We start from the raw sequence: 144,179 nt of genomic DNA on the forward strand, positions 1-144,179 counted from the left end.
ATAGCAACCAATCAGATGGCTTCTTTCATTTTTCACAGGCCTTCATAAAAATGAAAGTAGCGAACTGATTGGTTGCTATGGGCAACTGGGCAAGTTTTCCTCTGCACAGGTTTTGATAAATCTCCCCCATTGTTCCTCATACCCTCCAGCCATGTTATTTTACAGCGTCCTGTCCCTCGCAAAGAATACTATGAGGAGTCGAATATCAGCGCCACCCCCAGGGGAAAAAATGACACGAAAGATAAAGCTTCCTGTCGATTTGCATAAGCCGGATCACGTTTCTATAGAGCGACAGCTGCTGGATGAGGAAGCAGTAATATGGCGAGATGCGAGGGTGCAGCAGAGCCGCGCTCAGATCCCAACACTACATCGGCAGGGCGCAGACTGGTGTACTCATACAGTATTTTTCCCTCGACGCCTTTTAAAGGAGTACTCCGCTGCTCAGCGTTTGGAACAAACTGTTCCGAACGCTGGAGCCGCCGCCGGGAGCTCGTGATGTCTTAGCCCCGCCCCATCAGGATGTCATGCCCCGCCACCTCAATGCAAGTCTATGGGAGGGGCGTGACAGTCGTCACGCCCCCTCCCATAGACTTGCATTGAGAGGGTGGGGCGTGGCGTCATCAGGGGGTGGGGCGTGACATCACGAGCTCCCGGCGCCGGCTCCTGCATTCCGAACGCTGAGCAGTGGAGTACCCCTTTAAATTCCATTCTTCCACAGACCCATATGAGACTTGTTTTATGTGCGACCAATTGTACTTTGTAATGGCACTTGGTGGTGGTGGGGGGGGGGGGGGGTTGTATGTGTGTGAGCGCATACAGGTGAAAGCAGCCCTTGCGCTTGGGTATCAGGGACAGCAAGCATGGGCCAGACCCTGGCTTTAGCCTGCATAGTCCCCGTGTTGCTCACGAATATTCGCAATTCGAATATTATTCGCGAATATCGCATATTCGCGAATTCGCGAATTTCGCGAATATAGCGCTATATATTCGTAATTACGAATATTCGTTTTTTTTTTTGTTTGTTTTTTTCCCAGTACACATCACAGTGATCATCCCTCTCTGCTTCCAGCTTGTGTGGTGTAAAGAAGGCTGTAATACTACTGTGTGAGACTGGCGTGCAAAAATTCGCACATGCGAATAATAGCGTATGCTAATTTTCGAATATGCGAATAGTCTTATACGCGAATTTCGCATATGCTAACTTCCGCATGTTAATTTTCGCATACGCGCATATTCGCATATACGAAAATAAAACGAATGTAACGACTATGCAAATAGTTGCGAATATATGACGAATATTCGTCCAGATATTCGCGAATGTTCGCGAATTCGAATATGGCCTATGCCGCTCAACACTTCTCGCGAATATTCGCAATGCGAATGTTATTCGCGAATATTCGCAAATATAGCACTATATATTCGTAATTACGAATACTGTTTTTTTTTTCTTTTTTTTTTTCACAGTACACATCACAGTGATCATCCCTCTCTGCTTCCAGCTTGTGTGGTGTAAAGAAGGTTCTAATACTACTGTGTGAGACTGGTGTGCGCATTTACGCATACGCGAAGTTTCGCGTTTTATGTTCGCATATGCGAAAAGTCGTATAAGCAAAAATCGCATATACGAAAAATAAAATTTGCATAAGCGAAAATTCACATATACGAAAATTAGCATATGCTAATTTTCGCATATGCGAAAATTCGTATGCCAGTCTCACACAGTAGTATTAGAGCCTTCTTTACACCACACAAGCTGGAAGCAGAGAGGGGTGATCACTGTGATGTGTACTGTGGAAAACAAAAAAAATAAACAAATATTCGTAATTGCGAATATATAGTACTATATTCGCGCATATTCGCAAATCCGCGAATATGCGTTATTCGCGAATAAAATTTGCATTGCAAATATCTGCCCAATGGGGTCTCTCTAAATCAGGGGTCCTCAAACTTTTTAAATGGGTGGAGAGTTCACGGTCCCTCAGACCGTTGGAGGGCTGGACTATAGATTTAAAAAAAAACATGAACAATTTCCTATGCACACTTATATATCTTATAAGTGGACTACCCCTTTAAGTACGCAGCATAGTTCCCCCCACATTAGGTTGGCAGTATAGATCCCCCCATATTAGGTTGTAGTTCCCCCACATTAGGGTTGGCAGTATAGTTCCCCCACATTAGTGTTGGCAGTACAGTTCCCCCACATTAGGTGCAGTACAGTTCCCCCACATTAGGTGCAGTACAGTTCCCCCACATTAGGTGCAGTATAGTTCCCCCACATTAGGTGCAGTACAGTTCCCCCACATTAGTTGCAGTACAGTTCCCCCCACATTAGGTGCAGTACAGTTCCCCCCACATTAGGTGCAGTACAGTTCCCCCACATTAGGTGCAGTATAGTTCCCCCACATTAGGTGCAGTACAGTTCCCCCACATTAGTTGCAGTACAGTTCCCCCCACATTAGGTGCAGTACAGTTCCCCCCACATTAGGTGCAGTACAGTTCCCCCACATTAGGTGCAGTGTAGTTCCCCCACATTAGGTGCCGTATAGTTCCCCCACATTAGGTGCAGTATAGCTCCCCACATTAGGTGCAGTATAGTTCCCCCACAGACATACAGCCTCCAGCCATACAGCCTCCGGGCCCGGAGGAGCGGTGGTTGGAGCACCGAAGCTGACGTGCCACTGGTAACACTTACCAAGCTGTCCAGCACACGTCCTGCTCGCTGCTCCACTCCTCCGCGCTCCGTTGCTATGGGTGCACGCACGGGACGTAAGTGACGTCCCTGTGTGCGCTACTTCCAGATGGCCTCTGCGTTTTTAAAGTAAACGCGGTGCCTCCGAGAGCGCATCCCTGTGTCCCGAAAACATCTTTCGGGACACAGGGATGTCCTTAGGCAGCGGCGGGCCGCATGTGGCCCGCGGGCTGTAGTTTGAGGACCCCTGCTCTAAATTGTCCCCCTTAGGCTGCATTCACATCTTGTTTTTGCTATACAGTTCCCATATCAGGTTTTTTGTAAAAAAAAACATTTGTCTCAAAACCGGACCGAACCGTTTACAACCGTATATACCTCTGTATGGTTTTGAACCGTGTACGGATTGAAAACGGATGTCCGGTTGCATACGGTTTAATACGTTTTTTGAAGAAAAAAAAACGATACGGTTTTATGTTTGTCCTTAATTAAATAAAATTCTTCTTGTTCTATTTGTGAGAAGAACTTTTGGCGTGCACTGCGCATGTGTAAACTGCAAAACTGTATTGTGCAAACCGGATGAAACCGTACGCACATACGGTTATGTACAGTTCCCATTGACCACCATTAAAAAAAAAAAAAAAAAAAAAAAAAAAAAACATATATGGGTTGTTTCCGTTTTTTCACCCGGACATAAAACCGTAGTAGACTACGGTTTTGTGTATGGGAATAAAACGGATAAAACCGTATGTATGGACTTCTATACCTTGTCTTCCTCAGTAAAGCAAGCCAGTTAACCGTAACCTTGTGCCTGGCACAGGTGAAGCTGGCCTACCTCGGGAGGTGTATAGGTCAACCACGCCCTGGCGTCACGATAAGGTTAATTACACATTACCCCGTCTGACACCACACATGCACTCGCACTCTTTCCATGTGCCATGATACTTTGAGTAGAAGAATATCCTTTGGGTGCATTCACACCACATTTTTGCAATACAGTTCCCGTATCAGGTTTTTGATGAAAAACGGATTCCTCAAAACCGGACTAAACTGTATCAAAAAGTGTGTACAAATTTTAACCCGTATACAGTTAAAAAAACGTATACAGTTTGAAAAATGGCATCCGGTTGCATCGGTTTTTTAAGAAAAAAACGTATACGTTTAAAACTTTTCCCTCCATTTTGAATAAAGTTTCACTTGTTTGATTGAAATTCCAAGAAAAAAAACTGTGCAAAGTGAAAAACCGTATGGTGAAAACCAGGTGGAACCATACGCACATACGGTTCTGTACGGTTCCCATTGACTCCCATGTGAAAAAAAAAACAAACGTATAAGGTTTAATACGTTTTTTCACCCGGACCAAAAAGCGTGGTAGACTACGGTTTTGGGTACGGGTAAAAAAACGGATAAAAACAGATAAGGCGCAAAACGGACTAAACCGGATTATGCATTTGACATACGGTTTTCTATACGGTGCCGTACGGTTTTTAACTTGAAACCGTATACGGGAACTGTATAGCAAAAATATGGTGCGCATGCAGCCTAAGGGTTCACGCTGTTTTTTTTTATAATACAGTTCCCGTAGACGTTTTCAATTTGAAAACCGTACGGAACCGTATTGAAAACCATATGCCAAACGATGCATCAGGTTGTGTCCGTTTTGCATCCTGTACGGTTTTGTCAGTTTTTTTTCCCGTACCCAAAACTGTAGTCTACCACGGTTTTTTGGTCCGGGTGAAAAACCGTATTAAACCGTATTAAACCGTATACGTTTTTTTTTTTTTAACATGGGAGTCAATGGGAACCGGACAGAACTGTGTGCGTACGGTTTTATCCGGTTTTCACCATACGGTTTTTTGACTTTGCACTGTTTTTTTCTTGGAATTTCAATCAAACAAGTGAAACTTTATTCATAATGGAGTGAAAAGTTAAAAACTTATACGTTTTTCCCCTAAAAAAAACGGATGCAGACGGACATAATTTTTCAAAACGTATACGGATTAAAATTCGTACACACGTTTTCATACAGTTTAGTCCGGTTTTGAGGAATCCGTTTTTTTTATCAAAAACCTGATACGGTAACTGTATTGCAAAAACGTGGTGTGAATGCAGCCTTAGAAGTAGCAGATTTTTATTGCACTTTTTAAAATTTTTGTAAAATTTTGTATTAACTCTCCCCGAGCTAATATAGCAAAATACAACCTGCAAAGCATCAGCACTGCTCTCCTGGATCCTGATACTACACACAGTGTTTCCCAACCAGCGTGCCTCCAGCTGTTGCAAAACTACAACTCCCAGCATGCCCGGACAGCCTTTGGCTGTCCGGGCATGCTGGGGGTTGTAGTTTTGCAACAGCTGGAGGCACACTGGTTTGTGTTCTTAGCCAGGCCTTCGGCTGTCCGGGCATGCTGGGGGTTGTAGTTTTGCAACAGCTGGAGGCACCCTGGTTTGTGTTCTTAGCCAGGCCTTCGGCTGTCCGGGCATGCTGGGGGTTGTAGTTTTGCAACAGCTGGAGGCACACTGGTTTGTGTTCTTAGCCAGACCTTCGGCTGTCCGGGCATGCTGGGGGTTGTAGTTTTGCAACAGCTGGAGGCACACTGGTTTGTGTTCTTAGCCAGGCCTTCGGCTGTCCGGGCATGTTGGGGGTTGTAGTTTTGCAACAGCTGGAGGTACACAGGTTTGTGTTCTTAGCCAGGCCTTCGGCTGTCCGGGCATGCTGGTGGTTGTAGTTTTGCAACAGCTGGAGGCACACTGGTTTGTGTTCTTAGCCAGGCCTTCGGCTGTCCGGGCATGCTGGTGGTTGTAGTTTTGCAACAGCTGGAGGCACACTGGTTTGTGTTCTGAGCCAGGCCTTCGGCTGTCCGGGCATGCTGGGGGTTGTAGTTTTGCAACAGCTGGATGCACACTGGTTTGTGTTCTTAGCCAGGCCTTCGGCTGCCCGGGCATGCTGGGGGTTGTAGTTTTGCAACAGCTGGAGGCACACTGGTTTGTGTTCTTAGCCAGGCCTTCGGCTGTCCGGGCATGCTGGGGGTTGTAGTTTTGCAACAGCTGGAGGCACACTGGTTTGTGTTCTTAGCCAGGCCTTTGGCTGTCCGGGCATGCTGGGGGTTGTAGTTTTGCAACAGCTGGAGGCACACTGGTTTGTGTTCTTAGCCAGGCCTTCGGCTGTCCGGGCATGCTGGGGGTTGTAGTTTTGCACCAGCTGGAGGCACACTGGTTTGTGTTCTTAGCCAGGCCTTCGGCTGTCCGGGCATGCTGGGGGTTGTAGTTTTGCAACAGCTGGAGGCACACAGGTTTGTGTTCTTAGCCAGGCCTTCGGCTGTCCGGGCATGCTGGTGGTTGTAGTTTTGCAACAGCTGGAGGCACACTGGTTTGTGTTCTGAGCCAGGCCTTCGGCTGTCCGGGCATGCTGGGGGTTGTAGTTTTGCAACAGCTGGAGGCACACTGGTTTGTGTTCTTAGCCAGGCCTTCGGCTGCCCGGGCATGCTGGGGGTTGTAGTTTTGCAACAGCTGGAGGCACACTGGTTTGTGTTCTTAGCCAGGCCTTCGGCTGTCCGGGCATGCTGGGGGTTGTAGTTTTGCAACAGCTGGAGGCACACTGGTTTGTGTTCTTAGCCAGGCCTTCGGCTGTCCGGGCATGCTGGGGGTTGTAGTTTTGCAACAGCTGGAGGCACACTGGTTTGTGTTCTTAGCCAGGCCTTCGGCTGTCCGGGCATGCTGGGGGTTGTAGTTTTGCAACAGCTGGAGGCACCCTGGTTTGTGTTCTTAGCCAGGCCTTCGGCTGTCCGGGCATGCTGGGGGTTGTAGTTTTGCAACAGCTGGAGGCACACTGGTTTGTGTTCTTAGCCAGACCTTCGGCTGTCCGGGCATGCTGGGGGTTGTAGTTTTGCAACAGCTGGAGGCACCCTGGTTTGTGTTCTTAGCCAGGCCTTCGGCTGTCCGGGCATGCTGGGGGTTGTAGTTTTGCAACAGCTGGAGGTACACAGGTTTGTGTTCTTAGCCAGGCCTTCGGCTGTCCGGGCATGCTGGGGGTTGTAGTTTTGCAACAGCTGGAGGCACACTGGTTTGTGTTCTTAGCCAGGCCTTCGGCTGTCCGGGCATGCTGGGGGTTGTAGTTTTGCAACAGCTGGAGGCACACTGGTTCGTGTTCTTAGCCAGGCCTTCGGCTGTTCAGGCATGCTGGGGGTTGTAGTTTTGCAACAGCTGGAGGCACCCTGGTTTGTGTTCTTAGCCAGATGTTACTACGGTTAAGCGCACTACTTGTTCTTTGCGCCATTTTCGATCTCCGTCAATATGTGACTATGTTTTATTGTACTAAGGAAACTTCCCTGCCTCCTTCTCTCACGGAGACATTTGACGTCACTGACAGATCTGTTAAATGAAGCGAGCGGGATCGGGAGCCTTCTTGTGCAGTGTGGAGTATTCTCCGCATCAACATGGATCACAAGTATCACAAGGAGCGCACCTGAAACGTATTTCACGCTGCGGATGCGCTGGCGGTCACAAAAGCGAGCTCCCTGCTGCGGCTGGATAGCTCTGTGTGTTTGCTCGTGGCAGCGGAGTTCCCACTCAGCCGCAGCAGGGAGCTCGCTCTTGAGACTGCGGTCCGCACAACTATTTCTCCCAGGACTGTATCCACCTTTTCCAGCCCACATAAGTGTTCAGAACGCCGGGGTGCGGGCACAGAGACTGCAGGGGGTCCCAGCGGCTGCACCGCCTGCGATCAGAGATCTTATCCCCTATACTTTGGATAGACATAAGGGGAGATTTATCAAAACCTGTCTAGAGGAAAAGTTGCTGAGTTGCTCATAGCAACCAATCAGATCGCTTCTTTCAGTTTTGAAAAGGCCTCTGGAAAATGAAAGAAGTGATCTGATTGGTTGCTATGGGCAACTCAGTATCTGCTTACCTACCTGTGTAATATAAAGGGCAGGGGGGATACCAGCTAATATGGAGGGAGAGCAGCCTGTTACCTACCTAATATAAGGGAAGGAATCTATTGGCTAACTAATATGGAGGAGGGGAGGAGCCTACTTACCTAAATAAAGGGGGATGGGAGATCTAACTAGCTAATATAGAGGAAAGGGGATACGTGATTCTGTGTGATGGAATATGTGATGTTGTGTGCTAGGTGCTGATGTGTGATAAGTGATGCTGGGTGATATGAGATGTTGTGTGCTAGGTGATGATGATGTGTGATGGGATATGCTGCGTGATAAGTGATGCTGTGTGATAGGTGATGATGATGTGTGATGTTGTGCGATGGGGTATGCTGTGTGGAGGGATATGCTGTGTGATGCTGTGTGGAGGGATATGCTGTGTGATGTGTGTTACTGTGTGGAGGGATATGCTGTGTGATGGTGTGTGGAGGGATATGCTGTGTGATGTGTGATGCTGTGTGGAGGGATATGCTGTGTGATGCTGTCTGATGTGTGATGCTGTGTGATTGTGTGTGATGCTGTGTGATGCTGTGTGGAGGGATATGCTGTGTGATGCGTGATGCTGTGTGGAGGGATATGCTGTGTGATGCTGTGTGGAGGGATATGCTGTGTGATGGTGTGTGGAGGGATATGCTGTGTGGAGGGATATGCTGTGTGATGTGTGATGCTGTGTGGAGGGATATGCTGTGTGATGGTGTGTGGAGGGATATGCTGTGTGATGTGTGATGCTGTGTGGAGGGATATGCTGTGTGATGGTGTGTGGAGGGATATGCTGTGTGAAGGGATATGCTGTGTGATGTGTGATGCTGTGTGGAGGGATATGCTGTGTGATGGTTTGTGGAGGGATATGCTGTGTGAAGGGATATGCTGTGTGATGTGTGATGCTGTGTGAAGGGATATGCTGAGTGATGCTGTGTGAAGGGATATGCTGTGTGATGTGTGATACTGTGTGATGGTGTGTGGAGGGATATGCTGTGTGATTATGTGTGATGCTGTGTGGAGGGATATGCTGTGTGATTATGTGTGATGCTGTGTGATGCTGTGTGGAGGGATATGCTGTTTGATGCTGTGTGGAGGGATATGCTGTGTGATGGTGTGTGGAGGGATATGCTGTGTGATGCTGTGTGGAGGGATATGCTGTGTGATGTGTGATGCTGTGTGATGCTGTCTGATGTGTGATGCTGTGTGATGCTGTGTGATTATGTGTGATGCTGTGTGGAGGGATATGCTATGTGATGCTGTGTGATGCTGGGTGGAGGGATATGCTGTGTGATGTGTGATGCTGTGTGATGCTGTCTGATGTGTGATGCTGTGTGAAGGGATATGCTGTGTGATGCTGTGTGATGATGTGTGATTATATGTGATGCTTTGTGGAGGGATATGCTGTGTGATGTGTGATGCTATGTGAAGGAATATGCTGTGTGATGTGTGATGCTGTGTGATGTGTGATGGTGTGTGGAGGGATATGCTGTGTGATGCTGTGTGATCATGTGTGATGCTGTGTGGAGGGATATGCTGTGTGATGCTGTGTGGAGGGATATGCTGTGTGATGCTGTGTGGAGGGATATGCTGTGTGATGTGTGATGCTGTGTGGAGGTATATGCTGTGTGATGGTGTGTGGAGGGATATGCTGTGTGAAGGGATATGCTGTGTGATGTGTGATGCTGTGTGATGCTTTGTGGAGGGATATGCTGTGTGATGCTGTGTGAAGGGATATGCTGTGTGATGCTGTGTGAAGGGATATGCTGTGTGATGTGTGATGGTGTGTGGAGGGATATGCTGTGTGATTATGTGTGATGCTGTGTGATGTGTGATGCTGTGTGGAGGGATATGCTGTGTGATGGTGTGTGGAAGGATATGCTGTGTGGAGGGATATGCTGTGTGATGTGTGATGCTGTGTGGAGGGATATGCTGTGTGGAGGGATATGCTGTGTTATGTGTGATGCTGTGTGAAGGGATATGCTGTGTGATGCTGTGTGGAGGGATATGCTGTGTGATGTGTGATGCTGTGTGATTATGTGTGATGCTGTGTGGAGGGATATGCTGTGTGATGCGTGATGCTGTGTGAAGGGATATGCTGTGTGATGCTGTGTGGAGGGATATGCTGTGTGATGCTGTGTGATTATGTGTGATGCTGAGTGATGCTGTGTGGAGGGATATGCTGTGTGATGCGTGATGCTGTGTGGAGGGATATGCTGTGTGATGATGTGTGATGCTGTGTGGAGGGATATGCTGTGTGGAGGGATATGCTGTGTGATGGGGTATGCTGTGTGGAGGGATATGTTGTGATGCTGTGTGAAGGGATATGCTGTGTGATGGGGTATGCTGTGTGGAGGGATATGTTGTGATGCTGTGTGATGCTGTGTGGAGGGATATGCTGTGTGATGGGTATGGTGTGTGAAGGGATATGCTGTGTGATGCTGTGTGGAGGGATATGTTGTGATGATGTGTGATTATATGTGATGTTGTGTGGAGGGATATGCTGTGTGATGCTGTGTGGAGGGATATGCTGTGTGATGGGGTATGCTGTGTGATGCTGTGTGATTATATGTGATGCTGTGTGGAGGGATATGCTGTGTGATGGTGTGTGAAGGGATATGCTGTGTGATGCTGTGTGGAGGGATATGCTGTGTGATGGGGTATGCTGTGTGATGCTGTGTGGAGGGATATGCTGTGTGATGGGGTATGCTGTGTGATTATATGTGATTATATGTGATGCTGTGTGGAGGGATATGCTGTGTGATGGTGTGTGAAGGGATATGCTGTGTGATGTGTGATGCTGTGTGGAGGGATATGCTGTGTGATGTGTGATGCTGTGTGGAGGGATATAGTGTGTGATGGGGTATGCTGTATGATGCTGTGTGGAGGGATATGCTGTGTGATGTGTGATGCTGTGTGGCGGGATATGCTGTGTGATGTGTGATGCTGTGTGGAGGGATATGCTGTGTGATGGGGTATGCTGTATGATGCTGTGTGGAGGGATATGCTGTGTGATGTGTGATGCTGTGTGGAGGGATATGCTGTGTGATGTGTGATGCTGTGTGGAGGGATATGCTGTGTGATGGGGTATGCTGTATGATGCTGTGTGATGGGGTATGCTGTATGATGCTGTGTGATGGGGTATGCTGTGTGATGGTGTGTGAAGGGATATGCTGTGTGATGTGTGATGCTGTGTGGAGGGATATGCTGTGTGATGGGGTATGCTGTGTGATGGGGTATGCTGTGTGATGGGATATGCTGTGTGATGGGGTATGCTGTGTGATGGGGTATGCTGTGTGATGGGGTATGCTGTGTGATGGGATATGCTGTGTGATGGGGTATGCTGTGTGATGGGGTATGCTGTGTGATGGGGTATGCTGTGTGATGCTGTGTGATTATGTGTGATGCTGTGTGATTATATGTGATGCTGTGTGGAGGGATATGCTGTGTGATGTGTGATGGGGTATGCTGTGTGATGGGGTATGCTGTGTGATGGGGTATGCTGTGTGATGGGGTATGCTGTGTGATGCTGTGTGATTATGTGTGATGCTGTGTGATTATATGTGATGCTGTGTGGAGGGATATGCTGTGTGATTATGTGTGATGCTGTGTGATTATATGTGATGCTGTGTGGAGGGATATGCTGTGTGATGGGGTATGTTGTGATGCTGTGTGATGCTGTGTGGAGGGGGAGCAGTAGAGCCCGCACTTCCCATCTGCCGCTGCAGCCATGTTGCTGTCGTTGTGAGGGGGTGGGAGAGGGGAGGAGAGATGAGAAGATGTGAGGAGAGATCCGGGGGATGGTGCAGACATCAGCCGATCACAGCCCGTCCACCTGCCGCCTCCTCTGCAGCCTTTCCCGGACCATGAGCCCCTGCCCAGCCTGGTGAGTCCTGACATGTCGGGGGGTTGTGGTGACCGCATCTCCCGGGCTGTGCTCTCTATCATGGATGCGGATGGTGCTGATCCCCGGCTCCATCCTCTGGATACATTGTAGCACAGAAGCCATCACATCCTCCTCTTGGGCCATCAGTGCTGCAATGTACCTGCCCTCTCACCCCGTACAGTACCCTCAATCTCTTTCCTAGATTTGGATTGGGGGGAGGTGGATTGTGCTCATTGCTGCCTGGAGCTGCTGAACATGGCTGTGTAGCCTGTGACTCAGTATATTCCATTTATCACCAGGATCGGCCCCATCTTTGGCCCACCAGTGCCTGATCCTCACCAGTGCCCACCCAGTACCCACTATGGGCTACCAAGCCTTTCATCTCTATCACTGATGGATCAGTGTTTGCTCATCACCAGGTTATACTAGGCTATCCCAACCAGGGAGCCTTCAGCTGTTGCAAAACTACAACTACCAGCATGCCCGGACAGCCGAAGGCTGTCCGGGCATGCTGGGAGTTGTGGTTTTGCAACAGCTGGAGGTACACTGATTGGAAATCACAGGATAATACTGTATGCTCCTGGTCAATGTCTACCAAGTATCTGATCTCTATTATTCATGCACTGGTATTTGCTCAATATTGGACATTATTTTGCAACAGACATGGGCATTACCATAGCTGGCGCAGAGGTCGCGGATGCACCCAGATCCTGGTGCCTGAAGGGGCCACATAGTAAGACAGCGGTATTATAAATGGCACATGGTTGGCGGGGGGCCCTTTTACTGATTCTGCATTGGTACCCTATTAATCAGTGTTTGCTCATCATTAGATAAATATATATATATATATATATATATATATATATATATATATAATCATAGTGTCTGGATACTTACTACCTGCACACAGAAAAGTGTTTTCTCATCATTAGGTATATATATATATATATATATATATATATATATATATATTATCATAGTGTATGTATTTTTACTATCTGTGCACCAGTATAGTTCTTACTCTTCATCAGGTGTATATATATATATATATATATATACATACACACACACATCATCATAGTGTCTGTATCCCTACTACCAGCATACAGGAAAGTGTTTTCTCATCATCAGGTATATATACATATATGTGTATATACATATATATATATATATATATATATATATATATATATATATATATATCATCAGGGGTCAAGTCCTGGGGAAAAAAGTGTGGGAACTCCCTCAAGATTTCCACTCAAGGGCTGGTCCTGCAAGACTCTTGCTAATAGGAATGGTGTTCCTGCTGTGGAAAAAGTGCAGGAACTCAGTTCCCACGCATTCCTGCAGGACTTAAGGCCTGTATGTATATATATATATATATATATATATATATATATATATATATATGTGTGTGTGTGTATATATACCGCCTGTCAATCCCTTCATCAGTGGTCTTCAACCTGCGGACCTCCAGATGTTGCAAAATTACAACTCCCAGCATGCCCGGACAGCCATCGGCTGTCCGGGCATGCTGGGGGTTGTAGTTTTGAAACCTCTGGAGGTCCGCAGGTTAAAGACCACTGCGGCCTTGGTCATCATCCAGACCCCCCCTTTAGTTTTCTACTCACCTCCCCTCGGTGGGAAGGAAGGGTGAGCTGGTCCGGGCCATCTATGCTGCAGGGACTGTCCGGTTGGGAGGGTTAGTCGTTCCGGGCTGTACATTTTCACCAGGTGGCCCCTCTTCTCCGCGCTCCGGCCTGCCCCGGACTAGTGACGTTGCCTTGACGACGACACATGGGGACGTTCAGGCGCGCAGGCGCCGAGAAGAGGGCCCCTCCGGTGAAGATGGACAGCCCAGAACGACTAACCCTCCCTACCGGACGGTCCCTGCAGCATAGATGGCCCGGACCAGCTCACCCTTCCTTCCCACCGAGGGGAGGTGAGTACAAAACTAAAGGGGGGGGTCTGGATGATAACGAAGGCCGCAGTGGTCTTCAACCTGCGGACCTCCAGAGGTTTCAAAACTGCAACTCCCAGCATGCCCGGACAGCCGATGGCTGTCCGGGCATGCTGGGAGTTGTAGTTTTGCAACATTTGGAGGTCCGCAGGTTGAAGACCACTGAGAAGGGATTGACAGGCGGAGAGTTCACTCGAGTATAAGCTGAGGGGGGCATTTTCAGCACGAAAAATCGTGCTGAAAAACTCGGCTTATACAGTAGGCATTATTGTTGGCACAGCATTGGGAATATTTGCACCAGTCTTGTGTCTGATACCAGTCCAGTGTTTGCTCATCTTGGCATCTTGGTCTCAGGCTACTGTCTACATAGTGTTTGGTCACGTGCACCAGGCTGATGTCTTCCTATCATCTGGATCCTTATGACATTTGTATCAATACAGCGTTTGCTCATCATTCATAATATTTGCCCCAATCTATTTTCCATTTTTGGCCATGATACAATACACAAATCTAACATTGCAGTTTAGCAGTGAACCTTCACCTCAAAACGAACATCAAAATTGTGTTAATCAGAGGGTGGCATATCCATGGAGGGGTACTCCGGTGGAAAACATTTTTTTTAAATGAACTGGTGACAGAAATTTAATCAGATTTGTAAATAACTTCTATTAAAAAATCTTTACCCTTCCAGCACTTATTAGCAGCTGTATGCTACAGAGGAAATACTTTTCTTTTTGAATTTCTTTTTTGTCTTGCCCACAGTGCTCTCTGCTGACACCTGATGCCCGTATCAGAAACTGTACAGAGCAGGAGAAAATCCCCATAGCAAACATATGTTACTCTGGACAGTTCCTGACATGGACAGAGGTGTCAGTTACCTTGCCGATAATCCGATAATGCCCCGCACCGCAAACCCCCCGCCCACCTCACCGCACCCCCCACCGCACTGCCCCGGCCAGAGACCGCCGCTGCCCCATTGCCCCCCCCCCCCCCATCCTTGGTTTTATGATTACCTGTTCCCGGGGCCCGGGGTCCGCGCTACTTCTGGCTCCTGCGGCGTCCTGTGTTGCGCTGTGCGCTGCGCAATGACAAGTGACGTCCTCAAAGCAACGTCACCGTCAGTGCGCACAATGACAGCTCAGGACGCCGTGGGAGCCAGAAGTAGCGCGGGCCCCGGGAACAGGTAATTATAAAACTGGGGATGGGGGAGGCAATTGGGCGGCGGTGGTTGGACTAAGGACCGGCAGGAGGAGAGAAGCGGGCGGCAGCGGCGGTCTCTGGGCAGAGGATAGGGGGGGCAGCGGTGGTGGTAGGACTCAGGAGGACCCCAGGACAGGCAGGGGGAGAGAAGCGAGTGGCGGCGGCGGTCTCTGGCACCGCCAAAGCCGCTGCAGTTCATTGATTTAAAGCGCCAGATTTAAATCAATGATTTGCAGCAGCGTCGCCGGGGGGGGTTGTTAAATAGCCGATAACTTATACTGGAATATCGGTATAAGTTATCGGCTATCGGCCTTAACCTCCACAGATTATCGGTATCGGCCCTAAAAAAATCGATATCGGTCGATCCCTACTAAATATGTCCCTCCAAGGTACACCGAAACCTACACATCTGGAGGAAATGCTCCACCAGAATGTACGCAAAAAAAAATTTGCGCAAAAATGTAAACACAAAACGGGGTAAAAATCTTTGATACATGTCCCCAATAGACTCAAAAGGGGGCTTGAGCCCCTGCCATTTGAAAGCACCTGCCCTATGATGCCGTCACTGATTGGGACTGTCGGAGGTCCCTTATCTCAGGAATTCTGTTATGTAAGGTTTTTACAAACTTTTTTATTTATTTATTTTTTATAACGAGAAGTGCCCTTTTTTCGACTTGAGCCCCTGCCCCCCAAAATGACTGTGCACGTCCCTGGATCCTACTGTTGCACAATAGTTGCCATAACAACCAGGGCATTACCGCTTGCTATGTATGGGACATTGTAGAAACGCAGTGCACACTACACCCTAGTTTTAATGTGATGGCCGACTGGTTTATGTTCCAGTGTCTGAAACCTTTATTCATTACGCGCTCTTATCTGGTATAGTTTATAATGCTCGCATGCTGTATACTCATTTTGGGGGAGATTTATCAAAACCTGTTCAGAGAAAAAGTTGCTGAGTTGCCCATAGCAACCAATCAGATCGCTCCTTTCATTTTCCAGAGGCCTCTTCAAAAATGAAAGCAGCAATCTGATTGGTTGCTATGGGCAACTCAGCAACTTTTCCTCTGGACAGGTTTTGATAAATCTCTCCCACCTAAACCGAGCTAGATAGGGTGGGTTCACTTCACACCACGTTTTTGCAGTACAGTTCCCGTATCAGGTTTTTGATAAAAAAACGGATTCCTCAAAACCTGACTAAACTGTATGAAAACGTGTGTCCAAATTTTTATCCGTATATGGTTTAAAAAATGATGTCCGGTTGCATCCGTTTTCTGAGGAAAAAAAACATATATGTTTTAACTTTTCACTCTATTATGAATAAAGTTTCACTTGTTTGATTGATATTCCCAAAAAAAACTGTGCAAAGTCAAAAACCGGATGGTGAAAACCGGATGGAACCGTGCGCACATACGGTTCTGTATGGTTCCCTTTGACTCCTATGTTGAAAAAGAAAAAACGTATAAGTTTCAATACGTCTTTTCACCCGGACCAAAAACCGTGGTGGGTTATGGTTTTGGGAACGGGAAAAAAAAATGACAAAACCGTACAAGATGCAAAACGGACACAACCGGATGCATCTTTTGGCATACGGTTTTCAATGGAGAGTCAGTGCATACGGTTTTCAGTACGGTTTTCAAATTGAAAACGTATACGGGAACTGTATTGCAAAAACGTGGTGTGAACCCAGTCTAAGGCTGCATTCACGCCACGTTTTTGCAATACAGTTCCCGTATACGTTTTCAATGTAAAAACCGTACGGAACCGTATTGAAAACCGTATGTACTGACTCTCCATTGAAAACCGTATGCCAAAAGATGCATCAGGTTGTGTCCGTTTTGCACCCTGTACGGTTTTGTCAGTTTTTTTAACCGTACCCAAAACCGTAGTCTACCACGGTTTTTGGTCCGGGTGAAAAACTGTATTAAACCGTATGTTATTTTAACATGGGAGTCAATGGGAACCGTACAGAATCGTATGTGCGTACAGTTGCATCCGGTTTTCACCATACGTTTTTTTGACTTTGCACTGTTTTTTTTTTTCTTGGAATTTCCATCAAACAAGTGAAACTTTATTCAAAATGGAGCGAAAAGTTAAAAACATATTAAGTTTTTTCTTAAAAAACGGATGCAACCGGACATCATTTTTCAAACCGTATACGTTTTTTAACTGTATATGAGTTGAAATTTGTATACACGTTTGGATACAGTTTAGTCCGGTTTTGAGGAATCTGTTTTTCATCAAAAAACGGATACGGGAACTGTATTGCAAAAATGTGTTGTGAATGCACCCTTAGGGTTTACATCACGTTTTTGCCATACCGTTTTCAACCCGTTTTTCTAAAGAAAACCGTAAGGCAAAAAAACGGATGGAACAGTATGGGAAAAAGTAAACTATATGCGATTTTAAACCGTATACTGTTTTTAAAAGCGCATACAGTTCCGTCCGTTTTTATAGAAAAAAAAAAACATACGTTTTTGAAAATGTTGTTCATTTTTTAATGGGAGGGGTCTTGGGTGGGGACTTTAGGATGCAAATGCTCATGTGCAAAGTTAAAACCGTATACGTTTTCCCGTATGGAACCGTATACATGTGCGTTTCCCCTTGACGTCCTTGTTAAAAAAAATACGTATGCGGTTGCAGTACGGTTTTTAAACCGGAGTCAAAACCGTGGTTGACCACGATTTTGTCTCCGGTTTAAAAACCGTACTGCAACCGCATACGTTTGTTTTAACATGGACGTCAATGGGGAAACGCACATGTATACGGTTCCATACGGGAAAGCTTATACGGTTTTTACTTTGCACATGCGCATTTGCATCCTAAAGTCCCCACCCAAGACCCCTCCCATTAAAAATGAACAAAAATTTCAAAAACGTATGTTTTTTTTTTCTATAAAAAAACGGACGGAACCGTATGTACTTTTAAAAATAGTATACTGTTTAAAAACGCATACAGTTTACTTTTTCCCATACTGTTTCGTCCGTTTTTTTTGCCATACGGTTTTCTTTCTTTAGAAAAACTGATTGAAAACAGTATGGCAAAAACGTGATGTGAACCGAAACCTTATCAGGTGCCAGGGCAACCTGTCTCAGCATTATATATGTACCGGGTATGAGCTTTTGTCTAGCTCAGTGTTTCCCAACCAGGGTGCCTCCAGCTGTTGCAAAACTACAACTCCCAGCATGCTCGGACAGCCGTTGGCTGTCCGAGCATGCTGGGAGTTGTAGTTTTGCAACAGCTGGAGGCACCCTGGTTGGGAAACACTGGTCTAGTGTTACATAACATATCTAGGTTATGGTTTCCAGGGCATCCAAACCTTCTGCACCAGCCTGGCGTATGCCCATGCCATATCTCATCATCCCCCCCACCCCCCGGTATTATGATGGCAGTGCATGTGATGCGCCGTGCAGCAGGTGCTTGCACAGGAAGGGCCGGGCTTAGCTGTACTGAGATGACTGATCTCTTTACACACATCCGCAGCATCTGAGCCTGAACACATCCTCCCGCAGCAGCCGGGTTCCTGCACACCACCCAGAGAGGTAATCACACCAGTGGGTGACATTGAGCGACGCCTAGGGACCCCACCATAGACTGTGATGTGTGCACAATGCCTGTCTGCAGCAGCGTAAAGGCCCCCTATGGCCGATATCCTGACATTCCCTGTAAATATCCAGTTATTTTATATATATTTTTTTTCCTATAGGGTTATACAGACATAATCTGCCTTCCTGCACTTGTATAACCATGTAGCGCACCGTTTGCATTGTGTATTATTTTGTACGTAGAAAAGCGGCGCAAACGCATTGATAAATATGCCCCGGTGGAGGAATCATTTTTACGTGCCTTATGTTAAAGTCAATGGGGGCTCGTGGAAATCAAGGACACACCAGTTTCTTCAATAGCTGGGAAGATATATGCAAAAGCAGCTTTGACACCACTTTTCAAGGGGTCTCCCTTTAAGGGGTGCTCCGCTGGAAAACATTTTTCTTTAAATCAACTGGTGCCAAATTTGTAAATGACTTCTATTAAAAAAAATCTTAATCCTTCCATTGGTGCCAGAAAGTTAAACAGATTTGTAAATGACTTCTATTAAAAAATCTTAATCCTTCCAATACTTATCGGCTCCTGTATGATCCACAGGAAGTTCTTTTCTTTTTGAATTTCCTTTTTGTCTGACCACGGGGCGCTCTGCTGACACCTCTGTCCATTTCAGGAACTGTAGGAGCAAACATATCCTGCTCTGGAAAGTTCCTGACATGGACAGAGGTGTCAGCAGAGAGCACTGTGGTCAGACAGAAAGGAAATTCAAAAAGAAGAGAAGTCCTGTGGAGCTAATAACAGCTGATAAGTACTGGAAGGATTAAGATTTTTTTTTAATAGAAGTAATTTACAAATCTGTTTAAATTTCTGGAACCAGTTGATAAAAAAAAAATGTTTTTCCAGCGGAGTACCCCTATTTTTTCTCTTGACTACCCCTTTAAAGTCAGTGTTTCACTGACTGGGAATGTATGCCAAGCCAAAGATCTCTCTAAAAGGAAAGAATACCCATCTGCAGACAGCTGTTTTAGGTTGTTGCCTAGATATCTGCAGATGGGTATTCTTTCCTTCTGGAGAGATCTCTGGCTTGGCATACATTCCCAATCAGTGAAACACTGACTTTAAAGGGGTGGTCCAGGGAAAAAATATTTATCCCCTATGTTTCTGACCACAGTGGGGGGGGGGGGGGTTGCGCCCTCTGAGATATCCTGTATGGAGGCCGGCTACTCACCAGTACTCAGGGAGCTACAGCCCCCACTCTCGGAGGCAGTCTTAAGTGATGGCCCACTCCACAAATCACCCTGAGGTCAGACCCCCTGAGATCACAAACTTATCCCCTGTGGATAGGGGATAAGTTTTATTTCCCCGGGGTACCGCCTTAAAGGGGTTCTCCACCATGAGGTGATTTTAGTACGTACCTGGCAGACAGTAATGGACATGCTTAGGAAGGATCTGCGCTTGTCTTGGGGCTAAATGGCTATGTTGTGAGATTACCATAACACTGTGGCTAGCTTTTTATGAACTGGTATTTCCTTTTTGAGTTTTCTTCTTTGCCTGCAAATCCCACAATTCCATTTTCCTCCCTCCCACACATCAGCCACCCCACCCATTGAAACATAAATGAGCTGCATTCATTCAAAAGACCATTGTTTTCCAATCAGGGTGCCTACAGCTGTTGCATTAGTTGTAGATTGATACCTCCACCCATTGAAGCAGACAGGCTCCCTGTCATCAGATGACTAGTGAGTCAGGTCTCGGCCGCATTGCAACCTGGGAAAAATCTGAGACAACAGTCATTTTGTATGCTGTTAAAAATAAATATTGGGGTGAAAATTCTGAAGAATTGTGAGAAAACCGTCACACACAGGTACAGACACTATATTATGAACTACACTAACTTTACAGCCCCTGTAGCATAGTCAAATAAAAAAAAAATCCTGGAATACCCCTTTAAGGTAAAGTCACTTAAAAAAAACTGGTGTGAAAGCTTGTTTGCATGTTCTTTCTTTCCAGAATTCCCAGTGGAGCTTAAATGGCCTATAAGTCTCCACACCTCTTTATGATGCTCTCCTTAAGGAGAAACATTAACCCTTTTATTCAATATATGTGTACTGTATCTGCCGCTGCACTCATAGGGTTACGTAGCTCTTCAGCTGTTGCAGAACTACAACTCCCATCATGCCCTGACTAGCCTGCTCTGTTTTCCTAGGCAACCTGACACTGCTATGTTATATGTTATTATACAGTTTTTGGAGCATTTCTTATCTACAACTAGAGCTGGGTGGTATGACCAAAAATGTGTATCATGGTATTTTTGTAACTTATGGCGGTTCCACTGTATATAACAGTATTTCACTCTCCCCCCCCCCCCCCAAAAAAAATCATGTGACCCGCGAGTGCTGTTCTGCTTCTCCCCCCCCCCCCAATTAATTATCAGCCCAGCGCTGCGCTGTCCCCATCGGGGAACTAATCACGTCACCCACAAGCGCTGCCCTCCTCGTCCTCCTGTCTGTTGCGGGCCGCCGGCGCTGGCACTCTGTACTGTACGCTGTATCCCTATGGCCGGGCTGCAAAAGATAAACAAAATAAACTTTAACTCACCTCCCGTTGGTCCGGTACCGGCCTCACCTGCTTCCTGGGGACGAGAACGTCGGAGAGCCGTCAGCCTATCAGTGGCCGCAGCGATGTTCCGCCTCGGCCGGTGATAGGTTGAGCCCACTGTCATGTAAGAAGCCGGCTCCTTACATGACAGTGGGCTAAACCTATCACCGGCCGAGGAGGAACATCGCTGTGGCCGGTGATAGGCTGACGGCTCTTCAACGTGGGAAAGTGAGTTAAAGTTTATTTTGTTTATCTTTTGCAGGCCGGGCATACGAATACAGCGTACAGTATAGAGTGTCAGCGCCGGTGGCCCGCAACAAGCAGGAGGACAGCGCTTGTGGGTGGCATGTGATTAGTTCTCTGATATGGACAGCGCAGCACTGGGCTTATAACTAAGTGGGGGAGGTTGAAGCAGAACAGCACTCGCGGGTCACATATGATTAGTTCCCCGATGGGGACAGCGCAGCACTGGGCTGGTAATTAATTGGGGGGGGGGGTTGAAGCAGAACAGTGCTCGCGGGTCACATATGATTAGTTCCCCAATGTGAGGTCAGCGCAGCGCTGGGTTGATAATTCATTCATTCCCGAGGGGGAGGGGCCCAACCGGTATTGCGCATTCATATCGTGCAGGACAAAATTTTCAGTATTCAGTATGAACCGATATACCGCCCAGCACCATCTACAACCCTTAATGTCATGTAAATAGAGAAGTAGTTATAGTGATACAAGTGTCGTAATGTAGCGGTGATGTAGTTAGTAGTGTAGTAGTGATGACACACTTAAAGGGGTACTCCACTGCTCAGCGTTTGGAACAAACTGTTCCGAATGCTGGAGCCGGCGCCGGGAGCTCGTGACGTCATAGCCCTGCCCCCTCGATGCAAGTCTATGGGAGGGGGCGTGACGGCATAAACTTACATTGAGGGGGCGGGGCGTGACGTCATGGGGGGGGGCTATGACGTCATAAGCTCCGGGCGCCGGCTCCAGCATTCGGAACAGTTTGTTCCAAACGCTGAGCAGCGGGTACCCCTTTAATATTAAAGACGGGAAATCGATAGGAGGAAAACTAATAGAGGCGTTGGAGATACACAGGTGGAGTAGAATTTATTTTGTATTTAGGGGAATAGCTAGACAATTGGACAATCTTACATAGTGCCACCCACCACCTTGGTCGGCTTAAAGTGTTTCACATATAGGTGCTGCACTGGGAAATGGAAAGAGGTGGAGGAAAGTTTTTTTCTGTTCTACTTCATTATAGGAGCAGAACAACCATAGATTGGCAGATAGACGGTGCTGTATAGATACCGGCAGTGCCCAATAGACTCCACTGACTATAAGGGGTATGTCGGGTTTCCATTATAGTGCCTGACATTTTACTGGACACAATCCGCATATATCTGTGTTATTTTGTCTGGTATTTTCAGTTAAATCTTTGATGGTGGCTCCTAATGGAAGCTCCAATGGAAATGTGAAGAGGGCCATAAGCATGCTGGAAATGTCCCAGTATATTAGTATTGGGCAAAAAGATAGGGCTGGTGTAAGAGGGTTGTAAACTGGGCAATTTCCAAGAGCACCATCTTCTTGGATAGTATTATGTGAGAAGTATATGGGAATAGCATTAGTATATTATTTCAGTACTATATTGTGATATTTTATAGGCTAATAATGTCAGTATTATCTTGGTACTATATGGCGGGATTACAGTATTATGTTGGCTGAAGTTCCAAGAAAGACTGTCTAAAATTCTCAATAAAACCAGCCCTGGACAATGATACACTATACTACATACAGCCCATTCATTGGCGTGTAGAGTAACACACTTGTATCTCAGTTCAACACTCTTTGTTGGTCTTGCCGGTTTGCTTTGCCTGGAGGCTTTCATTCATTGTCGGCATCTATGGATCTTTGAATACTGAATACATGACTTTCATTGATATGTACATAGTGTTAGCCAAAGAAGCTACGATTTCTCAAAGCAAATGATACTTTAGAATATCCTTGTCAGAATAAAATATCTGTTTCGCTTTAGGCTATGTTCAAACATAGTATTCTGGTCGTAATTTTAAGCCAAAATCAGGATTGGATCGAAAACATAAATATCTCTCTATTATTGTCTTTGTCTGTGTCAGTTCCACTGGCTTTGGCAAAAAATATTGACCAAAATGTAATGTGTGAACATAGCCTTGGATGCAGGTTAAAGTCACCTAGACCTTTTGACTTTCTATGATCGCCATTTCTATGATCCCTGCCGTCTTCCAGCAGGCCATGATTTACTTTAGTGGTGGTCATGAACACACTGGGAATACGTAGCGGTGGTAGTCATGAACACACTGGGAATACGTAGCGGTGGTGGTCATGAACCTCCTGGGAATACGTAGTGGTGGTGGTCATGAACCTCCTGGGAATATGTAGGGGTGGTGGTCATGAACCTACTGGGAATATGTAGTGGTGGTGGTCATGAACCTACTGGGAATACGTAGCGGTGGTGGTCATGAACACACTGGGAATACGTAGGGGTGGTGGTGATGAACCTACTGGGAATACGTAGCGGTGGTGGTCATGAACCTACTGGGAATACGTAGTGGTGGTGGTCATGAACCTACTGGGAATACGTAGCGGTGGTGGTCATGAACCTACTGGGAATACGTAGTGGTCGTGGTCATGAACCTACTGGGAATACGTAGTGGTAGTGGTCATGAACCTACTGGGAATACGTAGCGGTGGTGGTCATGAACCTACTGGAAATACTTAGCGGTGGTGGTCATGAACCTACTGGGAATACGTAGCGGTGGTGGTCATGAACACACTGGGAATATGAAGCTGTGGTGGTCATGAACCTACTGGGAATATGTAACAAAACCTCCAGTCCATTGGGTGGTACTAATGCAGTGTTTTCCCAGTAGGGTGTTCCCAGCTGTTGCAGTGGTCTTCTTCTTCTGCTGTAGCCCATCTGCTTCAAGGGTCAACATGTGGTGCAATCAAATATGGTATTCTGTATACCTTGGTTGTTATTTGAGATACTGTTGTCTCAAACCAGTCTGCCCAATCTCCTCTGATTTCTGACATGCCTAAATTAGCTAATTAGCTATTCATGATAAGCAATTAAACAGGTGTACCTAATAAAGTAGCCCCTGAGTGTATATATCAATTTGCTCAGCTTCTCCTGCTCTATAACATGCTGCAAGCAGTTTGAATGTTTACATGGACAATATATAAGAAGATTTTAGCAAAAATCTCACACTCCGATGAACATATATACAATGCTGTAACCTAAAACAGTAGCCAGTTTCAGCTTTTGGGTAAGGGGGCTGAAGTTATAGATCTCGCCCCAATAGCCCTTGGTCTGACTCATAGTCGCTTCCTAATGGGGAATCCAGAACACTTGCCCCGGATCCCCAGACGAACGAACACTGCTTCAAGCTGTATGGACACATACATACACATACATACAGGAGAAAGCTGCCCGTCAGGGTAAACCGCAGAAGCGGCCTGACCAGGCACAAAGGGGGGACATATCTGAATACTAGGGGGGCGGGAGCTACCCCTCTATCTAGCTGGCTACCTACTTATATTCCTGAATATCTATCTACCTGGCTACCTCCCCAACTGGCCACAGCTAGCTGCCTAGCTAGCTACTTGACTACCTACCCTTCTGGCTACCTACCTACCTAGCTACCTACCTGACTACCGACATGGCTACCTACCAAGCTTGCTAACATCCCACCTACCTGGCTAGCTAAATAGCTACCTACCTAGGACTACCTACTTACCAACTTATTTTACTACTGAGGGGGTTGAATTTGATCTACCCACATATCTTAGTATGTATTTACCTATTGGGGGAGGGGGGCTACTTAAGAAAGGTACTAACTACTGTGGGACATACCTTTCTAATTGGTGAACAATCTGCCTACTGTACGGAATATACCTTCTTAATGGGGACCTACTAACCTACCCACTTTTATTGTGAAAGAAAACAACTATGATCAGACAAGACATCACCTGTGAGTCACTGGATGTAACTGTTATCACTTATATGGTTTGCAGAGCCTTTGTACAGCTGATATCTATATGGGCTCTGTATGGGGGAATACTGGCCTTTTGTATAGTTGATTTTATTCAGTAACAATATAGTGGTGGCACTAGCACTATGCACCTGTGCACATATTTCATTTTTCTTTTTTGTATTGGTAACATTGTTCTCAGTATACAGGATTTGGTCAGAAACAGCATGATGGTAAAATGTGAGGTGATAATATTCCTCCTTGTATACTGGTATTATTGGTGATATTGATCTTAGTATACTTAGTAACAGTATAGTGGTGATATGTATGGTGATAATATGTGTCCCTGTGTACTGTTATTATTGGTAATATTGGTCACAGTATACAGGATTAGGCCAGTAACAGTATGATGGTAAAAATATTACTTCATGTATACTGGTATTAGTGATAATATTAGTCTCAGTATACAGAATTTGGTCAGTACAAGCATTGTGGTAATATGTATGGTGATATTATTTTCTCCTTGTAGACTGGTACAGTATTATTGGTAATATTTTTCTCAGTATACAGGATTTGGTCAGTAACAGTATGGTGACAATATGTATGGTGATAGTTATTTCTACTTGTATACTAGTATTATTAGTAATATTGGTCTCATTATAAAGGATTTGGTAAGTAACAGTTTGATGGTAACTGTAGTAAAAAACACTTGTCCACTTGGCACTAACCATGTCTCTAGGTGCACAATTAGTTAAACTGACTGGATTAACACCAGGGATCGACCGATATAGATTTTTTAGGGCCGATACCGATACTCCGATATTCCGGTATAAGTTAACGGCTATTTATCCCCCCCACCGCACCGTGCCGCAACCCCCCAATGCACCGCGTAACACAGGACGCCCGGGCCCCTGGAACAGGTAATTATAAAACCGGGGATGGGGAGGCAATGGGGCAGCGGCGGTCTCTGGCCGGGGCGGTGCGGTGGGGGGGTGCAGCACGGAGCGGTGGTGATGGGTGCGGCGCGGTGCGGTGGTGGTGGGTGTGGTGCGGCGGGGTGCGGTGGGGGGGTGGGGGCAGTGCGTGGCGTTATCGGAATATCGGCAAGGTAATTGCCGATACTGATAGCGTCCAAAATCGTGAATATCGGCCGATAATACCGATAATCGGTCGATCCCTAATTAACACCTATAGTGAAATTTCAGACCTGTGGTGCTCCTCAAGTCACAACAGTTCATGCATACTGTCTTTTTAAAAAAAGAGACAAGTGCACTCACCCACATACGGTCTATCTTCAACTCAGTTTATTCTTGTGGTGGCAAAACATCAAGCAAAAATCCAAAGCTTTAGTGTGAATAAAGGGCATAGCAGAGCTTCCAGGGATGTCTGACCCAGACGATGGTGGCCGTTTCAAGTCCTTCAACATTTCTTTAGGCCCCTGGGCCTGAGATCTCGGCATGTACAGGCTTCCTGAAAGTGATAGGAGTGCGGTTGCAGCAATCACACGTCTATCACGCTCAGATCCCTGCATGTACAGGTTACCTGAGTATGTGCAGGTTGCAGGAGGGTGATAGGAGTGTGGTTGCAGCAATCACACTCCTATCACACTAAGGCAGTAAGTACATGCTGAGATCTGTGAGTGATAGGAGTATGACTGCTGCAACCACACTGTAAGGTTGCCTGCTGATATTAGTGAGAATATTGAAGGAGGAGGCTGGGTGTGCTTGTGGGTTAGGGGCATGGTTGGGGCTATGGACTCGAACTCCAGGTATTTTGGAGACCTTAAAAAGCCCCTGTCCAGTATCCATTGTGAATGTATCCTTCCTGTGTACGAATTGTAACAGTGTATTCTTTTCTGTCTTTTAGACAAATCGATGATCCGTCGCTCGTGAAGAGACGTGAAATTTCGAGGACCTCTATAGATCTTACCATTTCTTCAGGTATGGTGCACTGGGTAGTCGTGGCTTACTTTAGAGTGTGTATATGTAGCATATATATATATACGTGCAGAGAGCTCCGGCTGAGCTTATAAAACCTTCTTTTAAGTTTGTCACCATGGCAACATGAAGTAATGCCTTTCACTGAGCGGACCCCACACACAGCAGCGTTATTCCCAGGGACCAGTGGGATAAAGCTTAGTCATTTCTTATTTCAGCTGTTTTATAGGAATTATCTTGAAGATTGTTGTGTAAAAGACTATGCATAAAATTGCCAGGTCAGCCATATAAAAATAATAGTAGGTATGGCTGCCATTCAAACAGTGCATCACCAGAGATAAGCAGAGGAGATGCCCTACCAAAATGGGGAAGGGGGGGGTAAAGATTGTGAGTGCCATATGATTGTGAGTGCCATATGTAATGAGAACACTTAGGGCGCTCAGTTCACTTAGGTATACAGTGATCCCTCAACTTACAATGGCCTCAACAGATAATAGTTTCAACATACAATGGTCTTTTCTGGACCATTGTAAGTTGAAACCAGACTCAACATACAATGTACAGACAGTCCAGATCTGTGAAACGTGTCATTGGCTGGAAGAACTGACATCAGAATGGACATTCACTGGTAAAACCCCTGTATTACTGAAGTGTATGCACTGACTGATGTCTGGTAGTGCCCCCTACAGTACAGGGAGGTATTAAATGTTCTGTACTCTTTACCTGTATTACTGAAGCGTATGCACTGACTGGTGTCTGGTAGCGCCCCCTACAGTACAGGGAGGTATTACATGTTCTGTACTACTCTTTACCTGTATTACTGAAGTGCATGCACTGACTGATGTCTGGTAGCGCCCCCTACAGTACAGGGAGGTATTACATGTTCTGTACTCTTTACCTGTATTACTGAAGTGCATGCACTGACTGGTGTCTGGTAGCGCCCCCTACAGTACAGGGAGGTATTACATGTTCTGTACTCTTTACCTGTATTACTGAAGTGCATGCACTGACTGGTGTCTAGTAGTGCCCCCTACAGTACTGGGAGGTATTAAATGTTCTGTACTCTTTACCTGTATTACTGAAGCGTATGCACTGACTGGTGTCTGGTAGCGCCCCCTACAGTACAGGGAGGTATTATATGTTCTGTACATCGGCTGTCCGGGCATGCTGGGAGTTGTAGTTTTGAAACCTCTGGAGGTCTGCAGGTTGAAGACCACTGCGGCCTTCGTCATCATGCAGACCCCCTCTTTAGTTTTCTACTCACCTCCCCTCGGTGGGAAGGAAGGGTGAGCTGGTCCGGGCCATCTGTGCTGCAGGGACCGTCCGGTGGGGAGGGTTAGTTTTTGTGGGCTGTCCATTTTCACCGGGGGGTCCCTCTTCTCCGCACTCCGGGCCTGCCCCAGATGTTGCCTTGACGACGACGCACAGGGAGCGACTAACCCTCCCCACCAGATGGTCCCTGCAGCATAGATGGCCCGGACCAGCTCACCCTTCCTTCCCACCGAGGGGCGGTGAGTAGAAAACTAAAGGGGGGGGGGTCTGGATGATGACAAAGGCCACAGTGGTCTTCAACCTGCGGACCTCCAGAGGTTTCAAAACTACAACTCCCAGCATGCCCGGACAGCCGATGGCTGTCCGGGCATGCTGGGAGTTGTAGTTTTGCAACATCTATAGGTCCGCAGGTTGAAGACCACTGATGAAGGGATTGACAGGCGGTGATGATTACGGGGGTGTTAATGACGCGTGTCTGGATGATGACAGGGGGGGGGATGATGACGGGGGTCTGAATGATGACAGGGGGGGATGATTACATGGAGGGATGATGTATTTCCCACCCTAGGCTTATAGTCGAGTCAATAACTTTTCCTGGGGTTTTGGGGTGAAATTAGGGGCCTCAGTTTATATTCGGGTCGGCTTATACTCGAGTATATACGGTAGTTGGAGGGCAGCTATTTACTGCCAGTCAGAGTGTCACCCATGTGGTACGACCCCCCACTCCCCGTCACTCTCTAGTAACGCTACTGGTAATAAAGGGTAGATAAAGAACTTCGGCTAATAACATAAGGGAAAACTTTTCTGCTTTAAAAAATGCTTTTTAAGGGTACGTTCACACGCACGGATTTTTTAGCGGGTTTTCCGCTGCGTATTTGAAAGTGGGCGGGCTCTTCTCGGCTGTCAGCAGCAGATTTTCCGCGGCGGAATTATCGCTGCGGAAAATCCGCCACAGTCCCTACTGACTCCAATGGGGCTTGTGGCGGATTTTCCGCAGTGTACATTCCGCCTCAGAAAATCTGCTGCGGACAGCCGAGAAGAGCCCGCCCACTTTCAAATACGCAGCGGAAAACCCGCAAAAAAATCTGCGCGTGTGAAAGTACCCGTAAGCGGGTTTCCCGGGTTTTGCTTACATGCAATGTATTTATCAAGGTTGTGTGACTATTTCATAAATAGGTTGCATGTCAGCAAAAGTAAGTAAAAAAAAAATTGTCATATAAAAGCCATACGTGTGAAAAGATTGATAAATCTCCTTCCGTACGGTTCATTGAGTTGGTACGAACCCTTTTTTCGTTCTCGGAGGGTGTGGGAGTTTTCTGTGTTTGTCGTTTTAAGCTCAGACATGTCTATGCGCTTTGTTATTGTAGCGTTTTTGAGAGACCATGGTTGGTGTTTATCGCTATAGCACAACCACGTTTCATTAACCCCATTATATCTGCATCAGGAAATTGCTGATTTATCTACCGTCTACTGACTTCATGGCCTGCCAGGAGAACTCATGTAGGACCTTTGGGTCCCTTACGTGGTGATTTGGAAACAGTGGTGGAATTGCACTAAATAAGCAAAAATGTGAATTTGTAGCACATACAGCAGGTTATAAAATGATGGGGAAATGTTTGTTCACTAGACCAGAGCCCCTAAAAATACAGACCCCAAAATCAGGCCTGTACTGAAGTGGTTTGGTTTTAAGACCCCCGAGAGGAACTGCTCTGTTGACTGTATGTTCTTTGTGTTGTTTGCCTACATCCCTTGAGGTTACACGGACTCTGAAGAGACGGCTTCCTATTGTATAACCTTATATTACACCATAATAAGTTATAATTATAACATAACAATTGTACAGTCTCCTCTTTCTAATGTGGAGTCTCAAGAACTGGATGACTTAAAGGGGTACTCCTCCCCTAGACATCCTATCCCCTATCCATCTCAGGTGCGGCACCCCAGACATCCGGTGCACAGAGCGAACTTCACTCCATGCCGGATGACTGGCGATGTGGGGCGGAGGCTTGTGACATCATGGTCACGCCCCGCTCGTGACGTCATGCCCATGCCCCCTCAATGCAAGACTTGCATTGAGGGGGCACACGGGGGCAGAGTCGTGACGTCACGATCAGTCCCTGTGGTCGGGAGGCATAACATTGAGAGCCTCCAGCGCTTCTAGCAGTGCTTACAGGTGGGTGCTGCATGCTAGATTGCGGGGTTCTCCAGCGGCGGGACCCCCGCGATCAGACATCTTATCCCCTATCCTTCGGATAGGGGATAAGATGTTTTGGGGCAGGAATACCCCTTTAAATGTGTCGTCTTTTCAGAAAAAAATATTGCAGCGCTGTACTAACAGCCTCTGGCATCAGGGGACTGATCGTTGACTAATAAAGTTAGTCTCCTATTCTTTAGCCCCTTAGATGCCATGGTCAATAGTGTTTGAAAGAGGGAGTGGATGATGTCTGTTGATGCCCCACAACCTGTAGACGAGAGTAAAAACAAAGTAAGCAGCATAAAACACTTGCGCTATAGCTAAACTTTATATGTATACAATGTATAGAAATGAATCAATAAATTAATATGTACCCCCCCCCCCAAAGTGTACCATTAAATCTTTACCTTATTCTGCATAAACACAACTGCGTTAACGGGAAAAATAAAACATTTTCTTTTTCTTTCATTTTGCTTAAGTACTTAAAGGGGAATTCCGGTGGAAAACTTTTTTTTTTTTATCAACTGGTGTCAAAAAGTTAAACAGATTTGTAAATTACTTCTTAAATAATCCCTGCAGTACTTATTAACTGCTGAATACTACAGAGGAAATTCTTTTCTCTTTGGATTTTTTTTTCTGTCTGTCCACAGTGCTCTCTGCTGACACCTCTGTCCATTTTAGGAACTGTCCAGAGCAGCAAATGTTTGCTATGGGGATTTTCTCCTACTCTGGACAGTTCTTGACACGGACAGAGATGTCAGCAGAGAGCACTGTGGATAGACAGAAAAGAAGTCCAAAAAGAAAAGAATTTCCTCTGTAGTATTCAGCAGCTAATAAGTACTGAAAGGATTTAAGTAATTTACAAATCTGTTTAACTTTTTGGCACCAGTTGATTTAAAAAAATAAAAAAAAAGTTTTCCACTGGAGTACCCTTTGAATATAAAAAAGAAAAAAAATGGTATCACCGTATTCGTATCATACTATAACGTTAGTTCATTTTTACCATAGGTGGTAAAAAAATGTACATAGTTTATGACCATTACATGACCACCAATCGAAAATTCGGGGACTTCTTGCTGCACTCTTGCCCCATTATTTTGCAACACATAATAAAAAAAGGTTTTACATTAAAAAAAAAACAACCTCAACATCATATTGGAATTAACTAAGGAAACTTTTCTCTCTTGGGAACAGGTAAATTTGTCATCAAATCCCTAGAGACTGGTGCTACCGGATTTACTCAGCATGACCACCCACGTGACGCTGGAAGATGCGTTATCTAACGTGGACCTGCTGGAGGAGCTGCCCCTCCCTGATCAGCAGCCATGCATCGAGCCTCCGCCGTCCTCCATAATGTATCAGGTAAGTCATCAGATGACCCTCACACTCCTATACATAGTCACATGACCTGATAATCACCGACATCATGGAGCTGTGTTCTATAAACTATTCTGGTGAACCCTACCAAACATAGTTTATATAGCATTTTCCCTTTAAAATGGGCACTGTCAGACACAAAAACTTTGATATGTTGTAAATCATGTATAACCAATAGGTTTTGCAATTGCTTTTATTAGAAAATTTTCAGTATTTCATACTGAAAAATCCAGTCAAACAACTGCCCCCCTGCCTGCTTGGACACATACTAGTCCTGCTGTGTCCATGAGTCATCCCCTATGTCATGGACACACTTCCTTGATTGACAGCTGTGAGCGCAGGGAAAAATCCTCCCCCTGTCAGCTTGTGTCCCGCTACTGTCAGTGAGGACATGCTGGGAGTTGTAGTTTTGCTAATACTAGGGGAGATGTGAGCAGACAGCATACTGAGGGAGGGGGCGGAGACCTGCACAGTGAGGCCACGCCCCCTCCCTTTGAGAGGAATTCAGACTAGTGAGCTAAATTAAAAGTGGAATAAAAAAATAAATAAAGGTGCTAGACACATAAAAATTAGATGTACATGGTCAGGAGTAGGTACTGAGTGATATATAAAAAAAAAACATTTTTTGTTGGATCGGACAGGTACCCTTAAATTTTTATGGTTGTGAATTTTGAGCTCACATTACCTCTGTTTTTTTTTTTCTTACAGGCCAACTTTGATACTAACTTTGAGGACCGGAATGCCTTTGTTACTGGTATTGCTAGATACATAGAACAAGCTACTGTTCATTCTAGCATGGTGAGTATTGGTGAAAAACATGTCGAGTTCTATGGTAAAATATGGGAATCAATTGTCTGTGTCTTATTTAGCTTGTGTATAGACGGCAATAATAAAATAATAACATCTGTCAGCAGCTTGTGGACAGTTTCCTAGTAGCAACGGAATTATTTTCTACGCTGCAGACCTATATTTCCCTATCTGCTGCATATGATAGAGGGACAAACAATGAGCTCAGGGATATATAGTTTCCTATGAACTGATTCAGTGTTTTTTTAAATCTAAACTGATGTTTTTTTATGTAAATTGACTGTTCCGAACGCTGGAGCCGGCGCCGGGAGCTCGTGACATCATAGCTCCGCCCCCTCATGCCGTCACAGCCCGCCCCCTCAATGCAAGTCTATGGGAGGGGGCGTGACGGCTGTCACGCCCCCTCCCATAGACTTGCATTGAGGGGGCGGGATGTGACGTCATGAGGGGGCGGGGCTATGACGTCACGAGCTCTCGGCTCCAGCGTTCGGAACAGTTTGTTCCAAACTGAGCAGCGGAGAACTCCTTTAACCTACTCCTAGTCCTGCTTCCCCCACCCACTCTGAGAAAACCTGTGAGTCTTGCTTACCACTCCCACTTAAAGCTTGTGAGTCCTGCTCCATCCACCCACACATATAGAGCCTACACAGGGTGATACACAGCTTGTATGAATGTGTATACATGTAGAGCTGTCAGTCACTTATGGGGTACCGTAAGAGACCAGACAGATGATTATATTTGGGCTGATTTTTTTTTTACTTAAAGGGGTACTCCGCCCCTAGACATCTTATCCCCTATCCAAAGGATAGGGGATAAGATGTCAGATCGCCGGGGTCCCACTGCTGGGGACCCCGGGGATCGCTGCTGCAGCACCCCGCTATCATTACTGCGCAGAGCGAGATCGCTCTGCACGTAATGACGGGCGATACAGGGGCCGGAGCATCGTTACGTCACGGCTCCGCCCCTCGTGACATCACGGCCCGCCCCCGTCAATACAAGTCTATGGGAAGGGGGCGTGGCGGTCGTCACGCCCCCGGTCATAGACTTGCATTAAGGGGACGGGCCGTGATGTCATGAGGGGCGGAGCCATGACGTCACGCTGCTCCGGCCCCTGTATCGCCCGTCATTACGCACAGAGCGAACTCGTTCTGTGCAGTAATGATAGCGCGGTGCCGCAGCGCCGATCCCCGGGGTCCCCAGCAGCGGGACCGCGGCGATCTAACATCTTATCCCCTATCCTTTGGATAGGGGATAAGATGCCAGGGGCGGAGTACCCCTTTAAAGGGATACTCTGGTGGAAAACCTTTTTTATTTATATATTTATTTTTTATCAACTGGTGCCAGAAAGTTAAACAGATTTGTAAATTGCTTCTATTAAAAAAATCTTAATCCTTCCACTACTTATTAGCTGCTGAATACTACAGCGGAAATAATTTTATTTTTGGATCACAGCGCTCTCTACTGACATCACGAGCACGGTGCTTTCTGCTGACATCTCTGTCCATTTTAGGAACTGTCCAGAGCAGCATATGTTTAGCTATGGGGATTTTCTCCTGCTCTGGACAGTTCTTAAAATGGACAGAGATGTCAGCAGAGAACTCTGTGTTCCAAAAAGAAAAGAATTTCCTCTGTAGTGTTCAGCAGCTGATAAGTACTGGAAGGATTAAGATTTTTTAATAGAAGCAATTTACAAATCTGTTTAACTTTCTGGCACCAGTTGATTTAAAAAGAAAAAGTTTTCCACCGGAGTACCCCTTTAAATTTCTGGCATCAGTTGATTAAAAAAAGTTTTCCATCGGAGTACCCCTTTAATCCTGTGATTCATCAGTATTTGGGATTTTTAGGGAGGTATGGGATGCAGAATTGCTTGATACTGCAGATCCTATGTGAGAAAACAGAATGTTGAACATAAAGAAAGGATTGTCTCGCTGGTTTTCAGGATCAGTGTATATTTGATCATCCTTTAAATATACAGAAGCTGGAAAAGGGTTAGGACACAGCTACATATACGGCACAACGCAACACAACACAATCTATTTACAAGTGGTCCCTCAACATACGATGGTAATCCGCTCCAAATGGACCATCGTTTGTTGAAACCATCGTATGTTGAGGGATCCGTGCAATGTAAAGTATAGGACAGTGGTCTACAACCTGAAGACCTCCAGATGTTGCAAAACTACAACACCCAGCATGCCCGGACAGCCGTTGGCTGTCCGGGCATGCTGGGTGTTGTAGTTTTGCAACATCTGGAGGTCCGCAGGTTGTAGACCACTGTTAGAGGAAGTTGTACTCACGTGTCCCCGCCGCTCCGGACTGTCACTGCTGCCCTGGATGTCGCCTTCCTTCGCTGTCACCGCGTCCCCGGGGTGTCCCCGACGCTCCAGCAAGGCCTCTGCTTCCCCGGCATCCGCGCTCTCACGTCGCCGCCATCACGTCGCTACGCACGCCGCTCCTATTGGATGACGGGACGGCGTGCGCAGCGACGTGATGAGGACGATGGAGAGCGCCGACGATGCAGGGGATCCCGAAGAGGACGCGCCGGAGCCCAGAGGACAGGTAAGTGATCGTCACCGGACCACACGGGGCACCGTAAACGGCTATCCGGTGGCAGCTGAAGCAGTCTGCGCTGCCGGATAGCCGTTTATGCAATGGCCCCGACATACAAAAGCATCGTATGTTGATGCTGCCTTCAACATGCGATGGCCTCTGAGAGACCATCGTATGGTGAAATGATCGTATGTCGGGGCCATCGTAGGTCGGGGGGGGGGGGGGGTCACTGTATGTGTTTGCAAAAACAAACAAGTGTTTCAGCACACATCATTTTGGGTTTCATTGCAATATTGCTGCCTATGTCCATCCTTTACAGGCTGCACATCACTGCATAAGGCCGGGTTCACACCACGTTTTTCAACTACGTTTCCCGTATACGTTTTCATCATTGAAAACGTATGGAACCGTATTGAAAACCGTATACATAGACAAATAATTGAAAACCGTATGCACCCGGATGCAATAGCCAGATTTAGACCAGATCTACCCATTTGTATTTTTATCTTATTTTATATATTCATACATTCGACAACCCTTTCTCTCTACGCATTCTGCATATTCTAACCGCAGTTAATGAATAGTCTGACTATACTGGGACCAACATAGAAATTGTGAAGAAATCCCAACCCATAGGGATTTTAGGACTCTTTGAGGACTGATACCATCTTTTATTGAATTTCTATATTTAGCAACTAGACACATAGGAAGATATTTATTAATTTTGCCGGTTGACAGTTTATTTTTACCCTTTTTTTTTTCACTTTGGTTTTCGTGGACATGCACCAAATTTATCATTTGGTGCAAGTTGTTAGTAATTTTGGCTCAAATGTTGAAATCAGCTGTTCACAGCGCCTTTTACACACTACCGCTAGAGATGAGCGAACTTACAGTAAGTTCGATTCGTCACGAACTTCTCGGCTCGGCAGTTGATGACTTTTCCTGCATAAATTAGTTCAGCTTTCCGGTGCTCCGTGGGCTGGAAAAGGTGGATACAGTCCTAGGAGACTCTTTCCTAGGACTGTATCCATCTTTTCCAGCCCACCGGAGGACCGGAAAGCTGAACTAATTTATGTCAGGATAAGTCATCAACTGCCGAGCCGAGAAGTTCGTGACGAATCGAATTTACTGTAAGTTCGCTCATCTCTACTTACCGCGTATTTTACCCTGTAGAGCAGCCATTTCGGAGTCCCTCCTGCAGTATATCAGCAAGCGACATGAGTTATTTTCTTTTGTGAGGTTATAGCCGCCATGTGAAATGGAATTTTATTTTCTAGTAGTTTTTTTTTTTTTTTTTTTTTACTTTAGTGCAGTGGTCTTCAACCTGCGGACCTCCAGATGTTGCAAAACTACAATTCCCAGCATGCCCGGACAGCCAACGGCTGTCCGGGCATGCTAGGAGTTGTAGTTTTGCAACATCTGGAGGTCCGCAGGTTGGAGACCACTGCTTTAGTGCTTACCTTTCCTGAACCTGTGCGGCCATGTCCAATGGCAGCTCAACGGAGGGTGAAGGTCCCTCAGAGACAACTATGTCGCAGGATAGTATTGAGCAGCCCTTTTTAATGTATTTTGACGCCTTTACATTTTTTGACATTGCTAAGTGTGTTTTCCATGTGCAAAATTTCTTGGCGGTGTTTTGGGGCAAAAAAAAACCCCTAAAGGTGCAAAATTGCGCCAAAGATCGATTGGCGCAAATTATGAATTACTGACTAAAGTTAAAGGGTACCTCTCATCAAAAAAACTTTTGATATATTATAGATTAATGTATGCAGAATAACTTTACAATTGCATGTTATTAAAAAATATGCTTCTTTCTATTTAATTTTCCACTTTGAAGAAATGACCACTAGGGGTCTCCCTACCAGTCCTGGCAGCAAGCATTTCAGACTCATGCTGGAGTCCTAAACACTACGAGCTGCCAGTCTGCTTTGTTCACAAAGGAGAACACTCAGAGCTGCCAGCCTGCTTTGTTCACAGCCTGTTTGGCTGTGAACAAAGCAGGCTGGCAGCTCTGAGTGTTTAGGACTCCAGCATGAGTCAGAAATGCTTGCTGACAGGACTGATCGGGAAAAATACAATAGAAAGAAGCATATTTATCATTAACATGCTATTGGAAAGTTATTCAACATTCATTAATCTAAAATATATCAAAAGTTTATTTGATGAGAGGTACCCTTTAAAATCACACACAGGACTGTGTGATTTTGAGAAAATTGTAAAAATGACAGTGGAGAAGATGCGCCAAACTTTGGCGCAAAAAGACACTGCGCCAAAGCATTGCGCCAAAGTTACGTGAAAAAAAAAGACATAAATCCTTTGATAAATACCCCCCATAGGGTATTTGTGTCTTGATCGGTTAACCTCGAATCCCTTACTTGTGAGCTGCACTTCCTCCATTTTTCACTATACTTAGATCTTTTTTTGATGCAGTAATTGAATGTAATGACTATTTGTATTGTTCTTATGCAGAATGAGATGCTGGAGGAGGGGCAGGAGTATGCGGTCATGCTGTATACATGGAGGAGCTGCTCTCGAGCCATTCCACAAGTAAGTAATGCTACCTGCTACTTACTAAGACCTCGTTTACTTCTGTTCGTTTCCCCTATGATTCAAGTCTTGGTTGAGGAGGAACTTCCACTTCTCATCTAGACCAGTGTTTTCCAAACCGTGTGTCTCCAGCTGTTGGCTGTCCGGGCATGCTGGGAGCTGTAGTTTTGCAACAGCTGGAAACACACTGTTTGGAAAATACTGGGCTATACAATATTTGGCCTCCTATTTTTAAAGGGTACTTCTCATAAAAAAAAACTTTTGATATATTATAGATTAATGTATGCAGAATAACTTCACAATTGCATGTTATTAAAAAATATGCTTCTTTCTATTTAATTTTCCACTTTGAAGAAATGACCACTAGGGGTCTCCCTACCAGTCCTGGCAGCAAGCATTTCAGACTCATGCTGGAGTCCTAAACACTACGAGCTGCCAGTCTGCTTTGTTCACAAAGGAGAACACTCAGAGCTGCCAGCCTGCTTTGTTCACAGCCTGTTTGGCTGTGAACAAAGCAGGCTGGCAGCTCTGAGTGTTTAGGACTCCAGCATGAGTCAGAAATGCTTGCTGACAGGACTGATCGGGAAAAATACAATAGAAAGAAGCATATTTTTCATTAACATGCTATTGGAAAGTTATTCGACATTCATTAATCTAAAATATATCAAAAGTTTATTTTATGAGAGGTACCCTTTAACCCCTTAAGGACGCAGGACGTAAATGTACGTCCTGGTGAGGTGGTACTTAACGCACCAGGACGTACATTTACGTCCTAAGCATAACCGCGGGCATCGGAGCGATGCCCGTGTCATGCGCGGCTGATCCCGGCTGCTGATCGCAGTCAGGGACCCGCCGGCAATGGCCGACGCCCGCGATCTCGCGGGGGTCCGCCATTAACCCCTCAGGTGCCGGGATCAATACAGATCCCGGCATCTGCGGCAGTTCGCGTTTTAAATGAACGATCGGATCGCCCGCAGCGCTGCTGCGGGGATCCGATCATTCAGAACGCCGGAGGGAGGTCCCCTCTCCTTCCTCCGTGCGGCTCCCGGCGTCTCCTGCTCTGGTCTGTGATCGAGCAGACCAGAGCAGGAGATGACCGATAATACTGATCTGTTCTATGTCCTATACATAGAACAGATCAGTATTAGCAATCATGGTATTGCTATGAATAGTCCCCTATGGGGACTATTCAAGTGTAAAAAAAAATGTAAAAAAATGTAAAAGTAAAAGTAAAAAAAAAGTGAAAAATCCCCTCCCCCAATAAAAAAGTAAAACGTCCGTTTTTTCCTATTTTACCCCCAAAAAGCGTAAAAAACTTTTTTTATAGACATATTTTGTATCGCCGCGTGCGTAAATGTCCGAACTATTAAAATAAAATGTTAATGATCCCGTACGGTGAACGGCGTGAACGAAAAAAAAAAGTCCAAAATTCCTACTTTTTTAATACATTTTATTAAAAAAAAAATTATAAAAAATGTATTAAAAGTTTTTTATATGCAAATGTGGTATCAAAAAAAAGTACAGATCATGGCGCAAAAAATGAGCCCCCATACCGCCACTTATACGGAAAAATAAAAAAGTTAGAGGTCATCAAAATAAAGGGATTATAAACGTACTAATTTGGTTAAAAAGTTTGTGATTTTTTTTAAGCGCAACAATAATATAAAAGTATAATAATAATTGTCACGATGCCGGCTGGCAGGAGGTGGATCCTCTGTGCCAGAGAGGGATGGCGAGGGCCGTGCTAGTGGACCGGTTCTAAGACACTACTGGTTTTCACCAGAGCCCGCCGCAAAGCGGGATGGTCTTGCTGCGGCGGTAGTGACCAGGTCGTATCCACTAGCAACGGCTCACCTCTCTGGCTGCTGAAGATAGGCGAGGTACAAGGGAGTAGGCAGAAGCAAAGTCGGACGTAGCAGAAGGTCGGGGGCAGGCGGCAAGGTTCGTAGTCAGGGGAGATAGCAGTAGTTCTGGTACACAGGGTATAAACACACAAAAACGCTTTCACTAGGCTCTAGGGCAACAAGATCCGGCAAGGAAGTGCAAGGGAGGAGACTAGATATAGCCAGGAAACAGATGGGAACCAATTAAGCTAATTGGGCCAGGCACCAATCATTGGTGCACTGGCCCTTTAAGTCTCAGGGAGCTGGCGCGCGCGCGCCCTAGAGAGCGGAGCCGCGCGCGCCAGCACATGACCGCAGGAGACGGGAACGGGTAAGTGACCTGGGATGCGATTCGCGAGCGGGCGCGTCCCGCTGTGCGAATCGCATCCCCAACGGCCATGACAGGGCAGCGCTCCCGGTCAGCGCTGACCGGGGAGCTGCAGGGAGAAAGGCGCCGTGAGCGCTCCGGGGAGGAGCGGGGACCCGGAGCGCTAGGCGTAACAGTACCCCCCCCCTTAGGTCTCCCCTTCTCTTTATCGGGTAACTGCCTCCCCTGGGATGAGGACACCGGGAAAGGAAGGAGGGATTCCTCAACGGCAGGCAGAACCGCAGGAGTAGGAATGGGGAGAGAGGGCAGAGGGCGAGACCTGGCACGGGGCAGTGTGACACCAGGACGGGGGCCATGGGGTGGCACAGAGGCTTGCCTGACGGGACTGGGAGGGGGGGAGGGGCATTTCCTGTGGCAGGCAGAGTCCTTAATGACCTTAGGGGGACCGGATACAGGAGGAACCACAGGGTCACGGCAGGGAGTACTGGGAACCGGTTTTAGACAGTTCTTGGAACAAGAGGACCCCCAACTCCTGATCTCCCCAGTGGACCAATCCAGGGTAGGGGAATGAAGTTGAAGCCAGGGAAGTCCAAGGAGAATTTCCGAGGTGCAATTGGGGAGGACCAAAAGTTCAATCCTCTCATGATGAGATCCGATGCTCATAAGAAGGGGCTCCGTGCGGAAACGTATGGTGCAATCCAACTTGGCTCCGTTGACCGCGGAAACGTGGAGTGGCTTGACAAGACGGGTCACCGGAATGCGAAATTTATTCACTAGGGACTCTCGAATAAAATTTCCAGAAGCTCCAGAGTCCAGGCAGGCCACGGCTGAGAGAGAAGAGCTGGCTGAAGCAGAAATCCGCACGGGTACCGTGAGACGTGGAGGAGCAGACTTGGAACCAAGAGACGCCACACCCACGTGAGCTGGGTGCGTGCGTGCGTTTCCCAGGCGTGGAGGACGGATAGGGCAATCCACCAAGAAATGCTCGGTACTGGCACAGTAAAGACAGAGATTTTCTTCCCTGCGGCGATTCCTCTCTTCCTGGGTCAGGCGAGACTTATCCACTTGCATGGCCTCCTCGGCGGGAGGCCCAGGCGTAGATTGCAACGGATACTGTGGGAGAGGTGCCCAGAGATCTAAGTCTTTTTCCTGGCGGAGCTCTTGGTGTCGCTCAGAAAAACGCATGTCAATGCGGGTAGCTAGATGGATGAGTTCTTGCAGATTGGCAGGAATCTCTCGTGCGGCCAGCACATCCTTGATGCGACTGGATAGGCCTTTTTTGAAGGTCGCGCAGAGTGCCTCATTATTCCAGGATAATTCTGAAGCAAGGGTACGGAACTGTACGGCATACTCGCCAACGGAAGAATTACCCTGGACCAGGTTCAACAGGGCAGTCTCAGCAGAAGAGGCTCGGGCAGGTTCCTCAAAGACACTTCGGATTTCCGAGAAGAAGGAGTGTACGGAGGCAGTGACGGGGTCATTGCGGTCCCAGAGCGGTGTGGCCCAAGACAGAGCTTTTCCAGACAGAAGGCTGACTACGAAAGCCACCTTAGACCTTTCAGTGGGAAACAGGTCCGACATCATCTCCAGGTGCAATGAACATTGCGAAAGAAAGCCACGGCAAAACTTAGAGTCCCCATTAAATTTGTCCGGCAAGGACAGGTGGAGGCTAGGAGTGGCCACTCGCAGCGGAGGAGGTGCAGGAGCTGGCGAAGGAGATGATTGCTGAAGAAGTTGCGAATGTTGGCGCACAATGGTGGACACTTCCGACAGCTGGTGGGTTAGATGGGCGATCTGTCGGGCGATATCAGAGACAACTGGCAGGGGAACCTCAGCGGGATCCATGGCCGGATCTACTGTCACGATGCCGGCTGGCAGGAGGTGGATCCTCTGTGCCAGAGAGGGATGGCGAGGGCCGTGCTAGTGGACCGGTTCTAAGACACTACTGGTTTTCACCAGAGCCCGCCGCAAAGCGGGATGGTCTTGCTGCGGCGGTAGTGACCAGGTCGTATCCACTAGCAACGGCTCACCTCTCTGGCTGCTGAAGATAGGCGAGGTACAAGGGAGTAGGCAGAAGCAAAGTCGGACGTAGCAGAAGGTCGGGGGCAGGCGGCAAGGTTCGTAGTCAGGGGAGATAGCAGTAGTTCTGGTACACAGGGTATAAACACACAAAAACGCTTTCACTAGGCTCTAGGGCAACAAGATCCGGCAAGGAAGTGCAAGGGAGGAGACTAGATATAGCCAGGAAACAGATGGGAACCAATTAAGCTAATTGGGCCAGGCACCAATCATTGGTGCACTGGCCCTTTAAGTCTCAGGGAGCTGGCGCGCGCGCGCCCTAGAGAGCGGAGCCGCGCGCGCCAGCACATGACCGCAGGAGACGGGAACGGGTAAGTGACCTGGGATGCGATTCGCGAGCGGGCGCGTCCCGCTGTGCGAATCGCATCCCCAACGGCCATGACAGGGCAGCGCTCCCGGTCAGCGCTGACCGGGGAGCTGCAGGGAGAAAGGCGCCGTGAGCGCTCCGGGGAGGAGCGGGGACCCGGAGCGCTAGGCGTAACAATAATGGGTATCATTTTACTCGTATTGACCCTCAGAATAAAGAACACACGTCATTTTTACCATAAATTGTACGGCGTGAAAACAAAACCTTCCAAAATTAGCAAAATTGCGTTTTTCGTTTTAATTTCCCCACAAAAATAGTGTGTTTTGGTTGCACCATACATTTTATGATATAATGAGTGATGTCATTACAAAGGACAACTGGTCACGCAAAAAACAAGCCCTCATACTAGTCTGTGGATGAAAATATAAAAGAGTTATGATTTTTAGAAGGCGAGGAGGAAAAAATGAAAACGTAAAAATTAAATTGTCTGAGTCCTCAAGGCCAAAATGGGCTGAGTCCTTAAGGGGTTAAACACCCCTTTTTCCGCTACTTAAAGGGGTACTCCGCTGCTCAGCGTTTGGAACAAACTGTTCCGAACGCTGGAGTCGGGAGCTCGTGACGTCATGACGTCATGCCTTACCCCCTTAAAAGAGTACTCCACTGGAAAACCTTTTTTTTTTTTTTTTTTTTTAAATCAACTGGTGCCTGAAAGTTAAATAGATTTGTAAATTACTTCTATTAAAAAATCTTAATCCTTCCAGTACTTATCAACTGCTGTTATGATGCACAGGAAGTTCTTTTCTTTTCGAATTTCCTTTCTGTCTGACCACAGTGCTCTCTGCTGACACCTCGGTCCATTTTAGGAACTGTCCAGAGCAGGAGCAAATCCCCATAGAAAACCTATCTTGCACTGGACAGTTCCTAAAATGGACAGAGGAGTCAGCAGAGAGCACTGTGGTCAGACAGAAAAGAAATTCAAAAAGAAAAGAACTTCCTCTGTAGTATACAACAGCTGATAAGTACTGGAAGGATTAAGATTTTTTAATAGAAGTAATTTTCAAATCTGTTTAACTTTCTGGCACCAGTTGATTTACATTTTTTTTTTTTTCGAGTGGAGTACCCCTTTAAACCTGGCCTGTGCATGTAATGGCTATTTATTTGTATAGTCACCTTAGGAGGCTACAGCGGCCAATGCAGAGGAAATCTCTTTTTCCTGGCTTACAGATGAGTTAGAGAGGCCGCACCCGGTCCACTATGCCATTTTCCAGTTACATAGTATGGTTGAAAAAAGACATACGTCCATCAAGTCCAACCAGGGTATTGAAGGGAAGGGTGTAAGGGGATAAGGGAAAGGGATGTAGTTTTATAATTCTGCATAAGCATTAATGTTATTTTGTTCCAGGAATGTATCTAACCCTGTTTTAAAGCTGTTAATTGTTCCTGCTGTGACCAGTTCCTGAGGTAGACCGTTCCATAAATTCACAGTCCTCACGGTAAAGAAGGCGTGTCGCCCCTTTAGACTAAACCTTTTCTTCTCCAGACGGAGGGAGTGCCCCCTCGTCCTGTTTTTTTTTAAGATATCTCCTTCAAAATTAAAAGGAAGGAAATCATAAATGATTGGTCAACGTGTCTTTGCAGGTAAAGTGTAATGAGCAGCCAAACCGTGTGGAGATTTATGAGAAGACAGTGGAAGTTTTGGAACCCGAAGTCACAAAATTAATGAAATTCATGTATTTTCAGGTGAGATATTTTTTCTTTATAAATTGAAGAAAGGATCGTCCAGCGCTAGACTCAGGGAACAGGTACTTTATTTAGGATGCCATGGAGAACAAACAGGTACCCGAAAACTTGTGACGCGTTTCGGCTTGAGTCACTGAGCCGAAACGCGTCACAAGTTTTCGTGCACCTGTTTGTTCTCCATGGCATTCTAAATAAAGTATCTGTTCCCTAAGTCTAAGGTTTGTTGCTTTAGCTCATTTATAAATGTTGACCAGCAGCTCGAGGCTTTATTTCTTCCAAAAACAGCACCACCCCTACCCTCAGGTTGAGTGTGATATTACAATTTGGCTTTATTCAAATTACAATTTGGCTTTATGCTGTCCGGGCATACTGGGAGTTGTAGTTTTGCAACATCTGGAGGTCCGCAGGTTGAAGACCACTGCCCTATTATTTGTATAGAAGATATGTTTTTATGAATTGTATAACCCGTTTAAAGGTGTTATCAAGTGTTTTATAAAAATGTATTTAGTGCTGGGGCGGGGGATAGAAAAACAAGATCTTTGCCTCCCTCCAGTCCCCCTTAAGTCTTGGCTCTTCTTTCTGCCTCCAAGATGAGAGCTTGCTGCAGGACCTGCCGTCTTAGGCAGTCATTGGCTGCAGTGGAGTCCCATCTTGGCCAGTGATTGGCTGAGCTGGCAGGTCCAGGACCTGGGGACTAAACAGTAGCTATGTGGGACTGGGGCTAGGTAAGGATGTTTATTTTTCTATTTTCCCTCTGCCCCAGCAGCATATTAACTTTTCTTAAAGGGGTACTCCGGTGATTAGACATCTTATCCCCTATCCAAAGGATAGGGGATAATATGCCTGATCGCGGGAGTCCCGCCGCTGATCTTGCACGCGGCACCCTGTTTATAATCAGTCCCCGGAGCGTGTTCGCTCCTGGTCTGATTACCGGCGCCCCCGTGTGACCACACGCTCCGCCCCTCAATGCAAGCCTATGGGAGGTGGCATGAAAGCTGTCACGCCCCCTCCCATAGGCTTGCATTGAGGGGCGGAGCGTGACGTCACATGGGGGCGGAGGCGTGACGTCACACGCCGCCGGCCCTGTGGTCGCCGGTAATCAGACCCGGAGCAAACACGCTACGGGGACTGATTATAAACGTGGTGCCGCGTGCAAGATCACGGGGGTCCCCAGCGGCGGGACTCCCGCGATCAGGCATTTTATCCCCTATCCTTTGGATAGGGAATAAGATGTCTAAGCACCGGAGTACCCCTTTAAAGGGGTAGTCCAGTGGTGAAAAACGGACTAAGGATAGGGGATAAGTTTGAGATTGCGGGGGGTCCGACCGCTGGGGCCCCCTGCGATCTCTCTGTACGGGGGCCAGGCTCTCCGGCCACATAGCGGGTGTCGACCTCCGCACGAAGCGGCGGCCGACACGCCCCTTCAATACATCTCTATGGCAGAGCCGGAGATTGCCGAAGGCAGCGCTTTGGCTCTGCCATAGAGTTGTATTGAGGGGGCGTGTCGGCTGCCGCTTCGTGCGGAGGTCGACACGCCCCCTTCCCACGGGCTGTCAGGGCTCCGTACAGGAGATCGCAGGGGGCCCCAGCGGTCGGACCCCCCGCGATCTGCAACTTATCCCCTATCCTTAGGATAGAGGATAAGTTGTTCACCACTGGACTACTCCTTTAAATCACTGAATAAGGCTACATTCACACCACGTTTTTACAATACAGTTCCCGTATCAGGTTTTTGATGAAAAGCAGATTCCTCAAAACCGGACTAAACTGTATCAAAACGTGTGTACAAATTTGAACCCATATACGGTTAAAAACCGTATACAGTTTGAAAAATGATGTCCGGTTGCATCTGTTTACGTAAAAGTTTTTAACTTTTCACTCCATTTTGAATAAAGTTTCACTTGTTTGATTGAAATTCCAAGAAAAAAAACTGTGCAAAGTCAAAAACTAGAGATGAGCGAACTTACAGTAAATTCGATTCGTCACAAACTTCTCGGCTCGGCAGTTGATGACTTTTCCTGCATAAATTAGTTCAGCCTTCAGGTGCTCCGGTGGGCTGGAAAAGGTGGATACATTCCTAGGAAAGAGTCTCCTTGGACTGTATCCACCTTTTCCAGCCCACCGGAGCACCGGAAAGCTGAACTAATTTATGCAGGAAAAGTCATCAACTGCCGAGCCGAGAAATTCGTGACGAATCGAATTTACTGTAAGTCCGCTCATCTCTATCAAAAACCGTATGGTGCAAACCGGATGGAACCATACGCACATACGGTTCTGTACGGTTCCCATTGACTCCTATGTTAAAAAAAGAAAACGTATACGGTTTAATACGGTTTTTCACCCGGACCAAAAAACGTGGTAGTCTCCTGTTTCGGGTACGGGTAAAAAAAAAAAAAGGACAAAACCGTAAAAGACGCAAAACAGACTAAACCGGATGATGCGTTTGACATACGGTTTATAATGTTAAGTCAATGTATACGGTTTTCTATACGGTTCCGTACGGTTTTTAACTTGAAACCGTGTACGGGAACTGTATAACAAAAACGTGGTGTGAATGCAGCCTTAGTCCTTTCTAAAGAACAACAGCGAGTACCAAAGAAAGGAACAATACAAAGCATTGTCTCCGGTACAGAAAATCTAGATAATAGATACAAAGAATAACCAGTTCCTCTGGAAGTGTCACTCATAACATTTGAGGATAAATGTTGTAAAATGAGTTTGTATGGGTAGTCACTGACTAGGTAAAAGAGGTCACGAAAACAACAAAGGGGGAGATTTATCAAGACCTGGGCAGAGGAAAAGTTGTCCAGTTGCCCATAGCAACCAATCAGATCGCTACTTTCATTTTTCACAGGCCTTCATGAAAATGAAAGCAGCGATCTGATTGGTTGCTATGGGCAACTGGGCAGCTTTTCCTCTGCACAGGTTTTGATAAATCTCCCCAATGAAGAAAGACGGTAAACATGTGAAACAAAGGGATGCAACAAAAAGGTGGAGACAAAAGAGGGAGCGAGGAATGGAGTTAAAGGGGTACTCCGGTGGAAAACTGTTTTTTTTATTTATTTATTTTTTTTATCAACTGGTGCCAGAAAGTTAAACAGATTTGTAAATTACTCCTATAAAAAAAAATCTTAATCCTTCCAGTACTTATTAGCTGCTGAATACTACAGACGAAATGCTTTTCTTTTTGGAACACAGAGCTCTCTGCTGACATCACGAGCACAGTGCTCTCTGCTGACATCTCTGTCCATTTTAACAACTGTCCAGAGTAGGAAAAAAAATCCCCATAGCAAACATAGGCTGCTCTGGACAGTTCCTAAAATGGACAGAGATGTCAGCAGAGAGCACTGTGCTCGTGCTGTCAGCAGAGAGCTCTGTGTTCTAAAAAGATTAGAATTACCTAACTAATAAGTACTGGAAGAATTGAGATTTTTTTAATAGAAGTAATTTACAAATCTGTTTAACTTTCTGGCACCGGTTGATTTAAAAAAATAAATAAAAGTTTTCTGCCGGAGTACCCCTTTAACATATCTTGAAGGTTAGGAGCTGAGTGACATCATAATACCTTATGGCAGTGTTTTCCAACCAGTGTGCCTCCAGCTGTTGCAAAACTACAACTCCCAGCATGCCCGGACAGCCGTTGGCTGTCCGGGCATGCTGGGAGTTGTAGTTTTGCAACAGCTGGAGGCACCCTGCTTGGGAAAACACTGTCTTATGCAGATGACAATGACTACACAGGACCCCTGGCCATACTCCGTAGAAAGTGCCCAGATTTCGTGATCATTTTGTTGCTGGTTTTGAGTCCCTGTTATTATTTTAAGTATTTTTGACATGTCCTGCGTTCCTTTACAGCGTAAAGCAATCGAGAGATTCTGCAACGAGGTGAAGCGTCTGTGTCATGCTGAGCGCAGGAAGGACTTTGTGTCGGAGGCTTATCTGCTCACGTTAGGGAAGTTCATCAACATGTTCGCGGTGCTGGATGAGCTGAAAAACATGAAGTGCAGTGTGAAGAATGACCATTCTGCGTATAAGCGGTGAGGAACCTTGAGAAGAGTTAAAGGGGTACTCCGGTGAAAACCTTTTTTCTTTTAAATCAACTGGTGGCAGAAAGTTAAACATATTTGTAAATGACTTCTATTAAAAAAAAATCTTAATCCTTCCAGTACTTATTAGCTGCTGAATGCTACAGAGGAAATTCCTTTCTTTTTGGAACACTGATGACATCACGAGCACAGTGCTCTCTGCTGACACCTCTGTCCATTTTAGCAACCTTGCATAGCAGATGTATGCTAAGGGCAGCATGGTGGCTCAGTGGTTAGCACTGCTGCCTTGCAGTGCTGGGGACTTGGGTTCAAATCCCACTAAGGACAACAATAAATAAAGCGTTATTATTATTATAATAACGTCAGCAGAGGAAACTGTGCTCGTGATGTCATCAGAGAGCATTCCAAAAAGAAAAGAATTTCCTCCGTAGTATTCAGCAGCTAATAAGTACAGGAAGGATTAAGATTTTTTTAATAGAAGTCATTTACAAATATGTTTAACTTTCTGCCACCAGTTGATTTAAAAGAAAAAAGGTTTTCACCGGAGTACCCCTTTAAGGCTGGGTTCACACTGTGGAATTTCTGGGCCTAATTTCTGCCGGAGATCGAGTTGGCAGCACTAGGACCGCGTGGACTACATTGCCGTCCCCATAGATGGCAATGCATTTCTGAGCAGATCTCCCAAAAGATCCACCCAGAAATGCATTGCAGTCTATGGGAGCAGCAATGCAGTCTGCTCGGGCCTAGGGCCGCCGGCTCATTCTCCGGCAGAAATTCTGCAGTGTGAACCTAACCTTAATTGGTCATTAGCTGTGAATGGGGAAGAAGTTTCTTTACATATACCAACAGGCAGTGCCCTAATGCCCCTATGGTCAGTCCATCTCTGGCTGAGGCTGGGTTCACATCACGTTTTCGCGCATACGGCAGGGGAGAGCTAAAACCTCGCGCTCCCGTATGCCTTTCGAATGCGCTCCCGTATGTAATTCATTTCAATGAGCCGTCCAGAGTGAAACGTTCGGTCCGGTCGGCTCATTTTTGCGCCGTATGCGCTTTTTCCTCGGACCTAAAATTGTGGTCAAGCCCTGTTGTATAAGCGCATACGGCGCAAAAATGAGCCGACCGGACCTAACGTTTCACTCCGGCCGGCTCATTGAAATGAATTACATACGGGAGCGCATACGATGGCATACGGGAGCGCGAGGTTTTAGCTCCCCCCTGCCGTATGCGCTCCCGTATGGGGGAAAACGTGATGTGAACCCAGCCTTAAGTCATGCTCACCACATGTTATCAATATATGTATGTATAGTGGCCCTCTCTATGAGAGTACAGGGCCATGGAGAGATGGGGCTTTTGTTCAAGTAGAGGAAATTAAAGGGGTTATCCAGGAAAAAAACTTTATATATATACATATATATATATATATATATATAATCAACTGGCTCCAGAAAGTTAAACAGATTTGTAAATGACTTCTATTAAAAAATCTTTCATTACTTATGAGGTACTGAAGTTGAGTTGTTCTTTTCTGTCTAAGTGCTCTCTGATGACACGTGTCTTGGGAACCGCCCAGTTTAGAAGCAAATCCCCATAGCAAACCTCTTCTACTCTGTGCAGTTCCCGAGACAAGCAGAGATGTCAGCAGAGAGCAATGTTGCCAGACAGAAAAAGGACAACTCAACTTCAGCAGCTGATAATTATTGGAAGGATTAAGATTTTTGAATAGAAGTCATTTACAAATCTGTTTAACTTTCTGGAGCCAGTTCCTTCTATTCAAAAATCTTTACCCTTCCAGTACTTATTAGCAGCTGTATACTACAGAGGCAATTCTTTTTCTTTTTGAATTTCTTTTTTGTCTTGTCCACAGTGCTCTCTGCTGACACCTGATGCCCGTATCAGAAAATCCCCATAGCAAACCTATGCTGCTCTGGACAGTTCCTGACACGGACAGAGGTGTCAGCAGAGAGCACTGTGGACAAGACAAAAAAGAAATTCAAAAAGAAAAGAATTATATTATAGTTATATATGTATTATACAGAAGCTAATAAGTACTGAAAGGATTAAGATTTTTAAATAGAAGTAATTTACAAATCTGTTAAACTTTTTGGCACCAGTTCATTTAAAAAAAAATAAAAAGTTTTCCAATGGAGTACCCCTTTAAGGAGTCAGATTTCCTCTTATGGTCATCCTTCAAATTTACATGTGTTATTATTATTGCTGATATTATTGTTATGTTTTTCTTTTTCAGTGCTGCCCAGTTCCTAAGAAAGATGGCTGACCCTCAGTCTATCCAGGAGTCACAGAACCTCTCCATGTTCTTGGCCAACCATAATCGAATCACGCAGGTTTCTATGTTTCTATGTATTTTGTTATTTTTACGCCTCTTATCTTGGGTGCCCATTTATTTTTCATCCTTATGTTGTAGCTTTTCCATTTATGATTTCGACTTCTAATCTTCAGCTATTTCCTATACTTTAAAGGGGTTATCGAGGAAAAAACTTTTTTTTTTACATATATCAACTGGCTCCAGAAAGTTAAACAGATTTGTAATTTACTTCTATTAAAAAATCTTAATCCTTTCAGTACTTATGAGCTTCTGAAGTTAAGGTTGTTCTTTTCTGTCTAAGTGCTCTCTGATGACACGTGTCTCTGGAACCGCCCAGTTTAGAAGCAAATCCCCATAGCAAACCTCTTCTAAACTGGGCGGTTCCCGAGACACGTGTCATCAGAGAGCACTTAGACAGAAAAGAACAACCTTAACTTCAGAAGCTCATAAGTACTGAAAGGATTAAGATTTTTTTAATAGTAAGTAATTTACAAATCTGTTTAACTTTCTGGAGCCAGTTGATATATATAAAAAAAAGTTTTTTCCTGGATAACCCCTTTAAGCTACATTGCCACTTTAATACTGTAGTGTTATATATCGTACTATTCAGTGTTGAAGATTCCTGTTGTCCTGATGAAGTAATCGCAGCCTAAAAGCTTGCAATAGGGGGAGATCCTAGAACATCAAGAATATGGCGGGCCTGGCCATCTTAGGCCACCCCACATGAATTAGTTCACTCGGAAAAATCCTACTTGTCCTGCAGGAACGCATGGGAATGGAGTTCCTGCACTTTTTCCACAGAAGAAACACTGCAGAACCAGCCATTGACACCTATGCAGGACCAGTGGCTCATACAGTACCTTTACATAGAGTAGTGTAGTGCCTGAGGGTAGCCTTGATGGCACTATGAGTGAATATTCAGCCGCAAGGCCCAGGAGCTAAGGGTTGCCACCTGCCGGTATCTTACCGACACAGCTGGTATTTTGGCCACCCTGCCGGTATTTTTATATAAAAAATACCGGCAATGCAATGGTGCCACTGGCAATGCAATGTTGCACCATATACTACACCAGTGTTTCCCAACCAGAGCGCCTGCACCTGTTGCAAAACTACAACTTCCAGCATGCCCGGACAGCCAACGGCTGTCCGGACATGCTGGGAGTTATAGTTTTGCAACAGCTGGAGGCCCCCCTGGTTGGGAAACAATGACCTACTATATACTACTATATAGTCCAACATGCTGGGAGTTGTAATGCTGGCAATGCAATGTTGCACCATATACTACACCGGTGTTTCCCAACCAGAGCGCCTCCAGCTGTTGCAAAACTACAACTCCCAGCATGCCCGGACAGCCAATGGCTGTCCGGACATGCTGGGAGTTGTACTTTTGCAACAGCTGGAGGCACTCTGGTTGGGAAACAATAACCTACTATATACTACTATATAGTCCAACATGCTGGGAGTTGTAGTTTTCGTTTGGGGCAGCTGCTGAGCCACAGCCTGTATCAGGGCATTCTGGGAGTTGTAGTTAGTAACTACCTGTGACTCCCGAATTTAATTTAAAAAAAAGGAGATCAAAAAGTCACATCAAAACAAAAATGGTAGTGTAAAAAACTTCAAATCGGGGCGCAAAGAATGAGCCCTCATACAGGTCAGTCTAAGGAGAAATAAAAAAGTTATAGGGGTCAGAATAGGACAACATTTTCCCCGCATATGTGTATCCTGTGATGTCACGCATATATAATTAGTTATGCAAATTAGCATGGCCGGTATGTTTTTTTGCAAGCGAGGTGGCGACCCTACCAGCAGCTTTTGGTAAGGGTAGTGTGCCATCTACCAATAGCACTGTGCACCATTGCTGTGTCCGGATTGGGCTATGGATTGGTGTCTATGGAGTGCGCCTCAATTTTCGGACATTTATCTAGTTTTGCCTTCAGAATGCGATCCTTATCCAAACACCAATGGGAGGTTTCCAGTCAACTTCTAGATGGATAATGTGGCTTCTGCAATGTGTCATATGGTGGTTCCCTGTCTTTTCAGTGCCTGCACCAGCAGCTTGAGGTGATTCCTGGTTATGAGGAGCTCCTGGCCGACATTGTCAACATCTGCGTGGATTATTATGAGAACAAAATGTACCTGACCCCAAGTGAGAAGCACATGCTGCTCAAGGTAAAATCCTCTAAGTCAATTGTTTGTTACACAATAAGTCTAGATTTACACTATGGAATTTCCGAGCGGAATTTCGAAGCAAAATTCCACTCGGAAATTCTGGTGCAGCAGAGTCCCATTGCTGGCAATGAGATTTCACTGCATAATACACACTACAGAATTTCAGCGGATGTCACAGAATCTGACAGCTGCTTCCTCTGTCTCTAACAGGTGATGGGTTTCGGACTCTACCTGATGGATGGAAACGTCAGTAACATCTACAAGCTGGATGCTAAGAAGAGGATAAACCTGAGCAAAATTGACAAATTCTTTAAGGTGACGGGTAAAGTTCATTACAGAGATCAATGTGTATCAGGGAATATCTTATGTAGTGCTTCCCAACCAGGGGGCCTCCAGCTGTTGCAAAACTACAACTCCCAGCATGCCCGGACAGCCAACGAATGTCCGGACATGCTGGGAGTGGTAGTTTTGCAACAGCTGGAGGCACTCCTGGTTGGGAAACACTGATCTGTACTATATACTACTATATAGTACAACATGCTGGGAGTTGTAGTTTTGCAACAGCTGGAGGCACTCTTGGTTGGGAAACACTGATCTGTACTATATACTACTATATAGTCCAACATGCTGGGAGTTGTAGTTTTCGTTTGGGGCAGCTGCTGAGCCACAGGCTGTATCAGGGCATTCTGGTTGTAGTTAGTAACTAACTGCGACTCCCGAATTTAAAGGGGTATTCCAGGAAAAAACTTTTTTTTTTTTTTATGTCAACTGGCTCCAGAAATAGAGATGAGCGAACTTACAGTAAATTCGATTCGTCACCAACTTCTCGGCTCGGGAGTTGATGACTTATCCTGCGTAAATTAGTTCAGCCTTCAGGTGCTCCGGTGGGCTGGAAAAGGTGGATACAGTCCTACGAAATAGTCTCCTAGGACTGTATCCACCTTTTCCAGCCCACCGGAGCACCGGAAAGCTGAACTGATTTATGCAGGAAAAGTCATCAACTGCCGAGCCGAGAAGTTTGTGACGGATCAAATTTACTGTAAGTTCGCTCATCTCTATCCAGAAAGTTAAACAGATTTGTAAATTAAAATCTTAAGCCTTTCAATATTTATCAGCTGCTGAAGTGGAGTTGTTGTTTTCTGTCTGGCAACAGTGCTCTCTGCTGACATCTCTGCTTGTGTCGGGAACTGCACAGAGTAGAAGAGGTTTGCTATGGGGATTTGCTTCTAAACTGGGCGGTTCCCGAGACAGGTGTCATCAGAGAGGACTTAGACCGAAAAGAACAACTCAACTTCAGCAGCTTATAAGTACTGAAAGGATTAAGATTTTTTAATAGAAGTAATTTACAAATCTGTTTAACTTTCTGGAGCCAGTTGATATATAAAGAAAAGTCTTTATACAGGTCCGTATACAGAGAAATAAAAAAGTTATAGGGGTCAGAATAGGACAAATTTCCCTGCATATGTGTATCCTGTGATGTCACGCATTTGGCTGTCCTGGCATGCTGGGAGTTGTAGTTTTGCAACAGCTGGAAGCACCCTGGTTGGGAAGCACTGCATTATTAAAGGGGTTCTCCACCATAAGGTGATTTAGTACATACCTGGCAGACAGTAATGGACATGCTTAGGAAGGGTCTGCACTTGTCTTGGGGCTAAATGAATATGTTGTGAGATTACCATAATACTGTGGCTAGCTTTTTGTGAACTGGTATTACCTGTTTGACTTTTCATTTTTTGACTACAAATCCCATAATTCCATTTTTCTCCCTCCCGCACATCAGCCACCCCACCCATTGAAACATAACTGAGCTGCATCCATTCAAAAGACCTGTGGTTTTCAATCAGGGTGCCTACAGCTGTTGCATTAGTTGCAGATTGATCCCTCTCCCACCAAGCGATCGCTCCACCCATTGAAACATAAATGAGCTACATCCATTCAAAAGACCTGTGGTTTTCAATCAGGGTGCCTACAGCTGTTGCATTAGTTGCAGATTGCTCTCTCCACCCATTGAAGCAGACAGGCTCCCTGTCATCAGCTGACTAGTGAGTCAGGTCTCGGCCGCATTGCAACCTGGGAAAAATCTGAGACAACAGTCATTTTGTATGCTGTTAAAAATAAATATTGGAGTGAAAATCACATAAGAATTGTGAGAAAACCGTCACACACAGGTACAGACACTATATTATGAACTACACTAACTTTACAGCCCCTGTAGCATAGTCAAATAAAATAAATCCCTGGAATACACCTTTAAAAGGTCAACCAGCTCTGCAGATTCTATCAGGATCGGCCTATCTAATGTGTATGGGGGTCTTCTTACTCTCCTCCGACAGATGATGTCGGGGGGACTGAGGGATCTGTTACTTTATATTTAAGGCTCTGTTCCCATCATCTGCTTTTAGTGTGTATGCCATGAAAGCTCCTAATGTACACGCTTAATGTGTCTATAGGGTTTTATTAGCCTCAGAAGAGTCAGAAGTGTCCATAGGGCATTCTTCTGCCTAGTATATGAAATAGTGGTGTAGAATAAGCTATTGCATGTACAGGAAAAAGAAAAATCTAAAAATGTAGCTGGTGAACTAATACCATATTAGCCTGTTGGTGAAAGGTGCCAGTATGGCGTCCGACAAAGCCTTAAAGGGGTATTCCAGGAAAAAAATTATTTTTATATATCAACTGGCTCCAGAAAGTTAAACAGATTTGTAAATGACTTCTATTAAAAAATCTTAATCCTTTTAGTACTTATGAGCTTCTGAAGTTAAGGTTGTTCTTTTCTGTCTGAGTCCTCTCTGATGACACCTGTCTCTGGAACCGCCCAGTTTAGAAGAGGTTTGCTATGGGGATTTGCTTCTAAACTGGGCGTTTCCCTTGACACGTGTCATCAGAGAGGACTTAGACAGAAAAGAACAACCTTAACTTCAGAAGCTCATAAGTACTGAAAGGATTAAGATTTTTTAATTGAAGTCATTTACAAATCTGTTTAACTTTCTGGAGCCAGTTGATATGTAAAAAAAATTTTTTCCTGGATAAACCTTAATGTATAGATCTGGAGCTTTTCCCAGAACAGTGTTTCCCAACCAGGGTGCCTCCAGCTGTGGCAAAACTACAACCCCCAGCAGGCCCGGGCAGCCTTTGGCTTATCCTAAGGATAGGTCATCAGTACCACACCAGTGGATTTGACTCCCATCATCTCCAGTGATCAGCTGATTGGAGGTGCCATGGCGGTCAGCTGAGTCCTGTGGCCTCTTTATTAATAGGATTAGAAAAACATAGTTGCTTTCTTCCAGGAACAGCACCACCTTTTTCCTCAAGTTGTCTGCAGCATTGCTGATCAGTTCTATTGAATTAGATGGAGCTTAGGTGTAATACCACACGCAACCTGAGAAGAGGGGTGGTGCTGTTTTTGTGAGAAAGCATCTATGTTTTCTTAATCTTGGGTTACGCCTGTAACAGGCACAGCTATGTACATGTGCTTGGCATTGCAGCTCAGTTGTGTTCACTAGAATGGAACGAAGCTGCAGAGAACTGCAAGACTAGACACAGCCACTACAAAATGTATGGCGCTATTCCTGGTAAACAATTTATTCAATTAGTTTTTTGCTATGGGTGCCATGAGTTGGACCCCCACTAATCTGATAATTAGGTTACATTGAGACGAGTGGATCCATAGCGTATTTTACGCTGCGGATCCGCCGCTGAAGGACCGCCGCTGTATGCTGCCTTTACAAGTGCCTGCTCGGAGCGGCAATACGATACGAGCAGACACACTGCAATGTGCGAGTTGCCGTGCGCATGCGCAGTATACTCGCACATCGCGGCAGCTCTCGGCCATGCTCTTAGAGCAGGAGGAGCGGCTCCGATTTGAGCGAGTACACCGCGCATGCGCAGCGACTCGCACATCGCTTCAGTGTGTCTGCTTGTAGCGGCGTATTGCCGCTCCAAGCAGGCACCTGTAAAGGCACCATACAGTGGCCCTTCAGCGGCGGATCCGCAGCATAAAATACGCTATGGATCCGCTCGTCTGAACGTACCCTAAGGGTGCGTTCCCACATGGCGTATACGCAGCTTATTTCCCGCTGCGCAAAATTTATAGCAGCAGCGGGAAATACGCTGCGTATTCCTTGCTCACTATACACACATGGCTTTCCGGTGGCAGCCCTATGCGTGATATAGTGAGTTATAGAGGCGGAGCCGTGTGCCGGCATGACTGTGACGCGCGGCTCCGCCTCCAATACTCACTGCACACATAGGGCTGCCGCCGGAAAGCCCTGTGTGTATAGTGAGCAAGGAATACGCAGCGTATTTCCCGCTACTGCCGTAAATTGTGCGCAGCGGGAAATACGCTGCGTATACGCCCAGTGGGAATGCACCCTAAGTCTGTATCCTAAGTAAAGGTTATCAGTATTAAAGGGGTTCTCCGGTGCTTACACATCTTAACCCCTATCCAAAGGATAGGGGATAAGATGCCTGATCGCGGGAGTCCCGCAGCTGCTCCGGGTCTGATTACAGGCGACCACCGGACCACCACTGCCTCTCAATGCAAGCCTACGGGAGGGCGCGTGATAGCTACACACGGGGGCGGAGGCGTGACATCACACGCCGCCGGCCCGGTGGCCGCCCGTAATGAGACCCGGAGCGAACATGCTCCGGGGACTGATTACAAACGGGGTGCCGCGTGCATGATCACGGGCGTCCCCAGCGGCAGGACCCCCGCGATCAGGCATCTTATCCCCTATCCTTTGGATAGGGGATAAGATGTGTAAGCACCGGAGAACCCCTTTAAAGTCCCGCTACACAGCGGGTTTCATGGCTATAGATGGCACGGCTGAACCACAGCTAATGAAAGTGAATGTGGACATGTTGCAACCCACACACGTCGCTGTGATCAGACAACGATCCTGTATTTCTGGCGACCATTGGGTCACAGCAACTTATAATGCAACCAAATTCGCAGTCATTAGCTGTGCAGCATGACATGGCGATTTTGGGCCCAGAAACATGTTACTCCCTCAAAGTCACCATGTAGCCCTAGCTTAAAGGGGTACTCCGCTGCTCAGCATTTGGAACAAACTGTTCCAAACGCTGGAGCCGGCGCCGGGAGCTCGTGACCTCACGCCCAACCCCCTCAATGCAAGTCTATGGGAGGGGGCGTGGGAAAATTTATACGTTTAAATTCTCATCTTCTGACCCCTTTTGCTTTTTTATTTTTCCGTGTATGGGCTCATTTTTTGTGCCGGGATCTGAAGCTTTTATCGGTACCATTTTTGTATTGATCAGACTTTTTGATCGCTTTTTATAAATTTTTTTATGATATAAAAAGTGACCAAAAAACGCTATTTTGGACTTTTGGAATTTTTTGGAGCGTACGCCATTGAGCGTGCGGTTTAATTAACAATATATTTATATATATTTTTATAGTTAGGACATTTCCGCATGCGGTGATACCACATATCTTTCTTTTTATTTTTATTTACACTGTTTTTTTGTTTTTTTTAAATGGGAAAAGGGGGGTGAATCTTTTATTACGGAAGAGGTTAAATGATCTTTATTAACTTTTTTTTTTACACAAGTATAGGACAGTGGTCTACAACCTGCGGACCTCCAGATGTTGCAAAACTACAACTCCCAGCATGCCCGGACAGCCGTTTGAAACGGATTACCATCGTATGTTGAGGGACTGCTGTACTATTAAGTAACTATTAAAGGGGTTATCCAGGAAAAAACTTCTTTTTTATATATCAACTGGCTCCAGAAAGTTAAACAGATTTGTAAATTACTTCTATTAAAAAATCTTAATCCTTTCAGTACTTATGAGCTTCTGAAGTTTAGGTTGTTCTTTTCTGTCTAAGTGCTCCCTGATGACACCTGTCTCGGGAAACGCCCAGTTTAGAAGAGGTTTGCTATGGGAATTTGCTTCAAAACTGGGCGGTTCCCGAGACACGTGTCATCAGAGAGCACTTAGACAGAAAAGAACAACCTTAACTTCAGAAGCTCATAAGTACTGAAAGGATTAAGATTTTTTAATAGAAGTAATTTACAAATCTGTTTAACTTTCTGGAGCCAGGTGATATATATAAAAAAGTTTTTTTCCTGGAATACCCCTTTAACTATTAAAATGCCATTTTACATTAGAACAAAAAATCCCTTTATTTCTTATTTATAAAGAAAAATAGAGCCTATTCCCGCAGTTAGAAGCTCACAAGGAAAGGCTCAGTACTGACGTGTTCCATGAACCCCATTCTACCGTGTCTATGTTTGGTGGTCTCGTAGAGCGCCCCCTGTGTGCTGGTCTGTCTGTTCAATGTGTCTTTTGTTTTCTCTTACAGCAGCTGCAGGTGGTCCCGCTCTTTGGAGACATGCAGATAGAGCTGGCCAGATACATTAAGACCAGTGCTCACTATGAGGAGAACAAGTCAAAGTGAGTGCATGCCGTAATGTCTCTCGGCTCCCGGCTGTGACAGGATGACGGTGGTTGCAGGACGACGTGCTGAATCATAGATTCGGGTGTTCGGGGAGGAAATAAGAAGCCTCAGAACTAAGCAGCTTGTGGTTGTGAGGCGCATTCATTGTCTTCTCGGCTTTACTGCCAAAAGCTGCTTAGTGCTTCAGTAATAATGTAGGGACGCTGGGCCTTAATACTGCTCCGGGGCATTTTAGTATCAATTACCCTCGGCCTGGTATGTCTGAGCATATTTGGCAGACTCGAAATGAACATGTGTTTCCAAATGTTTTCTGGATATGCTCAGTAAATCCAGGTATGGGGGCACTTACGTGCTGAAATACCCAGGAGCAGTATTTGGTATATAAATTTTTTTTTTTATATATATATATATTTTATACCACAATTAAAAATTTCACTGATATGACATATTTTGCTCATTACAATATCTTAAAGGGGTACTCTGGCGCTTAGACATCTTATCCCCTATTCAAAGGATAGGGGATAAGATGCCTGATCGCGGGGGTCCCGCCGCTGGGGACCCCTGTGATCTTGCACGCCGCACCCCGTTTAAAATCAGTCCCCGGAGCGTTTTCACGGGGCCGGAGCGTTGCGACATCAAGGCTCCGCCCTGTTTGAGGTCACGCTCTGCCCCCTCAATGCAAGCTTATGGGCTCCCATTGGCTTGCATTGAGGGGGGCGGAGCGTGAAGTCACAACGCTCCGGCCCCGTTATCGACAGTTATCAGACCCGGAGCGAACACACTCCGGCGACTGATTTTAAACGGGGTGCGGCGTGCAAGATCACGGGGGTCCCCGCGATCAGGCATCTTATCCCCTATCTTTTGGATAGGGGTTAAGATGTCTAAGCGCCAGAGTACCCTTTTAAAGGCCTGGTTCACATCAGTGTTGAGCTCCATTTCTTTGACAAACAATGGACCGTCCTGGCACAAGGCACCAACGGGTCCAATTGACTTTGAATTAATTCACTGGGTTTCCGTCTGGGGTCCGTTGTTTTGCAGGAGTTGAATGGAGAAGAAAAGAGACCTGCAGTTGTTTTTCTGCTTCGTCCCACTTCCATCTTTTGAACGGACTGAGAGAACGGAGCTCAGCGCTGATGTGAACCCGGCATCTTTCTCCACCAGCGCCCTGTTTGGCCCTGTTCGCACTACGGAGATTAAGCATGAAGTATTCTCTGTGGATTTGCGATTTTCTTGCTACATGGTAAATGGAGCTGATAGGATCCGGAATTGGCACCTGGAGGAGAAAAGCGTCACAGATTGACAGGTGGCTGCATGTAGATATAATCCTGCTGCAATGTTGGGCAGTGGATTGGGGTGATTGTTATGGGCTTCCTCTAAGCAGGCATCTACAATCACCCCTGTCTGGTAAACCACTACAAAGGCTGCCTGACATCACTGCAGGATTTAAAGGGGTACTCCGGCGCACCCCTGTTAAAATCAGTCCCCGGAGCATGTGTGCTCCGGGTCTGATTACAGGCGACCACAGGGCCGGCGGCTTGTGACGTCACGCTCCGCCCCTCAATGCAAGCCTATGGGAGGGGGCGTGACAGCTGTCACGCTCCCTCCCATAGGCTTGCATTGAGGGGCGGAGCGTGATGTCACACGGGGGCAGAAGCGTGACGTCACCCGCCGCCTGCCCTGTGGTCGCCTGTAATCAGACCCGGAGCGAACATGCTCTGGGGACTGATTTTAACTTGGGTGCTGTGTGCAAGATCATGGGGGTCCCCAGCGGCGGGACCCCCGCAATCAGGCATCTTATCTCCTATCCTTTGGATAGGGGATAAGATGTCTAAGCGCCGGAGTACCCCTTTAAATCTACCTTGGCCCATACCCAAACACAGATAAGAGTACTACCACTACCATCGTGCATTGGTCTCCACAGGCTGCTGGTGATCGCTGCCGACTTCCAGCAACTCTAATCAGGCAACTACAAACCCTCCTCATCCAGCGAACCGCTACAGAGGCTGCCTGACTTTGCTGCAGGATTAAAATTTCCCACTCCCTGCACCCAAGAGCCAATTAAAGCACTACCACCACCATCATGTGCTGGGCTCCTAAGGCAGCTGGTAATAGTTGCGGGCTTTCATGCACTCTGAACAGGCATCTACCATCACTGTCAACCTCTAAAGCCCAGCGCGCGATGGTGGTGGCAGTGCATGCTGAGGGAAGTTCTCGCCATGAATCTGAAACGCCCCGCAGAGGATCAGCAGCTCTGACTGACATACGGGTGCGGTCAGCGGGAAAACTGAATCTGAGCAATGGCACTCCCATCAAAACCAATGAGAGGCTGCTGCAAGCAGATTCCGTGCAGAATTTCCTAGTGGAAACTCTTTGCCTAATCTCCATAGTGTGAATGGGGCAGTTAAAGGGGTCCTCCGCTGCTCAGCGTTTGAAACAAAATGTCCCGAACGCTTACAGTCGGCACCGGGAACTTTTGATGTCATAGCCCCGCCCCCTCATGACATCACATCACGCCCCCTCTCGTAGACTTGCACTGACGGGGCAGGTGTGATGTTGTGAGGGGGCGGGGCTATGACGTCACAAGCTCCCGGCGTCGGCTCTAAGCGTTCGGAACATTTTGTTCCAAATGTTAAGAATCAGAGTACCCCTTTAAAACTGGCCTGTGAAACACCAGACTAAAAGGGGAGGAGGAGAAGCAAGACTTCTTCTCCCAGACGCTCCACTTTTTCTCCGGAAAGTATATATTGTAATATCGTGCGGCCTTTGGTCACCTTATGCGAAGAAACATGACGATCGCAATGTGGTGCCCTCCCAGCCCCTTGGGGGGGGGGGGGGGTACGGAGTGTGTGTGGGGGGGGGGGGGAGACGGAGTGTCAGGAGTGAGTAAAGGTATAGTTGCTTCTCCACCTGGATAGCCCCTTTAATAAATCTTCTCCACTTCGTTAAAAGAAGACCTGTACACTCTCCAGACCTGTCTGTTGTAGTAAATACTTGTACAGTAAAATCTCCCTTAGGGGACACCTCCCAATAGGGGACAGTTTTTAATTCCCCGGCAGAGTCCCCTAGGACTTAATGTATTTGCACACACCCAATAGGGGACAATAGGTCACAAAACACTCCCAATAGGGGACAAAACACTCCAGATAGGGGACAAAACACTACCAATAGGGGACAAAACACTCCCAATAGGAGACAAAACATTCCCAATAGGGGACAAAACACTCCAGATAGGGTACAAAACACTCCCAATAGGGGACAAAACATTCCCAATAGGGGACAAAACACTCCCAATAGGAGACAAAACACTCCCAATAGGGGACAAAACACTCCCAATAGAGGACAAAACACTCCCAATAGAGGACAAAACACTCCCAATAGGGGACAAAACACTCCCGATAGGGGACAAAACACTCCCAATAGGGGACAATACATTCCCAATAGGGGACAAAACACTCCCAATAGAGGACAAAACACTCCCAATAGGGGACAAAACACTCCCAATAGGGGACAAAACACTCCCAATAGGGGACAAAACACTCCCAATAGGGGACAAAACACTCCCAATAGAGGACAAAACACTCCCAATAGGGGACAAAACACTCCCAGTAGGAGACAAAACATTCCCAATAGGAGACAATAGGTAACAAAACACTCCCAATAGGGGACAATAGGTAACAAAACACTCCCAATAGGGGACAAAAGACTCCCAATAGGGGACAAAACACTCCCAATAGGGGACAAAACACTCCCAATAGGGGACAAAACACTCCCAATAGGGGACAAAAGACTCCCAATAGGGGACAAAACATTCCCATTAGGAGACAACCAGGCTTATGTGCCGGCCCTACCTTGTACACAGGGCCACCGTCAGGGGGTACAGACGATACTTCGCTGCACCTCCCTGCAGAAGCTCCGGCACAGAAGCAGAAGACCGATGTTTAAACAGTGATCTCCTGCTTCTGTAAGTCCATCGGCCACATCATTCATCCCCCCTCCTCCCCTGATCCCCCCCCCCCCCCCCCGTGCCACTATTTCCCCTGTGCCAAATCATCCCGCCTCTTTATTACCCCCTGTGCCACATCATTTCCTCTAGATCCCCCTGTGCTATTTCATTCCCGCTTTATTGCCCTCTGTGTAAATTTATCACCCCCTCTTTACCACCTCCTGCGCCATTTTATTCCCCTTTATCCCCCTGTGGCACTTCATAAAGAAGGGGTGATGAATTTACACAGATGGTAATGAAGGGGGAAGGAAATGGCACAGGTGGGGGGGGGGATAAAGGGGAAATGGGGTGGTACAGGAAGTAAGGAGGGGATAATTTGGCACAAAGCATGGGGGAATAAGATGGCGCAGGGTATAAAAGGGGGGATGAAATCATACGGGGGGAGGGGGATAAGGGAAGATTAAACGACACTGGGAGATTGTACTGCAATATTGTGTTTTATAGGTAATTACTGTGCACCCTGCAGTGAGTACAGGACAGTATTCTGTCATTTAGGAAGATTTTTCCCAATAAGGGACATCTCTCAATAGCGAACCCTTTTTATCCCCCGTGAGTGTCCGCTATTGGGAGATTCTACTGTAGTACCTATGAAATATGAATTTAGGAAAATCAATTCTTAGTACTCTGTATTGTGCCGTTCCTCCTGGAAATGTAGTAGGTGCTAATAATCCCCCCTGTGAATGGGCCTGCTGACAATAATGGGCACACACCCTATTCAGAAATGGGAAAATGTACCGTATTTTTCGCCGTATAAGACGCACTTTTTCTTCCCCAAAACTGGGGTGGGGGGGGGGGGGGAAGTTGGTGCATCTTATACGGCAAATACACGTTAAAACCCTGTGCTATCGCGGCGGTCCCTGCGGCCATCAACGTCCGGGACCTGCAGCTAATACAGGACATCACTGATCGCGGTGATGCCCTGTATTAACCCTTCAGACACGGCGATCAAAGCTGACCTAACCCGGCTGCTCAGTCGGGCTGTTCGGGACCGCCACGGTGAAATCGCGGCGTCCCGAACAGCTTACAGGACACCGGGAGGGACCTTACCTGCCTCCACGGTGTCTGCTCCGTGCCGGGATCCAGTGCATGGCCGGCGCTCTCCTTCGTCGTCATCACGTCATTCGCACACACCGTCCCGTCATCCAATAGGAGCGCCGTGTGTAGCCATGTGATGCCGGCGACGGAGAGTGAGGATACCGGGCAGCAGAGACGTTCCGGTGCGACAAGGACACCCCGGGGACGCGGCGACAGCGATGGAGGGTGACATCCAGGGTCCGGAGCGGCGGGGACACGTGAGTATTACCTCCTATACCAGTGGTCTTCAACCTGCGGACCTCCAGATGTTGCAAAACTACAACTCCTGGCATGCCCGGACAGCCAACGGCTGTCCGGGCATGCTGGGAGTTGTAGTTTTGCAACATCTGGAGGTCCGCAGGTTGAAGATCACTGTCCTATACTTTACATTGTATTTGGTTCAGAATCTTTTTTTTCTAGATTTTCCTCCTTTAAAATTGGGTGCGTCTTATGTGCCGGAGCGTCTTATATGGCGAAAAATACAGGTACTTCATTTCTAATTCTTCTCATTTATTCTTGCAATAATATCGACAAAACAATGCCGAATTCTAAAGGAAAACGCTTCAAAACCTTATTTTATGGGCCATACGTCTATTTATATAAAACAGACAGGTCAAGAGAGTTCACAGATCCTCTTTTAAGGGAACATGTCACCAGATTTAACCCTATAAAACCGCTCATACCATGGGCCCGTAAATTATTATTCCTACCATGTCCATGTTCTATCAGACCGTTGGTTCTTATGGCAGATTCATGGCCGAAACTAGTCCTGGCCGTCTGCCTATGGCCTACATGTAATGGCCTCAAACACAGTGTAAATAAGTGCATCGTCACGGGACACCTTCCAGGACTTTTATGCAGCTGTGCAGGTGTTCATAATACCTATTCTGCATAAAAATTTGAAACCTGGCACCTGAAAGGTGACCCCTGGCGTTCCTCTTCTTCAAGGAAACCTATCAGCTGGACAGACGCCCCTTCTAGTTTAGGGCATCTGTATAATGGCCTATCAGACAGAACTGGTTTATTAAGTTGCACCTAAAAGCACTACTAGAATGATCATGTGCCCCTGATTCCTTAAAGGGGTACTCCAGTGGGAAAAAAAAATTTTTTTTTAAATCAACTGGTGCCAGAAAGTTAAACAGATTTGTAAATGACTTCTATTAAAAAAATCTTTAGCCTTCCAGTACTTTTTAGCAGCTGTATGCCACAGAGGAAATTCTTTTCTTTTTTAATTTCTTTTTTGTCTTGTCCACAGTGCTCTCTGCTGACACCTTTGTCCGTGTCAGGAACTGTCCAGAGCAGCATAGGTTTGCTCTGGGGATTTTCTCCTGCTCTGGACAGTTCCTGATACGGGCATCAGGTGTCGGCAGAGAGCACTGTGGACAAGACAAAAAAGGAATTCAAAAAGAAAATAATTTCCTGTAGCACAAAGCTGCTAAAAAGTACTAAAAGGGTAAAGATTTTTTTAATAGAAGTCATTTACAAATCTGTTTAACTTTCTGGCACAAGTTGATAAAAAAAAAAAAGATTTCCACCGGAGTACCCCTTTAAAGGGGTACTCCGCTGCTAGACATCTTATCCCCTATCCAAAGGATAGATGATAAGATGTTTGATCGCGGGGGTCCCGCTGCTGGGGCCCCTCCGATTTCCCGCAGCACCTGGCGTTCTAAACAAACGCCAGGTTCCTGCAGCAGTGGTCATGATGAAACGGCCACGCCCCCTCATCACGCCACGCCACCTCCATTCAAGCCTATAGACATGAATGAGGGAGGCGTGGCCATGACGTCACGATCACGGCCTCCGGCTCCGAGCATTCTGAACAAAATAGCTCTTATAAAAGAGCTCCGTAGGAGTATGTGGAGTGGAGTTTATGACAAGTATTATGGATTACACAAAATGACCTAAACCTGTAAGTTTAAAGGGGTATTCCGCTGCTCAACATTTGGAACGAACTGCTCCGAACACTGGAGCCGGCGCCGGGAGCGCGGGACATCATAGCCCCGCCCCCTCATGACATCACACCCCGCCCCCTCAATGCAAGTCTATGGGAGGGGGCGTGACGGCCGTCACACCCCTTCCCATAGACTTGCATTGAGGGGGCGGGGTGTGATGTCATGAGGGGGCGGGGCTATGACGTCACAAGCTTTTTGTGCTGGCTCCAGTGTTCGGAACAGTTTGTATCCAGCGTAGTATCCCTTTACGGGCTAAAAATAAGTCACATATTGTTGTGCCCCCTGTGATTGTCATTTCCCATTTGCTACATAACCACTGAAGAGGAAGAGAAACAATATTACCAAGTTTTATTTTAGTATATTAGGTCTAATAATTCATTTATTGTGCAATGTAAATGTTATGTAGAGTCTCGTGTCGGCTTTATTAGTGTTGTGTAACATGCACCTTGGTCATAGCTCTGCAGGATTTAATTACGTCGTCTATGTATCTTAGTTAGTTGTCTCCATTGGTGTAGCACTCTAAGTAATACGTGCTTGTAGACTCTTTTTCGCACGCCCTATTGAGGCTATCTGCAGGTTTTAAGCAGCTGTTTCCTGCCCAGGTGGACCTGCACGCAGAGCAGTATCAGTCCCCAGTACAATATTTGCGAGCAGATGGTACAGATTCGAGATGACCACATCCGCTTCATCTCTGAACTGGCACGCTACAGCAACAGTGAGGTATGGACATCCCCTAAATTATTATGTCATTGTATAGTGAGGGTACATATGATTCAGACCAGTGTAACAGGGTTTTTATTTAATTATATTTGTTTTTGCAGTTTTAATATTATATAACTTTCCAGACTAGGGGGCGGAGCTAAGGGCTGCAGTTGGTTTTTTAGCTTGTGTATTGCACCTCTCATTTTTTAAAGGATCCTTAAAGGGTTACTCCACTGCTAGCCATTTTATCCCCTATCCCACAGCACCTGGCGTTCTAAACAAACGCCGGGTTCTGGCGGCAGTGGTTGTGACATCATGACCACGCCCCTTGTGACATCACGTCACGCTTCCTCTATTCATGTCTATCATGTCTATGAAAGGGGGCATGACAGCCAACACACCTCTTTTATAGACATTAATGAAGGGGGGGTGTGGTGTGATGACACAAGGGGCGGGGTCTTGACAAAATGTTCAGAACGTCGGGGTGCGAGAGTACCCCTTTAAAGAGATGTTTTTCCACAATCTTTTATATTGGTCTGCTCAGTTCCTTCCAGATAGATAGTAGATAGATAGATAAACATCAATACAGTTTTATGTAAAAGTAAGTGAACCCTTTGGAATTACCTGGATTTCAGCATTGATTACTAATGAAATGTGGTCTAATTGTTATTGCATTCCTCTCTGTGTGGCAGTCACAGGGCCCTGGGATCGATCAGAGACTTACCGCGCTAATGGCGCATGCACGGGAGCCCGGTGTTTCAATCAAGCAGGAGATGCCGTGACGGAAGTGGAGAGGTGTTGCCGCTTCGGGGTATAGCAGACCCCAGGCCACACCTTTCCAACTGTTCCTGACCCCCCAAAAAAGCTTTTTTTTTTAAAGTAAATAAAGCAAGAAATGTATGCCTAAAATATAGATGTTAAAGGGGTTGTCCAGCGAAAGAAACAACCTGTGTTTGGTGTCAAAAAGTGCAATAAAGCAAATTACTAAGATAATGGTATTTGCCACACTGCACAGATCTTCAATTATCAGCTGAGCTGTCGGGCTTGACTACTGTCACACTCTCTCAAAGAAGCCTGCTCTGTCCATGCTCCCCCCTCCTCTCCCTTCTGCTGAGGATAAGACCATTGATGTAAACAGGGGGAGCTCGTATTACTGCTAATTAGTTTTTTTTTTAAGGAAGGTTTTTTCAGAGAAAATAGCAGTGAGTCTATTCTGATGGAAACTACTGTGAATGAGAAAGGCTTTCTGCTGCCTTTAAATCTAATGAGCAGTAATATGAGCTCCCCTATATACATCAATGGCCTGGTCCTTAGCAGACAGGGGGAGATGAGGAAGCAGGAACGCAGAAGACTGCTTTTAGAAAGTGTGACGGGACATCACAGTTACAAGCCAGACAGTTCAGGTAATATGGCGAGATCTTTTCAGTATGGCAAATAGCATTATATTAGTAAGGTACTTCATTAGACTATGACACCATACAGGTTGTTTTTCTCACTTGAAACCCCTTTAATACCTTACACACTGCCAGTTTACCAATTTACCAATAAAACATTTTTATGTGACAGATGCACTTTAAAGGGGTAGTCCGGTTTAGGTATTAGTGTCTGATCGTGGGGGTCCAACTGCTGGAACCCCCTGCAATATCCAGCATGGCGCTCCGGCTCTGTATTTGTGTATTTGCTGCTCTCCCATAGAGTTGCATGGAGGGGACATTTCAACCCCCGCTCCTTGCGCAAGGAGAATTGCACTGTGCAGGGGATTGTGGGGGTCCCAGCGGTTGGACCCTCCCCTTTGGATAGGGGATACATTTTCCTAAGCTGGTCTTGGCCATTTCACTCTTGTGCTTTGGTCCATTGTCTTGTTGCATTACCAAACATCTCTTTAGCCTCAGAGGTCATAGACTGGTGCTGTTATATTCTGCTGTAAAATGTTTTCATACACCTTTGAATTCACTGTTCCCTAAATGATCACAAGGCATTTAAAGGGGTACTCGGCCCCTAGACATCTTATCTCCTATCCAAAGGATATGGGATAAAATCTCCCTGCTGCACCCGGCATTAGTTTAGAGCGTCGGGGGCTTGTGACGTCACGGGCACGCCCCAATTGTGACTTCATGACCATACCCCCTCAATGCAAGTTTATGGAAGGGGGCGTGACGGATGTCACGAGCCTCCTCCCCGCATCCCCTGTCATCCAGCACATAGCGAAGTTCGCTCCGTGCACTGGATGTCTGGAGTGCCGCAGCCGAGATTGCGGGGGTCCCCAGCGGCTGGACCCCCACGATCAGACATCTTATCTCCTATCCTTTAGATAGGGGATAAGATAGATGTCTAGGGGTGGAGTACCCCTTTAAGTCCTGAGGCAGCAAAGCAGCTGCAAACCAAATGCACCCACCACCATGCTTTACAGCTGAAATGAGGTGTTGGTGGCAGGGAGAAGTCTTTTTTTTCTTTCAAACATAGCCTGTCCATAAAACATTTGGAGAAGTCATCAAGGCCACGTTCACACTGCCGTCAGGCTCCGTTTGGCGGAGCCCTGTTGGCAGTTCCATCAAGTTTAGCAGAGAAAAAAATAGTGCTTGCATAATTTTTTTCTCCGCCGAAGTCCTGTTAAATTACTGGATCACCGACAGACCCCATGCAAGTAAATGGGGGCTGTCGGGACCCAGCAGGAGCCGTTCGCATCCGACCCGTTTCAGGGTCTGTTGGGCTCAAGAAAAAAAAGAAAAAAAGATTGGACCCTGATCAGGTCAAATGCAAACGGCAATGTGAACCTAGTCTTACAGAGAAGTTCACTTACTTTTATCCCCTGCACTGTGGATGTTTACCCAATGCGCACCGTAAACAACATAAATGGTACAACTGTAAGTATGTTATTAGTTTAGTTAGATTGTGGTTGTCTATAATTGTGACTTAGAGTCATCAATGCAGAAAACCAGGAAATTCCAAAGGATTAGCACACTTCATACAACAATAGATTGGATGGATAGATAAATAGATTAGATAGAGAGATATTAGATAGATAGATAGATAGATCTATATATAGATATGATATGAGATAGATAGATATGAGATAGATAGATAGATAGATATGAGATAGATAGATAGATAGATAGAAGAAAAATCTTGTCCACAGCACCAAAGTTCATGAAAAAATATGTGTTTTTATTCCATAAAAGGTGTCATTACAACAGCGACGTTTCAGTCAGCTCAACCTGACCTTTCTCAAGCATGATGCTTGAGAAAGGTCAGGTTGAGCTGACTGAAACGTCGCTGTTGTAATGACACCTTTTATGGAATAAAAACACATATTTTTTCATGAACTTTGGTGCTGTGGACAAGATTTTTCTTCTGTTTGAACGATGATCCCCTAACCAAGGATCCAGGAGCTGCGTGCACCCCCTTACGATTATTATTTTTTTCTTCAATTTGGCTGTGCTGTTCTTCTTCTATTACTAGATAGATAGATAGATAGATAGATATGAGATAGCTAGATAGATATGGGATAGATAGATAGATAGATATGAGATAGATATATAGATAGATAGATAGATATGAGATAGATAGATAGATATGAGATAGATAGATATGAGATAGATAGATAGATATGATATGAGATTGATATGATATGAGATAGATATGATAGAGATAGATATGAGATAGATAGATATGGGATAGATAGATAGATAGTTATGATATGATATAGATAGATAGATAGATAGATATGAGATAGATAGATAGATTTGATATAGATAGATATGATATAGATAGATATGAGATAGATAGATAGATTTGATATAGATAGATATGAGATAGATAGATAGATATGAGATAGATAGATAGATTTGATATAGATAGATATGATATAGATAGATATGAGATAGATAGATAGATTTGATATAGATAGATATGAGATAGATATAGATAGATATAGATAGATAGATAGATATGAGATAGATAGATATGAGATAGATAGATATGAGATAGATAGATAGATAGATAGATAGATATGATATAGATAGATATGAAGATATATGGACAGATAAAGGAAACCAGCAGCATAGCAGTCAAGAGATTGTAAAGAAGAAACATGCAGTTCTAGGTCCAGATCCAAGGCCCAGTAATATATAAAATAGGGAAAATGTAATGAAATTGGACGATTCATTACATCATATGCCACACACAAGGAAACAGCAATGATTTGAGGGGAGAGAGGATTGAAGCGTTGCTGTGTACAGGTAAATATGACTGGCAGAGACGGGCGGCTGATGTTCTGGGTTTGTCCTGTTGTTTGCAGGTTGTAACAGGTTCGGGTCTGGACAGTCAGAAGTCAGATGAAGAGTACAGAGAGCTGTTTGACCTGGCACTGAGGGGTCTGCAGCTTCTATCTAAGTGGAGTGCCCACGTCATGGAAGTGGTGAGTGTGGTATTAGAGCCCATCATGCGTCCCCCAATAACTAATCATCAGAACACATTATTGAGCTCCTGTCAGCATCTACCCCCCTGCCCTTTCTATGTTGCCCTTTCTTTCTATGTTGCCCTGGTTAACATTTATATACTCTGCCTCACCTGTAAAATATTCAGCATTGACACTTTTGTTACCTTTATTTTCTATCCTTCAGTATTCTTGGAAGTTGGTTCATCCTACAGACAAGTTCTGTAATAAGGATTGTCCAGGTACAGCAGAAGAATATGAGCGAGCTACAAGGTATAACTACACCAGCGAGGAGAAATTTGCTTTTGTGGAGGTAAGTACACGACTAGCCTCTGTATTATAGACATGGGCATCTTCAGTGATACCAACAAACTGTCCTGAGACAAACTGTCCTGGGGTCCAAGGCAAGTTTCTTCATCTCCGAGATGAGCAACACCATCTCCTTCTTCCATTAAGAGAGTATATATATATTTGACATTGCTAAGACAAACATACAAGTAAGCGAGCCTCCCCTCAAAGTGACCCAGATCGTGAGGCTTGGATGAGTAGGCCCCTTACTAGGATTTAGGGCAGCCAGTCACTCTGGTCACCCTAATTCTGGACAGTCCATTACAGCAATGCCTCTATCAGTCTCTCATTCTCTCCACCACCGCTGGCACACACAGTGGCCAACCCGCCACCGTCTATGCAAAACGGCATACAATACAGGTGCATACAGGAGCAGAGGTAGGGGCACATCTAACAGGGCGACAAAATACCTAAAGGGGAACATACATATTTACCATGCGGAGTGTGACAATTCATTCTTCAATCAGTTCTACCCATTTTGGATTTTTCGACCAATCCTACTTTATTTTCCTAAGGGAGCAGAGGTATTTTACAGGAGCAGTGCTGTCTTCCCTCCATACACAATATATGCACGTTAGACCATTCTTGGTATTGCTAACATCAGGACTAATAATTCCATCACATTTACAAGGTTTCAGTTTAACATATCAGGAAAGCAAACTGCAAGAAAAGTTATTTCCCTTAATGTCAGTGACTTTCTCCTTTCTCTTAGTTGACTGAACAAAGTGAAGTCTAATATACAACTCATATGGGTTTAGGCTGCATTAAACCAATGTTTTTGTAATACAATTCCCAAATACTTTTTCAATGTGAAAACCATACGGAACCGTATTGAAAACCGTATGCCAAACAATACATCCGGTTGCATCCGTTTTGCGTCTTGTACGGTTTTGTCAGTTTTTTTCCCATACCCAAAACTGTAGCCTACCACGGTTTTTGGTCCGGGTGAAAAACCGTATCAAACCGTATACATTTTTTTTTAAATATGGGAGTCAATGGTAACCATACAGAACCATATGTGCATATGTTCCATCCGGTTTTCACCATACGTTTTTTGACTTTGTTCAGTTTTTTTTTTCTTGGAATTTCAATCAAACAAGTGAAACTTTATTCATAGTGGAGTGAAAAGTTAAAAACGTATACTTTTTTTTTCTTAAAAAACGGATGCCTCCAGACATCATTTTTCAAACCATAAACGGGTTAAAATTTGTACACACATTTTGAAACAGTTTAGTCCGGTTTTGAGTAATCCGTTTGTCATAAAAAACTTGATACGGGAACTGTATTGCAAAAACGTGGTGTGCATGCACCCTTAGTCTGAGTGTATCCAGCAGTGTAAAGAAATAGGCAATAGACGGCACTCACCATGCAGGACTGTGTTTATTCACAAAGGAGGAACATATTTCGGGTGGCAGGCGGGGGAGCAGTGGCAGAGGACAGGGCTAGACACACAAAACAGCTTGTTCCAGCTAGCCCCGTCCTCTGCCACTGCTCCCCCGCCTGCCACCCGAAATATGTTCCTCCGTTGTGAATAAACACAGTCCTGCATGGTGAGTGCCGTCTACTACCTTTTTCTTTACATTGCTGGATTTCATGTTTCGTTGTGACTGAGCACCACCGCTACAGGCTTATAGGAGTCAGTTCTATGTGCTTCCCCGTGCTTCTCCCTGCACTTAGTGTCATATGTGCCGGCTTTGTCCTTTCTCTGTGTCATTAGTCTGAGTGTATGTTGTGTGATAACTTAAAAACCTCTTGATGGATTTGTCTCAAATGTAAAATGATAACATATTAGGGGTGGAAATCGTTCTAGCGGAAGGGGATGATTTCATATGTTCTAGATATGTGCTGCTGTGTCAGATAGATCCATTATTGTATTTTGTGACGGAAGATAGTACGGAAGAAAATAGTTCATGAACTATTTTCTTCCATACTATCTTCCGTCACAAAATAACATCCGTTATCAATAACGGACTATAATGGATTAAAACGGATATTAGAAAAATCCCATAGACTATAATGGGATTTTCTAACAGACGTATAGGATTTGGTTACTGCCGGTGACGGGTGATTTTAGGGCGGAACTAGCGACGGAACTTGCTAAACGCAGTAATTTGCTAGTGTGAAAGAAGCCTAAGATAAGAGCAATAAATGTAAGATGTATATGGGTCAGAAGCCAAATGTTCTTAGCACCAGGACAGTATAAAACGTCCAGATGTTACATGTAAGTGAATAGGTTTGATGGTATTTTCATGCCTTGCACTAAATTGTTCTTACGATTTCTTTAAGGTGATTGCCATGGTTAAGGGTCTGCAAGTTCTCATGGGCCGCATGGAAAGTGTATTCAATCAAGCCATCAGAAATACTATATACGCAGCCCTGCAGGACTTTGCTCAGAGTACCCTACGAGAACCGCTGCGTCAGGCCGTACGCAAAAAGAAGAATGTGCTGATAAGGTGAGAGGAACCAGATACATAGTGATATATAAGGTACCTTCAGGATCCTTTAGGAGGAAATGTCTGCTAGTAGAATAGTTTACTAAACAACACCATTTAGAGCTATATCATATGTATAAAAGTACCAAATGCCACCTAGTGGCCAACTCCCAATATGTGAGATGAGGAGAAGCCACCCTTTCATACAAGGAACCCTAGGCATGGCATGAGCCTTTTGCACCTAAAGAAATGGCTCAACATCCATCAGCTGCTGGGTGTATCTAATTGAAATCTGATTGTGACTCTAATCAAACGATCAGTTGCAACGTAGGTAAGCTGCCGTCTATTAGGTATTGTTCTTATAGGGGAACTAAAACCATAGCCCATCTTTTCCCTCTCACCAACATATTTATTTGTCTAAAAATCATTCATTAGCTATGAAGCAGTTTCCCTCTTTCAGCTGTCACTTACATGCAGGGAGTGAGAGAAAGACATCATTATCAGATCCACCTTGTCTTTGTGCAAAGCCCTCAGTGAGACTAGCCCCCCGCCCCTCCTGAAAGACAAACACCTGTCACGCATGGACAGGGAATAGTGAAGCCCTAACTCACCCACAGCCACTGTCCCTACCTATTGCCTATCTGCCCTAAGTGAAGGATCGACAACCACGATGACAAACCCTCCCTGCTAGGTGCTGGGGCAGCGTTGTCAAAATAATAAAATACATAAACAGTAACATAGTAACATAGGGGGAGATTTATTAAAACCTGTGCAGAGGAAAACTTGCCCAGTTGCCCATAGCAACCAATCAGATTGCTTCTTTCATTTTTCACTGGCCTTCATAAAAATGAAAGAAGCAAGCTGATTGGTTGCTATGGGCAACTGGGCAAGTTTTCCTCTGCACAGGTTTTGATAAATCTCTCCCATAGTTCATAAGGTTTAAAAAAGACCAGAGTCCATCAAGTTCAACCTATAACCCTAATGAGTCCCTACTGAGTTGATCCAGAGGAAGGCAAAAAAAAACTCATACTAGAGGTAAAAATTCCTTCCCGACTCCAAATATGGCATCATAATAAATCCCTGGATCAATGTTCTGTCCCTATAAATCTAGTATACATAACCAGCGATGTTGTTATTCTCCAAAAATGCATCCAGACCCCTTTTAAATTCTTTTACAGAGTTCACCATGACCACCACCTCCAGGAGAGAATTCCACAGCCTCACTGCTCTTACAGTGAAGAACCCCGTCTGTGCTGGTGTAGAAACCTTCTTTCCTCTAGATGTAGAGGATGCCCCCTTGTTATAGATACAGTCCTGGGTATAAATAGATATAGGAGAGATCTCTGTACGGTCCACTGATATATTTATAGATAGTTATTAGGTCTCCCCTAAGCCTTCTTTTTTCTAAACTAAATAACCCTAATTCTGATAATCTTTCTGGGTACTGTAGTCCTCCCATTCCCCGTATTACTCTGGTTGCCCGTCTTTGAACCCTCTCCAGCTCCACTATATCTTTCTTGTACACTGGTGCCCAGTACTGTACACAGTATTCTATGTGTGGTCTGTCCAGTACTGTACACAGTATTCTATGTGTGGTCTGACTAGTGATTTGTACAGTGGTAGAATTATTTCCTTGTCGTGGGCATCTATGCCCCTATTGATGCACCCCATGATTTTATTTGCCTTGGCAGCAGCTGCCCGACACTGGTCACTACAGCTAGATTTACTGTTAACTAAGACTCCTAAGTCCTTTTCGACATCAGTCATCCCAAGTGTTCTCCTATTTAATACATCATCCCAGTCCGGATCTTCCCCATGTGCATTACCTTACATTTATCAGTGTTGAACCACATCTGCCACTTCCCAGCCCAAACCTCCAACCTATCCAGATCCATTTGTAATAGTGCACTGTCCTCTATTGTGTTTACCACTTTACAGAGTTTAGTATCATCTGCAAAGATCACCCAATCACAATAAGTCCCATTAATACCCACCCTCTCTTTCCTATCACTGAGCCAGTTACTTATCCACTTGCTTACATTCTCCCCCAGCCCAATCCTTCTCCTTTTGTGTACCAATCTTTTATGTGGCACCATATCAAATGCTTTGGAAAAATCCAGATAAACGATATCCAGCGATTCCCCCCTGGTCCAGTCTGGAGCTCGCCTCCTCATAAAAGCTGATCAGGTTAGTATGACAGGACTGATCCCTCATAAATCCATGCTGATATGGGATCATACATTTATTTTTATCAAGATACTCCAAAATAGCATCTCTTAGAAAACCCTCAAACAATTTACTTACAACGGAGGTTAAACTAACAGGTCTATAATTCCTGGGGTCGGGAAACAGCTGGAGGCACACAAACTAACAGAGATACACTAAGATACACATACGGTCAAATCAGTGTCAGTCTAGCCACGGTCGGTACCAGGAAATAGTGGAGTATAGGAAAGCAGAGCAAGAGAAGTGTTAAGGAAAAAGCCAAAGATCAATAAACAAGCAGGTATCCAGTAAGCAGGAGGTGTCAGCTAAGTGTAACATTTCACAGACAATGAACTGATCACTGCTCCTAGCTTATATAGATAGGTGATCGGGGATACACCTTCCTGATAGGTAGCAGAGCTGAGAACCAGACCCAGACAACACAGGTGAGCTCCAAGCAGCTCTAGCCCAACTAGAGTCATTTAACTCTTCGTGTTTGACCAGAGCCAGACATTACAACACCACATGATTTCTGTTTTGTCTGGCTTCACAACCACACCTCCCCTCTTCCTCCCTGTGTGAGGATCTTGCCGGCAGAGAAACAGCACAGTGTCTCCTCAGCACACAACGCTGCTTTTTGCCTGCTGTAGATCTAATCACTGACTTCTGCCATTCAGAGCATAGCATGATTTATTGCTGATGGGAAGTGTGTGGTACCAGTGGTGGTGTAGTAAAATTCATTATTACTTTGTGACACCAGGGCACCGTTATCCAAAACACGGTCTGAGGTTGGAGACAGCTTCTCCTGAGCCAGACATGGGGAGTAAATGAGCACACCGACATCAGGTTACGGATAACTGTCTTTACTGAGCAGAGTGAGAGGATGCAGCTAACCCCTTGGGAGCCCTGTTCTGACTGGCGAATCACAGCATTTCCGGGCTGATCGGGTCTCTGGTGGCCTGATCGCCCGGAAAATAAGGGTGATTGGTACTGTCACAGACAGTGCCAATCACCCTGAAGGATAGGAGGGAGGTGGCAGGGGTGCCACCTTCTCCTATCCTCTGTGATTGGCTAGCCAGGACTGAGATTCCCTGCTCTGCCCCTGGAAGTTTGGGCAGAGCGAGGGAAAGATGGTGGCGACGGCTGTGGGGGGCGCTGTGGCAGGGGGACCGGCGGCAGGCAGCGGGAGGATCGGCGACAGGCTGCGGGGAGGACCAGCGGCAGGAGATCGGAGGCAGTGGAGTCATCGGCAGCAGAGAAGACCGCTGGTAAGTAATCTTCACTGCTGCCTTCTAGGAATTTCACAACTACAACTCCCAGCATGCCCAGACAGCCTTTGGCTGTCTGGGCATGCTGGGAGTTGTAGTTTTGCAACATCTGGAGGGCCATAGTTTGGAGATAACTGTGCAGTGGTCTCCAAACTGTTCCCTTCCAGATGTTGCAAAACTACAACTATCAGCATGCCCAGACAGTCCAGGCATGCTAGGAGTTGTAGTTTTGCTATACAGTTGTCTCCAAACTGTAGCCCTCCAGATGTTGTAAAACTACAATTCAAAGCATGCCAAGACAGTCCAGGCATGCTGAGCTTTGGTAGTTCTGCAACATCTGGCCCCAAACTACAACTCCCAGCATTTCTTTGCAGTCTGGACATGCTTGCAGAGCACTGCGCCCGCAGAGCACTTTACATCCATATATGGGGTATTTAAGAAATGGTGTTACAAATTTTTTAATTTCCCCTTGCGAAAATGAAAACTTTGGGGTAACACCAGCATTTTAGTGAAAAAAAATAAAACATTTCATTTTCACGTCCAACTTAAGTGAAAATTCGTCAAACACCTGTGGGGTATTAAGCCTCATTGTTCCCCTTGTTACGTTCCTTGAGGGGTGCAGTTTCCCAAATAGTGTGCCATGTGTTTTTTTTTTTTTTTTTTTTTTGCTGTTCTGGCACCATAGGGGCTTCCTAAATGCAACATGCCCCCCAAAAACCATTTCAGCAAAATTTGTTTTCCAAGAGCCCAATGTCACTCCTTCCCTTCTGAGCCCTCTAGTGCACCCACAGAGCACTTTACATCCACATATGAGGTATTTCTTTACTCCAGAGAAATGGGGTTACAAATTTTGGGTGACATTTTTCCCTATTACCCCTTGCGAAAAGGAAAAATTTGGGGTAACATTAGCATTTTATTGAAAAAAATATAATTTTTCATTTTCAAGTCCCACTTTAACGAAAGTTCGTAAATCACCTGTGGGGTGTTAAGGCTCACTGTACCCCTTGTTACATTCCTTGAGGGGTGTAGTTTCCCAAATAGTGGGCCATGTGGGTGTTTTTTGCTGTTCTGACACCATAGGGGCTTCCTAAAAACGACATGCCCCACAAAAACCATTTTAGCAAAATTCGCCCTCCAAAATCCCATTGTCCACACCTTCCTTGTTGAGCCCTCTAGTGCACCCACAGAGCACTTTACATCCACATATGAGGTATTTCCTTACTCAAGAGAAATTAGGCTACAAACTTTGATGACTTTTACTTCTTTTACCCCTTGTAAAAATAAGGGTCTACAAGAACATGTTAGTGTAAAAAATGAAGATTTATTATTTTTGCCTCCAATTTGCTGCTATTCTAAAGGGTTAACAAACTTTCTGAATGTCATTTTGAATATGATGAGGGGTTCAGTTTTCATAATGGGGTCCATTATGTGGTATTTCTAACATAAAGACCCTCAAATTCACTTCAAATTCACTTAAAAACTTCAGAACTGGTCCCTGAAAAATTCAGATTTTGAAATTTTCATGAAAAATTTGAAAATTGCTTCTAAACTTTGAAGCCCTGTAATGTTTTCAAAAAGTAAAAACACGTCAACTTTATGATGAAAATATAAAGTAGACATTTTATATGTGAATCAATACATAATTTATTTGGGATGTCCATTTTCCTTATAAGCAGAGAGCTTCAAAGTTAGAAAAAATGCAAAATTTTCAAATTTTTCATGAAATTTTGGAATTTGGAAGAAATTATGCAAGTATTGACGAAAATTTACCACTAACATAAAGTTGAATATGTCACGAAAAAACATTCTCGGAATCAAATTCATAAGTAAAAGCATTCCAGGGTTATTAATGCTTAAAGTGACAGTGGTCAGATGTGCAAACAACACTACACTTATGGGCTAGAATTGTGGGGTTCCCATTGGCAGTCAGGGTCACATGGGGTTTACACAGCTCCTCTCTTAAAGGTACAGCAACACATAAATAACATACAGGAGAATAACTACAACAAAATAATGAGAAAAATATATTACTACTTAGTAAAGTGCAAAACATAATTAATGTGGCAAGAAGTCTCTCAGTGGGTCCAACTCCGGAGCAGTCTGAAGCCACAGCTATTGGTGCTGGGACACCACAGAAGGATAGTTTGAAAGAAAAGACATGTACAATGTGTGCTGCTGAATGTGTTTACATGCACAAGAGATAGTAAAAGCAATTGGTTGGCAGCCATTACACAGAGCCGCACTGACTGCTGGGAGTTGTAGTCTGATCTGCAAGCAAAGAAAAAGAATATTCAGGAGTCAACAGGGGCCACAGGAGCTGGCAAAATCACATGGATAACTACAGGGGACACCTAACAAGTAGTTTGGTGGCTTTGGGGCATTTTTCTTAACTTCCCCAGAGCACCCCTTTAACTATTTTATAACCGTTTCCCTGTTTCTCCTTAGTGTTTTGCAGGCGATTCGTAAGACTATCTGTGACTGGGAAGCAGGCCGCGAGCCCCCCAATGACCCATGTCTAAGAGGAGAGAAGGACCCCAAAGGTGGCTTTGACATCAAAGTTCCTCGTAGGGCAGTGGGACCTTCAAGCACACAGGTCTGTATGACACATTTTGAACTTGTAATAACAGTTTTTGCTTTGTGTTATTTGTGTATAATTTTTTTTTCCGAATTAAAGGTGTTTTCCTAGTAAGATATCAACTTATTAGGTCATATAAAAGCCTAAGGGTCTACGAACCTTACAGAGTTTCTTTTCATAGATGGCGATGTATTCCACACTGTATTCCGCCCGATAGAACGAACATGTTCCACCGCTGAAATTCCTTAGTGTGCAGCGGAATCCCAATGACAACAATGAGACTCCGGAATTTCCAAGTGGAATTCTGCTCAAAAATTCTGCAGTGTGCCTGGGCCCTTAGAGGGGGTGTACACCTGCTAATTATCAGCGGGTTTTTCTCTGGAGCACCATGTGAATGGCTGTTTGTAGCTTCCCATAGGGTTTCAGAAGCCGGACCTGTGATTACAAGACTTCATCTAAAATTAAACAATCCTTCTGAAGGACATTTTTTCTTTAATATGAAACCCAAGTTGTTACAATACCCTGTGTTCCCATATCACTCCAATAATAAACAGCTGCACCATTTAGATCTATGTGGAAGGGGTTGCCTTGGTTGACTAATCCCGATTCACATGAAAGGTTCCCTCGCTTTAAAGGGGTACTCCGCTGCCCCGAGCCTTGGAAACATTTTGTTCTGAATGCTTGGAGCGAGCGGCGGGGGTCGTGACGTCACTGCCATGTCCCCTTGTGATGTCATGCCCGCCCCTCAATGCAAGTCTATGGGAGGGGGCGTGGCAGCCGCCACGCCCCCTCCCATAGACTTGCATTGAGAGGGCGTGAGGCGACCTCATGAGGGGCGTGGCCATGATGTCACGAACGCCCGCACCCAGCGTTCTAACCGAACGCCGGGTGTTGCACAGAGATTGCGGGGGTGAGATAGAGGATAAGATGTCTAGGGGCGGAGGAGTACCCCTTTAAAGTTACTGTCCAGTCAGTAGCCTAAAAATTGTACATAAGTCAGTTCCTTCAGGGGACTGTTATCTGCTCTTTATTTCCCTCAGAACCTGGTCCTTGACTATTATTACTTAAGGTTTGTATAGAGCGAGTATCTATGACTACGGTTTAGCTTTATTGCCTAAAGGAAGTCTGAGACACACCCACTGTCACATCATTAGTTTGGGCTGCTGCTCTCTTCTTGCAGCTCTGCTTCATCTGATTGGCTGCTGTCTACAAGAAGATGATGACTCGAGCTTAGTGGATAGGAGTTTGCTGTGTTTAAAGGGGTACTCCGCTGGAAAACATTTTTTTTTTTTAAAATCAACTGGTGCCAGAAAGTTAAACAGATTTGTAAATTACTTCTATTTAAAAATCCTAATTCTTCCAGTACTTTATAAGGTTCTGTATGCTCCACAGGAAGTTCTTTTCTTTTTGAATTTCCTTTCTGTCTGACCACAGTGCTCTCTGCTGACACCTCTGTCTGTCCATTTTAAGAACTGTCCAGAGTAGGAGCAAATCCCCATAGCAAAGCTCTCCTGCTCTGGACAGTTCCTAAAATGGACAGAGGTGTCAGCAGAGAGCACTGTGGTCAGACAGAATGGAAGTTCAAAAAGAAAAGAACTTCCTGTGGAGCATATAGCAGCTGATAAGTATTGGAAGGATTATTTTTTTTTTATTAGAAGTAATTTACATAGCTGTTTAACTTTCTGTCATCAGTTGATTTAAAAAAAAATATTTTCCAGTGGAGTACCCCTTTAAAGAGAACTTATCACCATCTAAACTTTCCCTAATCCTCCTCCCCATATGTCCCTGACTCTGACTAAGTCTATCCCTGCATTTATTTTGCTTTAAAAACCCCTAAATACCTTTTTTATATGCTCTTCAGTAGCTCAGTTGAAGGCACCATGCAGGGGAGGTTGTCATAGCAACAGCAAGTCTGGTGGAGAGAGAGAGAGATAAGCAGTGCATATATAATTAGCCATGTAGAAAGTGGAGAGAGGGGAGAGGAACAGAGAAAAAGAGAAGAGGGAATGTATCCTCTCTGTTCGCTCCCTGCATGCTCAGTGCTCCCTCCTGCCTGTCTGACTGCTCCTATGTGTCCTGGCTGCAGAGTGATTTCAGACCCACTCACTGAGTCCAAAATGCTTGCTGACAGGATTTCTAGGGAGACCCCTAGTGGAGGAGTTTTTAAAGTAAAAAAAAAAACATGAAAAGGAGGGAACATCTTTAAATAAAAGCAATTGAAAATCTGTTCAGTAGGGCTTTATCTTTAATACTGTAAATAAAAAGTTTGTTTTATGAGAGGTAGGTAAACTTTAAAGTGTTGAGATGAGACGACGATCATAGTTATATTTTTCAGTATCTAGAATGTATTTGTTCTTTATATAATGACTTATGTCTCCTCTATAGTTGTACATGGTGCGCACAATGCTGGAATCCCTCATAGCAGACAAGAGCGGCTCGAAAAAGACCTTACGTAGCAGCCTGGATGGACCCATCGTACAGGCTATCGAGGAGTTCCACAAACACTCCTTCTTCTTCACTCACCTGCTCAACTTCAGTGGTGCGTAATGGGTGGGGGTCGAATGATCCCAATACAAACAGACACATTAGCCTGTGAAGATAAGACGCCCTCTTACATGGGCCTACTGGTTACAAATGATGAGCTCTTGTTCACTCGTGTAGCCCCTCTAAATTCAACACTTCTGGTTACAATTTAAATGGCCGACAAAAGATCCAATCTGGCCAAAAACAAGCATTTGCTACCGTAATTTATCGGCCAATCGCTGGCCTTGTACACGGACTGATTAACTGGAACATGCATTCCTAGGAATGCTCATTTTCCTGAAAATCACCCCGCGTAAAAGGGTCCTAAGGCCACAGAACTTATTTTTGCTTTGCTTTTTATTTTACCTGAAAATAAAAACAAAAAAAGCCAGAAAAAAATGTACTCTCAAGTTTTTGTAGCATTTTTTTTTTATAAAAATTGTGTAACTGCAAGAGATCATGGGGGGGGGGGGGGGGTTGCAGTGGTTGGACCCATCGTGATCAGACACTTTGGATAAGGGATAGATTTTCCTAAACTGGAGTACTCCTTTAACTCCGCAACATTAAAAAAAAAAAATTGGCATTTAGGGTGCAGATTTGATGCGCAGGATTTGATGCTGCAGATTTCAATGTTAACTAAATGACTGAGCACAGCTTCTAATCTGCGGTTACAAATCCTGCGCATTCAGTACGTGTGTAAAGGAGTACTCTGGTAGAATTATTTTTCTGAAATCAAGTGGTGCCAGAAAGTTAAACAGATTTGTATATTACTTCAATTTAAAAATCTTAATCCTTCCAGTACTTATCAGCTGCTATATAAAGTTCTTTTCTTTTTAAATTTCCTTTCTGTCTGACCACAGTGCTCTCTGCTGACACCTCTGTCCATGTCAGGAACTGTCCATAGTAGGAGAAAATCCCAATAGCAAACCTCTCCTTCTCTGGACAGTTCCTGACATGAACAGAGGTGTCAGCAGAGAGCACTGTGGTCAGACTGGAAAGAAATTCAAAAATAAAAGAACTTCCTCTGTAGCATACAGCAGCTGATAAGTACCGGAAGGATTAAGATTTTTAAATAGAAGTAATTTACAAATCTGTTTACTTTTCTGGCACCAGTTGATTTAAAAGAAAAAAACATTTCCACCGGAGTACCCCTTTAACATGCACAGTCCTTTCTCCTGACATCCTCCGTCAGAATAGATGCAGAAGGCTTGCTCTGCTACATTTGGGAAGCACAGCTTTAAAGGGGTATTCCAGGAAAAAAAAAAAAATGTAAATCAACTGGCTCCAGAAAGTTAAACAGATTTGTAAATTACTTCTATTAAAAAATCTTAATCCTTCCAATAATTATTTGCTTCTACTCTGGATAGTTCCCGAGACAGGTGTCTTCAGAGAGCACTCAGACAAGAAAAGAACAACTCAACTTCAGCAGCTCATAAGTACTGAAAGGATTAAGATTTTTTTATAGAAGTCATTTACAAATCTGTTTAACTTTCTGGAGCCAGTTGAGATATATATATATATATATATATATATATATATATATATATGTATAAAAGTTTTTTCCTGGATAACCCCTTTAAGACGCAGGACTATTATAAAGGTTTATTCTAAGGGTACATACACACTACAGAATCTCCACCCAGAGATATTCCATCTGCCACGGGACTGCACAGACATTTAACGTCACTATTGATGGCAATGCAGTTATTGCGGATTTCCACCAAAAGAATGAACACGTTCATTCTTTCGGCAGAGTCCAGAATTTGAATTTTTGCAAGGTGCACCGTGCAGCGGAATCCCATTGAAAACTGCACCAATGTTTTCGGGAGGAATTTCTCTACTTGGAAATTCTGTAGTGTGAAATCTTAGGCCAGTGTTTCCCAACCAGGGTGTCTCCAGCTGCTGCGAAACTACAACTCCCAGCATGCCCGGACAGCCGAAGGCTGTCCGGGCATGCTGGGAGCTGTAGTTTTGCAACAGCTGGAGGCACCCTGGTTGGGAAACACTGCCTTCGGCGGTCCGGGAATGCTGGGAGTTGTAGTTTTGCAACAGCTGGAGGCACCCTGGTTGGGAAACACTGCCTTCAGCTGTCCGGCCATGCTGGCAGCTGTAGTTTTGCAACAGCTGGAGGCACCCTGGTTGGAAAACACTACCTTAGGCAGTAACAAAGTGCCACCTCCTGGTGCCAGCATCATCTTCTACAATGAAATAAGGCAGCAGAGTGTTTGCTATCAGTAATAAATGATATTGGGTCCAGTGATCCATTCCACTGATCGATGTCTCCTGGATTTACCACAGAGGCGCTCCAGCAGTGTTGTGACCTCTCCCAGCTCTGGTTCCGAGAATTCTTCCTTGAACTTACCATGGGACGGCGCATTCAGTTCCCGATTGAGATGTCCATGCCTTGGATCCTTACTGACCACATCCTGGAGACCAAGGAGCCCTCTATGATGGAGTAAGAAATTGCTGGAATGCATTTTATAGCATTGTTACCACTAGAGATGAGCGAACTTACAGTAAATTCGATTCGTCACGAACTTCTCGGCTCGGCAGTTGATGACTTTTCCTGCATAAATTAGTTCAGCTTTCCGGTGCTCCGGTGGGCTGGAAAAGGTGGATACAGTCCTAGGAGACTCTTTCCTAGGAATGTATCCACCTTTTCCAGCCCACCGGAGCACCGGAAAGCTGAACTAATTTACGCAGGATAAGTCATCAACTGCCGAGCCGATAAGTTCGTGACGAATCGAATTTACTGTAAGTTCGCTCATCTCTAGTTACCACGTTCACTTTGCTACAATGTATCAAAGTAGTAAACTGCAGTTATATCGGCTGAATTATCTTTAGACTTCTAGCAGCTTTACAGTAAGGGTGCGTCCATATGAACCATATGAAGAGCAGGGATCCAGCTCACAGGGTAGAGAAAGGATAAAACGTAGCTTTTACTTGCTCATATTAAAATGATCAAAATCAGGCACAAACCAAAAAAAGGAGGGGGGATTAGCCATGATTAAGAGCTCGTCTGCAGCTCGAAACGCGTTGGTGCACTGTTTTTAGGTGCTTGGTCCCCCTTCCCCCCTCCTTTTTTTTGGTTTGTGCCTGATTTTGATCATTTTAATATGAGCAAGTAAAAGCTACGTTTTATCCTTTCTCTACCCTGTGAGCTGGATCCCTGCTCTTCATATGGTTCTCTATTACGGGAAGCGGCCCGGATTCATCCTACCCAGCCTGAGTCTCTGCAATTTACTACGAGTGGATGGTGAGCTGAGCATTTTCTTTTTCATGATGTACGTGCGTTCATATGGTCGTCTGTCCCTGTTTTTTTTATCCCCGTTTCGGTTCCCTTCTTGCACGCTATAAACGGATAAAAAACGGTTTTTAAAAAATCCCATTTATGTCAATGGGATTTTTTTTACAATCCGTTTACATCCGTTAGTACCTGTCTGCGCTCGTTTCGGTTTTTTTTGACGGCAGAAAAAACGGCTCATGCTGTATTTTTCCTTCCATCAAAAAAACGGAAGAAAAAAACAGTAAATTTAACATTGAAGTCTATGGAAAATGGAGGAGCCTTTAACCCTTTCCCGACCCATGACATACATGTACGTCATGGGTCGGCTCCCATTCTATTACACGGGTCGTGCCCGGCACCTAGCAACGGCCGGGACCCGTGGCTAATAGCGCGAGGCACTATTTGCGGTGCCATGCGCTATTAACCCTTCAGACGCGGCGTTCAAAGTTGAACGCCGCGTCTAAAGTGAAAGTAAACTAATGCCAGTTAGCTCAGGGAGCTGTTCGGGATCGCCACTATGAAAATGCAGCATCCCGAACAGCTGACAGGACAGTGGGAGGGCTCCTACCTTCCTCCTCGCTGTCCGATCGCCGAATGACTGCTCAGTGCCTGAGAGCCAGGCATGAGCAGTCAAGCAGCAGAATCATTGATCAATGGTTTCCTATGAGAAACCATTGATCAATGTAAAAGATCAGTGTGTGCAGTGTTATAGGTCCCTATGGGATAACAATGATCAGTGTGTGCAGTGTTATAGGTCCCTATGGGAGCTATAACACTGCAAAAAAAAAAGTGAATAAAGATAATTTAACCCCTTCTCTAATAAGTTTTAATCACCCCCCTTTTCCCATTAAAAAAAAAAAAAAAAAACTGTAAATAAAAATAAACATATGTGGTATTGCCGCGTGCGGAAATGTCCGAATTATAAAAATATATCGTTAATTAAACTGCACGGTCAATGTCCTATGCGCAAAAAAATTTCAAAGTCCAAAATAGCGGATTTTTGTTCACTTTTTATATCATGAAAAAATGAATAAAAAGCGATCAAAAGGTCCGATCAATACAAAAATGGTACCGCTAAAAACTTCAGATCACGGCGCAAAAAATGAGCCTCAAACCGCTCCATACGCGGAAAAATAAAAAAGTTATAGGGGTCAGAAGATGACAATTTTAAACGTGTAAATTTTCCCGCATGTAGTTATGATTTTTTTCAGAAGTGCGACAAAATCAAACCTACATAAGAAGGGTATCATTTTTTACCGAAAAATGTACTGCGTAGAAACGGAAGCCCCAAAATTTACAAAATGGTGTTTTTTCTTCAATTTTGTCGCACAATTTTTTTTCCCGTTTCGCTGAAGATTTTTGGGTAAAATGACTGATGTAATTACAGAGTAGAATTGGTGGCGCAAAAAATAAGCCATCATATGGATTTTTAGGTGCAAAATCGAAAGAGTTATGGTTTTTTAAAGGTAAGGAGGAAAAAACGAAAGTGCAAAAACGGAAAAACCCGGATCACGAATGGGTTAATGTCATCCCTCTGCATCCGTTTTTTCAATCCATTTTTTGATCCGTTTTTACTTCTGAGCATTTGTTTTGTTTATTAACTGAACAATAACGGATACAAACGGATAACATCGTTTGCATCCGTTAAAGCCCGTTTTCATTTTTGACGGGAGAAGAACGGGAGGGGTCTAGATAACCGTGTGAACGCAGCCTAAGCCTCATGTTTCCTTGTAGTGTGTTTTGTTTTATATAAAAGCATTGTCCAGTAGAAATATCATTGTATACTCTGTTCCTTCCCCAGGTACGTTCTATACCCCCTTGACCTGTATAATGACAGCGCCTACTATGCTTTAACCAAGTTTAAGAAGCAGTTCCTCTATGATGAAATAGAAGCTGAGGTTAGTGGTCATGATGGCTATAAAGTGACCGTATCTACAAAACTGATCACAGAATGGTAGTGATCAGATCAGCACAACTATGCGACATCAATGTTCATATAGACATTTCCTATGCACAACATTCTTTATCCCTGGATTAGTGCTATGCTTTAGAAATGCTCTAGTTAGCCAATTACTATTTTAGTTTGTGGCACACCTTGCGGTAACATTTTATACCATGGGGCACAACCTACTGCCTCCCCCCTGCTGCATATGCAGTTTGCCCCTTGTAGATAGGACTGCCTGTAGGTTGTTTTCCCCCTGTATATATGGTCCTTCTGTAGGTAGCTTTTCCCACTGTATATAGGCCCCTGTAGTTATCTTGCCCCCCTGTAGGTAGCTTTTCCCACTGTATATAGGCCCCCTGTAGTTATCTTGCCCCCCTGTAGGTAGCTTTTCCCACTGTATATAGGCCCCCCCTGTAGTTATCTTGCCCCCCTGTAGGTAGCTTTTCCCACTGTATATAGGCCCCCTGTAGTTATCTTTCCCCCTGTAGGTAGCTTTTCCCACTGTATATAGGCCCCACTGTAGTTATCTTGCCCCCTGTAGGTATCTTTTCCCACTGTATATAGGCCCCACTGTAGTTATCTTGCCCCTTGTAGGTAGCTTTTCCCACTGTATATAGGCCCCCTGTAGTTATCTTGCCCCCTGTAGGTAGCTTTTCCCACTGTATATAGGCCCCCTGTAGTTATCTTGCCTCTTGTAGGTATCTTTTCCCACTGTATATAGGCCCCTTGTTGTTAGGTAGCCTTTCCCACTGTATATAGGCCCCCTGTAGTATGCTTGCCCCCTATAGGTAGCTTTCGCCCTGTATATAGGGCCTCCCTGTAGTAACCCTGCCCCTATATGTAGCTTTCCCTCTATATGCCCCCCTGTCATTAGCTTGCCCCATGTAGATAGCTTTTCCCCTGAAGAGAGGAGCCCCACCAAGGAGAAATAAATAAAACTCATACTCACCTTGGTTCCCCTGCAGTCATCAGCATTTTCTGCAGCTTCTTTCTGCGTCCACTTCTCCATCTATGAGACATCATTATGTGCGTCCCAAAGGAAATGACGCTTCCCACCTATAGTGGCTGCGGGAATGCCACTAGAGGTTGGAAGTCCCTGGGGACCTCAGAGCAAGGGCACGCCAGGACTTCTGTGGTGGCGATTCGTCATAGGGGTCCTTGCGTATCCTATGGCCATCTTCCCCATCAGACTGCTGCAGCACACAGGGTGGGAACCAATGTTTTAAGGAATGTACATATATTATTATTGTTTTTGCATGTATCTATTTTGGCCATGAATAAGGATGCATGAGACATCCGAAATGTGTCGGTTTTGACTTTTTTAAAAGCATGCAATAAATCTGGATACATTTTATATATGGAGCTGGAGAATTCTTTGTCATTGTGTTCCCAGAACCTGGACCTCCTGTGAACTTAGATCACGATACGATGCTATAATAATCTTAGTCCAGTTCAATAAAATCACTGGAGGTCACGGTATGGCAGCCAGAATGGAAATGCTAAAATGTGGCAGCAATACAGCCTTGTGTTTTTGGGGCATTAGAATCAATCAGTTTACTTTTTCTGTTCCAGGTAAATTTGTGTTTTGACCAGTTTGTGTACAAGTTATCAGACCAGATCTTCGCCTACTACAAGGCCATGTCCGGCAGGTATAGATGAGTCCTGACTGCTATACATTGTATGGATAAGCTTTTTGTAAAACAGTCTTTTTAGGTTAATGCCACAGCCCCACGTATGATATAATATAAATATATACAGTATATATATTTTAGTTTTTATTTATTTATTTACCACCTGAGTACTTAGCATTGCCCGGTCTGCCTACCTAAACCTTGTGAAAGAGAAAAGGCAACCATGGTGCTCTCATCCTCATATCCTGACCTTGTATCCCGACCCCATATCTCGACTTCATATCCTGACCTCATTTCCCGACCCTTATTTCCCGTCCTCATAACCTGACCTCATTTCCCGACCCTTATATCCCGTCCTTATATCCTGACCTCATTTCCCGACCCTTATAGCCCGTCCTCATATCCTGACCTAATTTCCCGACCCTTATATCCCGTCCTTATATCCTGACCTAATTTCCCGACCCTTATTTCCCGTCCTCATAACCTGACCTAATTTCCCGACCCTTATATCCCGTCCTTATATCCTGACCTCATTTCCCGACCCTTATATCCCATCCTCATATCCTGACCTCATTTCCCGACCCTTATATCCCATCCTTATATCCTGACCTCATTTCCCGACCCTTATTTCCCGTCCTTATATCCTGACCTCATTTCCCGACCCTTATTTCCCGTCCTTACATCCTGACCTAATTTCCCGACCCTTATATCCCGTCCTCATATCATGTTCTTATATCTCATCTTCATATGCCGTATTTACAGTCATGGCCGTAAATGTTGGCACCCATGACATTTTTCAAGAAAATGAAGTATTTCTCACAGAAAAGGATTGCAGTAACACGTTTTGCTATACACATGTTTATTCCCTTTGTGTGTATTGGAACTAAACCAAAAAATATCTTTGTAACTTGTATGGGGTTGCTTATCCCCCATCCGGCCTATCCTGCGTTGACACCTTTCATCAATTTTTCTCTTCCGTCCACTCCCAGGGAGATTAGCTACAGTGCCATGGGTTGCAAACTTCTTGATAATGTTGCGCACTGAGGACAAAGGCAAATCTAGATCTCTGGAGATGGACTTGTAACCTTTAGATTGTTGATATTTTCCTACAATTTTGGTTCTCAAGTCCTCAGACAGTTCTCTTCTCCTCTTTCTGTTCTCCATGCTTAGTGTGGCACACACAGACACACAATGCAAAGACTAAGTGAACTTCTCTCCTTTTTATCTGCTTTCAGGGGTGATTTTTATATTGCCCACACCTGTTACTTGCCCCAGGTGAGTTTAAAGGAGCATCACATGCTTGAAAGGGTGCCAATCATTTTGTCCAGCCCATTTTTTGGTGTTTGGTGACATTATGTCCAATTTGCTTTTTTTTCCTCCTTTTTTGGTTTAGTTCCAATACACACAAAGGGAATAAACATGTGTATAGCAAAACATGTGTTACTGCAATACTTTTCTGTGAGAAATACTTCATTTTGTTGAAAAATTTCAGGGGTGCCAACTAGAGATGAGCGAACTTACAGTAAATTCGATTCGTCACGAACTTCTCAGCTCGGCAGTTGATGACTTTTCCTGCATAAATTAGTTCAGCTTTCAGGTGCTCCGGTGGGCTGGAAAAGGTGGATACAGTCCTAGGAGACTCTTTCCTAGGAATGTATCCACCTTTTCCAGCCCACCAGAGCACCGGAAAGCTGAACTAATTTATGCAGGATAATTCATCAACTACCGAGCCGAGAAGTTCGTGATGAATCGAATTTACTGTAAGTTCGCTCATCTCTAGTGCCAACATTTACGGCCATGACTGTATATAGATTTTTTATTTATTTTATTGATGCAGTTCTTTTTATGCAAAACCAGAAATTGATTCTGAGAGAACTTCACTATAAAAAAAGGACTTCTGCTGTGGAAAATCCTCAGCTGATTTGCTGCAGCAACATAATGCGCTGCAGAAATTCCACAAGCGGAATTCCCATAGAAAGTATGTATGAATGTTCCCCTACGGTATGTTTACACGCAATCATTTATGCAATTGGCTCATTCTTCTGAATTGTAAAATCTCATTCACATGCCCGATGCTGTAATCTGCGGTGGATTTAAAAAAATCCGTAAGAAATCTTGTCTGTGTGAATTAACCCTTTAGTATTATTGAGTGTCTATAGATTATTCATTGTTATATATTAAACATTATTTCTCATCCCCAGTGTTCTGCTGGACAAACGCTTCCGGGCAGAATGTAAGAACTATGGAGTGATCATTCCATACCCACCATCCAATCGCTATGAGACTCTGCTGAAGCAGCGACATGTACAGGTGCGTAGTTCCTCAACTGTATGTTAAAGGGGTACTCCGGTGGAAAACTTTAGCTAATAAGTACTGGAAGGATTACGTTTTTTTTAATAGAAGTAATTTACAAATCTGTTTAACTTTTTGGCACCAGTTGATTTAAAGGGGTACTCCGGTGAAAAACTTTTTTTTTTTTAAATCAACTGGCGCCAGAAAGTTAAACAGATTTGTACTTTACTTCTATTAAAAAATCTTAATCCTTCCAGTACTTATTAGCTGCTGAATACTACAGAGGAAATTATTTTCTTTTTGGAACACAGAGCTCTCTGCTGACATCACCAGTACAGTGCTCTCTGCTGACATCTCTGTCCATTTTAAGAACTGTCCAGAGTAGGAGAAAATCCCCATAGCAAACATATGCTGCTCTGGACAGTTCCTAAAATAGACAGAGGTGTCAGCAGAGAGCACTGTGCTCGTGATGTCAGCAGAGAGCTCTGTGTTCCAAAAAGAAAATAATTTCCTCTGTAGTATTCAGCAGCTAATAAGTACTGGAAGGATTAAGTTTTTTTTAATAGAAGTAATTTACAAATCTGTTTAATTTTTGGCACCAGTTGATTTAAAGGGGTACTCCGGTGAAAAACTTTTTTTTTTTTAAATCAACTGGCGCCAGAAAGTTAAACAGATTTGTACATTACTTCTATTAAAAAATCTTAATCCTTCCAGTACTTATTAGCTGCTGAATACTACAGAGGAAATTCTTTTCTTTTTGGAACACAGAGTTCTCTGCTGACATCATGAGCACAGTGCTCTCTGCTGACATCTCTGTCTATTTTAAGAACTGTCCAGAGTAGGAGAAAATCCCCATAGCAAACATATGCTGCTCTGGACAGTTCCTAAAATGGACAGAGATGTCAGCAGAGAGCACTGTGCTTGTGATGTCAGCAGAGAGCACTTTGTTCCAAAAAGAAAATAATTTCCTCTGTAGTATTCAGCAGCTAATAAGTACTGTAAGGATTAAGATTTTTTTAATAGAAGTAATTTACAAATCTGTTTAACTTTTCGGCACCAGTTAATTTAAAGGGGTACTCCGGTGAAAAACTTTTTTTTTTTTATAAATCAACTGGCGCCAGAAAGTTAAACAGAGTTGTAAATTACTTCTATTAAAAAATCTTAATCCTTCCAGTACTTATAAGCTGCTGAATACTACAGAGGAAATTCTTTTCTTTTTGAAACACAGAGCTCTCTGCTGACATCACGAGCACAGTGCTCTCTTCTGACATCTCTGTCCATTTTAGGAACTGTCCAGAACAGCATATGTTTGCTATGGGGATTTCCTTTTACTCTGGGACAGTTCCTAAAATGGACAGAGATGTCAGCAGAGAGCACTGTGCTCGTGATGTCAGGAGAGAGCTCTGTGTTTCAAACGGAAAAGAATTTCCACTGTAGTATTCAGCAGCTAATAAGTACAGGAAGGATTAAGATTTTTTAATAGAAGTAATGTACAAATCTGTTTAACTTTCTGGCACCAGTTGATTTAAAAAAAAAAAAAATGTTTCCACTGGAGTACCCCTTTAAACTATTTACAAAGCCTGTGTGCTAAATAGGATGTAGTTTTCCTCTAGCTCAGTGTTTCGCAATCAAGGTGTCTGCAGCTGTTGCAAAACTACAACTCCCAGCATGCCCGGACAGCCGAAGGCTGTCCGGGCATGCTGGGAGTTGTAGTTTTGCAACAGCTGGAGGCACCCTGGTTGGGAAACCCTGCTCTAGATGAAATCCTATAACTATATATTTATCCTCCTTACAGCTACTGGGCAGATCCATTGACCTAAACAGGCTGATCACTCAGCGAATCTCAGCCGCCATGTACAAATCTCTGGATCAGGCGATCAGTCGCTTTGAAAGTGAAGATCTGACCTCTATTGTGGTGAGTGTGATCTGACTGCCTGATACTAAGTTACTACCATGTCGTCTGCACTAGAGATGAGCGAACTTACAGTAAATTCGATTCGTCACGAACTTCTCGGCTCGGCAGTTGATGACTTATCCTGCATAAATTAGTTCAGCTTTCCGGTGCTCCGGTGGGCTGGAAAAGGTGGAAACATTCCTAGGAGACTCTTTCCTAGGACTGTATCCACCTTTTCCAGCCCACCGGAGCACCTGAAAGCTGAACTAATTTACGCAGGATAAGTCATCAACTGCCGAGCCGAGAAGTTCGTGACGAATCGAATTTACTGTAAGTTCGCTCATCTCTAGTCTGCACCACAATAGCGCCACCACAAGGGAAATGAAGCATTGCCTGGTGCCCATTGCAGTCCCAATCACCAATAACCATCCCTTATACATCTCTCGCTCTTGTTTCCAGGAACTCGAGTGGCTTCTTGACATCAATCGTCTGACGCATCGACTTCTCTCCAAGCATTTGACATTGGACAGCTTTGACGCCATGTTCCGGGAGGCCAATCACAACGTATCGGCTCCGTATGGAAGAAACACACTGCACGTCTTCTGGGAGCTGAACTTTGACTTCTTACCCAACTATTGCTACAATGGCTCCACCAACCGGTGGGTTCATATACTTATAAGCAGGGGTCAAGTCCTGGGAAGAAAAGTGTGGGATCTTGCCCCAAGATTTCTACTCTAGTGCTGGTCCTGCAGGACTCCTGCTAATGGGAACGGTGCTCCAGCTGTGAAAAAAAGTGCAGGAACTCAGTTCCCACGCATTCCTGCAGGACTTGAGCCCTACTTATAAGTGAGATAAAAAACGTCACATTCTCTGTGGCTGTTGATGTACAGTGATCCCTCAACTTACAATGGCCTCAACATACAATAGTTTCAACATACAATGTTTTTTTCTGGACCATTGTAACTTGAAACCAGACTCAACATACAATGCTACGGACAGTCCAGATCTGTGAAACGCGTCGCAACTGGAGGAACTGACCGATCAGAATGGGCATTTTACTGGTAAATCACCTGTATTACTGAAGTGTATGCACTGACTGGTGTCTGGTAGCGCCCCCTACAGTACAGGGAGGTATTACATGTTCTGTACTCTTTACCTGTATTACTGAAGTGTATGCACTGACTGGTGTCTGGTAGCGCCCCCTACAGTACAGGGAGGTATTACATGTTCTGTACACTTTACCTGTATTACTGAAGTGCATGCACTGACTGGTGTCTGGTAGTGCCCCCTACAGTACAGGGAGGTATTACATGTTCTGTACTCTTTACCTGTATTACTGAAGTGTATGCACTGACTGGTGTCTGGTAGCGCCCCCTACAGTACAGGGAGGTATTACATGTTCTGTACTCTTTACCTGTATTACTGAAGTGTATGCACTGACTGGTGTCTGGTTGCGCCCCCTACAGTACAGGGAGGTATTACATGTTCTGTACTCTTTACCTGTATTACTGAAGTGCATGCACTGACTGGCTGTCTGGTAGCGCCCCCTTGGTACAGGGAGGAACTACAAGTTCTGTACTACTCCTTACCTGTGCCAAGGTTAGTTGCTCCTTTGGACACCAAGTAAGGGCGGCTCCATTTGGGACACTGTGTGTACTGTATAGGACCCTGAAGAAGCTCCTGTCCTCTACATAAACCATTGTTTCCCAACCAGGGTGCCTCCAGCTGTTGCAAAACTACAACTCCCAGCATTCCCGGACAGCCAACGGCTGTCCGGGCATGCTGGGAGTTGTAGTTTTGCAACAGCTGGAGGCACCCTGGTTGGGAAACACTGACATAGACAGTGATTTACAGCTCCCAGCAGCTCTTTATTACTTTTATATATAAGGATTTGCTTTATCTATATTAGTTATCTACTTATTTTTCTTTAATCCTCACTTTTTCCTATTTTTTGGATGACATTTTTGGTTCTTCATTACAATTACCAGGTTTCCATAGAGTTCTGGTCTTAACATACAATGGTTTCAACATACAATGGTCGTCCTGGAACCAATTAATATTGTAACTTGAGGGACCACTGTATTCATTAGGTTAGTTTTTAACCCCCTTACATCTCCTTTCTCAGGTTTGTCCGTACAGCCATTCCTTTCACGCAGGAACCGCAGAGAGACAAGCCAGCCAATGTACAGCCTTATTACCTATATGGATCAAAGGTCAGTGTCTTCCGGTATTGAAATTGATCTGTAGTGATATCCATGCGCCATTTCCGTCAAAGGCGCGGTGTCTTCCGGTATTGAAATTGATCTGTAGTGATATCCATGCGCCATTTCGCCAATTCTTCTCACTATCTTTGAATTTCTGCTATCAGCATCTATGCTATGACTTCACCTGTCGGTATTTGGAAGCATGTTAGTCCCATTCAGTGTGCCTAACCCGCTTCCAAACTTCTTAAAGGGTACCTTTCATCCAAAAAAACTTTTTATATATTATAGATTAAAGGGGTACTCCGGTGAAAAACTTTTATTTATTTATTTTTTTAAATCAACTGGTGCCAGAAAGTTAACCAGATTTGTAAATTACTTCTATTGAAAAAATCTTAATCCTTCCTGTACTTATTAGCTGCTGAATGCTACAGTGGAAATTATTTTCCGTTTGAAACACAGAGCTCTCTGCTGACATCACGAGCACAGTGCTCTCTGCTGACACCTCTGTCCATTTTAGGAACTGTCCAGAGTAAAAGGAAATCCCCATAGCTAAACATATGCTGTTCTGGACAGTTCCTAAAATGGACAGAGATGTCAGCAGAGAGCACTGTGCTCGTGATGTCAGCAGAGAGCACTGTGTTCCAAAAAGAAAAGAATTTCCGCTGTAGTATTCAGCAGCTAATAAGTACAGAAAGGATTAAGATTTTTTAATAGAAGTAATTTACAAATCTGTTTAACTTTCTGGCACCAGTTGATTTAAAAAAAAAAAAAAGTTTTTCACCGGAGTACCCCTTTAATGTATGCAGAATAACTTTCCAATTGCATGTTATTAAAAAATATGCTTCTTTCTATTTAATTTTCCACTTTGAAAAAAATCTCCCTACCAGTCCTGGCCGCAAGCAAGCCTTTTTTTTTTTATAGATTTAAAGGGGTTATCCAGAAAGTTAAACAGATTTGTAAATTACTTCTATTAAAAAATCTTAATCCTTTCAGTACTTATGAGCTTCTGAAGTTTAGGTTGTTCTTTTCTGTCTAAGTAATCTCTCATGACACGTGTCTCGGGAAACGCCCAGTTTAGAAGAGGTTTGCTATGGGAATTTGCTTCTAAACTGGGCGTTTCCCGAGACAGGTGTCATCAGAGAGCACTTAGACAGAAAAGAACAACCTTAACTTCAGAAGCTCATAAGTACTGAAAGGATTAAGATTTTTTAATAGAAGTAATTTACAAATCTATTTAACTTTCTGGAACCAGTTGATATATAAAAAAAAGTTTTTTCCTGGAATACCCCTTTAAGACTCATGCTGGAGTCCTAAATCTCAGACTGCAGCCGGGACACAGACAAGCTCAGCACTGTTCCCTGCCTGTGAATCAGACAGACAGGAGCCAGTACTGTGCTCTTCCTTACTGCATGCCCTCATTCATTTTACTATATGAGCACCGATCTTTATTCTCTCTGCACATGCAGTTGTAAACAGAGAGGAGAAGGTTCAGAGCTTCCAGCTGCTGTGTTCACAGCCTCTATGCTGGGCCACGCCCCCTCCCATAGACTTGCATTGAGGTGGCGTGGCTGTGATGCCACGAGCGGGCGTGGCCTTGACGTTACGAACTTCCGGCACTGCACCCAACGCTTTAAATGAATGCTGGGTGCAGCATGGAGATCGTGGGGGTCCCCAATGTCCACAATCAGACATCTTATCCCCTATCCTTTGGATAGGGGATAAGATGCCTAGGGGCGGAGTGCCCCTTTAAGTTGCAAGTTACCATATACAAGTGATACCTTGTCGTTCGATCCTATCGAGCACTGGGAGGCTTCTGTCTTTCATGGCCCAGTTTTTACCCATCGTTTGCATCAGTCTGTGCCTGGGCAGTATTATTCTAATTTTCCATATCATCAGAAGCCAGTTTGACTTATCACAAGAGTTATTGACTTAAAGGGGTACTCCGGTGGAATTTTATTATTTTTTTTAAATCAACTGATGCCAGAAAGTTAAACAGATTTGTACTGGAAGGATTAAGCAGCTAAAAATCTTAATCCTTCCTGTACTTATTAGCTGCTGAATATTACCGAGGAAATTATTTTCTTTTTGGAACACAGAGCTCTCTGCTGACATCACGAGCACAGTGCTCTCTACTGACATCTCTGTCCATTTTAGGAACTGTCCAGAGCAGCCTATGTTTGCTATGGGGATTTTCTCCTACTCTGGAAAGTTCTTAAAATGGACAGAAATGTCAGCAGAGAGCACTGTGCTTGTGATGTCAGCAGAGAGCTCTGTGTTCCAAAAAGAAATGAATTTCCTCTGTAGTATTCAGCAGCTAATAACTACTGCAATGATTAATATTTTTTAATAAAAGTCATTTACAAATCTGTTTAACTTTCTGGCACCAGTTGATTTAAAAAAAAAAAAAAGTTTTTCACCGGAGTACCCCTTTAAGTTAATAACTCTTGTGATAAGTCAAACTGGCTTCTGATGATATGGAAAATTAGAATATATATAGAGTACCCCTTTGACATTGAGGTATAACTGGTGTTATTTCGATTTGTATCCCTCTTCTGCAGCCTCTCAATATAGCCTACAGCCACATATATAGCTCATACCGAAATTTCGTGGGGCCACCACACTTCAAGACCATCTGCCGCTTGCTGGGATATCAAGGGATTGCTGTAGTGATGGAGGAACTACTGAAGATTGTCAAAAGTCTGGTAAGATGAGGGTTACCATGGTTGGATGTGGTTTATAAAGGGGTTATCCTGGGTTAGAAACATGGCAACAGCGACACCTATGTCCTCAGGTTGTGTCTGGTATTGCAGCTTTGTTCCATTGAATTTAGGAAGAAAGGAGAAGCGGGACGGCTCTCTGCAACTGATAAAACAATGTGGAGACCGAGCATCTAGTGAGACACTAAACCGTAAGTGTGATAATGGAATAAGTAAATAACAATAGAACTATAGCGCTCGAGGTCCTATCAATATATGGCGCATGTACAATATTGATATATAAATAAGGGGAAGTTTATTAGATCAATAATGTATAAAAATGTGTAAAATGTATATGCTATCTCAACTGACAGGGTCCTTGTCAAGGAGTAGACTAAAATACAATAAATACAAATAAAATTGAGTTTTTGTGTTTTAGTCTACTCTCTGACAAGGGCCCTGTCAGTTAAAGGGGCACTCCGGTGGAAAACATTTTTATTTATTTTTTAAATCATTTGATGCCAGAACGTTAAACAGATTTGTAAATTACTTCTATTAAAAAAATCTTTACCCTTCCAGTACTTTTTTGCAGCTGTATGCTACAGAGTAAATTCTTTTCTTTTTAGAATTTCTTTTTTGTCTTGTCCACAGTGCTCTCTACTGACACCTCTGTCCGTGTCAGGAACTGTCCAGAGCAGCATAGGTTTGCAATGGGGATTTTCTCCTGCTCTGAACAGTCCCTGACACGGACAGAGGTGTCGGCAGAGAGCACTGTGGACAAGACAAAAAAGAAATTCAAAAAGAAAAGAATTTTCTCTGTAGGATACAGCTGCTAAAAAGTACTGGAAGGGTAAAGATTTTTTTAATGGAAGTCATTTACAAATCTTTTTCAATTTCTGGCACCGGTTGATTAAAAAGAAATAAAACATGTTTTCCACCGGAGTACCCCTTTAAGATAGCATATCATTTTTACACATTTTTATACATTATTTATCTAAATAAACTTCATCTTATTTCAGTTTCATTATTGTACATGCGCCATATATTGATAGACCTCGAGTGCTAGTTCTGTTGTTATTTACTTATTCCATTGAATTTAGTGGAGCCAAGCTGTAATACCACATACAACAAGAAGACAGGTGTGGTGCTGTTTTTAGAAGAAATTAGACAGGATAAGGGTGCATTCACACTGCTAACAGTGGAGCTAATGGGGGGGGGGGGGGGACTTAAATTGTAGCTTCAGTGCTGAAAAGAAGTGATGTCACTTTTTCAGGTTTCCCCAGATCCAATTGACGTCAGTGGGAGCAGATTTACGTAGGTGACAGCACATTTATAAACAGTGGTCCCTCAACATACGATGGTAATTCGTTCCAAACGACCGACCCATCGTTTGTCGAATCCATTGTATGTTGAGGGATTCGTGCAATGTAAAAAGTGCATTTAATACTCACCTGTCCCCGCCGCTCCGGACCGCGTCCTCACCGCTCCCGATGCTGTCCCAGGGGCTCCGGCGTCTTCCGCATCTTCTCCGGTGTCCGGGCCTCGCTTTCTGGTGACGTTATTACGTTGCGGCGCCGGCGCGGCGTGCATAGTGACGTAATAACGACGCCGGAAAGCGAGGCCCGGACCCTGGAGAAGGTGCAGAAGACGCCGGAGGATCGGGAAGTGGACCCGGAGCAGCGGGAATAGGTAAGCGAACCTGTCCGGGATGCTTAAACTGCTATCCGACAGTAGCTTAAGCATTTTGCGCTGTCGGATAGCAGTTAATACGATGGCCCCGACATATAAAAGTATCGTATGTCGATTTGGGGCCATCGCATATATCAGCGCTGCTTTGGCCTGTGCGAACATACCCTAAGAAGATACTATTCACTGTCTCCTACAAATACCACAATATATTATCATTGCTATAAGACACGTAGGTGAACGTCTTGATGCAGCTCTAGGAAGCCTGTAGTATCATTATTGGGGTTAAAGGGGTACTCTGGTGGAAAACTTTTTTTTTTTAATCCACTGGTGCCAGAAAGTTAAACAAATTTATAAATTACTTCTATTAAAAAACCTTAATCCTTCCAGTACTTATTAGCTGCTGAATACTACAGAGGAAATTCTTTTCTTTTTGAAACACAGAGCTCTCTGCTGACATCACGAGCACAGTGCTCTCTGCTGACATCTCTGTCCATTGTAAGAACTGTCCAGAGTTGGAGAAAATCCCCATAGCAAACATATGCTGCTCTGGACAGTTCCTAAAATGGACAGAGATGTCAGCAGAGAGCACTGTGCTCGTGATTCAGCAGAGAGTTCTGTGTTCCAAAAAGAAAATAATTTCCTCTGTAGTATTCAGCAGCTAATAAGTACTGGAAGGATTAAGATTTTTTAATAGAAGTAATTTACAAATCTTTTTAACTTTCTGGCACCAGCTGATTTAAAAAAAAAAAAAAAAGTTTTCCACCAGAGTACCCCTTTAAAACTGGCGCTACCCTAGCTGTTATAAAACTACACGTCCCAGGACGAAAGACGCCTGCCAGGATATGCTGGGAGTTGTAGTTGTGCAACAACTGGAAAGCGATAGGTTAGAGGTCACTTATCTAAGTAATTTGTGAATGGGTTTAGGACATGACAGGGACTTCTAGATGACATACTTTATGGTGTTATTATTGTTACATCTCTGTGTCATTTCTTCTGTAGCTTCAGGGTACCATCTTGCAGTACGTGAAGACCCTCATTGAGGTCATGCCAAAAATTTGTCGCCTGCCTCGTCATGAGTATGGATCTCCAGGTAAAGCCAGATAACATCTGTAAAGTGCAACCGAATCCCTGCCATATATGTATATATATATATATATATATATATATATATATATACACACACACATATACAGTGATCCCTCAACTTACAATTGCCTCAACATACAATAGTTTCAACATACAATGGTCTTTTCGGGACCATTGTAACTTGAAACCATATTCTACATACAATGCTACGGACAGTCCAGATCTGCGAAACGTGTCATTGGCTGGAAGAACCAACCAATCAGAATGGGCATTTTACTGGTAATACCTCTGTATTACAGAAGTGCATGCACTGACTGGTGTCTGGTAGCGCCCCCTACAGTACAGGGAGATATTACATGTTCTGTACTCTTTACCTGTATTACTGAAGTGCATGCACTGACTGGTGTCTGGTAGCGCCCCCTACAGTACAGGGAGGTATTACATGTTCTGTACTACTCTTTACCTGTATTACTGAAGTGTATGCACTGACTGGTGTCTGGTAGCGCCTCCCTACAGTACAAGGAGGTATTACATGTTCTGTATACTCTTTACCTGTATTACTGAAGTGTATGTACTGACTGGTGTCTGGTAGCGCCCCCTACAGTACAGGGAGGTATTACATGTTCTGTACTCTTTACCTGTATTACTGAAGCGTATGCACTGACTGGTGTCTGGTAGCACCCCCTAGAGTACAGGGAGGTATTACATGTTCTGTACTACTCTTTACCTGTATTACTGAAGTGTATGCACTGACTGGTGTCTGGTAGCGCCCCCTACAGTACAGGGAGGTATTACATGTTCTGTACACTTTACCTGTATTACTGAAGTGCATGCACTGACTGGTGTCTGGTAGCGCCCCCTACAGTACAGGGTGGTATTACATGTTCTGTACTCTTCCCCTGTATTACTGAAGTGTATGCACTGACTGGTGTCTGGTAGCGCCCCCTACAGTACAGGGTGGTATTACATGTTCTGTACTCTTTACCTATACCAGGGTTAGCTGCTCCTTTGGACACCAGGTGAGCGCGGCTCCATGTTACTTTTTTAGGACATTGTGTACTGTACAGGACCCCGAAGAAGCTCTTGTCCTCTACATAGACAGTGATTACAGCTCCCAGCAGATCTTTCTTACTTTTATATGTAAGGATTTCCTTTATCTATATTAGTTATCTACTTATTTTTCTTTAGTCCTCACTTTTTCCTTTTTTTGGATGACATTTTGGTGACTTCAGAACCAATTCCCAGGTTTCCACAGAGTTATGGTCTCAACATACAATGGTTTCAACATACAGTGGTTGTCCTGGAACCGATTAATATTGTAACTATATAGATATAGATAGATATAGATAGATATAGATAGATATAGATATATATATATATAGTATACAAAAAAAGAGAATTGCAGCAGCACACATTGGTCAAAAAATTGAGGCTCTTAGCGCACTTTTTGATCAAAACGTGTCCCCCATCCACCACGGGAAGGTGGCCTCATTTAGGATGGGACCCTAAATGAGGCCACTTTTTTTTTTCTTGTGTATATATATATATATATATATATATTGTACAAAATACCTAAAGCATTTTAAAGCAGTATAAATGTAATGGACGTCTCTCGTTATTGCAGTGTTTTCCAACCAGTGTGTCTCCAGCTGTTGCAAAGCTACAACTCCCAGCATGCCCGGACAGCCGAAGGCTGTCCGGGCATGCTGGGAGTTGTAGTTTTGCAACAGCTGGAGACACACTGGTTGGAGAACACTGCGTTAAGGCATTTCTTCATCACTTGTAGGCATCCTGGAGTTCTTCCACCATCAGCTGAAGGACATTATTGAGTATGCTGAGCTGAAGACAGATGTGTTCCAGAGCCTGAGAGAAGTGGGCAACGCAGTGCTCTTCTGTTTACTCATTGAACAAGCTTTGGTGAGACCCTCATACATTATATCAGTACTTTATATTATTCCAAAAGATATTGAATTTTTCCATTAGGGTCTATTTTCGCGAAAGGTTATTCTTTATATGATGAAAAGGGATAACATTGCCCAATCTATTTTTATTTATTTTTTTGTATTTTGTACACATTTTTTAAAATCAAATGGTACCAGAAAGTTAAACAGATTTGTAAATTACTTCTATTAAAAAAAAATCTTAATCCTTCCAGTACTTATTAGCTGCTGAATACTACAGAGGAAATGGTTTTCTTTCTGTCTGCTGACATCACGAGCACAGTGCTCTCTGCTGACATCTCTGTCCATTTTAGGAACTGACCAGAGCAGCATATGTTTACTATGAGGATTTTCTCCTACTCTGAACAGAGGAAGTTCTTTTCTTTTTGATTTTCTTATCAGTCTGACCACAGAGCTCTCTGCTGACACCTCTGTTCATGTCAGGAACTGTACAGAGTAGGAGCAAATCCCCATAGCAAACCTCTCCTGCTCTTGACAGTTCCTGATACGGACAGAGGTGTCAGCAGAGAGCACTGTGGTCAGACTGATAAGAAATTAAAAAAGAAAAGAACTTCCTGTGGAGCATACAGCAGCTGATAAGTACTGGAAGGATTAAGATTTTTTAATAGAAGTAGTTTACAAATCTGTTTAACTTTGTGGCACCGGTTGATTTAAAAAAAAAAAAAAATTGTTTTCCACTGGAGTACCCCTTTAAAGGTGGTGCCAGACAGATTTGTAAATTACTTCTATTAAAAAATCTTAATCCTTCCAGTACTTATCAGCTGCTGTTATGATCCACATGAAGTTCTTTTCTTTTTGAATTTCTTTTCTGTCTGGCCACAGTGCCAGACACCTGCTGACACCTCTGTCCATTTTAGATACTGTCCAGAGCAGGAGATGTTTACTATGGGGATTTGCTCCTACTCTGGAGAGTTCCTAAAATGGACAGAGGTGTCAGCAGAGAGCACTGTTTTCAGACAGAAAGGAAATTAAAAAAGAAAAGAACTTCCTGTGGATCATAACAGCAGCTGATAAGTACTGGAAGATTTTTTAATAGAAGTAATGTTTAACTTTCTGGCACCAGTTGATAAAAAAAAAAAAAAAAAAAAGAAAATCTCTGCCAGTGGAGTACCCCTTTAATGGCTTTCAAGATCTCTGCTTGCTGTCATTCAATAGGAACTTTATTTGTTTACTTCCAAAACATCTGTCCAGTTCTATGTGATGGTCACGTAGGTGCGCGGCTTAATACAAGACTGAGCTGTGCACCTGTATGTCTATAACATGACCAAGATGGATTTCACTGAGCAGAATTTCTGGCCGGAATTCCACGGGAATATTCCATTCGAAAATCCCTCTGCAGCAGAGTCCCATTCTGCTGCACTGTGCACATGGCGGAATTTCTCCCGATTTCGCGGTCTGCAGGAACAGTGAACCTGCTCGGAAATGCATTGTCTATGGAGACGGCGCATTTCTGAGTGGTCCTAGTGCCGCCTGTTCAAGTAAACGTGCGGAATGTATGCCTGTATTTTCTGGCAAACGTTCCGCAAGTTTTCGGCCAGTGTGAACATGGATGACAGCAAATAGAGATCTGGAAAACCATGAGAAGTTAAAGGGGTACTCCGCTACCCCAGTATTCAGGACATTTTGTTCCGAACGCTTGAAGCGGGAGGCAAGGGTCATGACGTCCCCTCCCATAGACTTGCATTGAGGGGGCGGGGCATGATGTAATGAGGGGGCGGGACTATGACATCACAGGCTTCCAGCATTCGGAACAGTTTGTTCCAAACGCTGAGCAGCGGAGTACCACTTTAAATGTAATTTTTTTGCTATACACACTTTGTTCTTGTTTATTTCCCTAGTCCCAGGAGGAAGTATGCGATCTTCTTCACGCAGCCCCATTCCAGAACATTCTACCTCGTGTGTACATTAAAGGTATGTCCTGCATGAATGGGCCAATAGAAAGATCTTATAGATCACAAGGAGAGAATAATGTCTGTACAATATATTGGAGAGACCAACAATTGTGCTGAGGACACTTCTAGATTACATCACTCCCAGTATAGAACAAATAGTGACTGGTAAGTAAAGGGTTATCCAGCTCACCCCTTTGTACCTCTAGTGCACAGATTCCCTGGGGGGATATTCATGAAAGGTGGTGTAGGTGAACATCTTTTTACGCTTTTTTATTTGTTGGTGATTTGCGCTCTTTTGGGTGTTTTGCGCCAAAGTATGCAGCTTTTCCAAAAACTCCTGGACTACAACAATTTAACCCCGAGGGGTTAAGAAAAAAGACCTCTATATTGCATGTGTCACACTGAGGCTAGGACTCCACTGAGATATTTGCCCTGCGATTTTTTTGGGCATAAAAACACCAGAAAAAAACGCCAGAAAAACTGCGTATTTTTTCTTGCGTTTTTACCTTTGTGTGGAATTTGCCGTTTTTGGCCCCTTTGGCGTTTTTTTTTACAAAATAGTTGGGTACCAAAAAAAAAAAAAAGGATGCAGTAGGGATGAAAAAATGTATTTAACTAAATGTTTATTTTTTATAACAACATTTTTATACATTTTTTGATAAAGTGTGTGTGTGTTTTAACTTTTTTTTTTTTACATTTTTTATGTAGTACTACTACTCCCGGCATGGGTCACACTGTTCCATGCTGGGAGTAGTAGTACCTGTACTACAGACATATCGCCCCGGGTGTCAGTCTGACACCCGATGCGATCGTCCGTTATATAGCAGAGAAGCGGAGCGGCTCTATACAGCGCTCCCATCTCTGCTCTATTCACATCACTGGTCGTTCATATTTTCCGCCCAGAGCTGTGATTGGCCGGATGGTTGCAGCCAATCACAGCTCTGAGGAAAAGACGAATGAATGAGTGGCCGGCCCAGAATATAGTGCAGAGCAGGGATGTGAGCGATGTATACAGCCGCTCCATCTCTGCTATAGACAAGATGATCACAGCGGGTGTCAGTAGTGACATCCACTGTGATGTGTCCTTAACTGCAGGTACTCCTACTCCCAACATGGAGCACACTCTACTCCATGCTGGGAGCTGTAGTACCTGCATTAATAGATCGCAGCGAGTGTAACTTCTGACACCTGTTGCAATCTGTCTATTAATGCAGGTACTACAGCTCCCAGCATGGAGCAGAGTGTGCTCCATGTTGGGAGTAGTAGTAGGAAAGATCACAGTGGGTATAACTCCTGACACCCGCTGTGATCCTCCGGTATAATGTATGGATGCGGCGGCCGCTCTCCTATGGTTCCCTGCATGCCGTATATATACACATATTCCGATTTCTCACAGAGAGTTGTGATGGGCTGGAACTATCTGGCCAATCACAGCTCTGCAGGGGACCATAAAAGAGCTGCCGCCGCATCTTTACAAGAGGATCGCAACGGGCAATCTGTCTATTAGTACAGGTACTACTCCCATCATGGAACAGTGTGTTCCATGCTGGGAGTACTAGTACTACTGAAAAAATGTAAAAAATATTAAAAAAGTGAGAAAAACACACACACTACATTTTTATTATTGTCGGCTATATTTTTAGTGCTTTACCCGCTCACATAAATTCATCCCTGTTTAAAAATTAATAAACATTTCGTAATAAAAAAGATAAATTTCGTTAGGTACAATTTTTTCCATCACTACTGTATCTTTTTTATTATTATTTTTTAATGGTACCCTATGAAATTTTAATAAAAAAGGCATCTCCATCACTTTTTTGGATCACTAAAGTTCAAAAAAGAATAAAAACGCCACGATTTCAGGGCATAAAACGCCAAATTAGGTTTTGTCGGGCGTTTTGAAAATCCGGCCTCTGAGCCTGAAATTGCTGAAAAACGCCAAAAGGATTTAAAAAAATGCCAAACTGAAAAACGCCAAGTGAATCTGGCATTTTGCAGTTTACTATTAACTTGCAGCTAACATCTGGACGCAGCGTTTTTTCACTGAAAAAACGCCTTGCGGGAAAATTGGCGTTTTTGACGGCGTTTTTGCGGGGAAAAAAACCTCAGTGGAGTTCCAGCCTAATAGTAAAACTTAACTTTTATTTAACCAAATGATAATAAAGTATAAGTGAGGAATCAAACGTATTAAAAGCACAATTCCACTGTGGTCATAGGTATATGTGATCGTCCCTAGGTACTATATTGGTCATCCCCTGCTGGTGAATGAGTCCACTTGGGCTCAAAAGAAAAAACTCCTATCTCAAGTTTAGAAGTGGGATGTTGTTCTTATAAATTCTGGGGGTGACTGATTAGTACCCAAAATGGAGGTACATGATCTTTCTTCCAAATAGCCACTTATATATGTGGCATTTAATCAGTATTTGGTAATGCGGTGTGTATCCAGGGTGTTACACCACTAAGCACCTAACACCTGCTGTGCACCGCAGGCGTGAGTTGTTCAGCCCGGACCTTATTGATTGGCTGTTATTACACATAGACTGCAGTGGAATTGCTAATTAAAATACAGTACTGCCACACCCCGACATGTTTCGCCACTTTAGTGGCTTTATCAAGGGGACAACTGACAGCAATGAGTGTCAGGGTAAAATGAGCCTATTTATATGGTGCCACTAGTATATGAGATGTTTGGAGCCAATCTTAAAGGGGTTCTCCGGTGCGTAGACATCTTATCCAAAGGATAGGGGATAAGATGCTTGATCGCGGGAGTCCCGCCGCTGGGGACCCCCGTGATCTTGCACGCGGCACCCCGTTTGTAATCAGTCCCCGGAGCGTGTTCGCTCCGGGTCTGATTTACTGTCGATCACGGGCCGACGGCGTGTGACATCACGCCTCCGCCCCCGTGTGACCTCACGCTCCGCTCCTCTATGCAAGTCTATGGGACGGGGCGTGACAGCTATCACGCCCCCTCCCATAGGCTTGCATTGAGGGGCAGAGCGTGAGGTCACACGGGGGCGGAGGCGTGATGTCACACGCTGCCGACCCTGTGGTCGCCGCTAATCAGACCCGGAGCGAACACGCTCCGGGGACTGATTACAAACGGGGTGCCGCGTGCAAGATCATTGGGGTCCCCAGCGGCGGGACTCCCGCGATGAAGCATATCCCCTATCCTTTGGATAGGGGATAAGATGTCTAAGCACCGGAGTACCCCTTTAACGCTTAGACTGCAAACCAATCAGCATCTCAAAATGCCCAGGGGGTAACACCAATCTCCCTCCATGTTGCTACCACACGCATTTATTAACCAATCCTCGTTAGGGATGTATACCGCGTCACACGCCAAGTTTCTGATTGCCCATTCATCACTGATGTCCTGCGGGCCAATCAGCGAGCCGGACGGATGATTGACAGCTCTCACTCGCTGTTTACATCCGCTCGCAAGTACCCGGCCGCAGGACATCAACACTGACTCAACTTAAAACACGTCTGCCGCAGCAAAAAACTAAAAAGAACCTAAATGAAAAGAAGCAGACAAAAGTCACAAACATTGCACTGCGACAAATTTAACCAGGAAAACCTGAGTAAAAGGCTTCATAAATACCCCACGTTGTCTTAAATATATTCCCCTTGAATGATAATCCATGTAATGTTGAGCACAGACACCTAACGGGATATGACTTGTTAATACTGTACATGATGAGGGAGATTTATCAAGGAAAAGTTGCTGAGTTGCCCATAGCAACCAATCAGATCGCTTCTTTCATTTTGCAAAGGCCTTGTTAAAAAGGAAAGAAGCGAGCTGATTGGTTGCTATGGGCAACTGGGCAACTTTTCCTCTGGACAGGTTTTGATAAATCTCCCCCGATATGTTTTTGAAAAATGAAAAAGAGATATATGTGATATGTACCGTATTTTTCGCTCTATAGGACGCACCGGCATATAAGACGCACCCAATTTTAAAGGTGCAAAATCTAGAAAAAAAAAGATTCTGAACCCAACAGTGATCTTCAAACGTAAGTATTACCTCCTATACCAGTGATCTTCAACCTGCGGACCTCCAAATGTTGCAAAACTACAACTCCCAGCATGCCCGGACAGCCGTTGGCTGTCCGGGCATGCTGGGAGTTGTAGTTTTGCAACATCTGGAGGTCCGCAGGTTGAAGACCACTGGTATAGGAGGTAATACTCACGTGTCCCCGCCGCTCCAGACCCATCACCGCTCGTCACCGCTGCCCTGGATGTCGCCCTCCATCGCTGTCGCCGCGTCTCCAGGGTGTCCCCATCGCTCCAGAACGTCTTTGCTGCCCGGTATCCTCGCTCTCCGTCGCTGCCATCACGTCGCTACCCACGCCGCTCCCATTGGATGATGGGACGGCGTGCGCGACGACATGATGACGACGAAGGAGAGCACCGGCCATGCAGGGGATCCCGGCACGGAGCAGACACCGAGGAGGCAGGTAAGGTCCCTCCCGGTGTCCTGTAAGCTGTTCCGGACGCCGCAATTTCACCCCGGCGGTCCCGAACAGCCCGACTGAGCAGCCGGGTTAGTGTCACTTTCCCTTAAAACGCGGCGGTCAGCTTTGATCGCCGTGTCTGAAGGGTTAATACAGGGCATCACCGCGATCGGTAATGTCCTATATTAGCCACGGGTCCCGGTCGTTGATGGCCACAGGGACCGCCGCGATAGGGGTGTATTCGCCGTATAAGACGCACCGACTTTTCCCCCCCAGTTTTGGGGAAGAAAAAGTGCGTCTTATACGGCGAAAAATACGGTATCTGTTTATGTGCTCAGGAGGAGGTGCCTGTGGTCCAGTATGTAGGGGGTGTGAAAGTAATATATGGTAGGATAACGTTAAGTGAATGCTTGTCAAGCTCGCTATATAGGAGGAAGGATACATGTCTATTTGGTGAGGAATATAACATACATGGTGTGAGACGTACACCCAGAATATAGTCCACTCCTTACCTTTTATTATAGTTCCTCATTCATTTTTTGTGATGTGACGGACATCTAAAGGACATGTGACTTTCATCTATATAGCGTTAGACATACACCTATGGGGAGTGAGATTGGAGATCTGTGGTAATTGGCCATCAATGCGACAGACGTCTATAGGACATGTGACAGCCTTCAGCTGTCCGGGCATGCTGGGATTTGTAGTTTTGCAACACCTGGATGCACCCTGGTTGGGAAACACTGTCCTAGGTCTTCTCAAAGAGGTTTCACTGTATTAAAACTCATGAATATTTCCTTTTGAAGCTTGAAGTATTTTGGCAGTGTTGACCGGCTGTATTCATATTGGGTTTTCTTATTAGAGGGGGAACGTCTGGAGGTGAGGATGAAGCGGCTCGAAGCCAAGTATGCTCCACTGCATCTTGTCCCATTGATCGAGAGACTGGGCACACCACAGGTATGGAGGCCACCAACTGGATATAGATAAAGGCAATGATACTGTCATCGACACAAAAGGATTAAAGATGTTTTGGAAGTAAACAAATAAAGTTCCTATTGAATGACAACAAGCAGAGATCTTGAAAGCCATTAAAGGGGTGCTCCAGTGGGGAAAAAAAAATGTTTTAATCAACTGGTGCCAGAAAGTTAAACAGATTTGTAAATTAAAAACTTAAAATAAGGTGCAGCTCACAACAGAAGGACCGAGGCAGTTAAAGCTAAAGCCGGACCCCACCGGCAACAATAATGTATAATAATGAAAACCTATAGCTTATGCCTCTAGGACCTCACCAATGGTGCATAATGCTGTGGGCAATGATAGATATAACAGCGTTTACTCAGAAATTGTTTTTTAATTCAGATTATAAAATATAATATATAAATATGTAAAACAGTAACAAAATATCACATTCCACTGGCACTATCTAATGAAAATCTCACTGGGCCCTAGTGAGATATCCAAAATATAAAAAAGATATATGAATAAATTGATGTTCTAATAAGTCCATAAATCTGCAGATAAAAAATAAAATAAATCCGCAAAAGGTGTGGATAGATGTTTGGGTTTATCCCGAAATAATTGTAACATAAAGTCAATAAAAAAGTTGATGAATGGATGATACAGAGTAACTCTCACCACTGCTTCTGGCTTGATGGATTATGATGGATGAATCGCAGCCTTGTGTTCCTCGTGTGCCCCAATATGGTGGAGGGGGGCACAGGTTGATACGTCTCCCTTAGCAGCCCCGTTGGCTGGGGGGGCGCAAATGGATGTTGCGTACCGTGAGCTCCGATGGCGGAGGAGCATGCAGCAGTTTCAGCGCTGGGGACTTCGTTCGCTGGCCGCCTTGACACAGATGGCACTAGTCTGGCGCTCCGGCAGGAGTGTCAGTCGGCTCGGGTGCGACAACGGGTCTGGCGATGATGGTACGCCGGGAGCGGTGGAAGGTCCGGGATTGGCGTTCCACGTGGAAGCAGGAGATGAGGCTATGCAATGCAGTGGATGGTAAATTTGCAGTCAGGCAGGGTGGAGTAAGACAGATTTAACTCCTCTGTCACCAAAGTGTTTGCAGATGGACACTGATGGTAACTGTGTGAACAGTGCCAGATTTCACATTTCTACCGAGGAAGGGGTCGGAGGTCCATGTTTCCCAGTACCCCAAAACGCGTTTAGAAATCTGGCACTGTTCACACAGTTACCATCAGTGTCCATCTGCAAACACTTTGGTGACAGAGGAGTTAAATCTGTCTTACTCCGCCCTGCCTGACTGCAACTTTACCATCTACTGCATCGCATAGCCTCATCTCCTGCTTCCACGTGGGACGCCAATCCCGGACCTTCCACCGCTCCCGGCGTACCATCATCGCCAGACCCGTTGTCGCACCCGAGCCGACTGACACTCCTGCCGGAGCGCCAGACTAGTGCCATCTGTGTCAAGGCGGCCAGCGAACGAAGTCCCCAGCGCTGAAACTGCTGCATGCTCCTCCGCCATCGGAGCTCAGGGTACGCAACATCCATTTGCGCCCCCCCAGCCAACGGGGCTGCTAAGGGAGACGTATCAACCTGTGCCCCCCTCCACCATATTGGGGTACACGAGGAACACAAGGCTGCGATTCATCCATCACAATCCATCAAGCCAGAAGCAGTGGTGAGAGTTACTCTGTATCATCCATTCTTCAACTTTTTTATTGACTTTATGTTACAATTATTTTGCCATAAACCCAAACATCTATCCACACCTTTTGCGGATTTATTTTATTTTTATTTTTTATCTGCAGATTTATGGACTTATTAGAACATCAATTTATTCATATATCTTTTTTATATTTTGGATATCTCACTAGGGCCCAGTGAGATTTTCATCAGATAGTGCCAGTGTAATGTGATATTTTGTTACTGTTTTACATATTTATATATTATATTTTATATTTTATAATCTGTATTAAAAAACCATTTCTGAGTAAACGCTGTTATATCTATCTTTGCCCACAGCATTATGCACCATTGGTGAGGTCCTAGAGGCATAAGCTATAGGTTTTCATCAGGTTTGTAAATTACTTCTATTAAAAAATCTTAATCCTTCCAGTACTTATCAGCTGCTGTTATGATCCACAGGAAGTTCTTTTCTTTTTGAATTTCCTTTCTGCTTGACCACAGTGCTCTCTGCTGACACCTCTGTCCATTTTAGGAACTGTCCAGAATAGGAGCAAATCCCCATAGAAAACCTCCTGCTCTGGACAGTTCCTAAAATGGACAGAGGTTGTCCCGCACCTGGGTGGAGGCTGTCACGGAGCTGGATGTGGATCCTCTAATATGTGTGGCTGATGACTCGGACCGTATCGGGGAGCGGAGTCTAAGGTGCCGCTGGTCTTCACCAGAGCCCGCCGCAAGGCAGGATGGACTTGCTGCGGCAGGCGACACCCAGGTCGCTACCCCCGACATGGCTCGACCACACAGGTAACTGGGCAAGGCGAGGTACTAAAGGAAGAGGCTGTAGCGTAGTCAAACAAAGCAAAAGGTCATGGCAGGCGGCAAAGGTTCGTAGTCAAAAAACGTAGCAGGAAGGTCTGGATACACGGGAATGGCAATCAGGCAAAGGGTACGCTTTCTCTCAGGCAAATGGCACTGAAGATCCGGCAGGGAAGTGTGGAAGGTGCAGGGTCTTTATAAGGTAGTGTCAGGTGCATACAGTAATTATGGGCGTACTGGCCCTTTAAATCTCAGAGCTCTATCGCGCACGCTCCCTAGGAGACGGGGGCACACGCTGCGGAGCCGAGACACAGGAGCGGAAGCGGCAGCAGTACAGGGTAAGTGACGGGCCGGGATTCGCATGCGGGCGCAGGGACAATGTGCTCACGGGCGACATGTCCGCACATGGTGAAGACCAGCGGCACCTTAGACTCCGCTCCCCGATACGGTCCGAGTCATCAGAGCACAGGCTGTAACAGAGGTGTCAGCAGAGAGCACTGTGGTCAGGCAGAAAGGAAATTCAAAAAGAAAAGAACTTCCTGTGGATCACAACAGCAGCTGATAAGTACTGGAAGGATTAAGATTTTTTAATAGATTTTATTTCACTCCAGTGGAGTACCCAGTTAAAAACTTTTTCCCACCTATTCATCCATTTGGTGGCACTTTATGATTATAACCCACTAGGATTAGAAGCCTCAGGATGACTATACCCATATGTTTTCTGAAAACAAGTTATCCAGCACATTTTGATATTGCCACTTTTGCCACATTCATACAACTTTGCTTTTATGATTTGTACAAAAAAATAATAAATATTCATGTTTGTGACTAAAAGCCTAAATCAAGCAGAGCCAGAGGCCCACAGCGCCACCTAGCAATAAAAGTTCAGGATGTGTAGGGTTTCTTCACGCCACTTTTTCCTTATACCACATGCAGTTATCATAGTATACACCAAAAATCTTCACAATAAAGCGGATGCAATAACTGGTAATAACGGATGATAACTGATGACCATCAGCCCTTATTTTTAATGTTTTTTTTAATTAATAAACCTGATGTTGTTCATCCGTTATCATCCATTATTACCAGTTACATCCGTTTTTTTTAATCACGTTTTTAACCCTTTTTTTGTAAAGCTGTACTCAGCATGCTCAGTATAAAAAACAAATGTTAAAAAAACTGACAATAACTGATGATAAGGGTGGGTTCACAACACAATTTTGCTATACAGTTTCGGCATACAGTTTCTTAAAAAAAGAAACGTATGCAACTGTACAGAAAACCGCGCCCATAGACTTCCCATTCAAAACTTTATGCACTGTATATGGTTGTCTCCATTTTTCAAACCATACGTTTTTTTCCTTTTTTTTTCCCGGTTTTTGGTCCGGCTGAAAAACCGTATTAAACTGTATACTTTATTTTTTTTTTTAACATGGGAGTCAATTGGAACCGTACAGAACTTTTTTCACCATACGGTTTTTGACTTTGCACAGTTTTTTTTCTTGGAATTTCAAGAGAATGGGATGCCGGCTAATACCACAGTGTGACCCCGCTGAAGCCATTCATTTGAATGTACCAAATGTAGTCAAAAAGTGACTACATTCTGCACATATAGGCGCACGTACTGTTTTGTATGGGGGCTCGAAACCATAAACGACCAAGATTTTGAGTCCCACTCAAAAACAGTATACGCTGGCAAATGTGTCGCATGTAGTCACTTTTAGAGTATGTTTGGCACGTTTAAATGAATGGGTCACACTGTGGTATTAGCCACAGAAATTTGTGTCGTAAAGATGGGACCCCCAGCCTAACATTGTCATTTCTAACATTCTTGTGGTGTCCCGGTCCCGTATCTAATCCGGTACCTGTATGTTGTTGGGTCCCCATAGCCAGAGTCCCTAGGACGTAGGGAGCCCTGTGGTATAGTCTGCCCCTAGTCGCCTCTATTATAGCTCAAATATGATAAAAGTCTATAAGGTTTTTGTAGATAGAGTTAAATATATGTAAATAAAGAGTTAATTACCTGTTTCCCTAAGCGTTGCAGGACCTGCGGGTCATGTGACTGGGTGAACTCTATGGTATTAAGCTTCAGGACCTTTGGAGGCCCTGTACGTTACCAAGCCCATTACACCATGTAATGGTGAATGGCAGATGTTCAGACCAATCAGATTCGCCCCTCCCCCTGCCCATATAAGGGAGCGGCGGACATGTTTTCGCTCTCTTGTTCCTGGACTGTCAACTGAGCAAGACCTGTACCGCAGCTGACGCAGTGAGTTAGGCCTGAGCCTTGCGGCAACGGCCGGATCAATACAAACCTAGAGTGTAGCTATTCCCAAACACTCTGCAGCATCACCGGACCTAATTACTCCCCTAAATCCGGATGGATCTGCAAAATCTCTCCCTAAATTCAAAGACTGTTTACTAATTCAAGGTCGGCAACAACTGTCAGTCACTAAGCAACCAAAGGACTGTCTGTATGAGACTATTACTGTGCTGTGGATATTGCAAGTACTTCAGTAAAGTTGTTCAAGTTCAAGTTTAATCTCTTTCTGGACCTTCAGTCATTTCATGCACCTATTGTTCCTGGGTAGGGCGGCGATAGGCCGGAACACTTTTTCCGCATAATAGCCCACAGCCTGGCATCACGAACTTTCGGGTTAAACATTAACCCCTCACATACCGTTACCATACCACCACTACCATACACCCCCCAAGGGCTACCAAATTCTGATATGTCAATGACTTCTCCATCCCATGTTCTCTTGCAGCAAATCGCCATCGCCAGGGAAGGAGACCTACTGACCAAGGAAAGACTGTGCTGTGGCCTCTCCATGTTTGAGGTTATTCTGACCCGGATACGAAGTTACCTGCAGGACCCAATATGGCGCGGCCCTCCCCCGACTAATGGAGTGATGCATGTAGATGAATGTGTAGAGTTTCACCGGCTCTGGAGCGCCATGCAGTTTGTTTACAGTATTCCTGTGGGGACCAATGAATTTACAGCAGAGTGAGTATCTGAGCCTCTTATTATAGAGCAGACTAAGTACCACCACTCACCACTAGGAGGCGACCTAAAGATGTCAAAAAATCTCCTCATATAGGAAATAGTTCTAAGTTTTTTAAACATGTATATAGTCTAAGCCACACAATTCATACCGTATGTGGAATAATGGCTGTGGTCGCATTAAAAATCGAAGATTATTGCCTTCTGAATGTTGTTGTATGGAAAAGGGAGCCCCATATAGATTATTGTTACTGAGCCCCTCACATCTGTTTACAGGGGTACTCCGCCCCTAGACATCTTATCCCCTATCCAAAGGATAGGGGATAAGATGTCAGATCGCGGGGGGGTCCCGCTGCTGGGGATCCCCGGGATCTCGGCTGCAGCACCCACCTCAACAGCTTCCGGCAATGCTGGAGGCTTCGGATCCTGACCACGCGAGCGGAAGAGCATGACGTCACTACTCCACCCCCGTGTGACGTCACTCTTCCGCTCGCGTGGTCAGGATCCGAAGCCTCCAGCGTTGCCGGAAGCCGTTGAAGTGGGTGCTGCAGCCGAGATCCCAGGGGTCCCCAGCAGCGGGAGCCCAGCGATCTGACATCTTATCCCCTATCCTTTGGATAGGGGATAAGATGTCTAGGGGCGGAGTACCCCTTTAAGGGTCTATTCACAAGTACAGATTTGATGCGCAGGATTTTCTGCTGCAGATTTCAATGTAAACTGAACACAGCTTGAAATCCTGCGCATCAATTCTGCGTAGAATACTGTACGTGTGAATAGACCCAAAAGGAGTATTCCAGCTTTTAATACTTATCCTTTATACACAGGATAGGGAATGGGTGGCTGATGGGGGGTACATAGCCATAGACATGAATGAAGTGGAGGCAAGCATGTGCGTCTCTCAGCTCAAAATGAGACTCGGGTGCCCATTCTTGAGATTGTGGGGGGTCCTAGCAGTCGGACCCCCACAATCGGGCAATAATCCTTGAATATTACGTAATGGGGCTGTCTGGTTTTGAAAAACCTTCATTTAATGTTATATGTTAAAGGGGTACTCCGGTGGAATACAATTATTTTTAAATCAACTGGTATCAGAAAGTTAAACAGATTTGTAGAAGACTTCTGTTTAAAAATCTTAATCCTTCCAGTGCCTATCAGCTGCTGTATGCTCCAGAGGAGGTTGTGTAGTTCTTTCCAGTCTGACCACAGCGCTCTCTGCTGACACCTCTGTCCATGTCAGGAACTGTCCAGAGCTGGAGCAATTCCACCATAGCAAACCTATCCTGCTCTGGACAGTTCCTGACACGGACAGAGGTGTCAGCAGAGAGCACTGTGGTCAGACAGAAAGGAAATTCAAAAAGAAAAAGAACTTCTTCTGTAGCATACAGCAGCTGATAAGTACTGGAAGGATTAAGATTTTGAAATACAAGTAATTTACAAATCTGTTTAACTTTCTGGCACCAGTTGATAAAAAAAAAATAATAATAATAATAATTCCACCGGAGTACCCCTTTAGGAGAGAGGAGCCTATCGATCAGGAGAATTATTATTATACAGATTCTGACTACAAGGTGTCTCTTTTTGGAGGACCTCATGTTTAACATTACATAGACAGCCCATTAATTTCATTGAGCACCATGTAATACTTTGTTTCGCCTGCGGAGGCACTGTATGGAAAATAAACACTTGCTCTTGGATTTCCAGCCAGATGACAGCTGATCACTAGGGAATCCAGTAGTAGGACAACATGTGATCAGTTTATTTTGAAGGATATTACGAGCAAAGGAGAATGTAAAAAATAGACAACCCCTTTAAAAAATGGTTATATTTGATGGCCAGAAAATCCTTATAATATTTTAACATATTTCTTGGACAAAGGTAATAAACGATCTTTTATTGTTTTTCTTCCATCTAGACAGTGCTTTGGAGACGGGTTGAACTGGGCAGGTTGCTCTATCATTGTGCTCCTCGGACAGCAGCGCCGTTTCGATCTCTTTGATTTCTGCTATCACCTTCTGAAAGTCCAGAGGCAGGACGGGAAGGATGAAATTATTAAAAATGTGGTAAGTAGAGTCACCAGGAGTAGGGCCTTAAAGTGTACTTGTCACTTAAAGGGGTACCCTGCCCACAGACATCTGATCCCCTATCCTTTGGATAGGGGATAAGATGTCTGTGGGCGGGATACCCCTTTAAAGGAACTTTTGACATGCCCTAAGGCAGCGTTTTCCAGCCAGGGTGCCCCCAGCCGTTGCTAAACCACAACTCCCAGCATGCCCAGACAGCCAAAGGCTGTCTGGGCATGCTGGTAGTTGTAGTTTTGCCACAGAACGCCAATTGGGCCACCTTTACAGCTCAACGGGGAAAGTCACCCAACTTTCCTAGACTTCTGGCAAATCTGCCAGAAATTCAGTTTGACTGTGGCATAACTAAGCAGATTTGCCCTTCAGCAGCTTCAGAAAGCTGAGTAACAATCATTGTGGAGGTATGGCTCTTGGAAAAGCTGCCAAACCATGTGGAGCTGTAATAGAGACAGCTTAATGTAACATTTCCCTAGACCGAGACAAATCCTATTTCCAAGTTTTGCCTTTTGGAGTTCCGGGGAAAGCTGGGTGATAACCTATATGAAACTGTATTAGAGACTTAAGAATATTAAGTAGTACCCCCACCGAGTACAAAAATGGGGTCCCATGTCCCCTGTGGTTGAATGGAGCAGCAGTCTTTTTTTTTTTTTAAGAGCCGAGGCGCGTGCTCTCTATCACCCAAAGTGCAAGAAAAAGTGCAAACGTGTCACACTAAAAAAAGTGCCCAAAGGATGCAGTCTATCGCTAAGCCCTTCTCCAACAGGAGAGAGGCCCCCCAACAAACCTACCCTTCACCTCTGGGCCAAAAGGCACCTGCAAGGATCCAGGTTCGATTCCCCTTTTCACCGAAGCTACTAAGGGGCCGCAAATGCACCTGGCTTCAACCTAGGCGTTAGTCAAAGTATCAGCCAAGGAGCCGTATACTGATGGCATCTTGACCAAAGCCAAGATGCCCAGGGGTTGCAGGGAGGTGAGGAACCTAATGGCCACACACACCTCCCCTAGACCGTCAGGAGGGACACCCAGAAGGGCTACTGCATCCTGACAATCCTGTGTACAAATCAACACCTAAAAGTGGCACAGTGACAAAAAACAAAAAATAAATAAGTGGACGAGTGCAGATATACTGCCCGGTCATCCAGCCGGATCTATAAAAATTTCCCTGATCCTAGCCAGAAGGCTGGGATACCAAAGGTGAGTGCCAAAGATGAAGAGTATGGTGCAGTGCGTTCACTCAGTGAGTTATAACACCCAGTGAGTTTCGGCACCTCAGGGTCACCAACCCCCGAGGCACAAAAGTACCTCGGCTCTACACCCCCCAACCTCATGGCGAGACCCGGAGGAAGCAGGTCACATCAGGACAGCCGTTGAGCTGGTTATGTGACACCAGCCCCGGAACGCCCCGATACACCTGCCCCCTCCATGCAGCACCCAGCCCCACACCGGTGGGACTTCTCCACCAGTATGAAACTGATAAGAACAGATACTACACTTGATCTTAGCCAAAAGGCCGAGAAGCGATGAATGGAGCAGCAGTCAGACAACCATTTTGTTAAACTCTATAGTTAAATTAAGGAAGTTACCTCTCCATTTAACCTGGGGAGCATGAGACCCCATTCTTGTAACTAGCGGGGGTGCTAGCAGTAAGACCCCACCAATCGTGCAGACACCCATCCACTATCCTGCACAGAAGGTGAGTGCCCTGAGAAAACCGCCTTGGACTATATTCCTGTTTAGTAGAGGTTAACCATTGCTTTAAAGAGGTACTGCACTGGCCAGCGTTCGGAACATTTAGTTTTACCCCTTTAAGATATATCTACAGGCCTATGCATTGGGGCTAATGTTTTTTGGTCTCTTTACCTATTCTTGTTATATGAAAATATCATAAAATCAGATTTATTAAATAAAATAAAAAAAAAAATATATATATATATATATATATATATATATATATATATATATATTTTATTTTTTATTTTCACATTTTTTTTTTTTAACAACTATCGTTTATCTTGCCCCCAGCCACTGAAGAAAATGGCAGACCGAATACGAAAGTATCAGATCCTGAACAATGAAATCTTTGCAGTCCTAAACAAGTACATGAAGTCAGTAGAGAGCGACAGTTCTACGGTGGAACACGTACGGTGCTTCCAGCCCCCCATCCACCAGTCACTGGCGACCACCTGCTGAAGCCAACGCAGGCCAAAACTTACTGGACAATTTTTGACGATTTCCATAATGTTGTGGTGCATGTTCTCCTGTTTTTGCCGTACACCTACATGATGCTATGGAAACAACAGGACTGTACAGGAAGTAGCCATGTCGAGGGGTGTGTGTGTTGACTATCACTCCTATCAGGGTCTGCGGCGGTTAGTTACCCACAAATAAATCGCCGCCAGGGATTGCCGCGGTCTTGTGACGACAGAGCAGTATCAGTGGTTTTATACAGGTTTGAACCGAGTTTTAAGTATTTTTTTTTAAATCTAATAAACATAGACATTAGTGCGGGGCTTCAAGGGACTGTCCATGATTGTGATGTAAAAGAATGGGCTATCGGATGTACTGCTTAAAGGGGTACTCCCGTGGAAAACATTTTTTTTTTTAATCAACTGATGCCAAAAAGTTAAACAGATTTGTAAATGACTTCTATTAAAAAATCTTAATCCTTCCAGTACTTTTTAGGGGCTGTATACTACAGAGGAAATGCTTTTCTTTTTGGATTTCTCTTCTGTCACAACCACAGTGCTCTCTGCTGACCTCTGCTGTCCATTTTAGGAATTGTCCAGAGCAGGAGAAAATCCTCATAGCAAACATAGGCTGCTCTGGACAGCTCGTAAAATGGACAGCAGAGGTCAGCAGAGAGCACTGTGGTCGTGACAGAAGAGAAATCTAAAAAGAAAAACATTTCCTCTTTAGTATACAGCCCCTAAAAAGTACTGGAAGGATTAAGATGTTTTAATAGAAGTAATTTAAAAATCTGTTTAACTTTTTGGCACCAGTTGATTTAAAAAAAAAAAAGTTTTCCATGGGAGTACCCCTTTAAAATTTGCAATATATGTCCTGTACCATATGTACCTAATAAGGGCCTAGTATGTCGTTTCCTACTATGAGATTTCTCACCATTACTGGGGGATTGTTGTACAGTCATAAGGGGCTATGCAAGAACAAGGCCCTATATACTTTTCTCTCACAGGGGCCCAGTGTTGTCTGTGCTGCACCCCAAAAGCCTGATTCCTGAGATCGCTGCTAAGTCACGGATGTTCACTATCAGTATGACCATAGATAAGGAGCGTGCATATGGAATTCTACATTCCTACAGCGCCCTATGGATCAGCTGTGTGTTAACATATTGGCATCTATAGCTGTGATCCCCAGGACATATAACCACAAGCACATCCTAAACTCCAGCTGTAAATTCCAGAGGACCCCTTTAAGCGCCGCTCCGTCAGTGTCTAACCACAGACTGGTTACCTGCCCTATTTATTGTGACTGTACAGTGTTGTGGTATCTCATCCGCGCTTGAAGAATATTTCGCCAACCTATCTACTTATACATGTTATCAGTGGGTTCAGTTTAGCGGTGAGGGGCACCGGTAACCACTCCTCGTATACACAGTCCTATCGTATCGCTGGTAGATATTTTACATTTTTTATCACCGTTTAACAGAATCGTATTCATGTGTTGTGGTAACTTAATTTTTTTTTTTATAGTTTTTTTTTTCTGGTATTTTATTTGAAGAAAAATTCACACCAACTTAGTTCTTATGTTTAAATTATTTTGCTTTCTGGCTTGTGAATAAAAAGAAAGTTAAATTCTCATACATTGAGATGTGGCTGATTTTATTGATGTTGTGAGTGATTATATTAGTAATCGGGACGTGATACGACGATAGATCCCGGACAGTTCAGGGCTCTACTGAACCCGATTTAGATTATAATAAAACCCTAAAGTTATCTAGGTTCAGCAAAGTAGGACTTTGGGGAGGATGGGGTTAGGGTTTGTGTTAGGATTCGACAGGCTGGATGTGGATCCTCTGTGTCAGCGAGGGATTGGCGTGGACCGGGTCTAAGCTGCTACTGGTATTCACCAGAGCCCGCCGCAAAGCGGGATGGTCTTGCTGCGGCGGTAGCAACCAGGTCGTATCCACCGGTAACGGCTCAACCTCGCTGACTGCTGAGAAGGCGTGGGACAGGAGGACTAGACAGAGGCGAGGTCAGACGTAGCAGAAGGTCAGGGCAGGCGGCAAGGTTCGTAGTCAATGGTAATAGCAGAAGGTCTGGAAACACAGGTATGACAATCACAGGAAACGCTTTCACTAGGCACAAGGGCAACAAGATCCGGCAAAGCAGGGAAGGGGAAGTAAGGTTATAAAAGCGTGGAGCAGGTGGAAGCTAATTACACTGATTGGGCCAGGCACCAATTAGTGGTGCATTGGCCCTTTAAATATTAGAGAGCTGGCGCGCGCGCGCCCTAGAGAGCGGAGCCGCGCGCGCCAGGATGTGACAGCCGGGGACCGGGACAGGTAAGTGGCTTGGGATGCGATCCGCAAGCGGGCGCGTCCCGCTATGCGAATCGCATCCCCATCGGCAGTGTCAGTGCAGCTCTCCCGGTCAGCGGGTCTGACCGGGGCGCTGCAGAGAGGAGAACGCCGCGAGCGCTCCGGGGAGGAGCAGGGACCCCGAGCGCTCGGCGTAACAGTACCCCCCCCCCCTTAGGTCTCCCCCTCTTTTTGACTGCTTGTCCCTTGATACAAGACGAGGCCTTAGGGAACGATTCTTAAGTTTCCTTCCGGATGACAGAAAAGTCCTGGGTGACTTCATCAATGGCAGGCAATCCAGAAGAAATGGGGAGGGGGGGCAGAGGGTGAAGCTTGCCATGGGGCAGAGTGTTACCAGGAAGGGGGCTATGAGGAGGCAAAATCCCAACTAGCTTTTTGCCGAAAATATCCTGGTAAGCCTTGGGAGGAGCCGGTAAGGGTGGAACCTCAGGAGTTAGACAAGTGGGAGCAGATGTGAGGCATCGTTTGTGACAAGAAGGACCCCAATTCTTGATCTCCCCGGTGGTCCAGTCAAGGGTAGGAGAATGACGTTGGAGCCATGGCAGACCGAGGAGGACTTCAGAGGTGCAGTTGGGCAGAACAAAAAATTCAATTTTTTCGTGATGCAGTCCAATGCTCATAAGCAGGGGTTCTGTGCGGTAACACACAGTACAGTCCAATTTTACTCTGTTGACAGAAGAAATGTAGAGCGGCTTGACAAGACGGGTCACTATCCCGATTAACAAAAGAGGCCAAAATAAAATTTCCCGCAGAACCAGAGTCCAAGAAAGCCATAGCTGAGAAGGAAGAGTTGGCAGAAGAAGAAATCCGCACGGGCACAATGAGACGTGGAGAAGCAGACTTCACACCGAGAGACGCCACTCCCACGTGAGCTGGGTGCGTGCGTGTGTTTCCCAGACGCGGAGGACGAATAGGGCAATCCACTAGGAAATGTTCGGTACTAGCGCAGTACAGACATAAATTTTTATCTCTGCGGCGAGTCCTCTCTTCATAGGTCAGGCGAGACCGATCCACTTGCATAGCCTCCTCGGCGGGAGGCAAAGGGGTAGACTGCAAAGGATTCCGGGAGAGAGGTGCCCAGAGATCAAGGTCCTTTTCCTGGTGGAGCTCCTGGTGTCTTTCAGAAAAACGCATGTCAATGCGGGTGGCCAAATGGATAAGTTCATGCAGGTTGGCAGGAATTTCTCGTGCGGCCAGCACAACCTTGATGTTACTGGATAGGCCTTTTTTTGAAGGTCGCGCAGAGGGCCTATTGTTCCAAGATAATTCAGAGGCGAGGGTACGAAATTGGATGGCGTATTTGCCCACAGAAGAATCTCCTTGGACAAGGTTCAAAAGGGCAGTTTCGGCAGAAGAGGCTCGGGCCGGCTCCTCGAAGACACTACGGACTTCAGCGAAGAAGGACTGGACAGTGGCAGTGACAGGATCATTGCGGTCCCAGAGCGGTGTGGCCCATGACAAGGCCTTCCCAGACAGGAGACTAACCACGAAAGCCACCTTTGACCATTCTGTGGGAAATTGGTCCGACAACATCTCCAAGTGTAGGGAGCATTGGGACAAGAAACCACGGCAGAGTTTAGAGTCCCCATCAAATTTGTCCGGCAGAGACAAGCGGAGGCTAGGAGCGGCCACTCGCTGCGGAGAAGGTGCAGGAGCTGGCGGAGGAGATGGTTGCTGCTGAAGAGGCAGAAGCTGCTGTAGCATGTCGGACAATTGAGACAGCTGCTGTCCTTGTTGGGCGACCACGGTGGCGAGGTCAGCGAGACTTGGCAGTGGCACCTCAGCGGGATCCATGGCCGGATCTACTGTTAGGATTCGGCAGGCTGGATGTGGATCCTCTGTGTCAGCGAGGGATTGGCATGGACCGTACCGGTGGACCGGGTCTAAGCTGCTACTGATATTCACCAGAGCCCGCCGCAAAGCGGGATGGTCTTGCTGCGGCGGTAGCAACCAGGTCGTATCCACCGGTAACGGCTCAACCTCGCTGACTGCTGAGAAGGCGTGGGACAGGAGGACTAGACAGAGGCGAGGTCAGACGTAGCAGAAGGTCAGGGCAGGCGGCAAGGTTCGTAGTCAATGGTAATAGCAGAAGGTCTGGAAACACAGGTATGGCAATCACAAGAAACGCTTTCACTAGGCACAAGGGCAACAAGATCCGGCAAAGCAGGGAAGGGGAAGTGAGGTTATAAAGGCGTGGAGCAGGTGGAAGCTAATTACACTGATTGGGCCAGGCACCAATTAGTGGTGCACTGGCCCTTTAAATCTTAAAGAGCTGGCGCGCGCGTGCCCTAGAGAGCGGAGCCGCGTGCCCCAGGACGTGACAGCCGGGGACCGGGACAGGTAAGTGGCTTGGGGTGCGATCCGCGAGCGGGCGCGTCCCGCTATGCGAATCGCATCCCCGTCGGCAGTGTCAGTGCAGCGCACCCGGTCAGCGGGTCTGACCGGGGCGCTGCAGAGAGGAGAACGCCGCGAGCGCTCCGGGGAGGAGCAGGGACCCGGAGCGCTCGGCGTAACAGTTTGATGGTGTTAAAGGGGTACTGCAGCCAAAATGAACTTATTCCCAATCCATAGGACGGGATAAGTAACTGAACGTGGAGGGGTCCTATCGATGGGACCCCCAGCAATCTCCGCTAGACAGCAAGCTCACCATTCATTTCTATAGGAGCTCCGATGATGCCTGAGTGATGGACTCGGGTCTCTTCGGAGCTCTAATAGAAATCAATAGAGGGGATAAGTTAAAGGGGTACTCAGCTAGAAAACATTTTTTTTTTTTTCAAATAAACTGGTGCCAGAAAGTTAAGCAGATTTCTAAATTACTTCTATTTAAAAATCTTAATCCTTTCAGTACTTATCAGCTGTTGTATACTACAGAGGAAGTTATTTTCTTTTTTAATTTCTTTTCAGTCTAACCACAGTGCTCTCTGGTGACACCTCTGTCCATTTTAGGAACTTTCCAGAGTAGGAGCAAATCCCCATAGCAAACTTATGCTGCTCTGGACAGTTCCTGACATGGACAGAGGTGTCAGCAGAGATCACTGTGGTCAGACAGAAAAGAAATAAAAACAAAACAAAAAAAGAAAACTTCCTATGTAGTATACAGCCGCTGTTATGTACTGGAAGGATTAATATTTTTAAATAGAAATAATTGACAAATCTGTTCCACAATGAAGAAAATGAAAAAGGCTGCACTCACCAAAATTGTTTCATCTGTGCTTTATTCAGTCCTTGACATGGGGTAACACACAAGCGGGTGCTTACACAGGATTGGCGACATATGTTTCACGCCCTTTAGCGCATCATCTGGCTCCTGCATCTCCCCTCCTATCCTAACTTCTTTAAAGGGGTTATCCAGGAAAAAACTTTGTTTTATATATATATATATATATATATATATATATATATATATATGAACTAGCTCCAGAAAGTTAAACAGATTTGTAAATTACTTCTATTAAAAAAATCTTAATCCTTTCAGTACTTATGAGCTTCTGAAGTTAAGGTTGTTCTTTTCTGTCTAAGTGCTCTCTGATGACACCTGTCTCAGGAACCGCCCAGTTGAGAAGCAAATCCCCATAGCAAACCTCTTCTTAACTGGGCGGTTCCCGAGACACGTGTCATCAGAGAGCACTTAGACAGAAAAGAACAACCTTAACTTCAGAAGCTCATAAGTACTGAAAGGATTAAGATTTTTTTAATAGAAGTAATTTACAAATCTGTTTAAACTTTCTGGAGCCAGTTGATATATAGATATATATATATATATATATATATATATATATATATATATATATATATATAAGTTTTTTCCTGGATAACCCCTTTAAATACCTTTGTTAAGGACACTCACCTGGAGAGTCCAGTGCGGTTTCGGGTCATATATCCCTCCATTCTATGCATAATTTATTCTATCCCATAACGCATTCAGGTTCGACAGTAAATGGTATAGACAAGACTCGGGGACCGCTATGGGGACCCCCGTAGCATGCACTTTTGCAAACCTTTTCTTGGCAGCGTATGAAAAATACTTCGTATTCACCACTCGGAACGCCTTCGTAAAATATATAGGCACATTCCTGCGCTATATGGATGACATTTTCCGTGGTCTGGAAAGGGAACGAAAATCAGTTCCAAGAATTTGTCCAGTATCTAAATGAAAATGGTAAATTCGGAATGCGGTTTTACTTACGTGTATGTAGGTTCTGAGATGGAGTTTCTGGACGTGAAGGTGAGAGTGGATGAGAATCACATTAAAACCTCAAACTATAGAAAAGCTACGGCCACCAACTCCCTCCTCCACTACCAGAGCTTCCATCCACCCCACGTAAAACGAGCTGTCCCCTATGGCCAATTTGTCTGTTTAAAGAGAATAAACAGTGGGGACGAACTATTCGAAAAACAGGCTGCAGAGTTAGCAGACAGTATATAGCTAGAGGTTATGCCTGTAAATCGATCCAAAAAGCATACAATAAAGCCAGGACGCTGAATAGAGAGGAGCTTCAAAAAGAAAGAGATAGAAAGAAAGAAAGGAAAGAGAAGAGATTGGTCTTCTCCCTGAAGCACTGAAATATGGATGGCATTGTACAACAAGCTATCCGTAAGCATTGGGGTCTAATTGAAAGTGACCCCGACCTAAAGGAAGTGTCCGAGAGACGTCCTCTCTTCTCTTACAGAAGAAATCAAACTTTAGCTAACGTATTGGGTAATAACCAATTCAGGGAGAAGACAAATACAGTGATCCCTCAATTTACAATGACCTCAACATACAATAGTTTCAACATACAATGGTCTTTTCTGGACCATTGTAAGTTGAAACCAGACTCAACATACAATGTACAGACAGTCCAGATCTGGGAAACATGTCAATGAACTGACAAATCAGAATGGGCATTCACTGGTAAAACTCCTGTATTACTGAAGCGTATGCAATGCCTGGTGTCTGGTAGCGCCCCCTACAGTACAGGGAGGTATTACATGTTCTGTACTACTCTTTACCTGTATTACTGAAGCGTATGCAATGCCTGGTGTCTGGTAGTGCCCCCTACGGTACAGGGAGGTATTACATGTTCTGTACTCTTTACCTGTATTACTGAAGTGCATGCACTGACTGGGGTCTGGTAGCGCCCCCTACAGTACAGGGAGGTATTACATGTTCTGTACTCTTTACCTGTGTTACTGAAGTGTATGTACTGACTGGTGTCTGGTAACACCCCCTACAGTACAGGGAGGTATTACATGTTCTGTACTACTCTTTACCTGTATTACTGAAGTGTATACACTGACTGGTATCTGGTAGCGCCCCCTACAGTACAGGGAGGTATTACATGTTCTGTACACTTTACCTGTACCAGGGTTTGCTGCTCCTTTGGACACCAGGTGAGGGCGACTCCATGTTACTTTTTTAGGACATTGTGTACTGTACAGGACCCTGAAGAAGCTCTGAATGTTCTCTACATAGATCAGTGCTTCCCAAGTAGGGTGCCCCCAGCTGTTGCAAAACTACAACTCCCAGCATGCCCGGACAGCCTTTGGCTGTCCAGGCATGCTGGGAGTTGTAGTTTTGCAACACCTGGAGGCTCCCTGCTTGGGAAACACTGACATAGACAGTGATTTACAGCTCCCAGCAGATCTTAATTACTTTTGTATGTAAGGATTTGCTTTATCTATATTAATGATAAGACTGGCATGTCTGTATTTTTATAAGTATAGAAAACTGTATTTCTTACTACTGCCACTTTTTCATACTTCTTATATATTTTAATTAACAATTGCATATTGTCCGTAACATTTCACAGATGTATGTATATGCTTTATCCCCATCAAACCTTAAGTGTGGATCTATTAGTACAGTGGGGATCAAAAGTTTGGGCACCCCAGGTAAAAATTTGTATTATTGTGCATAAAGAAGCCAAGGAAAGATGGAAAAATCTCCAAAAGGCATCAAATTACAGATTAGACATTCTTATAATATGTCAACAAAAGTTAGATTTTATTTCCATCATTTACACTTTCAAAATAACAGAAAACAAAAAAATGGCTTCTGCAAAAGTTTGGGCACCCTGCAGAATTTATAGCATACACTGCCCCCTTTGCAAAGCTGAGAATTGCCAGTGTCATGGATTGTTCTCAATCATCATCTGGGAAGACCAGGTGATGTCAATCTTAAAGGTTTTAAATGCCCAGACTCATCTGACCTTGCCCCAACAATCAGCACCATGGGTTCTTCTAAGCAGTTGTCTAGAAATCTGAAACTGAAAATAGTTGACGCTCACAAAACTGGAGAAGGCTATAAGAAGATAACAAAACGTTTTCAGATGTCAATATCCTCTGTTCAAAATGTAATTAAGAAATGGCAGTCATCAGGAACAGTGGAAGTTAAAGCAAGATCTGGAAGACCAAGAAAAATATCAGACAGAACAGCTCGCAGGATTGTGAGAAAAACCATTCAAAACCCATGTTTGACTGCACAATCCCTCCAGAAAGATCTGGCAGACACTGGAGTTGTGGTACACTATTCCACTATAAAGAGATACTTGTACAAATATGCTCATCATGGAAGAGTCATCAGAAGAAAACCTCTTCTAGGTCCTCACCACAAAAATCAGCGTTTGAACTTTGCAAATGAACATATAGACAAGCCTGATGCATTTTGGAAACAAGTTCTGTGGACCGATGAGGTTAAAATTGAACTTTTTGGCCGGAATGAGCAAAGGTACGTTTGGAGAAGAAGGGGAACAGAATTTAATGAAAAGAACCTCTGTCCAACTGTTAAGCATGGGGGTGGATCAATCATGCTTTGGGGTTGTATTGCAGCCAGTGGCACAGGGAACATCTCACGAGTAGAAGGAAAAATGGATTCAATAAAATTTCAGCAAATTTTGGATGCTAACTTGATGCCATCTGTGAAAAAGCTGAAGTTAAAGAGAGGATGGCTTCTACAAATGGATAATGATCCTAAACACACCTCGAAATCCACGGGGGATTACATCAAGAGGCGTAAACTGAAGGTTTTGCCATGGCCTTCACAATCTCCTGACCTAAACATAATTGAAAATCTATGGATAGACCTTAAAAGAGCAGTGTGTTACAGACAGCCCAGAAATCTCAAAGAACTGGAAGACTTTTGTAAGGAAGAATGGGCAAAGATAACTCAAACAAGAATTGAAAGACTCTTGGCTGGCTACAAAAAGCGTTTACAAGTTTTGATACTTGCCAAAGGGGGCAGTACAAGATAATAACTCTGCAGGGTGCCCAAACTTTTGCAGATGCCATTTTTTTGTTTTCTGTTATTTTGAAAGTGTAAATGATGGAAATAAAATCTAACTTTTGTTGACATATTATAAGAATGTCTAATCTGTAATTTGATGTCTTTTGGAGATTTTTTAAATCTTTCCTTGGCTTCTTTATGCACATTAATACAAATTTTTACATGGGGTGCCCAAACTTTTGATCCCCACTATAGGTGGTATCACACCCTCCTGACAGAGCTGTAGCGTCCCGGCGGTTGCTGGGATACAGCAGTCACGTGTTCAGCACCTCAGTGACACAGGCGCTGTCTCACGCGAGAGGTTGCACCTCTCGACATTGGACGCAATGATGTCAATCTGAGCCGGATCATGTGACAAGCTGGACCCAGCGACTTCCGGATTTCGCCACATCCGCCCGGTACGAACGCATTGTATAGAACGGAGGGATACGTGACCCGGAACCGCACTGGACTCTCCAGGTGAGTGTCCTTAACAAAGGTACTTAAAGAAGTAAGGATAGGAGGTGAGACGCAGGAGCCAGATGATGCTCTAAAGGGCGTGAAACATGTCGCCAATCCTGTGAAAGCACCCGCTTGTGTGTTACCCCATGTCAAGGACTGAATAAAGCAAAGATGAAACAATTTTGGTGAGTGCAGCCTTTTTCATTTTCTTCATTGTGGAACAGTTTGGATACCTCACTATCTACAAGGTTTAATTGCACCTCCAATCCAGTGCTGCTTCAGCATATCCGAAATCCATAGGGGCCATTGTTATCCAAATAGTGATGATCTGCGAATAGGAGTGCCAGTTCTCCTCTACATATTTGTATAATTTTCAAATCTGTTGAACCCCTTAGGGACTCAGCAAATTTTCGTTTTTGCATTTTCATTTTTTCCTCCTTCCCTTCTAAAAATCACAACGCTTAAAATTTTGCACCTACAGACCCATATAAGGGCTTGTTTTTTGTATCACCAATTGTACTCTGTAATGACATCACTTATTTTATAATATAACCTGCTGCAAAACCCAAAAAATTTGTGTGGTGAAATGAAAAAAGAAACGCCATTTTGTGAATTTTGGGTGTTCTCGTTTCTACACAGTGCACTTTTTGGTAAAATTGACACCTTATATTTATTCTGTAGGTCCGTACGGTTACAAGGATTCCCAATTTATATAGGTTTTATTTTATTTAATACTTAAAAAAATTATAAACTACATGCATCTAAATTAGTACGTGTAAAATTGGCATCTTCTGACCCCTATAACTTTTTTATATTTCTGTGTACGGGCGGTATGAGGGCTAATTTTTTGAGCCGTCGTCTGTAGTTTTTATAGGTACCTTTTTTGTTTTGATGGGACTATTTGATCGCAGGCATGGAGCAGTAGATCGCCGATCGGACGAGGAGGAGGCAGGTGAGGACCCTCCCGTCGTCCAGTAAGCTGAACGGGACATCGCAATTCTGTCGCCATAGTCCCGATCAGCTCCGCTGAGCTGCCAAGATAGTTTCACTTTCAATTTAGACGCCTCAATCAAATTTGATCACGGCGTCTAAAGGGTTAATGCCAGGCATCGGCCCGATCGGCGGTGGCCGGCATTAGCCGTGGGTCCTGGTTGACCGTGGCAACCGGGACCCACAGGGTTTAACCCGTTGTCTACTCGTGAGAACGGTTTAAACCCGTTAGCGGGGTCAGGGCATACATGTACGCCCTCAGTCCTTAAGGACTCTGGAACGGGGGCGTACCCGTACGCCCTGCTTCCTTAAGGGGTTAAGGACGCAGCCCATTTTCACCTTAAGGACTAAGCCCTTTTTTGCACATCTGACCACTGTCACTTTATGCATTAATAACTCTGGGATGCTTTTACCTTTCATTCTGATTCAGAGAATGTTTTTTAGTTGCATATTCTACTTTATGTTAGTGGTAACATTTTGTTGATACTTGCATCATTTTGAAAACTTTGCATTTTTCTAACTTTGAAATTCTCTGCTTGTAAGGAAAATGGACATCCCAAATTAATTATATATTGATTCACATATACAATATGTCTACTTTATGTTGGCATCATGAAGTTGACATGTTTTTACCTTGGATTTTATATATATTTTTATAGATTTTTCAGTGATACATATTATACACAATAAATGATACAAAATGATACAGAATAATATTCCAGCATCCAATCATAAAGATTCATTCTCACATACCCCAACTTGATCACACTCTACCACCTGGTCACATACCTTAATCCCACCCACTTCTTCCGTTCCAACAAGGACCTTTTAATGATCAATTTTTAACACACACTCTATCATTCTAGCATTCTAACATTCTCAATTCTAACATTCTGACCTCTTCTCCCCCCCCCCCCACCATCTTAACTGAGTTTTAAAGGGTAGCTCCCACCATCACTTTTTTTTTCTTTTCTGTCCCTGCCTATTACCCATCTATCTCTAACCCCCTCCCTGCCTTTAATTTTTTTTTTTACATATTAAAAATGCTTTTTTGTCTGCCTGGTAGTGTGCTCACTACCAGGCAGACTTCCCCCAGCAGGCACCACGTCACTGATGCCTGCTGGGGCCGGCACTTCTGCCCGTAGTTCACCTATACAGGGTGCCTCCAGCTTTTTCCCCACTGCAACTCCCAGCTTGCCCTGACATCTATTGGCTGTCAGGGCATGCTGGGAGTTGTAGTGGGGAAACAACTGGAGGCACCCTGTATAGGTGAACACCGGAGCACATCACCCGCCGTGCAGCCCGCCATGCAGCCCGCAAACCCCCCTGCCCCCGGCCCCGTCGCGCCACTCAACTCACTCCCCCTCCCCCTTAGTTCACCCAGAGTACCCCCTCCACGCCGCGCAGCCCGCAACCCCCCCCCCCCCCCGGCCCCGCCGCTCCGCTCAACCCACTACCCCTCAGTTCACCTATACAGTGTCCCTCCAGGCTTCCCCACTAAAACTCCCAGGGCATGCTGGGAGTTGTAGTGGGGGAACTGGAGGCATACTGTATAGGTGAACAGTATACATAATACAGTGACTATAATACTTTACCTTGTCCCCGAGCCTGCACGCGTCTTCTTCCTTCGAAGCACTCGCTCCCGTCTGTCTGATTGACAGGCGGGAGCGAGCACAGCAGTGATTGAATTTCGACTCGCTGCCAGGCTTCAACGAGTCGAAATTCAGTGGTGACGTCACTGCCCAATGCATTCGGCCACTAGGAGGGCGACCCCTAGTGGCCGAATTTAAAAGTGATTTTAAACTGTTTTAAAATCACTTTTTTTTAATTAAAGTATATTAGAGATATGTTGTAGTAGTGAAGTACTACAACATATCAATTTTTTGTTTTCATGACAGTGCCCATTTAAGCCTCTGCACTTTTTAACTTCACACTTTTCACAATGCCCCAATTTATCTTTGGTGTTTTCCATTCTCTATAACAATAATTTTTCCATAATAACTGCCTGCTTAAGGGATATCATCTCCTGCATTATGTCTGGTGCTTCTTGTTTTTTCCAAGCTCTTGCAATGGCATTCCTTGTCACCGAAAGAACATGGAAAATCAATGTAGCTTCAATACATGACATGACTTTTAAGCCTAATGAAAGGATTGCTAATCCCGGTCCCCAGTTTATATTGGTCTCCTCCCCCAATATGCTCATCAATAACATTAAAGTTTTCCTCCATTGCTCTTGTATGCTTTCACATTCCCACCAAATATGTATTAATGTCCCTCTGTCCTTTTTGCATCGCCAATATATTGGCAAATTATTAGGGTTGAACTTAGCTAGGGGTTAGGTACCATCTATATATAAATTTTCGAGAGGCCTCAAGATGTCCCACACAATTTGAAACTCTTGTTGGGATCCAGAATACATTATACCATGATTTATCTGTTATATAATATCCCAGGTCTTTTTCCCATTTCTTTTGGTACGTCCCTTTATCGCACATCTCTTTTAATTGTAGGGCTTTATACGCCCTAGATATTCCTCTGTCCCCCTCTTTAGATTTTAAATATTTGTCATATCTCCTTTCTTCTTTAAAGGTGTACTCCTGTGGAAAGTTTTTTTTTTTTTTTAAATCAACTGGTGCTAGAAAGTTAAACAGATTTGTAAACTATTTCTATTAAAAAATCTTAATCCTTCCAGTACTTTTTAGGGGCTGTATACTACAGAGGAAATTCTTTTCTTTTTGGATTTTTCTGATGTCACGACCACAGTGCTCTCTGCTGGCCTCTGCTGTCCATTTTTGGAACTGTCCAGAGCAGGAGAAAATCCCCATAGCAAATATATGCTGCTCTGGACAGTTCCTAAAATGGACAGTAGAGGTCAGCAGAGAGCACTGTGGTCATGACATCAGAGAAATCCAAAAAGAAAAGCATTTCCTCTGTAGTATACAGCCCATAAAATGTATTGGAAGGATTAAGATTTTTTAATAGAAGTAATTTACAAATCTGTAAAACTTTCTGGCACCAGTTGATTTAAAAAAAAAAAAAGACTTCCACGGGAGTACCCCTTTAACTTCTCCCCATTTATAAGAGTTCATCCAGTGACGGATCTGGATATATTTAAAAAAAAATCTTTAGGTTCTATCCCAAAATGTTTAGAAATGTTTTCAAATGGTAACAAACGTCCCCTCTCACTGATCTCGCACAGATTCACTATACCCCTATTAATCCAATTAGAAAGATCTGTTACTTTTCCTGAGAGTGCAGTTTCCCATAATAAGAGTCTTGAAGATTTAGTTTTACCTATTTCTGTTTCCATGGAAACCCAATGTCTGTCCAATTTACCTTGCCATAGTTTCTGTACGTGAGAGAGTAACGTCGCTTGATAGTATGCATACAGGTTCGGGTACCCTAATCCCCCCTCTTCTATAGGTCGACACAATATTTGAGATGCTATTCTTGGTCTTTTACCCTGCCAAACAAATCTTGAAATAATAATCTGTAACTTTTTAATCTGGCATTTAGGAAACCTAATGGGCAGATTATGAAATAAATATATGATTTGAGGCAGTAGGACCATCTTTATTGTAGCTATCCTTCCAAACCAAGAAGGTTAGGAAGGACATGTTTTCAGGGCTTCAAAGTATAGCAGCAATTTTCCAATTGTTAACGAAAATTTTTATGAAAAAAAAACATGCTCTGCGGGCAAACTACAATGCTCAGAAGAGAGGGCCATTGGGCTTTTGTAGAGGGAATTTGGCTTGAATGGAAGTTGGGGCCATGTAGCATTAACAAAGCCCCCACACTGCCAGAACAGGTGACCCCCCCCCCAACATGTGACCCCATTTTGGAAAACTTCACCCCTCCCCGCAGAATGTAATAAGGGGTGCAGTGAGCATTTACACCCCACATGGTGTCTGACAGATTTTTTGAACAGTGGGCCATGAAAAAGGAAAAAATAAATAAATCATTTTCATGGACCACTGTTCAAAAAATCTGTCAGACACCTGTGGGGTGTAAATGCTCACTGCACCCCATATTACATTCTGTGAGGGGTGAAGTTTTCAAAATGGGGTCACATGTTGGGGGGGTCAACTGTTCTGGCAGTGTGGGGGCTTTGTAAACGTACATGGCTTTCAATTCCAGCCAAATTCCCTCTCCAAAAGCCCAATGGTGCTCCTTCCCTTTAGAGCATTGTAGTGCGCCCACAAAGCACTTTACATCCACATATGGGGTATTTATATACTCAGAAGAAATAGTGTTACAAATTTTGGGGGGCTTTTTTCCCTATTACCTCTTGTGAAAACGAAAAATTTGGGGTAACACCAGCAATTTAGTGAAAAAAATTAAATTTTTCATTTTCACGTCCAACTTTAACGCAAATTCGTCTAACACCTGTGGGGTGTTAAGGCTCACTATACCCCTTGTTGAGGGGTGTAGTTTCCAAAATGGGGTCACATGTGGGTGTTTTTTTTTCTTTTATATTTATGTCAGAACCGCTCTAAGCATCAGCCACCCCTGTGTAAATCACCAATTTAGGCCTAACCATATGGGGTATTTCTGTACTCGAGGGAAATTGCATTACTTATTTTTCTGCTGCAGCTCAAACTCCCAGCAGGGAACTCGTTGTAAACCCCCGCCCGTGTGAATATACCCTAAAAACACTACACTACACTGTACAAAATAAAAAGTAAGACACTATATATACATATACCCCTACATAGTTACCCCCCCCCCCCCCCATAAAAATGAAAAATGTCTGGTACGGCACTGTTTCCAATACGGAGCCTCCAGCTGTTGCAAAACAACAACTCCCAGAATTGCCGGACAGCCATTGACTGTCCAGGCATGCTGGGAGTTTTGCAACAGCAGGAGGCACACTGTTTGGGAAACACTGCCGTAGGTTAATTTTGGTATCGCAGGCAAGTGTAATTCTTGCATCCGGGTCCGTCCCTATGCAAATCCCTAATATAGGCCTCAAATGCGCATGGCGCTCTCTCAATTCGGAGCCCTGTCATATTTCAAGGCAACAATTTAGTGCCACAAATGGGGTATTTCCGTACTCGGAAGAAATTGCCTAACAAATTTTGGGGGGCTTTTTCTCCTTTTACCCCTTATGAAAAGGAAAAGTTGGGGTCTACACTTGCATGTTATTGTGAAAAAATGTTCACACTAACATACTGGTGTTGCCTCATACTGCCTCATTTGCAAGAGGTAAAAGAAAAAAAAAGACCCCCCCCCCCTTAAATTTGTAACAGAATTTCTCCTGAGTATGAAAACACCTATTATGTGGGCATAAAATGCTCTGCGGGTGCACAACCGGGCTCAGAAGTGAGAGCGCACCATGTACATTTGAGGTCTAAATTGGTGATTTGCACAGGGGTGGCTGATTTTACAGCGGTTCGGACATAAACGCAAAACAATAAATACCCACATGTGACCACATTTTGGAAACTACACCCCTCACGGAATGTAACAAGGGGTATGTATAGCGAGCCTTAACACCCCACAGGTGTTTGACAAATTTTCGTTAAAGTTGGATGAGAAAATGAAAAAAAAAAATTTATCACAAAAATGCTGGTGTTACCCTACATTTTTCATTTTCACAAGGGAGAATGGGAAAAAATCCCCCCAAAATTTGTAACCCCATTCATTCTGAGTATATAAATACCCCACATGTGGATGTAAAGTGCTCTGCGGGTGCACTACAATGCTCAGAAGAGAATCAGCTAAATTGAAGGCCACATGTGTTTACAAAGCCCCATAGTGCCAGAACAATGGACCCCCCCCCCCCCACATGTGATCCCCTTTTGGAAACTACACCCCTCACGTAATGTAATAAGGGGTATAGTGAGCCTTTACACCCCACAGGTGTCTGACAGATTTTTGGAACAGTGGTCCGTGAAAATGAAAAATTTTATTTTTCATTTGCACAACCCACTGTTCCAAAGATCTGACAAATGACAGTGGGGTGTAAATGTTCACTGCACCCCTTATTAAATTCTGTGAGGGGTGTAGTTTCCAAAATGGGGTCACATGTGGAGGGGTCCACTGTTCTGGCACCACGGGTGACTTTGCACATGGCCCACGACTTCTATTTCAACAAAATTCTCTCACCAAAAGTTCAATGGCGCTCCTTCTCTTCTGAGCATTGTAGTTCGCCCGCAGAGCACTTTATATCCACATATGGGGTATTTCCATACTCAGAAGAAATGGGGTTACAAATTTTGGGAGTCTTTTCCTCCAATTACCCCTTGTGAAAATGAAAAATTTGGGGTAACACTAGCATTTTAGTGAAAAAAAATCTAATTTTCACGTCCAACTTTAGTGGAAATTTGTCAAACACCTGTGGGGTGTTAAGGCTCACTGTACCCCTTGTTACGTTCCTTGAGGGGTGTAGTATACAAAATAGTATGCTATGTGTTTTTTTGCTGTTCTGGCATTATAGGGGCCTCCTAAATGTGACATGCCTCCCAAAAACCATTTCAACAAAATTTGCTCTCCAAAAGCCAAATGTGACTTCTATTCTTCTGTGCATTGCACTTGACATCCACACATTGGGTATTTCCATACTCAGAAGAGATGGGGTTACAAATTTTGGGGGGCATTTTCTCCTATAACCCCTTGTAAAAATTTAAAATTTGAGGGAAAACCAGCATTTTAGTGAAAATTTTTTTTAATTTACACATCCGACTTTAACGAAAAGTCGTCAAACACCTGTGGGGTGTTAAGGCTCACTCGACCCCTTGTTACGTTCCTTGAGGGGTGTAGTTTCCAAAATAGTATGCCATGTTGTTTTTTTTTGCTGTTCTGGCACCATAGCAGCTTCCTAAATGTGACATGCCCCCCAAAACCATTTCAGAAAAATTTACTCTCCAAAATCCCATTGTTGCTCCTTCCCTTCTGAGCCTTGTAGTGCACCCACAGAGCACTTGACATCCACATATGAGGTATTTCTTTACTCGAGAGAAATTGGGTTACAAATTGTGGGGGTCTTTTTCTCCTTTTACCCCTTGTAAAATTTAAAAAACTGGGTCTACAAGAACATGCGAGTGTAAAAAATTTAGATTTTGAATTTTCTCCTTCACTTTGCTGCCATTCCTATGAAACATCTAAAGGATTAACACACTTTCTGAATGTCATTTTGAATACTTTGGGGGGGGGGGTGCAGTTTTTATAATGGGTCATTTATGGGGTATTTCTAATATGAAGACCCCTCAAATCCACTTCAAAACTGAACTGGGGGCTGAAAAATTCCGATTTTGAAAATTTTGTGAAAAATTGAAAAATTGCTGCTGAGCTTTGAAGCCCTCTGATGTCTTCCAAAAGTAAAAACATGTCAACTTTATGATGCAAATAAAAAGTATACATATTGTATATGTAAATGAATATATAATTTATTTGGAATATCCATTTTCCTTGCAAGCAGAGAGTTTCAAAGTTAGAAAAATGCTAAATTTTCCTGACATTTTGGGATTTTTCACCAAGAAAGGATGCAAGTAACGACGAAAATTTACCACTGTGTTAAAGTAGAATATGTCACGAAAAAACAATCTCGGAATCAGAATAATCTGTAAAAGCATCCCAGAGTTATTAATGCATAAAGTGACAGTCCTTAAGGGGTTAAAATTGTATAAGCCACACAACTCTTCCATAGGAAAAAAAAAACCTAACCATAACCAAAATACCACTGTTACGCCTAGCGCTCCGGGTCCCCGCTCCTCCCCGGAGCGCTTACGGCGTCTCTCTCTCCGCAGCGCCCCGGTCGGTCCCGCTGACCGGGAGCGCTGCACTGTCATGGCCGTCGGGGATGCGATTCGCACAGCGGGACGCGCCCGCTCGCGAATCGCATCCCAGGTCACTTACCCGTCCCGGTCCCCTGCTGTCATGTGCTGGCGCGCGCGGCTCCGCTCTCTAGGGCGCGCGCGCGCCAGCTCCCTGAGACTTAAAGGGCCAGTGCACCAATGATTGGTGCCTGGCCCAATTAGCTTAATTGGCTTCCACCTGCTCCCAGACTATATCTGATCATTGCCCCTGCACTCCCCTGCCGGATCTTGTTGCCTTAGAGCCTAGTGAAAGCGTTACTGTGTTTGTCCATACTGTGTACTTGACCTCCTGCTATTGCCTTATTGACTACGATTCTTGCTGCCTGCCCCGACCTTCTGCTACGTCCGACCTTGCTTCTGTCTACTCCCTTGTACCGCGCCTATCTTCAGCAGTCAGAGAGGTTGAGCCGTTGCTAGTGGATACGACCTGGTCACTACCGCCGCAGCAAGACCATCCCGCTTTGCGGCGGGCTCTGGTGAAAACCAGTAGTGACTTAGAACCGGTCCACTAGCACGGTCCACGCCAATCCCTCTCTGGCACAGAGGATCCACCTCCTGCCAGCCGGCATCGTGACAGTAGATCCGGCCATGGATCCCGCTGAGGTTCCCCTGCCAGCTATCTCTGACCTCACCACGGTGGTCGCCCAGCAATCCCGACAGATCGCCCATCTAACCCACCAGCTGTCGGAAGTGTCCACCATGGTGCAGCAACTTCAGTCGCAACTTCTGCCTCTGCTACAGCAGCAACCATTTCCTCCGCCAGCTCCTGCACCTCTTCCGCAGCGAGTGGCCACTCCTCGCCTCCGCTTGTCCCTGCCGGACAAATTTGATGGGGACTCTAAGTTTTGCCGTGGCTTTCTTTCACAATGTTCCCTGCACTTGGAGATGATGTCGGACTAGTTTCCTACTGAAAGGTCTAAGGTGGCTTTCGTAGTCAGTCTTCTGTCTGGGAAAGCTATGTCATGGGCCACACCGCTCTGGGACCGCGATGACCCCGTCACTGCCTCTGTACACTCCTTCTTCTCGGAAATTCGAAGTGTCTTTGAGGAACCTGCCCGAGCCTCTTCTGCTGAGACTGCCCTGCTGAACCTGGTCCAGGGTAATTCTTCCGTTGGCGAGTACGCCATACAATTCCGTACTCTTGCTTCTGAACTATCCTGGAATAATGAGGCCCTCTGCGCGACCTTTAAAAAAGGCCTATCCAGCAACATTAAAGATGTTCTGGCCGCACGAGAAATTCCTGCTAACCTGCATGAACTCATTCATCTAGCCACTCGCATTGACATGCGTTTTTCTGAGAGACATCAAGAGCTCCGCCAGGAAAAAGACTTAGATCTCTGGGCACCTCTCCAACAGTCTCCGTTGCAATCTACGCCTAGGCCTCCCGCCGAGGAGGCCATGCAAGTGGATCGGTCTCGCCTGACCCAGGAGGAGAGGAATCGCCGTAGGGAAGAAAATCTTTGTCTGTACTGTGCCAGTACCGAACATTTCTTGGTGGATTGCCCTATCCGTCCTCCACGTCTGGGAAACGCACGCTCGCACCCAGCTCTCGTGGGTGTGGCGTCTCTTGATTCAAAGTTGGCTTCTCCACGTCTCACGGTGCCCGTGCGGATTTCTCCTTCAGCCAACTTCTCCCTCTCAGCCGTGGCCTGCTTGGACTCTGGTGCCTCTGGGAATTTTATTCGGGATTCCTTGGTGAATAAATTCCGCATCCCGGTGACCCGTCTCGTCAAGCCACTCTACATTTCCGCGGTCAACGGAGTCAGGTTGGATTGCACCGTGCGTTACCGCACGGAGCCCCTCCTAATGTGCATCGGACCTCATCACGAAAAAATTGAGTTTTTGGTCTTCTCCAATTGCACTTCCGAAATTCTCCTTGGACTACCCTGGCTTCAACACCATTCCCCAACCCTGGATTGGTCCACAGGGGAGATCAAGAGCTGGGGTACCTCTTGTTTCAAGGACTGCCTTAAACCGGTTCCCAGTACTCCCTGCCGTGACCCTGTGGTTCCCCCTGTAACCGGTCTCCCTAAGGTCTTTATGGACTCTGCCTGCCATAAGAAGTGCCTCTCCCCCCCTCCCAGTCCAGTCAGGCAAGCCTCGGTGCCTCCTCATGGCCCCCGTCCTGGTGTCACACTGCCCCGTGCCAGGCCTCGCCCTCTGCCCTCCCTCCCCATTCCCACTCCTGCTGTACTGCCTGCCGTTGAGGAAACCCTCCATTCTTTCCCTGTGTCCTCATCCCAGGGGAGGCAGTTACCGGACAAAGAGAAGGGGAGACCTAAGGGGGGGAGTACTGTTACGCCTAGCGCTCCGGGTCCCCGCTCCTCCCCGGAGTGCTTACGGTGTCTCTCTCTCCGCAGCGCCCCGGTCGGTCCCGCTGACCGGGAGCGCTGCACTGTCATGGCCGTCGGGAATCGCGAATCGCATCCCAGGTCACTTACCCGTCCCGGTCCCCTGCTGTCATGTGCTGGCGCGCGCGGCTACGCTCTCTAGGGCGCGCGCGCGCCAGCTCCCTGAGACTTAAAGGGCCAGTGCACCAATGATTGGTGCCTGGCCCAATTAGCTTAATTGGCTTCCACCTGCTCCCAGACTATATCTGATCATTGCCCCTGCACTCCCCTGCCGGATCTTGTTGCCTTAGAGCCTAGTGAAAGCGTTACTGTGTTTGTCCATACTGTGTACTTGACCTCCTGCTATTGCCTTATTGACTACGATTCTTGCTGCCTGCCCCGACCTTCTGCTACGTCCGACCTTGCTTCTGTCTACTCCCTTGTACCGCGCCTATCTTCAGCAGTCAGAGAGGTTGAGCCGTTGCTAGTGGATACGACCTGGTCACTACCGCCGCAGCAAGACCATCCCGCTTTGAGGCGGGCTCTGGTGAATACCAGTAGTGACTTAGAACCGGTCCACTAGCACGGTCCACGCCAATCCCTCTCTGGCACAGAGGATCCACCTCCTGCCAGCCGGCATCGTGACAACCACCTTCCTAGTACATTTCAACTTAAGGAGAGCACCAAAATACATTTAAAATTGTATAAGCCACACAACTCTTCCATAGGAAAAACCTAACCCTAACCAAGATACCACCTTCCTGGTACATTTCAACTTAAGGAGAGCTCCAAAGGTATTGAAAGAGCTTTATTCGTTATTCAGTCGTCATTACAAATCATACAATAAATTACAATCGAACAAAGCATGACAGTACAATATACAGCACAGGTTCCCAAAGCTATACACCGTACCACATGCGACACTAACACTCCACTTCATCACTCGATATCAGAAAAACAAAGTAAAAAAACAGCAACATATTACAGTCTGTGATGAGGGAGGGGTGTGGGAAATATAGGGGTGGGATCACAGGGTCAAAATGCTGGGCAAACGTATGGGGAGGTAGGGGAAGCAGAGGGGCATTAATCCTTTTCTTCATCAACGTCCGGAAGATCTAAGATAGAATAGTCTCTAAGCCGGCTGTGGACCAGCCTGCGGCAGTCCTGGACGGACATGTCCTCCCTGTTGTAGATGAGGCGATTCCTGGCCAGCCATATAGCGTCCTTAAAACAGTTCATAATGCGCCAGGCCTCCTGGATGGCCTCCACGTCGTTAACCCCAGGAAAAAGTCCATAAAGCACCGAATGGTACGATAGGTAGTTCCTGGGTATTGAGTCTCTAAGTTCAGGTTCCAGGGCATTCAATAGGCCCTGTGTAAAGTGGCACTGCCAAAAGACATGCATAGATTTTTCCTCCACATAGGGGCACCTGTGGCAGTACCTGGTTTTGAACAGGCCACAGACATGTATGAATGACCTCAGAGATAGTCCCCCCCTGAATGGCCATCCAAAACAAGTCCTTGTGTCCATTGATTAGCCTTGCAGAGGCTACATTGTCCCAAACAATCTCTGCTGTGGCCTTAGGGAGCCCTGGAACTGGCTCCAGCAAGTCCTTGTAACCAGTCTTTGGCTTCCACAAGTCAGGCTTGAGTCCCTCCAGATGGTGTTCCCCTATGAACCGGACAACATCCCCATAGTAGCAGGGAGTGTGCCAATTGTAAGGGATGGAGCTGTCCCACTTGTCCCAGCCGATCCTCTTCCAGTGGGGCAGGAGAAACAGGCAGCCTTTCTTTTTGACCAAAATCCTCTGCACACTTACACATGCAAAAGAAGCCCGCAGCAGAGTGGGGATATCGGGGACTCCCTTCCCACTCTTGCTGGGCTCTTTGTACGTTACAGTCTGTTTTAACTCTGTCCATTTTGAAGTGAAACACAGTCCGGGTGATGGCCCTGCAAACAGTGGCAAGGGGGGGCCAGGCCCGTGCGGTGTACTGTAGCACAGGCAAAACTTCACTCCGCAAGACAAGTGTTTTGCCCTCAATCGAGAGCTGTCTGGTGCTCCAAAGTGCAATCTTTGAGTTCCTTGTAGCCAGTCGGTCTTGCTGCATCACAGAGGAGATCGCAGAGGTGACCGCAACCTAGTATACCCGGGAGTGGTGAGATACAAAATTACCTGTTATAATTGTCAGTGTCTCTTTCACAGTTTATAACCATCAAATACCATATTGTTGTTACAGTATAATTCTGTTCAACTTGTTACAAAGTGACTGCCCTAGAGACTTGAACTCTAATTACCTGTTGAAAAAAAGTATACTTATTGTTATATTCAATTAGTTGGAGCGGCATCATCACAAGGGCCCTGTGGGACGCCTATCTCCACTAGTCATACACATATATATTAATAAATAGTTATTTTATTTAAATCTACATCTTATGGCCATTTGTTCAAGACCTTGAGCCCCAATTTATTTTTTATTAGCATTCATTTACAAATCTGTTTAACTTTCTGGCACCAGTTGATTTAAAAAGAAATAGGTTTTCTAGTGGAGTACCCCTATAACTGGTTCTACAGAGCTTATCTCTAGTTAAGACATCTCTGTGCTCTAGTTAAGACATCTCTGACAACGAGAGTGGGACATTGCACCAGTAAAGCCTTCTGATTTTTGCTATATATATATAAACCTGTGTCTTTGATATGTGGTTATTGTTTCCGTTTGGTATTTGCTGTTTCGTTGCCTTGTTTTACTTTCTCTATACACCTCTGGACACCAGTCACACGAGATGTCCTATCTGATAACTCTCAGAATATATCTTCTTGTCCTCTACATCTCAGGTAAGGGGAAGCATTTTTTTTTTTACAAGAGAGAGACAGGATAGATAGATAGATAGATAGAGAGAGAGATAGAGATAG

The 144,179-nt window shown here is 44.9% G+C and overlaps 1 protein-coding gene and 1 pseudogene across 3 annotated transcripts; one reads left to right on the forward strand and one right to left on the reverse strand.

Moving 5' to 3' along the window:
* Window positions 1-11,304: 11,304 nt before the first annotated feature.
* On the forward strand, window positions 11,305-120,707 carry CYFIP2 (cytoplasmic FMR1 interacting protein 2). Of its 3 annotated transcripts, none has more exons than XM_056517359.1 (32): window positions 11,305-11,491; window positions 26,660-26,733; window positions 31,391-31,558; window positions 32,282-32,371; window positions 37,400-37,477; window positions 43,713-43,814; window positions 47,667-47,848; window positions 50,103-50,199; window positions 52,221-52,349; window positions 52,560-52,664; window positions 58,676-58,767; window positions 66,403-66,520; window positions 70,800-70,919; window positions 71,125-71,250; window positions 73,572-73,738; window positions 79,636-79,783; window positions 82,151-82,304; window positions 84,587-84,743; window positions 87,376-87,472; window positions 89,092-89,168; window positions 91,352-91,460; window positions 93,238-93,357; window positions 93,796-93,995; window positions 95,462-95,549; window positions 98,099-98,242; window positions 100,925-101,015; window positions 102,798-102,928; window positions 104,811-104,883; window positions 110,181-110,275; window positions 115,555-115,793; window positions 117,703-117,850; window positions 119,891-120,707. In XM_056517359.1, the coding sequence occupies exons 3-32, from the start codon at window positions 31,442-31,444 to the stop codon at window positions 120,056-120,058; spliced, it is 3,762 nt and encodes a 1,253-aa protein (XP_056373334.1). In that variant the 5' UTR covers window positions 11,305-11,491; window positions 26,660-26,733; window positions 31,391-31,441; the 3' UTR covers window positions 120,059-120,707. The 3 variants fall into 3 exon arrangements, with proteins under 3 accessions (XP_056373334.1, XP_056373335.1, XP_056373336.1); XM_056517360.1 differs by lacking the exon at window positions 11,305-11,491 and adding an exon at window positions 18,028-18,193; XM_056517361.1 differs by lacking the exons at window positions 11,305-11,491; window positions 26,660-26,733; window positions 31,391-31,558; ... (1 more) ...; window positions 37,400-37,477; window positions 43,713-43,814 and adding an exon at window positions 46,676-46,805 and having other exon boundaries at window positions 119,891-120,706.
* Window positions 119,291-119,390, reverse strand: LOC130268187 (U2 spliceosomal RNA; annotated as a pseudogene).
* Window positions 120,708-144,179: the final 23,472 nt, after the last annotated feature.

This window comes from Hyla sarda, chromosome 4 (genome assembly GCF_029499605.1).
Source record: "Hyla sarda isolate aHylSar1 chromosome 4, aHylSar1.hap1, whole genome shotgun sequence".
In the NCBI taxonomy this organism is placed as follows: domain Eukaryota; kingdom Metazoa; phylum Chordata; class Amphibia; order Anura; family Hylidae; genus Hyla; species Hyla sarda.

Bases quoted from the DNA above. Each gene is read 5' to 3' on its own strand.
- CYFIP2 (XM_056517359.1), top strand. From the start codon at position 31,442: ATGACCACCCACGTGACGCTGGAAGATGCGTTATCTAACGTGGACCTG. The intron at 32,372-37,399 runs GTGAGTATTGGT...GTTCTTATGCAG, and splicing joins CTACTGTTCATTCTAGCATG to AATGAGATGCTGGAGGAGGG. The intron at 98,243-100,924 runs GTAAGATGAGGG...TTTCTTCTGTAG, and splicing joins TGAAGATTGTCAAAAGTCTG to CTTCAGGGTACCATCTTGCA.